This window comes from Malus sylvestris, chromosome 9 (genome assembly GCF_916048215.2).
Source record: "Malus sylvestris chromosome 9, drMalSylv7.2, whole genome shotgun sequence".
NCBI classification, from domain to species: domain Eukaryota; kingdom Viridiplantae; phylum Streptophyta; class Magnoliopsida; order Rosales; family Rosaceae; genus Malus; species Malus sylvestris.
The window spans coordinates 31,745,408-31,888,496 of NC_062268.1; the positions used below are offsets into that span (position 1 = coordinate 31,745,408).

The following is a 143,089-nucleotide window of genomic DNA, read 5'->3' on the forward strand; positions in this document are numbered from 1 at the left end:
CAGCCTTTCGAACACTATTCGCAAATCCTTCAAGTGATTTGATCTTTTCTTTATCTTGACCACCACATCATCTACATAACATTCTACGTTTTTGTGTAGCATGTCATTGAAGATTTTCTGCATTGCGTGTTGATATGTAGCTTCAGCATTCTTTAAACCAAAAGGCATCACCTTGTAGCAGTAGATACCTTTTGGAGTGTGGAAGGCTATTAGTTCCTCGTCTTCTAGAGCCATGCGAATTTGATTGTATCCAAAAGAGCCGTCCATGAATGACAGTGCCTCGTGGCCAGTGGTTGCATCCACCATGATTTCGATGATTGGCAAGGGGAAGTTGTCATTTGGGCAAGCATCATTGAGGTCTCGGAATTCTACACAAACACGTATTTATCCAGATTTCTTAAGGACAATGACGATGTTGGAGATCCACTTAGGGTATTGCACATCTCGAATGAAGCCTGTTTCGATTAGCTTGTCAATCTCGGCCTCAGTTTATGGGATGAGCTCGGATCAATAGCGTCTTTGAGTTTGCTTTATCGGTCGTGTTCCAGGCTTGACTGTAAGATGATGCATAGCGATGATAGGGTCAAGGCCAGGCATTTCTTTGTAGGTCCAAGCAAAGATGTCTTTGTACTCTAATAACAGTTGGTAATACTCATCTATCTCGTCCACACTTAGTGGTACACTTACAAAGATAGGCTTTGGTTCCTCACTTGTGCCTAAGTTGAGTTCCTTGAGATCATCAACCGTGGCTTGCCCCTCATCTTCGAGCTATGGTGGCACAGCAGTGACATCTTCCTTGGGGATTTCGTATTCTTTTCCTTCCTGGATCGTGATGTGGAAGACATTTTGGACCTCCTCTTCAATGTTGTCCTTTCGAGCTTGTTGGCATGAAGATTGTCTAGTGTGGATGATGGTGCGGCTTCTTACTTTCAGTGGTCCATTTATGTCAACCTCCAAGATTGTTTGGCGCTTCATCCTTGAAGGAATCAAACTTCAAACATCGTATTTTTCTGCTAGCCCGTCGAGCTTTTCTTCCTTTGACGTTGTCTCACACTTTCTAGAAGGTTTCTTATCGTTTTTTAGTTTTTCCAAAACTGACCATCGCTGAGGAGAGGTAGCTGTGTTGCTTTGTTTCTTAGGTTTTGACAACCTTTCAAAAACAGAGATTTGAGATGTTGGTGCGTTAACCCTCTTGAAGACGTAGGTTCGGTCTTGACCATCAATGCGATTAAGCGTCGAAATTCTAGGTTTTGAACGATTCATCCTATCGAAGAATGACGTCTGAGAGGTAGGTTTAGGCTCCTATTGATCTTGTTCAATGCTCACGCTGATGTGTTGAGCGCTAGTGTTTTTCGCTTTGCTTGAAATCATCACGGGTGTATTTGATGTGAAGCCATGTCCAGCTTTGTTGTTGTCAACTCTGTAACCATGCTCTTTCAACTTTTTTTGAGTCTTAGAAAGGTCACGTTCTTTGTTGTTCACAGTGTTTGAAACTTTCTTTGCAGGATTCGAAGAGGAAGCGAAGTCGTATCCAGCTTTCGACATGAACTTGTAGGCGTTTGGATTAAAACCTTATTCGGTCCTCTTAGTTAGAAGAAAGCTTGGTTCCACCCCCTTTAGCAGAGCTTTTATGAAGCCTTGTGGTAATCTTGCAACCTTAGCGTCGCCTAGTTGTGTCAAAGGCAAAACTACATTCATCTTGAGTAACTTCACATTATCCTTGTGCCACTGTGTATCGGCTTTGCTTGCTTCAGTTTTGAATGGGGATTGACCATTCTTTCTTCTTAACATATGGATGTATTGGAAGACGGGTGTGTTTGGTCCTTTTGAGGGCGTCCTACTCCATTTGGTTGTTGCAAGTTTAGCAGGCTCATCATCGTTTTTGCTTAAAGACTGCATGCTTTCTTCTTCTTGCTTTTTGGGCAGGATTTGCCACTCTTGCGTTTTAGGTGTTACTTTGCCCGTGGATTTAATCTCTTTTGGAAGAGTTTCAGGCACCATGTTTTCCTTCATGTAGAACTTGGCGTCTGCGAAGTGTGATTCGGCTTCGATGAATGACTTGGTATCTTCTTGGATCATCTTCACTCATACTCGGTAGAATTTTAAGCATTGGTGGATGATGGATGGAACTACTCCATTCTCATGGATCCAAGGCACTTTTAAGAGTAAGCTATAATAAGTTATTGCATCAATCATGTGGAATATTGTGCTTGATTTGAGTTCATCAATGATCATCTCCATTCGGATCATGCCCATCGTTCTTTGTCCTCCTTGATTAAAACCTTGGATTAGTAAACGGTTTAGGGATAATTCATCCACTTTGATGTCGATTATGGTCATTGTTGACTTTGGCATGATGTTTATGGCCGATCCACCATCCACAAGCATGTGGTTGACTTTGTGCTCCCTTACGTACACAGAGACGAAGAGAGGATGGATGTAGGGCTTAGATTCTAGCAGCAAGTCTTCGTCTATGAAATGGATTGCATCTTGGGCAGCACAACATGTGGCATACTCATGTGGTCGAAGTTTCAAGCCTTCGTCCTTGCTTTCTTGCACTTCGTGGTCATCAGGACTTGCCAAGACCGCTGCTAGTGCTCTTCGCATATTCTTTGGCAATCGTAGCGCTTCCTCGATGCTAAAGTGTGTTGGCAGACCTTCTTTGGGCATGAGGGTCTTTTCTTCCTCAGTGGCGATAACTTTGCCTTCTAAAGGCTCTTCCATCTCTACTTCAACCATGTGATAAACGACTGTAATGCACTGTTGGAAGAAGTCATTCGAGAAATACTCGTGTAAAGAGACGAGAATGCGTGGCTCTTGCTCCATAGGTTCCCCATTGTATGTTGGTTTAATAACTCTTACATTTCCTTTTGGCTTCCTATTGTTGTGGCGGAGGTGATTTCCTTATTGTTTCACCTTTGGCTGTGTGACTTGTGGTTTTGGCTTCCTTGTCTTTTTGTAGGTCACCAATGTCCATCTTTCTTCATTGTTGGTAAGTGCATTTTAGTCACTTGCCCTCATCGATGGTTGTGCAGAAGGTGTCGTGTGGCTTCAGCATTGACGGGAGTGGTCATGCATTATTTGGAAAGGAACGGGATTAATTGATCCAAACACAATCGCAGTGGTGTGCATTACGGTCGTGTCTTCTAAGTCGAGTTTGATTCGCCCTTGTTATGCCTGGTTCATGATGAGCTTTTTGAGGATGAAACACATGCCAACGGGATGAATTACGATATAATGGTACTTGTAGTACCTGGGATCGTTAACGCGATTCATCTCTTCAGGGCGCTTACATTCCGGTAACTCAATCACCTTCTTTTCCAGCAAGTCGTCTAACATTGCAGCCATATCTGAGTCAGGAAAAATATGTCTTTTGCTCTAGCTTACTCAAGGAGTTTTTGTACCTATCTTGGGTGTGAGAAAGCTTATCTCTCTTTTATCTTTTTTTCTTTGTTCTTGGAGGAGATCTTGACGGGTGCATAAGAGGTTTTAATGGGGGTAGTGGTGATAGTAAAAGCTTCCTTAGCGAGCTTTTTTCCATGATTGTCCACTTTCGACGCAAATACCTTATCCTTCTTGAAGTCAGAGATAGGCTCATTTTTTCCATGATAGGCGATGCTCAACTCCATGTCGTGGGCGCATGTGACTAACTCTTCGAAGGTTCGTGGTTTGATGCCTTGAAGGATGTAGTGTAACCCCCATTGCATGCCTTAGACGCACATCTCGATCGAGAAGATCTCTGAGAGCCTGTCTTTACAGTCGAGGCTTAAAGTGCACCATCTATTGATGTAGTCCACGACTGGCTCATCCTTCCATTGTTTCATGCTTGTCAGCTCTAGCATGTTTACAGTGCGGCGGGTGTTGTGAAAACAGTTAAGGAATTTCGGCTCAAATTGCTCCCAACTGTTGATGGATTCAGGCTCTAAGTTTATGTACCGATCGAATGTTTTCCCTTTCAGAGAGCGAACAAATTGCTACGCAAGGTAGTCTCCTTTCGTACCCGCATTGTTGCAAGTTTCAACGAAATGGGCGACGTGATGTTTTGGGTTTCCCTTTCCATCAAACCGTTGGTGGTTGATAACCCCTCGACATCTTTAGGATGTTAATCTTCTTAAAGTAGGGATTTGAGTACAACATGGAGGTATGTGAGCTCCCTTCATACTGCTCCTAGATGGTGTTGTCGATCATCTTCTGCAGCTGCTGGATAGAGAGAGATAAGTGTCACTGCTTGGTCTGGCTCCAGCTTCTTTTCGACTTTCTTCACCGGAGGCTCCTCTTCTTTGTCAGCTTCTTTCTTTAGTGAATCAACCTTTAGGTCGACTTTCACGTCGTGCTGCGCCTTTAGTTAGTTGGCAAGTGCAGTGATTTGCAAGTCTTTCTCCTCCACAGTCCATGTAAGTTTTGCGATCGCTTCATTCATTTGAGCCAGTTCTCCTTGATTAAAGGCGCTCATGTGGTCATGATTTGCATGGTTGAGTTGCTGCTCGAGTCGGCATCAGAAAGTAAGGACTCTGAGTACTTCATCAGGCTTTTCTCTTTTGACGCCCTTAGCGAGGCCAGGGTGATCACGGGCTCGTACCTCGAGTGTTTTTGTTCCTTCGACAGAGTTAATGCAGGGGTGGAAGCCGCGGCAGAGAGAGTTCTTGCCTTGCTTCGGGTTGTGATGCCTGAAGTGTCACCATTTACGGCGAGGATGTTCTTGTTCTTTACTTTGGTTGCGAGAACAGCTTGATCCTTTCTTGATGCCATTTATGCTTTTTTTTTTTTTCGCTGATTTGAAGATAGAGATGAGAGGCAGAGATTGTTCCACTGGGTGTGCCAAATTTGCAAACACAAAAAATTCCTGCGATGAATGAGACAAAAACACGCGTACAAAATAATATTTTGTATTAATTTTGGGTTTACAATCTCTTTAACAATTTGATCATCTGATTCTATCTTCGTAAGGTGTAAATTTGTGGATGGGCTGTTGATCCAAAGGGCCGTCGGGGCTTGATCTTAAGATGAACGGATCTTCAAGGGCCTTCGGGGCTAATCTTGATGAACAGTTGTGTGGATTTCTTCGAGGGGCGTTGGGCTTGACCTTGACGAACAAGGATGAACGGATCTTCAAGGGCCTTCGGGGCTTAATCTTGATGAATGATGAACAGATCTTCAAAGGCCTTTGGGCTTGATCTTGATGAATGAGGATGAACGGATCTTCAAGGACCTTTGGGGCTTGATCTTGATGAACAGTTGTGTGGATTTCTTCAAGGATTTGACGAAGAACGAAGAGAGCTTTCTTGATTCTTCGGGATTCTTGGGAATTTGGGAGGTTGGATGCTTGAAAGCTTTAGAGGTTCATAGCTTGAAGGATTTGGGGAATTCTCTTTTAATTTGGGAGTAGAGAAATGTATATGTAAATTGGTCCCCTGATCCCTTAATGGAGAAGCCTATTTATAGGCTTTAAGAATGAATCACCACCATCATTTTTTTTGTGAAGTAAGTGGATGATGTAGGTGAAATGAGTGGAGGCTGTAGGTGAAATCAATAGATGATGTAGGTAAAATGAGTGGAAGTTGTAGGTGAAGTAAGTGGATGATGTAGGCGAAATGAGTGGATGTTGTAATTTTAATGCATTGGTACATTTATTTCACCGAAATTTCGATGTCTACAACAGCATATGTCAAAAATAGCAAAAAAAAAAACAAAAAATTAAGAGATTAGGTAACGGGACCATGAGTGAAAAAAAAAACATTCAGAGATTATTCTGGTGGCCGCCCAAAATTTTGCTTTGTTCATGTTGGTTATATCCGACAAGGCCATGAGTGAAAAAAAAAATATTTAAACCATGTGTTTATTTATTTTTAACCAATATAACATTTGAAAATAATAAAATAGTCAATTCTTGTCAGTTATAACTGGCAGAATACTAAAATAATAACTGTCAGAAACTAAAATAATAAAATAGTCAATTCCTGTCGGTTATAACCACCACCATTAACTTAAAAACCGCTGAAATATGTTAAAAATATTTAAAAATATATACGTCAAGAATTTATGTCGGATATAACCGACAGGATTTCATTGTTATCCGACTCTAACTGAATGATATGTCGAATATCTTTTATTCGACATAATGACGTATTAAACCGCCACCATCATCCGACACCTAAAGCTAATATTGTAGTATTGTGAATCGATATTTTTTTTTTGTTTTGTTTTTCAAACCAACGAGTATTAAGTAATTTAGCTACATTCATCATCTTCTAAAACTATAAATTGATTTCAACTTAAATACCAAACAACCCCCAAGTAATCAAAGATTTCCTCTTAATAACACCATCTAATAACTATCCTGATTTTGATTTTGGTTTTGGTTTTTAAATATTTGTTTTTCCAGTTAATGAATTTCTCACTTCAAAATAAATTTCTTTTTTTTCTTGGGAATTGAAAAAAAATAAAAAAAATAAAAAAGAACAGAAAAAAAAACTAGTTACATCTCCTTCCCAATCCAAAAGAAGCAAAAATAATAAACATATATACTAGAAATTAACAATCTCAGAATATTATGCCCCTCTTCACCATTCATCATTCACCTTTCACCATTCACTTTTCACCATTCACCTGTGCTAGTGCTAGGTGATGTATATGTATCTGCGTTCTGCAGTAACGAGGAGTCACTGCAAAATTTAGGGCATGTTTATGCCATGCTTAGTTCAAGTGGAACAAACACAAGAAGGAATCACTCCTCTCCTTTAAGAGATGCTCCCCTTGATTGATTAATTCCGTAATTTCTGTCCACAACAAGCGTTTAAACAAATTCTTGATCACACGTATGTATATGTTTCTGTGGTCTTCCTCATCACCATTAGAGCAATCTGCAATCATCAAACAGATTTTGTTTTAGCATCTTAATTTCTGTAATGTGACAAAATGCATGCATGTGCTTGTTTATCGTAAACCCTAATCGGAGTAAAACGAATTTTACTACTGGTTAGGACTATCTCACACATATGTTAATAATTTTTTGCTGGGGCTGTTCTCTGAATCTTTTTTCCAAATTTTATTTTATTCAGTCCTAATTCAGGACTTGTTTTAGTGAATTGTTCCTCTAAATCTTTGAGGTCAGCTGATTAATTACTGCAACTTTAGGGTCTTTAAAAGAGATTTTGATAGAATTTAACCTCTTGGCTAAGGCATCTACGAACTCATCGTCTCCAGTCAAAGTTTTTACTAACTTGTAATTTTTAGTTCGGGAAGCAATGTCGGTTTAAACATGACTTGACTGGGCTTGTTATCTATGTTCTTACTATTAGAAGAACTAGATGCTGCCTCTGTCCAAGTCGATGTCCTAGGCTCTCAATTTTTTTAATCAAGTAGAGGCCATTTGGTTGAAACAAATTTTCAATTCTGGATGTCTGTTTGCCTAAAGACTGAAGGAATATGTTTGCTGTATAACAACTGAAACTCCATTGTACAAGGAAGTGGTGGTAGTCGATTGACTATGCTGAGTTTTTTCAGGTACTTCCTTAAACAGAGAGGCAATGCTTCCTTTTTTATTACTTCAATGGCCTTTTCTGGAGAGTGAATTGCCTTTTCTTCTTTTCCTTCCTTAGTGATATAAGTTCTAAATGGATTTTCAATGACACTTATACATTCAGTATATTCAAGGAACTTCAATTTTTTGGCACACCATTTATGCCAACTAAAAAACCTTGTATCAAACTCTTTTCCTTTCATGAACTGAAAATGGGTTTTCTTTAAGAAAGCTTGCTTTTTTGATTTTTTTCTTCTTCGAACTACTCCTCTTTTTGAAGCATTTTCTTCGTTAAGATAGTCTAACTTGATAAATTCTTTATCAGGTTCACTAAAAGTTTGATCTTGATGTTGACCATTTGAATAAATTTGTTCGAAAAAGAAAAAGTCTTGGTGCATTTAAAGAATCAACACTTAATCGACGACCAATGCTTAATGTAGCCAATTTATCAGTGGAGAATTGTATTTCTACATCTTCATCTTCGTATTGATTTATACGACTAAGTTATCTCTTTTGAATTAGTTGAGGTGGAGCTGCATCTTGCAGTCTCCATCTTTCATGTAGAGTAACATCATTCCACCTAATCATTTTAGGTATCATTGTATGGGCTTTTCTTATGTTAACTTGGAACAAAGTGGTTTTTCCCTTACAATCCATAATTTTTGCTTTACGCACAATGGACTTCATCTCATTTTAGGGTAAATTACACTTTACCACCTCATGTTTGGGATTTATTTCAACCTCATACAACATCTTCAAAACATTTCATTTTCATACTTCACGTACTATTTTATTTCAATATAATACATATGTTACATTTTCCATCCATTGGTCCGTTAAGAGCTGATGTGGCTGCCACATTTGTGCTGACGTGGCTGCCAAATTTATGCTACGTGGCAAAAAAAATAATTTCTTATGCTTTTAAAATATTATAATAATTTACCCTATTTAAAAATAAAATAAAATTTTCTCATGCTTTTAAAATATTATAATAATTTTCTCGGCCTGCGCACCACGTAGGCTTGGTAGTTTCTAGGGTCAACATTTTGGCACGCCCAGTGGGACCCAGTGCTAAAACTACGAAGTTCACATGATCTATCTCGATCAGGCTTCAAGGGATGAGTGTCATCGCCTGTTAAAGAAGCAAAAACAACTTCTCGAGAGATTGGGAAGAATTTCTGAAAGGCAAGAGGCCGGGGGGCAAATTTCCACTCCGGCCACAACCAATATTCGGCCTAAGAAAATTGTTAATTTAGCCGAAGAACAAAGGCCACCTATTTTTTCGGTCGAGACTGGAAGTGTGGTAGGCCTAGAAGAAAATGTTCAAGTTGTTGAGCCACAAATTGACTCAGAAAATGATTCGTCAGAGGAGTGCTCCAATGACGAACAAGGCCGCAACATTGGCTTAGCCCAAGAAACTACGACAATTGATATGATTATTGGCGATAAAGCCGATATGGAGAAATCTCATTTGGCTAAGATGTTTGAATTAAAAGCCGAAATTATTATGCCCGGGGGGCATAGTAATTGTTCAATACATTTGGCAGCCGATGATAGAAAATATTTCGCCAAGTCGAAAATATTTGGAGGAAAATCTTTATTCGGCCTAGAGCGAAATCAATGTGAAGATTTTGTTATTACAAGATCTCGACTTGGAATAAAGCATCGTTGGCCTCCTCCTAACTATGGTTCGGCCACTTTTCTTTTCGTTTGTTAAATATATATATATATATATATTATTTTCTTAAACATACGGCTATGCAAGCCGATGCATAAGAAAATAAGGGGGCAACAACATTTCTGGCCGAATAAAAAATTTTGGTCGAATACACTTGTTTGATTATTTTGGCCGAATGCATTTATTTGTGAACTTTGCTTACAAAAGCCTCGGTCTCGGCCCCATTACGAAACAAAGCCTCGGTCAAAACATATATATATATATATATATGTAAAAAAAAAAAAAAAAAGTGATAAAAATTTGCATGGCCGACAACATTATTCCAAGGCCAAGATTTGATTTTGTATATATATATATGTATAGCTAATGGTGTTGGTCTTCGGCCACTCTAAGACCTCGGCCAACGATGAGTCCCTCGACCACTAAGCATATGGCTAATGATCCTCGGCCACTCAATAATAAACCTCGGCCAGCGATGATGTTCCTCGGCCAACTTTTTGCCGATATATGTTAGCCAAGAGGGTTGGTCAATAACAAATACTGGGGAAATCGCCGAGCTGGGCACAAATGACTAATTTCCTTAACCGTTCGGCTTACGGGCCGTAGCTCAAGGAAACTGGGGGGCAATGTTTGGACCTGATTTTACACCATCGGCCCAAGTAATCGAGGCCGTTGGGTAAGCAATTTTAAAGGATAGTAGTATGATTTTTATCGTAATATTTATCCGTTAATATTAATTACTCTTGGCATATTCTTATTATATTTTCAAGCAAGCAGTACAGTTTAAGTGGGCATGGAATTCTTGTTATCAGATTGGGATAACATGATGGGTGTGATTAGAATTGTCAAGATGCATGGTTTTCTTCTATGCGTGGGATGCCAAGATGAAATCTCTGATAATGGAGCCTCTCATATCCTAGATGGGATAATTATTAGCATAAAAATATATGCTAATATATGCAAATTGGTTGGCTGACTCCATCAAATCCTACGACCAAGGACCAATAAGGATGTGGAGATTTTGAATTAAACAAAGTTTTATTTGGTTGGATAACTGCTTGATGACCTCATGCGATTATATTTGTTTGATCCCGTCAAACATGGATGCTTTTTCATGGTCTTTTTAAATTGGTAATGATCCAATTTGAGATAAGGGCTGATGGGAGTTTAATCTGCACATGCAAACCACGCCACATATCAAATACAATTCTTTGAAGATCAAGCCACGTCAGGCATGCTCGTTCCTATAAATACAAGGCTACAAACAATGGAAAAGGACCCCCAATTCAACACACAAAACTGCCCTGCGTAAACTCTCTCAACAACTTTGAGATTTTTTATTTTCTCTTTTCGCTGACACATCTTCCGTTGGCATCAACAGCACTGTGAAAGCAACCGGTGATATCTTAAGTCGTCATAGATAGCTCTGTCACCGTAGAATCAGCCGGTTTCGCAGCATCTTCCGTTGGCATCAACAGCACTGCGGCGAGGACGGTTGATTACCTATCCAAGTCTCGGTCGAGAAGTATTTCTGAATCCTTATTGGTCGAGGTCATCTCATCAGCCTTCTCGGCAAAGTGAGGTGTTACAGTTATTACATTCGGCACATTGAAAGTCGAATTTGATATTGAACTTCGTAAGAATAGTAACCTTGTCTTCAGGTTCGAGAGCCCAAGAGGCCGAGACGTGTTCCTTTCTCGGCCGCAATCGCAAGACGCAAAAGTCAGCCGTGCACCCAACGCAACATCAACAAAATTTACTCCTTGGCCGAGCTCGGCCGACGAGTTGGCACGCCCCGCATTCACCGAATGACGTAGTTAGCTTATTAATTAATCGGCCTGCGCGCCACGTAGGCTTGGTAGTTTCTAGGGTCAACACCCTTACAATCCATAATTTTTGCTTTACGCACAATGGACTTTATCTCATTTTAGGGTAAATTACACTTTACCACCTCATGTTTGGGATTTATTTCAACCTCATACAACATCTTCAAAACATTTCACTTTCATACTTCACGTACTATTTTATTTCAATATAATACATATGTTACATTTTCCATCCATTGGTCCGTTAAGAGCTGATGTGGCTGCCATATTTGTGCTGACGTGGCTGCCAAATTTATGCTACGTGGCAAAAAAAAAAAATTTCTTATGCTTTTAAAATATTATAATAATTTACCCTATTTAAAAATAAAATAAAATTTTCTCATGCTTTTAAAATATTATAATAATTTACCCTATTAAAAAAAAATTTTAAAAAAACTATCTTCTTCCCCGAGCCCTTCCCCTTCCCTGCAACCCAAACACCTCATCCCACCCCACCCCCACCTCCCCCGCCGGCGTTTCCTCGCTCTCGTCCAAGGCCCCTGCCCGCTTCCTCCTCCATCCCATCGTCGTCACCTTCATCTCAGAATCCAGAACGTCATCTGCATTCTCGAAACCCATTTCGAAAATCCGTCTCGAAACCCATCTCAAAAATCTCTTCCCTCACAACTTAGATCCGGCGAGATGCCATTAATGCCCAACTCCTGCAACCTCAGATTCAATCCAAAACCCAAAATCCTTCGTCTCTCGGCATCTCTGCCATGTCGACAAACTAAGCCGTACATCCTTCAAACTGCACCACCGATGTTCTTTCAAACCACACTGCTAACGAGTTTTCAAGGGGGGGTGAGAGTGATAAATTGGGTGTGTGGGATTTGTTAAGAAATGGAAATTTCATGGTGCTAAATGCTAGAGGGATTGTGGGGTTTGGACGTAGGAGGGATTTGAAGGTGTTTCCATGGAAGGTGGAGATGCAAAGTGGAAAGATGGAGATACAGAGAGGGTAGTTGAAGAAACAAGGGAATGTTAATTTTTAATTTTTTTAATATTTAATTATTTTGGTTCGCCACATCACCAAAATATATTAATTTTATATTTGTCATGCTATCAATTAACGGTTTGACTAACGGATGTATATAATTGCAATAAAATGATAAATAATGTATGAAATTGAAATATTTTAAAGGTGTATGAAGTTGCAATAGCCCCAAAACCTGAGGGGGTAAAATGTAATTTACCCCTCATTTTATGAAATCCTATAAGTCATAGCTAAATTTTGTGATCCTGCTTTCATATCATTCCCTTGCGTATTGACACTTAGGGTGAGTCTTTAAGACTCTGGGGTTGGATAACGGCACAAAAAATTAGTAAACAATTAAAATAGATTGATCCTTCACTAAGGGATGACTCTATCATTCCTAACATGGAATCGACAAAGTTGTTGTGTCGTATATCTCTTAATAGAGTAGGATAGAAGTATCTAATCTTGTTCTTGTTAACGGTTTTACCGCTACTTGAATCAGACCAATATGCAAATAGTTATGACCATTTCACATATGTTGATGTTGATCCAGTTGATTTTGGGAAAGCAATTGAAAATCTGCACTAGCATTCGTGACAGTTTTTCAATATTATATATTGTTACTTTTTCAATATTATTGACCTTCATAGTTCTTGAGCTACCATTGTTATGAGAACCAATATTGCTACCTACATGCCCTTTACTCAAAGATCTAATTAAACTTGTCATTAGAAGAGAGTTTCTCTACTTCTCTATTTCCTAGGTGATGTATTGACAGCACCACTGCCTATCCTAATAAACCCCTACCTCAATTAAATGGTGTTACAGCTTATTGACGACTTCCCATCACCTTAGTAAGAAGTTCTTGCAGAGAATCTTGATCTAATAGGAAATTTTAACTAAAGCTAGACTAAGAAATCTTTATATAACAAGTTTTGGCTATGCTAATAATAAAGCAAACTTACATTAATAATATCTTCAAACACATATGGTTGCTACAAAAGAACGGAAGCACCCTCACAGTTAAACTGATTTGCACTCTCACACTTTAGATTAGAGTTTTTACAATCTGAGGAAAAGTTTGTTTACAACTGAGCAACTAGGCTCATTTTATAGCCTTACATGGTAGGAAACTTCGGGCGTTGCTAAAGTAGAGGGTCACCATTAGGTAGCCTTACACAATAGACGGCATCTTTACTTTATGCAGTAAATTTGACTTAGCTTCACATAGATGGACATAAAAAGAAAAGACTCTTAAATAAATCAACAAACCAACACACATGGCTACAGGAAAAGTAGCCAATTATTCAAAAGTAGAATAATTCTTTACTTATCTTAATATCAGACAGCATTTCATGTTTTTAACAAATATTCTTATCTTCTATCTTTCATTAGAAAAGCATTTCATGCTTTTTTGCTTTGTGGAATGGATAGGAGAATCCCATAACAGTCATCTTCATTATCATCTGCAAGTCTTCAACCATATGTTTCTGAGAAGACGTGGATGTTGATATCATTTCTTCACCCATGTCATCGAGGTCAAGAAGTTGTAAGGCTTTCTTTTTCAGGTCTGCTTTTGAAGAGGATGTGCTAGATTCCTCAATTAAAGACTTAATTTTTTCAGCCTTAATTTAAGAGACAATTGGAAGCCAGGAGAGAATATCCATCTTCACAAGTTCTTTCATTTTGATTCTTCTAGCTTGAAAAGAATGAGGCTTCAAGTATCCAAGTTAAACTTGTCTCATCAACGCACATAAATCCGTTTTTCTAGTTTAGGAATATAACTCCAAGCGTCATCATCATTTTCATCAAATAACATAGGACCATTTCAGGATTCAAGGGAGTTCATAAATCATCATGAACCATAAAATAGTTTCCTTTTTTTTTTTTCCAGGATAACTTGCCTGAACTTTTCTAAAAGTGATTCATGGATTGGTTGATGAAGATATTCTGCATTCGGTCCACGGATAAGAAACTAGGTCTTAAACCAATTTGGCAGCTCATTCAGAGTATGAAGGCGAAAGTGAATAAATCACGTCTGGGAGTATCAGACATCTTGAAAATATATGAAAATGTCCCATGCATTTTGATAATCCCAAAAGTTATTCCTCGATGCCTAATTTCAGGCCTAGAGAGAAGACACATAGAGTCGGGGCTATTACCTATTCTTCAAGAGTGATCACTTCAGGATTAGGATTTTGAAAAGAGTTATCATATTATTAGTTTCACTTCTATATCAATGCAGTACGTCTACTGTTTCCGTTTCAATCAGTATTCTTGCAGACCACGTCTAGCCTTAGCCAACCCATAAGCCTTTAAGGTTATTGAAACAGATGCTTCTGATGATGGGTAAGGTGGAGTCATGAAGCAAAGAACTCAGGAGGGTAAAGAATAGTTGATTCGTTTTACATCAAGTTTCTAGAAACTAGCCTAAAAAAATTAGTGTTGTTAAGAAAGAACTTTTATCTATAGCTCATGTAGTCACTTAAATTAGAAAGTGATCTTCTTAATAAAAGATTCCTGATTAGGGTGGATTGCGAGGCCGTCAAAGATATTTTACTTAAAGATGTTAAAAACCTGACCTTTAAGCAATTCTTTGCTAGATGTAATTTTATCTGCTTTTGCTTTTGATATTGAATATATTTAGGGTGAAATCAATTCTTTGCTTGATTTCTTTACTCGTGAATTTTGGTAGGGTCAACTCCAGACAAAAGGATCGAGAACTCGTTCCTTACAAGGGAAGCTCTGCTTCTCTCTTAAAGAATAGTTCTTCCTCCGAGGCAAATCTAAACATTCTGTCTACTGCTATCTCTTATAATAAAGGAAGGGAGAAGGCTATTGCAAATAATCTGTTTCAATGGATAAATGTTATTCCTCTGATGAATATAAAGGACTCTAATTGCTTGAAAACTCCTAGAAGAGTGGCTGAAAAATATCATAAAGATCATGTGCGACCCCACTTAAAGCCAAGATATTGGTATAAAAGAATATTGATTGAAACAGAATCAGTAGATGTATTGTGTTGCTATATAAGTGAACCCAATAATATGACAACGTTTTCTAAAATCCTGATCCTGAAAATAATCACTTAGAGAAGAATGGGGAAATACAGCCAACTCTATGCGTCTTCTCTTCAGTCCTGAAATTAGCCCTTGGGGGTATAACTCTTGGGATTATCAAAAGGCATGGGAAATGGTCTTAGGTTTTCAAAGTATCTAATACTACCACACATGGTTTATTCAATTTTGCCTTTGTACTCTGAAAGAGAACCTGGTTTTCTTATTTTGGGACCAATGTAGAATATTTTCCTCAATTTATCCACGAATCATTTTTAAAACGTTCAGGGCAAGCCAATTTTGATTATCTCAAAACAAGGAAAATATTTTTATGGTTCATAATGATCTATGAACTCCTTTGGATCCTGAAATGGTTTCTATAATTTTGATGAAGATGATAAGGACACTTGGAATTATATTCCTCAACTAGAAAGACAGATTTATATGCGCTTGTGGGACAAGTTTAACTTAGACAGGTCAGAAGAATCACGAATGAAAGAACTCGTGAAGATTGATCTTCTCTCCTAGCTTCCAATTCTCTCTTAAAGGCTGAAAAACTTAAGTCTTTAGTTGAGCAATCTAGCTCATCCTCTTCAAAAGCAGACATAAAAAGGAAGGTCTTAAAACTTCTTGACTTTGATGACATGGACAAAGAAATGACATCAGTTGTCACATCCCAGTCCGGGCCCTCCATAGCACGATATTGTCTGCTTTGGGCCCCTGCCATGCCCTCACGGTTTTATTTTTGGAAACTCACACGAGAACTTCCTAGTGGGTCACCCATCATGGGATTGCTCTCGCCCAAACTCGCTTAACTTCGGAGTTCCAATGAGACCCGAAGCCAGTGAGCTCACAAAAAGCCTCGTGCTAGGTAGAGATGAGAATATATATATAAGGCTTACAGGATCCTCACCCCTGGGCGATGTGGGATCTTACAATCCACTCTCCTTAGGGGCCCGACGTCCTCGTAAGCACACTTCTGACCAGGAATTGACTCTGATACCAAATTGTCACATCCCGGCCTAGGATGTGGTGGGGGGCCAGGCTGGGATGTGAAATCAGTGTGCATGTCTTCTTAAGAAAAAATGGATGAAGACTTGGCAGATGATAATGGTGATGACTGTTTTGGAATTCTCCTGTCCATTCTACAAAGCAAAAAAGCATGTAATGCTTTTCTAATGAAAAGAAAAAAAATAAGAATATTTGTTAAAAGCATGAAATGTTGTCTGATATCAAGAAAAGTAAAGAATTATTCAGCTTTTGAACAATTGACTAATTTTCCTATAGCCATGTGTGTTGAGTTGATGTTATATTTAAGAGTTTTTTCTTTTGTTGTTCACTCATATGAAGCTGAGTCAGATATGCTGCATAAAGTGAAGATACCGCCCATTGTGCAAGTCTGCTTTATGGTGACTCTCTACTTTACCAACACCTGGTAGTTTCCTACTTTGTCGTCTTATTTTTTAGTTTTGCTATAAAAGGAGCCTAGCTACTCAGTTCTAAACAAGCTTTTCTTTTGATTATAAAGAACTTGGATCCTCTCTTGAGCCCAAGGAGAGGATCCTCCTGACCAAAGGTCTTGGGCCATTGGATGAAAATTCAACGACTACAAATAAGAGGGTCTCTTTAAAGTTATAATAATTATAATCATTGGATTTTCATCAAACGGTCCACGTCCTTTGGTCAGGAGGATCCTCTCCTTGGGCTCAGGAGAGGATCCAAGTCCGATTATAAAAACTCTAGTCTAGAGTTTAAGAGTGCAAATCAATTAAAGTGTGAGTGTGCTTTTGCCCTTTTGCAACAACCACTTTGTTTGGAGATATTATTAAGGATAAATATCAGTTTACTACCCTCAAGTTTCGTAGTTTTCAACATTTGGTACATGAAGTTTTTTTCGTCATAGAGTCATACCTAAAGTGTTAATTTTGGGACACTCTCATACATCTGTTAGTAAAACTGTTAACTCTTCCATTAACTGATGACGTGGCACCCATGTGGACAATGATTGGGTGCCACGTGTTATTAATTTGTTTTTAAATTAATTAAATATTAAATTTAAAAAAAAAACCATAACGCCTTCTTCTTCCCTACCCTCCACCACTCCACCCCATCCACTCATTGGAAAAGCTTTAATCTGCGTGCAGAGATGGTCGTTGTCCGTGGAGATCCTCAACACCTATGGCTGAGACCTAGAGCTCGCGATCTCTTCCTTCACTATAAAAAGCATTTCAAAACTCAAAAACTTTTTCCCTTATTTATTCTTTGCCAAAAATGGAGCCTTCAACTCTCAAACTAGTTATGGTTCAAGGTCCACGGAATGGCGAAACCCTAGAATTCGTACCCGGATCCAAGGTCGAAATCTACCGCGTTGTTCGAGGTAACAACCTCCCGATCAAATACTCCGACATTTCCTCCAAACACCTATCCATCGAATCTGAATCAGGCAAATGGGTTATCCGAGACCTCGACTCCTCAAACCGCACGGTTTTGAATGGGTTGGATATCCCCCCAAATACGCTCGTGGATCTCACCGACGGCGACGAAATCAAAATCGATGAGTACACTTTCATCGAGGTGAGGATCGCCGACTATGAAGAGAGCTAGTTGAGACGGAACCCTAGGCGTGCGGCGACCGCAACAGAAGTTACTGCGGTGCCGATTTCAGAGAGTCGGGGAAGAAGAGGTAAGGTTGCGAAGGAAAGCAAAGAGATAGCAGAGGAGCGAATGTTGAGGAAATTGAGGTCGCAGGGAAACGAGGAAGGGTCCGACCGCTCAGAGCTAGGGTTTTGAAGACTGAAGTTGAGGAGGAGAAGCCTGTGGAGGAAAATTTGGCACGGTAAGTGAGTACGAGGCAAACTCAGAGCTCCAGGATCGAGGAATTGGGGAAGATCCCAAGTATCGCCTAAACCTCCATAGTTTCCGATGCCAGCGATGGGGACTGCCTTCGCCCCATTTCTCAACCGTCGTACCAATCTGGACAGTCGTCAAACCCCATCGCGGCACCCGGGTTTTTAGGGGAAAGGAATGGGCTGGGTTTTTGGGGAAGGAGAAAAGGCTTGGTGGTAGGGTGGGTATCAGGGAAGGGGAAGGGTGTCGGTGGGTGAGGGGTGGAGAGGATGGAGGGGTGGAGCCGTGGAGGGAGTGGAGGGGATGGCGGGGTGTCGGGTGGGGAAGACAAAGGCATTCTGGGATTTTTTTTTAAATTAATTAATTATTTTAATATTTAAAAAAAAATTTAATGACACGTGGTGCTTAGTCATTGTCCACATGGGCGCCACATCATCAGTTAATGGAAGAGTTAACAGTTTGACTAACGGATGTATGAGATTGTCCCAAAATTAACACTTTAGGTATGACTCTGGGACAAAAAAAACTTCATGTACCAAATGTTGAAAACCACGAAACTTGAGGGTAGTAAACTGATATTTACCCTATTATTAATATAGGTTTGCTTTATTCTTCTTATATCTCTTTTAATTTAGGTATTTAGTATCCCGTTACTTTATATTTATTTGCTTCAATTGTTATTCTTAATTTTATTATGTTTATACATATATTGTCTTCTGATTTATAAATTTAAACAAGATTAGATGTGTAACATCATACATTGACCAACGGAGAGGGGGTGATGTGCCTGATATGTACATGCCCACCTCCATTTAGCACGAGGCCTTTTGGGAACTCACTGACTTCAAATTCCATCGGAACTCTGAAGTTAAGCGAGTTCGGACGAGAGCAATCCTATGATGGGTGCAAGAACTTCTCATTAAAGTGGGGGAAGTCGTCAGTGAGATGTACCACTGTTTAGCCGAGCTTAGGCGTTTGTTAGGTGTAGGCAGTGTGTTGTCGATATATCAACTAGGGAACAGAGAAGTAGTGAAACTCTCTTCTAATGGCAAGCTTAATTAGATCTTTGAGTAAAGGGTATGTAGGTAAAAACCATGTTCATTTGTCCAAGTAACAGGGTTTTCTTCAACCTCTAAAAGAGATGTTTGTTGTCTTTGGCAAGATCCTTATAAAATTCGCCAACATAGTTAAGACTTCCCGAGAATCTTTATAGTTGTTTTTTATCCGAAATTTCATCCGGAAATTTATCAGCAAAAGCAACGTCAATCAAGGGGTAGAATTAAAGTTTTCTGGATATTATGACAAAAATCGAACTTTTTTTTAAAAGAGTTTCATCTTTCAAGCTGAGAGTCTGAGACCACTAAACATGCAGTTTTAACCATTTTCAAGAAAATACTGAATGTTTAAATGTTGTTCTAAGGATCAATGTCATCAATGGTAAAAGTGGTTTAAGAGTTGAATATATCATTCATAATATGTTGAAACTCAGAAGGGGCATTCTTCAGTCTGAAGAGCATTACGTTCTATTTGTAATTTCCAAACAGTAAATTAAAAGCAGTCTTATATTTATCCTTTTCAGCAATTTGAATTTTCCAATAACCAGATTACATATTGACTTTTGAAAATGTTACAGCTTAGACTTAAGGGCTGGTTTGGTATTGCTGTGCTTTGAAAAAAAGCTGCTGTGAGAATAAGCGGCTGTGCTGTGAGAATAAGCGGCTGTGAAATAAATCAGCTGAGTGTTTGGTAAACTTTTTTGTAAAAGTGCTTTTGGAAAAAAAAACAGTCTGATAGTGGGTCTTTTCAGCTTATTCTCACAGCAGCTTCTAAAATAAGCCATTTTTTTCAGTTTACCAAACACCTAAAACCCTCACAGCTTTTTTTCATGGGTGCTTTTTTTTTAAGCACCTCATTCCCAAACTAGGTCTTAGTCAATCTAACAAATTCTTCTTATTAGGAATGAGATACCTTATCCATCTGAAAGTTTTATCGAATGGTTTAAATTTAGGACTAACCGGAGGGCTCCTCGTTCCAGTTGAGCCTCTTTCTCCACATAAAACCCTGAGCAACTCTAATGACTAGCTCTTGCGAATCAGCTTATTTTCAAGAAGCTCGATTATTTCTTTTTTACATATTTTTATTAACCTGTTATTCATTTGAATGTGTCGAGCTTTTATTGGAATATTCTTTTCTTCAAAATCAGACTCATTGGGTAACTCAACAATGTGTCTTTTACGATCCAAAAAAAGCACTGGAAATACCTGCAAAAACTAGTCTTTCGAAATCCTTTTGTATTGACTCAACTTTCTTTTTAATTGTTTCAGTAAGAAGTTGTCTTTCAGTTTTTTTAAAATGAATTTACTCTTTCAGAGAACAAATAAATTTTTCTTTATTTGTAATTTTCTGTTGTATGAAATTAATATCATCAATTTCAGTGAGTCTCCCAACACCTCTTAAAACTCGGTTTCAATTTCGTTTTTCCTTGAAATATCATCAGGAAATGGTGGATATAGTTATAGAATTTGAACCCTCGCCTTAAGTTCTCTTAATTCCACTTTTGTAGCATTTATTTCAGAATGCAAATCAGTAAGAGTAGGTTCTTTTTTCTTATTATTTCAGTTATCCTATTGATAATGGTCTTGAAGCTTTAAGCGTTGAGTGGCTGCTTTTCGAAAGTTTTTTCTTTCCGTTTTTCTCTAGCCATATGCAAGTATTTTTCTAAAGTTTTTTTTTTTTTTGGAGAATCTTCTATTTTATCTACAAGTCTAGAATAAGACTTTCTTCTTTAGTTATTACGCAAAGATGTTAGTTGCAACTGGAATTTTCATCTTAATCAGAACAACTATTTTCAGTTGTCGACTCAAATAGTTCTTCGTCTTCAAAAACTGCTATTTCCCCATCACTTTCTAGATTAAGATTATTAATCTTATCTTTCATTTTGCACTCATTTCTCATGTGCTCTATTTTTCCACACCTGTAGCAAACAAGAGGGTTTTCTTTACCACTAATTCCTTTTCTTTTAAAATAAAATCTTTTCTTTATAAAGTCCTTCGAGTTTTTCGGATAATGGTTATTTTCTTCTACCCTATAGGGTTTTTTATGCTTTTTATGAGGCTTTCTTGCAGATAATTTTGTAGTGGGCCTGAAATCAAATTGTTCAAAAAAGCACCTACTTCTTTCTTTTCTAAGACCCTTTGTTTTTCAAGTTGTTTTTTAAGCTTCATGTAATTACATAGTGTTAATCCTTCCGTACAGATCTCACTAGTTAATTCACCATAAATATACATATGAAAATGTATTATACCACCAAATTTGTTCCTTATCTATTGCGTACCTTTTTTGCAAAGAGAGAAGGTAATCTAGAAGCGGAAGAAGCATAAAAACATCTTTGTACCATCTGAAATAAGACAAATTGAACATTTAAGATTCATCAAAAGTTCTCTAGATCGATCTTGTTGGAGCTCAATAGTTCCAACAAAATGGAGAGGTGTAGATTAGAGTATTAAACTCTTTTTCTTTCATTTGTGCGTGTATATATATATATATATGGCAGATCTGTGACACTACTTTTTTTACACAACTTTTAACACACGTTTTTATGGAGCCTACTTCATAATGTGGTTTAACGATCCGAACCGTGTATATTTTAGAACATCATGCATAGAACATCCTTTAAAAAAATTAGACAAATCATAATCATTAAGACATTCATTTGTAATGAAAAAAAAGAAGACAAATACGGTTTTACAAAGAAACCCTAAACCCTTAATCCAACAGTCATACGGTTTAGATTTACGTGATTTTTGGTAGACGTGATATTTGATAGAAGACCTAAAAGATAGACGGTTCATATTAGAATAATTACAAAGTGGGCTCCACAAAAACAAGTGTAAAAAGTTATATGAAAAAATGTTGTCACGGATCCGTTATATATATGTATGTGTGCGTGGGTGTGGCCAATGATGCTTTTTTGTTGTGGGGTGTGCTATCCACACATCTCATTTTACTTCTTATACACTATTTGATAATTTATGTCCGTTGATCTTCTTCAATTCATCCGATCCGACGGTCGAAAATTAAAAAGGTGTGTGAGAAGTAAAATGAGGTGTATGGATATCACACCCTTTTTGTTGTGTGTTAAGAGTGGTTTGTGTTTACAGCATTGTAATAGTTGTGTCTAAATCATAAAGCTGAGTTGTAAACTTGTTTGAATTTTACCTCTTAACTGGATTCTCCTTGTATCATTCAACTGCAACTTCATCGCCCTCGGGATCATTCATGTTCTTGACGCGGAGTTCAACAACCCTCAGATCCCGCAGATGTTGCAAAATCTCTTGGAGAAGATCCACCCCTTTGTCTCCCTTCTTCATGGAGCTCATGCAGTGCTTGAGAAACTCCCTGTCTGCTTCAAGAGCTTGTAGCCTCTCATATACATGATCCACCTCCTCTTCAATGGCTATTTTTCCATCATTCAATTCGAAATTGGTAATTGAATTCTGCATTATTTCAATTGATTCTGATTGATCAACGTGTTCTTCATGAGTTAACCCGTCTTCGCTTTCATTGTCAGTTGCATCCAAAAGTGGAAGAAGCCTCTTTGCCATGGAATCCAATGTCTTTTCCTCGGGATGATGTCTATCTATCCCATTTTCTTCTGGACTGCTAACATCATGATTCTCTTCGGAGTATTTGAGGCTGTACGTTGGGGAATGCTCAACTAGCTTAAAGTCCTCGGCGAATTCCTCATTTGCACCCAATGTGATTAGCTTCTCCTCCAAGGCTTTGAGCTGATCCAGAATGGACAGCCTCTCTTCCTCGAATCCTGCTAGTGATTCATCAAGAACACTCATATTTTTAACACAATCCAGAGCCAAATCTTCCAAACTCAGACCTGCATCGTCTGTGGTATTGTTTTTGTCATTGCTTTCTTGATGACCACCGAAGCCACTTTCTTCGTCCCTCGCTTCAACATTAAGATCAATCGATAGCGCATCACTATCCCATGACTGGCTGCAAGAAGCAGAAGAATTCCTACTTCTTATACTTCCATATTTAATTCTGCTCATGGTCCTTGCCTTCTCTTTTTCCTCATAATCTTGGACTTTCTTTTGATATATTTCCAATTCTCTCTCTAGTTCTTGCTTTTCCTTCTCCTTCTTGTTCATCAGATCATTCAGAAGTTGTAAGGCGTCCTGGTCGTACTCGGATTGTTCTTCCATCATCCTCTGGTATTGCAATGCCTCCATTTGCATTGCTGCCTTCTCTTCTTGAAGCCTTGTTATCATAGCCATAGTCTGGTTGGCGGCAATTGCAGACGCACTCCTCTCTTCCTCTAGTTCTGCGTATAAAGAACTTAGAGATTTGCGCTCAGCTGTCAGCGCTTCTTTGAGCCGTCCAATGGTTGTAAAAGGATCCCTCTCTTCTGTCTCACTCACAGCACTTCCATCCAAATACTCTTCCACTGCCGACTCCATTTTATCATCTGGTTTCTTGTGCAAGGAACAAAGACTGTTTACAGATGTTGGTGAGTCAGGAATCTCCTCTTCCTCTCGTTCTTGAGCCTTTTCAGGCATACTTGTTTCTCCTTGCGGTGTAGCTGCTACAGCATGCCTTGTACCTGTCAAAATTAAATTTACCATAAAATCCAGCTCTTTCTTATGTAAGAATTACACTACTTACAGTACTAAATGTCCTTCGTCAAACGAATTTTTGTATCTAGGTGGAGGTAAGATATGATCTTGAGATTTACCGTAATCACTCTGAGCCGAGAATGTATCAGGTACATTGGGAATTTCAAAGCACGGCGAAGAAGAACCTTCTTGAGCCCGAGGGTGATCACTTGCACGGTCATACTCTTCTGTGTTTGCAAAAATACTTTCTTCTTCAGATGCTGCAGTTAATTAAGAAATCAGAATGCAAAATAAACTTACAGTGAAAAAAGTTGATGAATAATTACAATCTTCTGTACCTGGTGGATCATTTCGTTCTTTCTTATCGGGTTCTTCAATTCGAACAAATAATATTTGAGCTCCTGGAGCAGTGACAACTTCGTCACATGGCTTGCGAACCAAGTCTTGTTTTACCTCTTCTGCGTCTACGTCAGAAGAGTTATCAGTAACACCCCTGGACATATCTAAGCTTTCGACTTCTCCATTACCTGTGTTAACTGCACTCTCGTTTGCCACAAGTACTAATGATGCTTCTCCGGAGAGTTGAGGTTCAGATCCGATGTTTGACTCAGAAGCGAAATTTAACTCTTTATGATCATGCTCTCTCACCTCCTCCTCTTTTACATTGCGGGTTACTTGGTCTACTGTAGTTGAAAAATCGATCAACTCAACGGGAATCAACCGATGATTGTGAGCATAGATCAAACCATTCTCGCAAGATAGGGGGATGATTTCAAGAGAGTAATCTTCTTCAAAGCAACACTGAATGCTAGTAGCACTAGCATCGGAAGATCGATGGACAAGTTTCGTGCTGTTAGAATCTGACCGCGCAATGTCAAGAGAACCTCCTTTGTTATCTTCATCTGCATCATTTTCTTGACATAGCAATACTGATCTAGACCTTGGACAATCTTCCACTGCAATGCCTCCGAAGCTAGAACTGCAAACATCCGATGTAAGTTGTTGCTCGTCTGCCACTCTGTCGTCCTCATGTTCTTCATTCGTTGTCTCCAACTCATAGCCATTGTCACTGTGAGTTGACAGGCTATCGGGTTTATTTGCACTTTGATACTGACCTCCATTGTTTCCATCATCCACAGCTTCTACAGCTGAATTCCCTTTCCGCGCATACTCCAAAGAACCGCAAGAAGGTTCAGAACAAGGACGGTGAAACATATTGGATATCTGAGTGGCATGGCTCTGACATACAACATCTGTATAAGAGTCGTTTGAGCTCTTGCCTTGTTCCAAGACGCCTTCGATTCTAGGAGTACACAACGGACAAGGTGGTTTCAGGCCGAAGTAGTTGGCATATTTGTTGATCAAGTAACCGAGCAAAGAGTTGAGGAGGAGGAGTATTATCAAAATCCATTCAAGAACAGCATAGACTAGAATTACAATCAACTTGGGAGTGTTCCTGTGCAACATGCTTGCAAACTTGTTGGTTGCCATGGATGTAGAGAGCGAGAGAGAGAGAGAGAGAGAGAGAGATGCTTTTCACGTTTAGACAGAAAAATGAAGACTGAGCTGTTGCAAGAGAAGCAGACTTGCTTCCCGGTCCGTTGTAAGTTCGTTTACAGTAAAAAATATGTTATTTTTCTTCTGTATCAAAGGGGGATCGGAGCAGGGATCTGTCTTCAACATTAAAAAGAGAAATATCTTTAGAAACATCTGTTAAATACAATATAAACGCACCCGTAGAATCTACACCTGAAATTTTAGCTCTCAAGTTTAAAGTGATGATCACTATCCTAAGGGCTGGTTTGGTATTGCTGTGTTTTGAAAAAAAGCTGCTGTGAGAATAAGCGGCTGTGCTGTGAGAATAAGCGGCTGTGAAATAAATCAGCAGAGTGTTTGGTAAACTTTTTTGTAAAAGTGCTTTTGGAAAAAAAAAAGCACTATGATAGTGGGTCTTTTCATTAAAGGAGCACTGTAGCTCCGTGTGCTTTGAAAAAAAGCCAGTTTTCCAAAGCTGCAAATAGCAGCTTCAGCTTTTTCCTTTGATTTCAGCTTATTCTCACAGCAACTTCCAAAATAAGCTTTTTTTTTTCAGTTTACCAAACACCTAAAACCCTCACAGCTTTTTTTCATGGATGCTTTTTTTTTAAGCATCTCACTCCCAAACCACCCCTAAGAGCAATTTAGAACAAGTATTATGTAATTAATTTGTACTTATTAATTGTTAATCAAATACATATGAATGCTACTTGGGATTCTTCTTATATTTGGTATTAAAGCGAGAGGCAGGGAATGATGAACACATGGGTTGTCAACACTCAGCAGTGACAGGCACGGTGGAAAAGCTAACAAGGAAAAAGAAAAAGTGAGTGGAAAAAAGGGAAGGAATTGGATCAAATTGGGGGCTTTTTGAAGAGTGAATGAGAGCCTTTGTATAAATAAAGGTGGTTGTATAATATCTGCTTTTGCTCATGGGCCTCTATATGTTTTCTTTAACTTTTCAAAAGTTCATTATTGGGTTTTGAGAAACATAAAGAAATGTAAATCAAAGAACCTAACCAAACCTTCCTTGAAATGTTTAAGGTGAGTGATATCCGCACTCTCATATTTTCTCTTTTGACATTTATGATTATTCCTGACTTTGGATTTGAATAAATTAAGGAGAATCAATGGACTATTGAATTGAATAAATGAAAGAAATCAATGGACATGAATAAACATGAGTGTGTAAGACAAGAAGTGAAACGTTTGAGATATTTCTCATATTTAAAGAGACGAAAAATAATAACCACACCTTTTTTTTTCTCCTCTTACACACCTATAATTATCCCTAACTGTCTGATTGAATAAATCAAACAGAGACAACGGACAGGACTAAGCAGAAATGTATAAAGAGAAAAAACAAATGGTGAGATTCTTACGTCACAAAGGTACTATTACAAAAACAAAACAAAGAAAAATGAAAAGGAAGTTAAAAAGAAAAGGTCGAGAGTTACGTAACATCCTAATAAATATCAGCCTTCTTGTAACTTATTGGTTTTGTAATACAACAATATACAAAACGATCAATAGGTCTAGAGTTCGACTAGCACTTGAATTGGTTATCGGAAAGATGAAATTACCCTTAAGACCATCTCCAAACCTGGGCTAAAAACCAAATTACCCCCCTCCAAACACTCTCACCCATGTTAAAATTTTAGGCTAAATGCCAAATGTTATTTCTGGGCCAAATACCCCCCCCCCAGCTTTCCCCCGGGCTAAATCCCAAATGTTTATCGGAATTTAAATTTTTTTAGATTAAAATGTTCATAAAATTAATTTACAATAATCTACATATTTATTTTTTATTTTTTAAAATTGATTTAAGAAAAAAATTAGCCTAAGTTCATTCTTTAATAATTCCGGCTAAAATTTTAGGGCAGAAGGATTGGAGCAGAAAAGATGTTTCTGGGCTAAAAGCCAAATTTTTCGGACTAAAAAATTTGGCTTTTAACCCAAGGGTTGGAGATGGTCTAATATATGAAAGTACAAACAACACTTAAAAAACTAGTAGGCCCACATGATGTAATGGGATATGAGTTCTCTTGTCTCTTGAAATAAAACCTCTCGAGGGGTTTTATTAGTAATGTCCTCCATACTTTTGAACAACTGGCTTGAGACCTTACAAGTCACATTTCATGTGCAAACTCACCAACTTGTGGATCATGATGAGAGAATCAATAGAGTCCCAACCTTTATTTTGTTGTGGTAACCGTTTGTGAATGGAAATGATTACCACTCTCTTTTTCTCCTTTTACATGTCTCGTATGTCCGTTGATTCTCGTTTAATTTATTCAATCTAGAGGCCATACATAAACAAGATGTACTGAAAAAAGAGTGCGGACACGTCTCTTAGTGAGAAGTTGAAACCGAGTTTGGCTACACCGTTATACTGTATGTTGTATAATAGGATTTGTAACACTACTAGAGCAATATTAGAAAGCAATCTGAACAAAATTAGGTAATTTTAAGAACACGATAGGATTTGTAGTTAATGAGACGTCCTAAGTTTGAGTCCCCCATATCATCGTTGCATGGCCATTGTGAATTATTTGACACATTTCAATAAGATAAGAAAAAGAATGCAGCATTTTATTTACAGAATTTTGATCACTTTATTGTAGTGGGGGTCTTTTATCCTACAACTAATTAAAACCTCCATGTGAAAACCTACACTACATTTGTGTAAGTACGTCAATCTGTATCTGCATTGTCGTCGGATTCTTGGCTTTCCTCACCTTGAATGGTATTTTGGTTCATCGTAAACCTCCAGCTATCTCCTTCCTCGATCTCCCATTGTTTCTTAAGTTCAAAGATTGCTTTAGAGGCTGCGGCAGCAATTGCCGGATTGCTATCTTCTGCGAGTCTCTGCAAGGAAAATGAAATGCATGAGTTTCTGGCATCATCACGGCAAAGAATAACGATTACAAATTACAGTTATTTAAATTCCAGCAAACCTGTAATGCTCCCATCCCTGCATTACCAAGAGTCCACATAGATGGAGCTGCAGCCAAAGCATTGGCTACTGCTTTCCTATGCAACAGAAAACCAACAGGTAAGAGTGGATGATATACAAATACAATACAAGTCGTGTAGGAGTCAACAGAAACTAGGGAATCAAAATTCAAACAGGCTTCCTTGTCGCTGGAATTTGTAGTATCACCCGAAAATTTATTCAGTAGCACAATTGTTTTAAATTAATGTCGGCGTCAGACTTCTATTTGGCTATCTACTGCCTTATCATAGGTTAATTATAAATTTGACAGTGAAATGGATGGCAATATATAAGATGACAAACAAATTCCTAAAGGAAACATAAGTGACATCATTTGCAGCATTGTTTCCAAAAAGAAAGGCAAAGTATTTCCAAGAACATAGGTTTCCATGCGATACAGATACAGATACAGCCTTGTCCATGCACGTCAGTCAGAAGATTAAAGCATATTGCATGATTGGCTTTGTACACTTAAATCTTTGATTCATAAAAATAAAGGAAAACTAATGAAAAGGGTTTGAAAACTTTGAGTTTTAATGATAAGGACAAAATAAAGGGTAAAGTGAATAGTACCAGGATTGACTTTTTAGTGCAAAAATGTGGTTTTTCGTTAAAGTGAACAGCTATGAGGAAAATGTATGCATTTGTCAAGTCTAAGGGGGTAAGATTGTCCAAGGGGCACTATAAGATAAAATAAGTAATGCTTGCATAACTTACCGGGTATTGACATCGGGAGAACTTGAACACTCTGCCAATAACGATACACTACTTTTACCATCCATTGCATCGAGATCAATTAGAGTTGCGATTAACAGCTCAAGCTGCTCCAGATAGAAAAGATAAGTTAAATGAGTGACCCTACAAGCAGTCTAACATAATAACATTAACTGCTTGACCAGACTTGGAACATAAATACATATAGATATGGACCTCTTCAGGATCAGTATAGTCAATTCCATCAGCTTCAAAGAGGGCAGACGCCATACTCCAGTAAGCTTCCTGTACACCAGTTAAAAGATTGCAACATCCTGAATCTCAAGAAAGTAGGAACAAAGTGAACTGGAGATTTCCAGGAAAAAGGGACCTGAATTGCAGTAATGCGATCGGTAGATACTTCCCCAGGAGGGAAATCAAGACTTTTCCCATTCTTTTCAAGCATTATACGCCCCAGTATGTCATTTTCTGATATAACACCATTTTCGCTTTGCAGAGGACTGGATGTCGACACGAGATATTATAATCCAAAGGTAAATACAGAACTGATAGAAGGTAGAAAACGACAAAGGAACTTAAAAATCACAAAACAAACTTACAAATTGTACATTTTGTTCACCATCCTATCATGAATATTTTTGACAAACTGCAGATAATATGTAAAAAGTTCAGAGAACATGGAGTAACATAACTAGACATGATAGACTAGAAACATGTTCTTCCACAAGTATCCTTGTTAGTATTGCAAAACAAAATAAATTTACCTCCAGAGCCATTAGGGCATCTTCCATTGCACGTTGTTTGGCACGGAGGTCAGCACGGCGCAAATCAGCCTAAGAGAGTCAACACAGCATCAAGATGCATATTTTAGTGCATTATTATCATCATTGTATTTTCCAGAAAACTAAAATTGTTTTCCAGTAACACCGCATTTTTACAATATATATTTTATATACATTACATGTATATAATGTGGAACCGAATTTTAGAAAACTTGAATTGTTTTTTAATTACACTAGACTACTAGTAATGGTTTTCTAAGTATTGGATGCAGATTTGAATTACTTAATTTTTTCTATTACAACATCAATGATATTGAACTATGTCTGTATCATTTATTTTTTAACATTTATACCTATGTTGATAATAAAGAAACCTGCAAGAGAAAATTCATGTACCCTCTCTTGTTTGCACTCTTGTGCATCAATCAAGCCCTTCTTTACATGCATTTGTTACAACTTTGACATCTTTTTTATTTTCTTGAATAGTTCTGTGGCTTGCTTATTTCTATTTTACACAATTAAAGCTCGTAATTTAACTACACACACTATTAGCCTATAGTTATCTAGTTTAGAGTCACAAATACCGGCAGGGCACACTGTTTTCACCTTATACGTTGCATATTCATTATAAATACAGAGTGTATGAAGCTCGTGTGTTTAATTGATGCATATTGAATGATTTCAATTTCTTCAAAGTTTCCTTCAAAATTTCTAAGTTTTGAGATACTACATCATGTCAAACAACAGAGAGAACAAAAAGTATTTGTTTCTGTGAAAGGAGTACCTCTAAGGCTCCGTCACTCCAATGCTTATCAGCAGCAGTTTTCAATCTAGACTCGGCTTTGTCTTTTAAGATCTGCAGAGGATTGTTGGTTATCAAATTAGTAAAAAAAAAACCTAAAATTCAAAGTTTTAATAAAAAAACTGCCCAGGGAAAAAAAAAAACTACTTATATTTAGGCCCTATATGGTGGTTAGTAAATTTTTTTCCCAGAAAAATTGGGATTAAATAATTTTAAAAAAAAGTTGAGGGCTAAAAAATAAATACAACAAAAGTAAACGTTTATTACAAAAGTGTTGCTTTGTGACTTACTGCTAAAAGCCCCAATAAATAATACACATACCATAGCAATATGATGAAGGAGCTCAGCTTTCTTCTTCACATTACGGTCAATTTTCTCAGTATCCTCTCTTGCCCGGGCTACAGAGCAGAAGGTCAGGATAACAACATCATAAGTTTCTTGAGAAAGATGACTGCATGTTTATGCAACCAAAAGAATAGAACCAAATAATCCATTCTCCCATTACATAAACAGAAAGAAATAAGAAGCCAGAAGTTCTAATAGGAGAATAATATTCATCCACGAACATAAACTCATACAAATTTTGTACACTAAACTAATTGATGTTTGGCTAGAGTGAAAAGACAAGTGGAATGGAATCCATTCCATTCCTTGGTTGAGTGCTCATTCCCCAAAATGAACATTCGAAGGAACCTGAAATCGTGGAATCAGCATACACCCATTTTATTGTGATGAGGTGTCCTTATCTTCTCCTACTCTGCCAGTGCCACTAACTGCCTCATCTAACTTCATCTACAACAGTCCACCCCTTTACAGGTTTATAAGCCATGTTGTCTTCCAATCTAATAATGATGACTTGCTGCATTACGCTATACACACACGCGACTACCACAAGATCATTTTGGAGTATTTTGGCGTAACGTGTACAATGTACTCAACATCACATTGTTAATTTCTTCTTGTTTGCAACCAATTGATTTTGCCTTATCTTCCAGGCTTATCTTTATCCAGGTGGAAACTTGCTATGGACAACAAATGTGTGCATTTCACAAGGAATGGACCTAGGGAACTACTCCTTCTCCATCTGGGTTTACACAATTGAAAACCTTCTATCCTATCAGACATCTGAACTCGGCATGTTCTCCTTTTTTTTTCCTTTTATCTGTTGTTAGTCGTACTTTTTTTCTTTCCTGTCGCACAGTTCAAATAACTTTAGTCATAGCTTTTCCTAGAGCAGAATAGCATGCCTGAGTGCAAAATGTGGAGAGTATACAGCTTTTGTTCATTGTTTCTTGAGAGTGTGGCATATGGTCATTCTTACTATTGCATGCCTCATTAACCGTATTAGAGGAGTCCTAAATGTTACAACTCCATTCAAAGTCCTTCAGCCAGGTAGCTATCACATTTTTCAGTGGAAATATAACTTTGCGATTGGTTCCAAACAATGTTTTACATAACTTTTAGCTTAGATTATATTACTTTTTAGCAAAGAACAAATGTCTAAATTACAGTAATTACTAGAATATTGATTTGAAATTTGTAATTGGTGATAATTCTGAGGGAAAAGATGAGAATAGGATTTCATTATGACTTAGCTGACATATATAAGCCTTAACCAATCATATATTTAGACAATTATTGATAAAAATCTATTAACCAAGCATATATAATTCTTGATGAATCACTGATGCAGACCCTAGATTACAAGTTCCAAATAAACAACAAAGTTCGATTCCTTCCTTATTTCCAATTCCATTCTTGAAACCAAACACCATATTCATTCCACATTGTTTGTTATTCAAATTTGAATAAATTCATGTAAGTGTGCACTCAAAATAAAAAGAATTTATAAAGCAGCACAAGAAAATCTATTCACTGAAAAGGTGATAGAGTTTTACCATCCAGCTTAAGAAACCCCGACCCAAGAATAGCAACGTCTTGACGCACACGGGCATCCAACCTCATTATACCACTGACAAGAATGGAAATAATGAGCAATGAGTTCTACGCATGAAAATTTCAGGTTATCTAAAAATCATGGAATGACTAAATACATTAATAATGACTATCAAGTAGCCAGTACAATTGTACATCTTTTTCCTTTTGCAAACGAGGCTCCAGCTGACTTTATAATGTGTAATTTACAGAATAAGGCCAAAAATATGGTGTTGCAAATTTTGATACAGGTCCTGTGTAATTTGAAGATTGTGAACCTTAATTGTAATTTAACATTGCAGCACTTGTTCTTGAAGTTAATAAAGACCAAGATAAGGTGGATTAAAACTAATTACTGTAATCTCACCTCAAAATGAAAAGGGAAAAAACGAATAGATTAGGGAATCTTACCGAGAAAGCAGAATAATGTCATTGCGAGCCCTTTCATTTACAAACTTCGCGTCATTGAAAACAAATTTGCAAGCTTCAGATAAACCCTGACTGGAGTGAGTAGTTCTCTCAGAAAAGACTGGAGCCCCCCCATCTTCATCATCCCCAATCTGTGAACTAGCATACAACAGGAGTTCTTTAACAGATATTGAAAAAGAGAACAATTGGCAGTTCTTTTAAACTTATGCTAAAAATATGCCATAATCAAAGAGCATGAAAAACAAACTAATTTGGCAAGAGTTAAAGTGATAGTTCAAATAAATACAGAAAATTCTGAAAGAAGATGAAGTAAATCATTGTTAAAAACTCAGACATATTACTTTTACCCAAAAAAAAAAAAAAAAAACTCAAAGAGAAAAATGAGGCACCAATGGAGAACACAAGAAATCAAACAAATTAATTAATTAACTCTTTTTGATGAGTGAACAAACATAAATGATGTAATTGTCTACAGAAGTTAAGTGTCACAGGACCCTCTGGTCCATTAGGTTCTAATTTGTAATTTTTCTCACCTTGACACTTAACTTTGGATCTAGATGAAGGGAATACAAATGTACTTAACCTAGTTTGAGGGCCGTGAAAGGTACCTAGAGAGTGAATCCCTCCCCCTACATAATATATACACATACTACTGTCCTTGTTTGTCTAATTGCCCTCTTCCTGTTAAGAAATCCTCCTGCTGGTTTTTTGTATAATATTGGATAACTTATAATGCATTATATCATCCGGTCTTGTCCCTATGAGTGAGTAGTCCTTTCTAGTAGTACTTCTGAGTGCTTATTCCTTACCTAAGTAAGCAAGTAAACGACCTTCATGTATCCCCTTTAGTAGCCTAAGCGAGCTTTCTTTCTTAGTGCTTGCGTTAAGGAAATGTTTGATTAAAAAAGCTAGATGCAGAGCAACCCTATACCTACACAAGTAAACAAGCTAGAAGAAGATAAAAATCATATCTCAATCAACTCAGACGAATGTATTTCTTACTCTGAGACAAGAGGAAGATGGGAAGATCAAAGGTCTCTTTTCTTTTTGTCTTTCAAATGGAGACATATAAATGGCACCTTGCCTAATTCCTATGTTCAATTGGCATTATTTTCCTTCAAATACAAACCACAAGTTCCATGTAAGGAAAGTGCAAGAGATAGCTAAAATCCACGCATATGCAATTGTTTAATAAATTAACAAGTTCCAATTTTTTTTATTTTTTTTTATTTGAGTTCAACAAGTTCCAATTTACCAGCAAAGGTTGACAATGAAAATCATAAGCCAGTTGACAGGTTGCTTCCCAATGAAAAAAAACCAAAACAAAACAATGATAACACTATAAACAATCTGATTTAAGGAAAAGCTACATTTATCTAATAAATTTGTTGACTTGCATTATGTTTTTAGATCAATTATTATTTGCTTTGTCCTCATTAATTTGCTGCACGTACACATAGAACAGTATCTAATTTAAAAAAGTAAATTCACCATCTCAGAAACATAACAGCTTTTCTACTAGGTTCTTACCAAGTCTCCTTTGCCGAATCACCATAAGTTATGATGCGTTCTTTTGCTTTGGTATTATGACTTCCTCCAGACAGGTATATGACAGTAGATCTCTGAGAGACAGTAAAACTAACTGGTTTACCCAATATATGCTTCAAACCATCATTAGAAAATCTCAATTTTTCTGAACTGAGACGTGCACAATTTAGCTGCCTCTGTTCAACCCCTTGACTTGGACAATGAAGGTTATGTCGTTGCACTGACTTGGAAAACGAATTTAAAATTCTGTATGAGTTAGGAATCGCTTTTGAATTAGTCACTGCAGGACAGCTTGAAACCTTGCTTGCAGTAAGTGCCATGGAAGGATCAACACACCACTAAAGTGAAACTAGCCAGCGTTTCCTTCAAAGAAGCTTAAAGCTTCAGTTGCAACAGAAAAATGAATCAAGAAAGTGTTATATTCTCATTTAACATAAAAAACTTACAAGAAAATACTACCACCCAAAACACAAAATTTTATACAAGTATCAAATACACAATATTCAGAGGTCGCACTTGGTGCGATGGCAAGTGCCTTCGCCCATGAGCGGTAGGTCTCGAGTTCGAGACTTGGGAGCAGCCTCTCCATAAATGGGGGTAAGGCTAGCCGACATTCACCTCTCCCAGACCCTGCGTAAAGCGGGAGCCTTGTGCACTGGGTACGACCTTTATCAAATACACAATATTCCATATACCATACCAAGTACCCAACATATGCAGTCTAAGTTTCTAACATGTGAACGGATACCATATTTCCACGGGAATCCTTTTAATTCATAGGCAAAGACTTTGCACAACAAGAATTTCATAACTTCTGGCTAAATGTATACTGGGTTTAGAAATCTTTTGCCAACATAATCCTTATAGACAACCAATAAGGTATTCACTACCTCTCTTTTTTCAATAAACTGTACCCTCATGTTCCAGTCTTTCTTATTAGGCTTCCAAAATCAGTGAATTCAACATCTTTAGGGTTCAAACCTATTTAACTATGAGTTTGGAGTGCTTCTGTTTCATTCCAAAATCACGGTCCGTATATAAAGAACATTCTCATTTCTTTCTTCCAATTCTCATAAGGACACTTTAGTTACTTATTCCCTTTCGGCCCACATTTTCTCTTCTATTTAACCGCCCTTGACGATCTTGCAGCTCGCTCATAAAGTACAGAGTAACCTTCAGTTCATGGCAACAAAAGGTCTATAAAGTTGTTCAATTATAATGCAGAATGCCGGTGTTGTCACTCATATTATAGAGTTCAACACTAGAAAGTAGAGGCGATGTATTTTGATAGTTTTAGAGTTAATCATCTGCACAAATTTTATATAATATCCCATTTGCCCATTACTAATCTTGTTCACCTGAGCATTTCAGTTCAAATTTTCTTACCATTAACGTTTCACTACTCCTTTAATTACTCAATTATTTTAACATGATCATAACAACAACAAACACATAACAGCTAAATCAAAGCAAACCTTCACCATGCATTAGTCACTCAACAAAAATTCGAAAGACAAAATCTTGAAAATTCAACGACATCCCACTAACCAAATTTCAAATCAAAGAAAACCCACATAAGAATTTGCAGAATAATGATATGGAAGCAGCTCAAAGTCAGTGAATAAAGTAAGAAATGCAAGGAAACCAACTCACCTGCGGTAGGAAGCACTGACTTTACAGGAGAGAGAGAGAGAGAGAGAGAGAAGAGAGTGAGTAAAGCAGCCAAATTTATAGGCAGTGTACAGTGGAGGCAGAATGTCATGGAAATTGAAAAGAGAAATTGCAACCACAACAAGTTCCTGTGGCCCCGGAATTGCCACACCGCAAACTTACAAGAACGAGGAAGTATGGAAGGATGGAGAGTAACGTATTTATCATTTATGCATGTATTGGAAGAAATTATTATTTATGGTGTTTCGATGTATTAAAAAAAAAATTGCTTGGTTCTTGTTGAGGTCAGATTTTTTTTTTTTGAAATACAAAAGTTTTTTTTTTTAATGAATTGGAAATACAAAAGTATTATCCAATGATTTTTGGCATTCACTAAAATACTTAGAATCAAAGTTCTAAAAGACGATAGTACTAATTAGACGGTTGACATGAGCTTAGAGCCTAGGTATGAGGCAGTTTTTGTAATTTTAATTAAATTTATTATATAACATATAAATAAATGTTTGTTTATATTTTAAAAAACACATAACTATAGTGGGATGCATAAATTTCAAAATAAAATGATATAATGACTATAGAGTATAAGAACATATTGAAAATCTAGGAACAAGCATATAATGAGAGTTCATCAAATATTCAACAAATCTTTTACAATTTATCAAAAATAAAATAAAATGCAAAATGAAAACTATCTATTTCTTGTTCAAGTGAGACTCGTGACTTAGAAGAGTGCCAAAACGGGTCTAGACAGTGAAAAGCGAGTGCCTAAGTAAGTCTAGGCATCACTTCTTAAATTTCAAACATCTAAAAATTAATTTAAACAGTAGATAGCCGTCTAACACCTAAACAGTGTTAAGAGAAGTTTTTTAGAGTAGTGCTTAGAACTTGGACTTGCTTGCGTCCACAAGTTTTTTATATATATATATATATTTAATTTTCTTTTATTTGGAGTTTTCTTGAATTGTGATAGATGTATGGATTGGGCTACCACCACTGCATAAACTATTTGCTAAATGACAGAAAACCTAATCCCTTGCGGATAAAAGTAAAAACCATTTATTTTGGGCCTTTGGCTCTATGCCTAACAAAACATAAAAGTGTCATATATTGGCCATTTTCTTTTCATTTATTTGGTTTATTTTATTCTCGTAAGAAGAAGATCTTATTAGCATTCTAAAAATATTATTTTATATTCTAAATACTTAAAAAAAAAAAAAATAGATGAAGAAATGGATGATGTTTTTAAAATGTCAATAAAACCTCATGTCAAAATTTCGATGTCTTCGCTATTATTAACAAAAGATTCTACTATACAAAGATTAAGCATTTGATAAGCATCCAACCCTTTCCTTACAAGCCATATTTTAAGACCAAATACTATCCATGAGCTCTTAACAGCGCACGGGGTTAAAATATGAGTGTACAATAGAGATGATATTTCTCACTCTTTTAGGGTATGATATTTTGCACTCATTTATAATGAGTGGATAAATTATATCACGTGATATTATTTCAGTATCATCCGATTTATAGTAAATAAAAATCTTGATAATCTTATAATGAACATAAAAATCTCCATGGATCTCGCAATATATGGTGAATTGGTGATTGATTCGATCGACAACTTTGTTACCAGATTCTTTCATTATCAAATCGAAGTTTACAAAGTTGAATACAAATGAAATAAAGCCACAGCCTACAAGAAGCTAGGACAGTAGGGCATACGTTAACATTAGGGTCGTCCTAATGCATTAAACAAATAATATAAAGCCAAGATTTTTCGAAATAAATATATATATTTAATTTAAGGGCATTTGGGTCGTCCTTCCTGGGTCTTCCAGTTGTTGTAGCAAGGGCACATTTGCTTGTTGCCAACGACGCCCGGAGGAACACATTTGCATTTGGCACAGCACTTCTCGCAGAAGAACATGCACGGCTTCTTGTGCGATGTCGCCGAGCAACGGTTCTTACATCTCGGCGTGCACGCTGCAATCACGAGTAACATCGATTGTCAAGTTCAAATTCATAAAAACTCGAGAATAAATCCTCCCTCCTACTCCACTACATGCACCCTCGAGCAACCTCGAAGTTGGTGTACGCAAAGAGAAAAGAAGGGTTGATGAAAACAGTAAATAAATTGAAGAACTCAGTTTTATAACGTTTACCTGACTGAGGAAGCGTCTTGTAAGCCTGCGAATAAATTAACAGAACAAAACGAGGAAATAAACTAAGTCAGAAAAAGAGTAGATTCCATATATTTCTTAGAAATTTGTTATCAGGATCTGAATCAAAACTGTCTGAATTTTGATCTAACAATTAGTGCATTTGAACTTCTACGGTAAATAAAGGTCGAAATTTCGAGTCAAAATTGAATGGTTCAACAATTTAACTTTCAACCGTCAGTTAGAGTTTTTATAGTCAATAATGAGGAAGACGGCGAAATTTCGACAATGCAGTATAAGTAAGAAGATGAATGCACCTCAGCTACGTGAGAGAATGTGAGTAGAACAAGCAGAGAAACCAGGATCAAGACGGAGGTGTATCGACTTGCTGCCATTGCTGTGAGTGAAGAGCAAAGAGAACTGCTTTCTGCTTTCTGGTAGAAGACTTGTGGGGTTATTTATAGGATATGAAATATTATGATTAGGGGAATAAAAAGAAAAGCGTAGTTTAAGGCGTGGAATTGGGGTCTCAAAAGTCCATGTGGGATCGAGCTGCGTGCGCTGAAGGCGCCGTGTTTGGCGTTTGGTTTTGTTTTAGGGTTTTTGCTTGCTTTGCTTTGCTTTTGCTTTTTCTTCAACTGCAACGCCATGTTACTTATTGTCTTCTTTCATTCTTTTCCTAACAGATCCAATCTCCATTTTCTACCTTTTTTGTCTTTTTTTTTCTTTTCTGAGCAATATTTTAGACCCACTGCTTTTTTTTTGTCCAATTACTTTTTAGTTTTAGTTTTACGTGACGGGATAAGCTGCCCAACGAATTGACAATAATTTGAGATCGAGCTCTCTATTTGTAAAATTGTTCAACATGAGTAACACTTCATTGTAGCATTGTTGCATTAGTGGCAACAACTATTAATTCAATTCCCCTATGTTGAACGATATCAAAAGTATCTCAAGTTCTTTATGGTCTAAAAAGCGATATTTGTAAGGAGGTCAGATTCAAACACAAAACCTTGAGAACGTGATGAACATTTCTAACCACAAAAATTTTATGATGATCTGGATTATAGAATAGTCGAAGTTGTTTATTGTCAAATCTTATTACTTTTTCAAAAGATTTAACACTTAAAGACCCGAAGTATCATTCTTCCCAAAAAAAAAATCTCCGAAATCATACCCTCTTCGGACCCGGAAGGGGTAAATAACCGTAGCTTGTCACCAGTTGTTTCTTTCAAAAATAAAATAAAAATAAAAAATAAAAACCCTCCGAAATATATAACAATGTGAATTGTGATGGCACCACTTGGGATATTGTGTGCTTACTTTTACAAGACGTTTTGATGAGATCTAATTTAATCTCAAGTGTGCCATGTGTGCAGTGCGGTGCATATGTTGCATGTGAAAGAACATGCAAATCGCAACATGGTTTTTAATTTGTTGCTCTGATTTACTAGTGCATCTCAAGCCACCGACTTAAATAATATCCCTATGTGGGTAAGATTTGTTAAATTTAGTAATCCCCTGTGAATTGTGATGGCACCCAATACGGAAGCACTACTACAAGGGATGACAATCCTCTCAGGATCCTCTTTGTGGGGATCTTAGAGATCCTCACATCATAGTCGTTTATCATATATCGTGCGATCAGTTTTCGTTTGATACTATTTGTATTTAATTTTAAATAAAAAAATTAAAATAATTTATGACCACACGATGTACGATAAACGGTTAGGATGTGAGAATCCCTACAATTTGAATCCAAAGGAGATCCAAAACCTTCTACAAGTTAATTACTTATTTAAAGAAAGAATATCGACGAGAATATCAAAATAAAAAAATGGTTGAAGAAGGTGTGGTATATCATCATCTTGTAATCGTGGGTGATGCAAGGTTTTTATTTTTATTTTATTTTAGGGAGACTTTGAATTAAGGTTGGGTTCGGTTGGCAAACCGTGCCAAATTTTTTGTGCCACCAGCCAGCCATATATACACAATTACTGAAAATCATCTATTGCCAACCAACCGTTATTTTGCGATTGCCGAAAATCGGTTTAGCCGAAATTGTTGGTTGGTTCGGTTGGTAAATGGCACTAGCAATAGCAACTGATATGGTACAAATTATATAATAGCTCTCAAAATTTGTAAGCATATATAGAATGTCATTGTTTCATAAGGCAAGCAGCAACTAATATCGTATATACTTGCAATTTTATTAAGGCAGCAAGCACAAGGTAACAAGCAGAAACTGATATCACATATACACAAACTAATATGATTTAATTATAATCAAATCACATTAATTCGAACCTTGTAAGCATCATTCATATGATATTACATCATAGGACAACAAAAAGCAACTAAACTAACTAAAAATATAGAATGGAAATCACATCATTGCTTCATAAGGCAACAACTGTTGGAAATTTGAGTAATTTGAGTAGAAATTTCTTTGTCCCACACTGGCCATTCCCAAAAGATTTTATCACTTTATAAGGCTTTGTCATTTATAGAAAATGATTAGAGTAATAGGCCTGAAGCATAAAATTGGGCTCACCCTTGGGGTTGTGATTGTGATTTGGGGTGCACTAATTAATTGGTATAGATAATTAATATTAATTATCAATAAATGGGTCTTAGGCTTTGGGGTTGGGCTTTGGGGTCCACTATTTAATTAATTATTTTTAATTAATTTCTAATTTAATTTTTTTTTTTTTTTACCAACAGACTCATCCTTTCAGATAAGGTCTGAAGAGTTCAGAAAGAACACAGAGCAAAGCACCCCTCTGGAGAAGATGTCTCCCAACAGACACATCTCATTCTCATACCTGTTGCGAACATGCATCCTTCTATTATATATACATCCATCTGCATGACATTTAGGACACAGAAAATCAATATTCTTCTTCTACAATCACAAACATCCTTTCTGAGAGAACCACACAGAAATTCGCCAGAAGTTAAGTTTTCCGGTGCTGGAATTCTAACTTGATCGTTGAATCCTGGTGAAGCAGACGTCCGTAGAACTACAAGCACTGAGTAGGGACGAAATTTCTGCTTCAAGGACATTGCGGTACGCAAGCCTCCATCTTCATTTTTTCTGTTTAAATTTATTTCGTTGTTCATTTTTATATTCGCATTTATTGTTTATTAACATATATATAATTAAATCACAGATTGTTGACATCTATCTAACAACAACAATGTCAGCAAGAATGGAAATCAAATCATTCGTGCAATCTGTTATGGGAGAGCAGGACACCAGCACGGTGGCTTTTGATTCGTCAATGAGAAGAGGAAAACTGCGAGCGGGGCTGCGCTACAGGAGATCATCGGGAAGTGCTGAGTAGAAAGAAACTGAGAGTTGCGTGTGGGTTTTAATTTTCTAGACCATTAAATGACTTTTGCATGCAAAACAATACCTAAGATAGTTTTAAAGTATTTAAGAAAATATATATCGGTTGTTATGGTATACCACCGGTATAAGAAAACACAAACCAAAGTCGTACCGTTAATGATCGGTTCGGTTTCATGCCAACCGATTTTGAAGATATACCCAAATACTACCGTACCAATAGGAGCCCCACCGGTTCAGTTCAGTTGGTAAGTCGGTACATGGCAAAAAATTTCAGCCCTACTTTGGATGCGGTCCTTAATTATGAATATTCTTTGATTGAAACATTGTTGATTTTTAAGTTTTGATCGAGGTCCCTGAAATTAATGTGATAATTTATTTCTATATACGTTACTATATGTTTTAAATTAAAAATTAGAAATTTTAGTTGTTTACATAAATGAGATTTTAAATAAAAAACCATAATTTGTGGGATTAAAAATATTAAAATATAAATATACTATTGTGTGTGTATATATATATATAAACATGGGTACATTCATCAAAATTAACCAAAAAAATTATTGTGTCAAAACATGGTTACATTCTTCAAAATCACAAAAAAAAAAAAAAAAGTATTAGGCTTAATAACATTAGTAAATTTTTTCGATTAAACTTGACACGGATACATTTTAAAATCAAAGAAAAAAGAATGTACCCATATAAGTTTAAAAATGGATTAGAAAAAAATTGAATAGATTATATATATATATATATATATATATATATAAGGGTACATTTTACATATAACAAATTGGTATATTTAAGAATGAGTACATTTTACGATTAAAAAGTTTTACATGAATGGGTACATATAATTAGCTTGGGTACATTTAGCAAAATAAAAACTACAAATAATAAAAATATATGGGTACAAATACAAATAAACTTTGAAAAAATATGAGCACAAAAAGAAATTAATATATGGGTACAAATTAAAATTGAAAAGAAAATTGGTACAAATTTAAAAAAAAATTACAAATTAAAAATGGGTACAAACTAAAACTAAAAATATATGATAAAAAATTTAGTCATAAATATAAATATACTAACTATAACATTTTTAACATTAAATGAATATATTTAGAAATAAAAAATATATTTATTATTAAAATAATTAATGATGTTATTAATACCCAAGGATCTTGATCAAAAATTGAAAAGGAATGAGATTTTAATCAATGGAGTAGCAAAAAGAATGATGGGAACTTAATTTCTCCTTTATTTTATATTTATTTAGACTTAAAATTTCTCACTTTTATTTTTTATTTTAACAAACGATATTATCTACAGTAAGGGTAGAAAGTTGGCTAAGGCTCACAATGGGCTAACAATAATGTGGTTTAAATTCGTTTTTAGCTAGAATCAAATCCAAGACATCTTACTTACAAATAAAGAGGAGTACCACTACACTGTAGTACTAAACGACGATTTAAAACTTCTCATTTACAAGTGAATAAAACTAATACTTGATTGTGATAATGAATGCGCCATGAACTTGACACGACTAAACAAGAAACCTCCCCTAGGTACAGATTATTATTATTTTTTTTATATCATCATCTTGTAATCGTGGGTGATGCAAGGTTTTTATTTTCATTTTTATTTTATTTTATTTATTCAGGTAAAAAATTTCTTACTTTTATTTTTTATTTTAACAAACGATATTATCTACGGTAAGGGTGGAAAGTTGGCTAAGGCTCACAATGAGCTAACAATAATGTGGTTTAAATTTGTTTTTAGCTAGAATCAAACCTAAGACCTTTCTCTTACAAGTAAAGAGAAAAATCATTAGACCGTAATACTAAGTGACGTCTCACTTACAAGTGAATAAAACTAATACTTGATTGTGATAATGAATGCGCCATGATCTTGACTCGCCCAAACAAGAAACCTCCCCTATGTACAGATTATTTTCTAATTCTGAATATAATGTCTTAATGGGTCTTTAATTGAACATTGAGAAATGCTATATAGACTCTCTTAAAAGTTAAACTCTTTATGGACTATCTATCTCTTTATATTTTTGGCACAATTCCCGTACTAACATTATGAAAAATTATGCCAAAAAGATGAGATGATGAAAAGTCCATGGAAAGTCCCGCTTTGAGAGAGTCTCCTTAGCATTTATCTCATTGAGAGAGTCTCCTAAACCCTAAACCTTTGGCATTTCTATTGACCATTAAATCAAGGAAAAATTAGCATTTGATCTCTAGTTTCTAATGTTCATTGACTAAGACCTTTTTAGTTTTTAGATTTTGATCAAAGTCCCTAACATTAATATATTAATTAATTACATGTAAGTGTAGACATCGAAATTTCGGTAAATAAATGTTGACCGATAAATCAAAGTGTCAACGCTCATGTATTACATAAATTTTACACGTAGCGTGTGACTCAACAAAAATTGAAATGAGTTGGAAAAGCCATCAAATAGGACACGTGTCAACACCTGGCAGAAACGACTTATTTCATCTGGAATATTATATTCAAAATTAGACCTTGGAAATTTCTATAAATACAAGCCCATTTCATTCATTTGGGGGACCAATTCATATGACACCTTGAAGCTCTGAAGCTCTGAAACTCCGAAGCTCTCAAGCATCCAAGTTCCCGAAGAATCAAGAAAGCCTTATTCGTTCTTTGTTCATCGTTCTTCCAAGATCAAGCCCCAACGGCCCCTTGGATCAGCCATCCACCAATTCAAGATCAAGCCCCGACGGCCCTTGAAGAAAGCACCATCGTTCATCATCCGTTCATCCAAGATCAAGCCCCAACGGCCCTTTGGATCAACAACGTCGACAAATCCACACATCCAACCGTTCTTCAAGATCAAGCCCAAAAGCCCTTGAAGATCCGTTCATCACTGTTCTTCAAGATCAAGCCCAAAAGCCCTTGGAGATCCGTTCGTCACTGTTCCTCAAGATCAAGCCCCAACGGCTCCTTGAAGATCCGCTCAAATCCACCTTCAAAGATCAAGCCCACGGCCCTTTGAAGAAACTTCCAACAGTTCATCTCAGACTCTTTCTGCCGAGTTGACTGAGCATGCTGCATTCTTCTCTGCTTGTTTCTTCAGGCAGATATGGCAGCTTCTTGAGTTCTTCAGCTCGGACTCCTTCTGCTGAGTTGACTGTGCAGACTGCATTCTTCTCTGCTTGTTCCTTCTGCACCTTGTCTCCACATGCTGCAAGGTATCATTTTCACTTGCCTTATCTGTTCTCCAGGCAGATGTGGCAGCTTCTTTGGAAGTACAGCAGTAGTGTGAAACGAGTACTCGAGAACAGTGCTAGGTAGGCAATCAGGGAAGGGTTCCAAGCAGTCGGTTCCTTACCCGAGTTTGAGTGGAAGTTCCGGCATATTGTTTTCTTTATCCTTGTCTTTGTAGGTAAGAACAAGGACAAAGGAAAGGACAGGGAGAACGCATGATATGAGATACTCTTGCTTTCTACCCTGGTGATATGAGATACTTTTGCTTTGGAGTCATTGGCTTGCAGAGGTACCCCAAGGAATAAGAAACATTGAATGACTTGAGAGGCTTCGTTGGGAAAGCATTTTTTTGGAGATGAAGAAAGGTTCTGTATGTCTGCCTTGCTATGGAAGGTGAAGGTAGACAATTATAGGAAGTTCTTTGATACCTGTAGAGGTACTATTCTTTCACTCGTGTCGGCAACCAATGCGTGATTGATCAGTATGGCTTCACCTGCTTTCTTCTTTATCAGAAATCTTCGACAAATTGTCCGTAATTTTCGTCAAGCTGAGTGTGTATGTGATAGGTGCTAACGAGGCTAAAAAAGACTGGCGCCTCTTCGATATCTGGGATCGGCGCTTCGACAAATTGCCCGTGATTTCCGCAAAGCTGAGTTTGCGTGTGACGGTTGCTAACGCGTCTGGAAAAGCAAGATGCTTCTCCGATTTCTGAGCTTGCCTCTTCGATTTTTTGAATCGGCATTTTCGAACTCTGAGCTCACCTCTTCGATCTCTGAAATCCCGTCGAGTGCCGATTTTTTTATAGAGGCACGCAGTTCGTTTCAAAGCACACTTGAATTTTCGCTTGGAGAAACTCCCCTCTTGCACTTCTAAGATCTTGATCTGTCTGACCTCTTCTTCCTTCATCACTTTGAAAATGTCTGGACCCTCCGACCGTCGTTTTGACTTGAATCTTGGTGAAGAGGCAGTCCCGCCTTCTCCAGACAACATATGGCGCCCATCCTTCATATCCCCTACTGGTCCTCTTACCGTTGGGGATTCGGTGATGAAGAATGATATGACCGCTGCGGTGGTGGCCAGGAACCTTGTCACTCCCAAAGATAACCGACTACTTTCCAGGCGGTTTGATGAGTTGGCTGTTAAGGAGTCTTTGGCTCTTAGTGTGCAGTGTGCGGGTTCTGTGTCCAACATGGCCCAACGCCTATTTGCTCGAACCCGTCAAGTTGAATCGTTGGCGGCTGAAGTGATGAGTCTCAAACAGGAGATTAGAGGGCTCAAGCATGAGAATAAACAGTTGCACAAGCTTACACACAACTATGCCACAAACATGAAGAGGAAAATTGACCAGATGCAGGAATCTGATGGTCAGATTTTACTTGATCATCGGAGGTTTGTGGGTTTGTTCCAACAACATTTGCCTTCGTCTTCCGGGGCTGTACCGCGTAGTGAAGCTCCGAATGATCAACCTTTGGCTCCTCTTCTTCCTGGAGTTCCGCCAAGTGGTGAGGCTTCAAACAGTCAACCTCCAGCGCCTCTCATTTCTGGAGCTCTACCGAGTGGTGAGGTGGCACCTGAGCAATGAAGACTCCTTCCCGTTCGTTTGCACATTTGTAAATTTTTTTTTTTTTTTTTTTAAGAAATCAATAAACGAGCTTTATTTCCTTCAGATGTACATGTATGCATATATAAATATATATACATATATAAATATATATAAATATTATTTTATTATATATATATATATATATATTTTACATAGTGCTTCCGGTGCCATGTATATATATATAATATATACCCACACAATGTACATACACACATACACCCACCCACCTTTTTCTTTTGCTTTTCGGTGGTGTTCACATCCACCATCATAACTTAAATGATGGCCACTAATGCTTGCAATGTCTGACACAACTCCACAAATCATATTTTATATATAACAAATATATACATGTCACCACACCTCTTTGCCGTCCACTATCCCCAAATTTTCCTTTATGTTTTTATATATATATATTTTTTTCTTTTTCAAGATGGTGCCTGATGCACCACCTTTGCTTTTCCCTTTCTTTTTTTATATTGTAATTTTATATGCACACATACATACATACGTACATACATACGTACATATATATATATATAGGGTGCAGGATAGGAGTTTGGAGGAGGAAGAAGGAGGAGCACGGAGGAGGAAGAAGGAGGAGCACGGAGGAACTTGCAGGGGAGGATGAAGTCGAGGGGGCCAGGCGCTGCGGTGGAAAGCTGAGGGCATAGGCGAAAAAGAATATCTCTTCTTTGTTATAATCAAAGCTCTCCAGGGGCTTCCACGAGCATGAACTCCCCAGACGGACATCAAAGCTCTCGACTTGTTTCCCGGATGCAACATATATCATATTTTCATTTCCCGGCCTGAAACATAAGGATAAAATGGGTTCCTCTCCTACCTCCATGATATCAACCGCATCTTTACATCGCCTATCGAACCAGCAAACGCAGCCATCCTCGCCGGAGGTGGCGATGAGGCCGGGTGTAGAGGCTGAGGCGATGCAGCACGTGGCGGTGGCAAATAGACCCTGGTCTCGTCGACGTGTGGCTGGTTTGGAGACCCACTTGCTCCGGGTGTGCACACCATGTGTAGAGGTGGGGTTTGGGTGATCTTGTACGCTCGATCGTTGAAGGTCTTGTCGGTGTCAACAAAGAAGAAGCCGAACCTGGTGCAGTTTTGGGGACTTGAGCTTACGAGTGAAGACCTGAGATGAGTGGGCTTGAGGGGTGTACGGACTGAGAGAGAACCGGGCCTGGTTGCTGGGCTTAAAGAGTGAGGGATCGAAGACTGGACCTGCAGGCATTAGATTGAGGAGATGAGGACGACGAAGCGGCTTGGAGCATATTGAAGGTACCCTGCACGGCGGGCAACACCAGCTCGGCCTGGGGGTCAGTGAAGATGGCGGTGCTGAGACCCACGTAGCCCTTCAGAATCCCTGAAACGGGTCCCCTGTTTCGCCGGAAGTTTCGGATGCAGGTGACAAGTATCGCCGTGTTCATCCACGTCGTGCTGTTGCCGCCCATGCAGAGAAATATACACATCTGCCAGTAGGAGAGGGGTTTGATCCTTTCACTGACGACGAGCCAATGGGCGCCGTAGCCGACCAGGCCCTCGACGGAGCCGATGATGAGGATAACCCAGGTGGGTAGTTTGTCAGAGGCGAGGCCGGCGAGGAGGCCGAAGGCTTTGCCGACGTCTTTGGCGACGGAGAGGTTGTTGAGTTCGAGCTGGGTGAGGCTCACGAGGGTTTTGAGGGAGGAAAGATTCACGAGGGCGGTAGTGCTGTTGCGCCGTCATCGAGGTTGAACAGGCGTGAGGTTGGGTCGGAGTCTCCTCGCTGGGCAGAAAGAAATGGAGAGCTGCATATAGGAGTTGGTTCCAGGTATCAGGCAACCTGGGCAGAAAGAGTCTGAGATGAAGAACTCGTTTTGACCCTCAAATTCTTGGGTCGACTTACTAGGCGTTGTGGGCTGCACGTGCCGATTCACCACCCTTGAATTGAATCCTTAAAGATCAAGTCACCAACTGGAAGAAAAGCCCATCAATCTTGGAGATCATACCGTTGGCCAAACTGCTCAGGTGTGAATTAGAAAGATTGAACAAAGAAACAGGTTGTCACATTTACCTCATGCCTGCTTGCCATGTGTTCGAGTCAACCTTCAAGAACCAAGCCTCAACGGCCCTTGAAGAAGTTTCCAGCCAAATTCAAGATCAAGCCTCAACGGCCCTTGAGGAAATCACAAGTCCGATTCAAGATTAAGTGTCTACCACCCCTGAATCAAAACCTAGTTCAAGAATAAGCTGTGGAAAATCAACAATTGAAGGAATCCAGAAAATCCTCCAACCTAGTTCAAGATCAAAGCTGTGGAAAGTCAACAAGCGCAACAAAATATGTGCCGATTCACCCACTACCAAAGCCAAAGATCATCTACCACATGAAGCTACTTGTGGTCCAATTTCAACCTTCAAGATCAAGCCTCGACGGCCCTTGAAGAAATTTCAAACAAAAAATTCAAGAACAAGCCTCAACGGCCCTTGAAGAAATCTCAAGCCCAATTCAAGATCAAGCCTCAAACGGCCCTTGAAGAAATCTCAAGCCCAATTCAAGATCAAGCCTCAAACGGCCCTTGAAGAAATCTCCAGCCGAATTCAAGATCAAGCCTCGACGGCCCTTGGATCGACGTCTACAGTAAGGGACTTCAAAACGCATCTCCTACACGCGACAAGCACATGTACACGACGCGACTTGAAGTGGGGGCACTTGTAGACATCGAAATTTCGGTAAATAAATGTTGACCGATAAATCAAAGTGTCAACGCTCATGTATTACATAAATTTTACACGTAGCGTGTGACTCAACAAAAATTGAAATGAGTTGGAAAAGCCATCAAATAGGACACGTGTCAACACCTGGCAGAAACGACTTATTTCATCTGGAATATTATATTCAAAATTAGACCTTGGAAATTTCTATAAATACAAGCCCATTTCATTCATTTGGGGGACCAATTCATATTACACCTTGAAGCTCTGAAGCTCTGAAACTCCGAAGCTCTCAAGCATCCAGGTTCCCGAAGAATCAAGAAAGCTCTCTTCGTTCTTCGTTCATCGTTCATCCAAGATCAAGCCCCAACGGCCCTTTGGATCAACAATCATCCACCAATTCAAGATCAAGCCCCGATGGCCCTTGAAGAAAGCACCATCGTTCATCATCCGTTCATCCAAGATCAAGCCACAACGGCCCTTTGGATCAACAACGTCGACAAATCCACACACATCCAACCGTTCTTCAAGATTAAGCCCAAAAGCCCTTGAAGATCTGTTCATCACTGTTTCTTCAAGATCAAGCCTAAAAGCCCTTGAAGATCCGCTCATCACCGTTATTCAAGATCAAGCCTCAAACGGCCCTTGAAGAAACATTCATCCTCAAGATCAAGCCCCAACGGCTCCTTGAAGATCCGCTCAAATCCACCTTCAAAGATCAAGCCCACGGCCCTTTGAAGAAACTTCCAAACAGTTCATCCAAGATCAAGCCCCGACGGCCCTTGGATCAACGAAACATCCATAAATCAACACCTTACGGAGATCGAATCAGAGGATCAAAATAGAGAGAGATTGTAACCCAAAATCATCAAATACAAATATTTGTTTGTGCACGTTGTTCTTGTCTCATTCGTTTCAGGAATTTTCCGTGTTCACAGTAAGTTACATAATTTTTATAAAAAAAAAATTAGTAATTGATTTAGAGTTTTAATACTCACACCCTTATTAAACTCCTAATTAATTTTCAATTCAAATATTTCCCAAATATAAAAAATAAAATTAGAATAAGCTACCCATAAAATTTTTATAAAAATATTTTCAATTTTTTAATCTTATATGTATCCATTCTTAAATATACCAAATTGTTAAAAATGTACCCATTTTTTATATAAAATTTCATTCAATCTTATCTCTAATCCATTTTTTAAACTTATATGGGTACATTCTATTTCGTTGATTTGAGAATGTATCCATCTCAAGTTTAATAGAAGAAATTTAATAATGTTATTAAGCCTAATATCTTTTTTTTTTTGTGCTTTTAAAAAATGTACCCATGTTTTGGTACAATAATTTTTTGGTTAGTTTTGATGCACGTACCCGTGTGTGTGTATGTGTATGTATATACATATACACACAATATATTGGAGAGTATAATTCATCTTTAATATTTTTAATCCCATAATTATGGGTTTTATTTAAAATCTCATTAATATAAATAACTACAAATTTCATTTTTAATTTAAAAATATAATAACCTACTTAGAAATACATTAATACATTAATGTCAGAGATTTCGATAAAAAACTAAAAACCACAAATGTTTCAGTCAAAGAACATTGGTAATTAGGGAATGCATCCAAAGTTTCTCTTAAATCAAATATGCTTCTTAATGAATATGATAACAAAAGCATCGATGCTTAACTGAGTTGTCTAACTGTGATGTTATCCACACACCATTTTTACCTACCACATACACTTCTCAATTTTCAGCCGTCAGATTTAATATATTGAAGAGAACAAAAATTAACATGAAATACGTGTAGGAGGTAAAAAATATATATAGATAGCAATATTGATGGCATAGGAATGTAAACTAAATTACACAGAAGAAAATTAGTAAGTACTTAATCACTAAAAATTGAACTGATATGAACGAAAAAACTTGAAATCAACAACGAAAAAAAGGACCAATGACTTAAAATAACGATAAGAATAACTTTGTATGTTCGATGTTTGTGCATGTCTCCTTCATTCACAAGCATCGTATTTATTTTATTTTTTAAGAAAATTGTTGTTATTAAGGAGAATGGAGAGTTCGAAAATTTTGCAATAATTAAAAGAATTGTGGAGTTTCAAACCCAAAACACATGAGTAGAAGTACAACACTATTCATTAAAATATTAAACCACATGTAAGCTTCGTATTTATCTTGTTTTAGGGCTCATTAGCGAATCCTTGCTTCTCTAGTCTTGAATTGCTTGATTGACCTTTTTTTTCTTTGTTAATTGTAAAATAGCATAAAAATCTGAGCTAAGACAATAATGAGCCAACATAATAATTTAGTTACGAACTCGTTATTCATAATAGTGAAACCTACAACATCTCATTTATAAGTGAAAAAAATATATCACTAAATGAGTTTAAAGTTGAATATTAAGTGCTAAGTTGGCTACTTTCTTTTATTAGACGTTTGGCTGAGATCCATCTCATCTCAGGTGTCATGTGGTCCTTTTTGCAATACGGCGGATGTCAGTAAAATAGTAACCGTCACCGGTAAGCTTTGTTAATTTAGGAATCCGGATCCTTGTCGGATCCTTTTTGTGATGATTTCGGAGATTCATGAATCATATTCATTCATCGTGTATCATGCGATCATAAATTATTTTAAATATTTTTATTTAAAATTAAATACAAACAGTACCTGATAAAAACTGATTGCTACAATGAATGGACACGATTTACGAATCTCCAAAATCCTCACCAAAAGAATCCAGAGAAGATCATGTTGGTTAATTTAGTACCACGACGTCCCCTAATATGGAAGCATTATTATGGGTTTTTTTTTAGGAAAACTAATAAAAATAACTTGAAAACTTTGAGTTTTAACAATAAGAACAAAATAAAGGGTAAAGTAAATAGTATTATGATTGACTTTCTAGTGTAAAAATATGATTTTTCGTTAAAGTGAAATGTACCGAGAGTTTTTTGTTAAAGTTCCTTTTTTTTTTGGGTGAACATAATTACGAGTAAGATGCGTGTTTACATAATCATATTCTTATCGGGGGTGATGCAAGAGGTATTCAACTTGTTTTGTTTTATTTTATTTTTATATACAACAATATTTTGTATAGACTAAGCTACACAATGTATCAGCTTATAGTAAATATTCCAATCGGATAAATGATCTTCGTGGTGATAAAATAGTCGAAAGATTCTATAGTAACGTATGTTAAATTTTTGTTATTTCTCTGTTAGTATGTGACCCGTAAATTCTTCATAATGCCCTTATTTAGTAACAATGTCACTGAAGAATTAAGGTTTTTATATTTGAAATTTATACGACCAAAGTCTGTGTAATGAATAACAAAAACATAGAGAGAGGGTGGGGTTGCCAAGCCAGACTGTGAGAGGTATGAGTAGGGTGGGCGGAAGATGGTAGCTCCTTGCTCGCTGGGATATTTTCTTTAAAAAGGAAAAATAAAATATGAAAACTAAGAAGTGGTAATGGTAGAAAATGTGGGCAACATTCAAGTTGATTCTAAGTTACGGTGTGCTGCTTCTCAACTGGCCGTGGCAGCAGAGGAAGCTTGGCTGAGTGTTCAGCTATGGCTAATGAGCTAACTGGCTCCACCACAAGGGTTAACTCAATTTTTTTTTTTACAGGGAGGTATATTCCTACTACCCTATCACCACGATGATCATTTATCCAATTAAGCCTATAGTAAAATCCATGGAACTTGTCAATCACTAAATTCAAACCTAAAAACGTTTACTTGCAAGTGAAAACCACTAGTGACATGAAAGTGTGACCATGTTGTTGCAGAATAGAATCTCACATCGGGCATATGATAAAATAATATACAACTATGTATGTGAGTTTTCTAGTCTAATATCACTGAGACATTTTGTAATAAAACTCAACATCTAAGAATAAGTAATGCTTACTTATTAGGTGGTGCATCATGTTGGGCTTATAAGGTTTAAGTACTTATCCGTTCAAGCTAGGGGTCTAGTCTTGTTGGGTTTACAAACCTTAAAAAAAATTTAAACAAAGGTTAATTACCCAAATGTAGTGGTCAATTTGCGACTCCATGCGGTAGCTTCTACATTCTAGTGTTCCTATTTTCCGATGTGAGACTCTAGGCTACCACGAACTTTTCCGTTCAACGAGATGGTACTTTTTCAACTCTCTCAAAATGGAATATAAACATATATGTCATGGTTCCTTACTTTGACAGGATACAAATATCTAAATTTGATATTTTAGATACTTTTTCAGACCTATTGCCTGAATAGAACATTACTAAGAAATGCACTACAAAACATTAGATCGAGATCAAGGGACTTAAGAAATACACAACAAAACAGTAGGTCGAGATTGAGGGACTTAGGGCTGGTTTGGTATTGATGTGCTTTGAATAAAAACTGCTTCTGCTGTGCTGCGAGAATAAACAACTGTGAAATAAAGCAGCAGAGTGTTTGGTAATTTTTTTTGTAAAAGTGCTTTTAGCAAAAAAAGAAGTGTTAAAGTGTTTGGTAAATTTTTATGTAAAACCGTTGCGAGTGTGTAAAATGACTAAAAAAGATATAATGTTGAATATTATATAATATTTTTTTTATCTTTTCTTTTATTATGACATTTTTAAACTATCTATAAACACTTGTGAGCTTCGAAGAATGTATTTTTACCTTTTTTTTATTAAGATATTTATAATTTTTTTTATTCTATTCTTTTCTCTAAGTGTCGTTTCTTCTTTACCTTGTCCCTATTTTATTTTTGCAAAACCTATGTATATTCTATCTTCCGCCGCTCACTCCCTCTCAGTCACTCTCTGCCTAATCCTAAGGAAGGCTAGGTCGTAGGGAAAGGAAGGTTGGGTCGCATCAACTGATTCGCGGAAGATGGATGAACTCTGATTTCAGGACTTACCGTCAGTGTTAGTGGCGAAGGCGTCGTGGCTTTCTCGTTAAGATTTTGGGTGTCAAGCGGAAGGGTGCAATTCTAGCATTCTTTGTGCAACCTAGATTTTGACAAAGCCCATAAATCCGACGAAGAGGCCCCGAATTTCAACAAAACCCATAAATTAGACAAACATCTCGCCTCTTCTGTCCCAGAAATCTGAAGAAGCTCAAAGTCAGAGAGGACAGAAGAGAGACGTGGCAGGGTCGGCGAGAAAGTCGACAAGTATAATGTATAATTTATTTAATTGCTAAAAGCCATTTTGGGTATTGGAAAATTTCATTAAAAGGCCTCAACGCCTCTTGCAAAATCGGTTTGTGCAGAAGTTGGGCAAGCAAAAAGAGTTGGTTTTTCAAAGCTGGGTTTTGTAGCTTGTGTTTTTGGCCTTTTTTTACCCAAAACTGTAAAAAAAAAACTAAAGTTGAATGTTTAACAAACATAAAAAAACTCCTAACTTTTTTTTATACCCACTTTTTTTAGAAGCACCTCAATACCAAACCAAGGCTTAAGTGTGCGTTAGGATGATGAACTTTAGCTAAATGTGTTGGTAATGCACTGTAAAAGTGAGAGGGAGGGACTTGTAGTCCATCAGTAGTGTCATTTTAATGCATTTTTAACTATCAAAGTATTTTTGCAGAGTCCGGCGTAGTTGACTGCACCAAACACTCGACAAGAAGACTCCCATCTTGTCCACTTCAATCCTCGCCTATTCCAAATACAAAGTCCAAACCGATCCCGGCCAGCAAACGAGGCCTTAAGGATTCTCCGTCTCTCGTTTCAAACATACTAATGTGAAATCTGAACACAACGAGGAAAAGAACTGCACTTTTCATTCAAGCACTTATTCCACCATTCATTTCCACCTTCTTATGACCATTTTGCATGTGCACATTTTAACACACTATTATTCTATGACACAAAATAAATAAAGAAAACCCGAATAACACACGCCATCATACAGTTTTAGTCCATTTGAAAGGAAAAACGACTCACTTGACAGATTATGACTCTGGAAACCAGATGCGTCAAACACCTTGTGAAACCGAAAACCCAGACTTTGGCTACGCTGTGCTGCTGCTTGTACTTCTAATTCCACCGAAACCTGTTACGTCGGTCGAACTTAGCTCATCCTCTGCCTATACTGTTATGGGCCAGACTTAATCAAACCCGGTATGCTGTAAGTACTGGTGAGTTCCTCCATTCAGAGAGTTGGGGGTAAGTTAAACATAGCTACAAATTTCTTAATGTCCCCAGGTTGTATGTTTTGGGACATGACCGCAGCACCCACAGCGAGGGCAACAGAAACAAGTACCATACTCTTCATGCATCCATGGCCTTGCGACAATCGTCCCAAAATCTGTTTGCAGTATTTGTCTGCATCCTTCAACAGTGAATGGCGGGCAACATCATCTCCCGCTGCCAATGCTTTATCATTCTACATCCAAAACAGAAAACAAGTTCATAAGAACAGGTTCAGGGTACCACGGCTTAATATAAGGCAAATGGAATCATAAGACTGGGTTCATCACTTCAAATTATTGTTTTCCACGCACCTCGTGAACTTTATAAAAAAAGAAGTATAAAAAAAATTATACTCCCATAGTGGTCTTGGCAGACTTGTCATTTAGATAGCTGAATATAATACCTTCTCCCTGAAACTCTTTAAAGTTTCCCTCAAGGGGTCAAGAGAAGCATGTTTAACAGAGTGCTCCTTCCACTCGTCAGATATCTTTTTCAGGAGAACAACACTTGCATCGAGATTGTCCAGATAAAGTATGTCCTGTTCCAATATTCATAGCAACGCAGCAAATTGATGATATTTAAATCTTCGTAAAATGCCTTTAAGAAAAATATGAAGTAAAAGAACAATGATCACAATTCATACCCATTGCCTGTAACATTCAGGGTTTTGCGTCAAACACCAAATAAATAAGCCACTTGCTTCCTTAGACAGATCAGGTATGCCTGCAAAGTGCTCTATGCATCAAGCTCCGAAAGAGAAAATGCCAAATTCATACTCTTTTCACTTGGAAAGACAATTTCAAAGGGGAAATACTTGTAAACATAAATAAGTTTTTTTGTCCCTTGCTTACCCTCATTAACAGCTTTAACTGAATTCTTCAATATCTGCTGTGTGACTTGCCTCATTGTTTTGCTTCCAGGGGAACCAGCAAGGGCGATCTCTTTCAAAGTTGGATAAACAGCTTCAAACCTCTCAGTTGCCTTAGCAAAACCAAAATGTTCCACATATTATTTCTTTGGCTGAGAGGGGTAAGACGGGTTGGGGGTCCTGCTTGATTAGCATGTTTAAAAGGAAAATTTTGCAATCATGCAAAGGCTTCTTAAAGAGGCCCACCTTAACTCGGGCAGAAGGTGTCCGAAAAGAGACTCTCATCAAGAGATCAAGGGCTGATGGTGGCACTATGTGCTCCCCCTTTCTGACAGCACCATTTAATAGAATAGGACGGGCTTTCGGGTAAGACAAAATTCTGACATCACACAGAAAAAGGAACAGAATTAGTCATGGTAGATAGGTCTATGCCACAAGGAAGCCAGACATGCGTACATATGCATGGTGAAGAAGGTAGAACTCATGATAATCTAAATGGCGTCATACCTTTCCACAGACTGCAAAATTAAGTCTCTACACAGTGGATTACTACTTGACTTGCTACTCAATATAGGCAAGAGAAATTGTACCCACAAGTACAACCCAACAACCAGATCTCCTAGAGAAGCCTGCATAATAAATGTTTTCCCTAGTAAAAAATCCATATTTTAGAAAAGAACAAACCATGGTTTTAAGAAGTTTAAATACAATGCCTTACCTGTGCAACCAACCAAACTGTGATTGGAAGCTTATCTTGGCCTTCATATTTCGGACTTCCTCTCATTACAGGAAGTAAACTAATCAGTACTTCAGGTCTTCGTCGCAATACCATTGCTAAAACCACAAATATGGCAACCTGCAACCCCAAGGTTACATCTAATAACTAACTCGGTTTAAGCACATAATCTAAACTGTTATGATAAAGAGAATGCTGACCAATTTAATGGAAGGAAAAAGAAAAAGGCAAGGATGTGGAAAGGCTTGTTACTTTAGAAGTTATTTAACTGTTGCGTACATAACTCGGTAATCAATAGTTTTGAACTGGAACCCCCATATTCCGATGCTATTTTAAAAACACTGTTGTCTTACTATTGCTGTTTAAAGCTTAGGGTAGCCAGATCCAATGTTACATAATACAATTTCAACACTGAAAGATGAGCCAGCCTTCAAACATTTTAGAGCAAAGAAAGAATCACATCAAATGCATATACTGTTAAAGACGCAAAATTCTTTCCCAAAAGACAAAGCATAAGACATCCCCAAGGGTAATGAACTGCCAAATGATTAAAAAAATCAACATCTCAAGCATCTCCCGGATGGTAGACTAGGAAAACATGCGGCCAATCTTGGCATCAGATCACGTATGCAACAAACTTGAATGAGCCATGGAACTGCTATTATATGATATCTAAAGGTTCATTAATACTAGCATACAGAAGCATCCTCTATAATGCAGCCACTGAAGAAGGAACATATTTGAAATGGAAGGAAAAAAATAAAGAAAGCAAAGATAAACAATAATTACAGATAGTAGTAGCAAATGCAAATAAAATCATTTTAAGAAACAAGGGGTTATAAAGAGCGCAAACACCACACCACCAAAGTGCTTCGTGATACATACAGTTACATAAAATTCTACAAGATATTTACTTGACACGATATTCCGGTGCAGTTTTACAAATGTAGATGCAGTATATCTCTCAAATATATGGATTGAAAGATTTAGAGTAAATCTGGTCCTATAGATCTCAAGGCAAAAGCATGGCCAAAACACTGTTTTTGCTCATATTATTACTCCAATTTCGGAAGAAGATGCAGCATTAGTAGTTAGATAATCTACCTTCTACAATTTGTCACAGACAATGGAATGCACAAAAGAGTTCAGCACTACGTGACACTTTAAATGGGGAATCTGATACATGCAGCAACTGAAATTTACCTGAGACTTTGAAGATGCTTGCTGGACCGCCTTTTTGGATCCCTTGGCTACTCCTTGATGAGTTGCAAGGTCAGCAAGAATGCTGTCCAACGACCATAGCACAAACGATCCAAGCGCTTCAATAGAGCGCTGGCCGATCCATTCAACTGATATCTTGTAAACATCATCAGATACATGCGAAAGGGGGATCTGCTTTGACAATGAACATAATCATAAGATATTAGGAGACCCGTTGAAACATATATATAAATTTCACAACTTGAAAACACAAATAAAGGGGTTTAAAATCAGCAGAGTATGATTCGAAACAATCCCATTCTATCGAAAACCCGCATGCATGTACAATTCAATACACCGGATAAGCAGATAAACACGACGAAATTATCAAAAGCTCTTTTCTTTTCCCACAATTCCTAAAAAGTCTGATGCTTTTTTTCTTCTTTTCGTTTTGTTTAATAAAAAGATTCAAAGTCGAAAGCAGAAATACGTGTAAGAAAAAACTCACATCAACCAGCTTTGCCACAGAGGATTCCTTGAACGTCTTCAACCACGGAAATTGAGCCGGACTGACCGCCGCAAATGCTCGACCGAAATAATCCGCCAAACGCATAAGCTGTATGTCCTGCTGCGTCTCATTATACGAAGCCTATCCAACCCAACACCCATAACCAAACATCAGAAAACAGAATTGAATCCCAATTTTACAGATTTGACAACAAACAGAAGCGATTAGCATCTCTCACAGTTATATCAGCCAGAAAGGCGCCGAGATCACCGGCGTCCATCTTCGACGCTGCCTCCGCCACCGTCACCTTCGGCTTCTTCGGCTTCTTCTGCTTCACCTTCTTCACCTCGCCGTTTTCGACGGCCGCCCCGGCCACCTCACCATCGCTATCACCCTCATCGTCGTCATCGGAAGTCCGCTTCGATGCGCCGGGTGCGACGTCCCCGGAAACGGCTGCGGCCTGGGCCTCGAGAACTCTCCGACGGCGCTCCTCGGAATGCAGCTCGATCGGCCGGAACACGTCGGAGGCGGAGGATACGACACCGTCGTGGAGATCGCCGTTGGAGTCCGCCGGAAGCGCCTTGGAGGAGGATTTCCGGTTTCGCTTCGAATACGAAACCGTCTGCCACGCATAAGCGTCGCTGTTTTGGGTGAGCTTTCTGCCATATCTCTGTGCCTCCTCCTCCTCTTGCTCTCTGAGAATTGCTTCGATCAGTGCCGATGAACTTTCGTCCATGCTGGCTTCCCTTTCTCTCTCTCTCTCTCTCTCTCTAGATTTATGGTTCTTCTTGACTGAGATAGTGAGGAAGTAATGTCGAGATGAGAGGGAGGAAGTCGGGGGCCTTTGAAGGAGAGAGGACGAGAAAGGGACTCTGCGTCAAATGACACGTGGGTTATTCACATTGATTGTGATGACGGATTTGTCCTTATTTCACTCGCCATTTAACGTGAATGCCATTTATGCGTTTCGTTCAGTAGATCTGATCTCCTACGACAAGGATGACGGACCAAATTATGGAATATCGACCCCATTAAGTAAAAAGATAAAACAAAACCTTGAATCTGGTAACACAAAAATGTCCACATTTTATCAACATTAAATTTAGTTACTATCTTGGTAAATAAAAAACTAAGAATTATGTGTACCAATGCTTGTCTTATTTAAATAAATAATCGCGACAGATTTTAAGATCATCTTTCCTTATATTTTCTGTATAGACGTTATCTTTTTACAAGTGATATCCATATACTAATAATTTGGTACAACAATAAACTCCGCACTCAATAATAACTTAGTACAATAAACTCAGCATTTTTTTTGGTACGATTTTTGTATAATTCATATAATAATAACTTAAAATAAACTTCTTTAATATCTCGTCACAATACAAAGTGTGAACTGTATTGTAATAATTGAGTACAATAGAATGGGCCAAATCCTCTAAAGGCCCCGTTTGGTGGGCTGGATGAGATTGGACTTTAGGGATAGAATTGGATTGGTATGAACTTTTAAGACATGACTTGTAACTCATGTGTAATGATATGTTAGATAACTCGATCTATTGTGGATTCGTAACCTATCATGTCCAATTATGTCTATCTCATATTTTAACATAACAAATAACAGACTGTACTCAAATCCACTTTAATTGGTCACAATCTATCTCATCCAACTCACCAAAGGGGGCCTAAAGACCTTGATCACAAGGCATAATTTGAATGATGGGCATTGTTTGACTTTACTAGGCACTAGCCATAATGTGTAATTAGAAGGTTGGGCACTCATAAATAAACTCAACCAATACCTAGTACCTGCTACAATCAATGCTATAATATGCGATGCATTTTTCAAACCAGCAAGTGGAAAAAGAGTGTGCAATTTTCAAAGGAGCAATAAACTAACTTGTAATTGCCACCCACCCACAAAGCAATAAGTACCAAATTTCGATTCATGGCAACTTCGTAATTAAAGTCAATCACTGGGGGCAGAGCAAGATCCCATGTGAAACGAACGAGGATATCGTTTTCTATTGTGGGATTGTGGGACCCACGCCGCAAAGCCAGTAAGAAGCAACTTTTTTTGACATTTGCAGTTACGCTAATCCCCAGTCGCTCTCCCAAATCCCCAACAGCATCCGCCATATCTTTTCCTCCTCACCGAAAAAATCACTCACATGTCATCGTTACATTGACATTGCATGATAATAATATAATGATGTATGTGAATTTTTGCCTTATAATACATATAATTGTTATGTAACGTCACACATATTTGTGCAGCGTAACGGTTGAGGATAAATCTCACACTAAAAAATAGAAGGATTTTGCATTGTTTATAAGTAGTCGGGATAATTTTTTTTTCTAATTTGTTTAATAGTGGAACCTCAACTTTTGTTATAGTATTAGAGAATGTTGTGTCATTTGTTAAGTCCAACGACCATACCTGCTTCATGTCATTCAATTCACGTGTTAAACTTGAAATTGCACCAAATTGAGAGTGATTCCAAAATTGAGAAATGAATGACCTTACATGTACTTATAAGTAATTTGATTACTTTGCATATCACCTATTAATTTTATTGCGTAACCTCAATTTTCTTCAGTAACAATTGAATACACAGGATCCATTTAGTAATCTAAGCACCTTGTTATCGACATTGTCTGAAATTTATTCAATATAAAAAATATTCTTGTGGAAATATCGAAAAATCAGAAAAAGATATGGAAAGGGACCCATATCGGGAAAATTATTAAATTTTGGTTAAAATCGACAGATTTCGTCAATATTTCAGACATATCGGTTAACCATTGACAAACTACCATATGATATTCCTTAAAGCTTCATTGTACATTTTTATGTTTTTTAACAAATTTCCATCATTTTCATTAAAGGCAACTGATATCAATAACGATATATCTATCAATATTTCTATGAATTTGCATATCGATATTTCCATCAATAATAATACTTTAAACATTGGGTATCGATATCCTAAATCAAACGGCTGAGAAGTAGTGGGTTCAAAACGTCAAAATCTCAACTTGATGCATGTAATGCTACAGAAACCAACGGTGTGGGTGACTGGGTGTGTGGGGGTCGGGGTGGGAAAAGCAAATGCTATGAAAGTTTGTCTTGTGCTTTGGCAGTTACAACTATTACAAAGTTTGGCTTGGACCGGATTCCTTTTTCCAATCCGGTATTCGTCGGGACACTTGTTCAATATGCAGTTTGAGGGTTTGTGCATGCCAATCAAGTAGCACCACTAAGGCACAAAGCTCCATGGACCATTTTCATTTGACCTCAAGTGGGAGGAAGACTCTTATTAGACCTAGATGTAAATCTAAACTGTAGGGGTATCCTAAGCTAATTGAATGAAAGTTAAAAACACGTGATAGTGTATGATAGATTTGAAATATCGTAATAATGTCATTTTTTATGTTTGGTATGTTTACATCTAAGTGGAGATCGAAAAAGTTAAATTCATGAAAATGCATTAAGTAAATTACTTAAGAGACGGTCACGTCATTTCCAATGTTAGGTAAGTTTATATCCAAGTGGAGACCAAACAAAATAAATTAAAAAAAAAAATACCAGTGAAGATAGTGAAGTAAAGCTATTGAGTAAAATTAGACAAAATCGTCTGGGTGGTGTAGTCGGTTATCACGCTAGTCTCACACACTAGAGGTCCCCGGTTCGAACCCGGGCTCAGACAATTTTGAAAGGTTGCCGATTTATCTAAGCATGTGAGCTTTCTTTTTTTGACATTTTTTATTACAAAAGTCAACCAAGTAGAAATAATAGAAATTCTCCCCGGCACATTTTTCTTCACGAGTGACTTCACACGTGAAAAACAAAAGTGCGGGTGAAAAAACTGAAACATTAACATGCATGTAGCTCGACTTGAGTGCACCACGTTAAATTGCAATGTCCGGTTTTTACCCTTACACTGTTTGCAATGTCTGGTTTCCTCATCCAAATACAGTGTTAGGGTTTACAACGCAAATACAATACACCATTTGTTTTTGTTTCATTCAAATTAGTGCATGTAGTTTATTGTCAAGGGTTGCTTGCTTGTAGTAGCAAAATGTGAATTCAAGACTTACACCCAACTGGTGCTGAAGCAATGCATTGTATTATTTGGTGTATTTGGGGGATTTCCATTTTTCACATTATGGAAGATAGGATGTATTTCTAATCTGTCAATGCTCCATTACACATATATTTTGAAACTACGACGTGATAAATTCACAAACAGAATTCAATCACAGAACACCGGAATCTCGAGTAATGTCGGGGAGCTACTTCTTTTATTTAATTTTATTTTTTTAAAACATACGATATTATCTACACCAAGGGAGGGGGAGGGCACCGCTTAACCTCATAATGAGCTAGCAATAATGTGATTCAAACCCACATTTGACGAAAATCGAATCTGAGACCTCTTAGTTACAAGTGAAGAGGAATACAACTAAACCGTAGTACTAAGTGACAAGTCGGGGAGCAACTTAGAAACAATACCCGTACAGATACGGAGATGGGGGACGGAAGAAAGTAGCCATGCCTCATAAAGTGAATCCACACCTATGTTACTGTGGTGTGCCAGCAATCAAAATAATGATGGGAGATAAGTCAGACAAATCCAAATGCCTCAAATAATTGAGTTCATAAAAAAATGGATTTCTCTTTCACGCATCTGATTCAATCACGACTCTTTTTTTGCTGTTGCACAGCTATGACTCAAAATACTTCCATGGGTATGAAGGTAAGGCGATTTTAAGGGCCGCCCTTTAGAACAACCCAAAAAAATGCAGAACGAGTATTTAGAAGGATCACTGTAAAAGTAGCAGAATTTGAATGCAAGTAAAACCATAATGCAATGTTTGGGTGAGGGATTAATAAGCCCAACGGATCGAGACCAATTAGTAAGGAGTAGACTACAAAGTGTTAGACGAAGGGAATTCGAAAACCCCTCCATGAGCATTGCAAAGGCATGTAGGAGGGATTTGCAAATCACTACTAGGAAGGTGTCATTTGCAAATCCCCCTCACTTGCCTTTGTAATGGTCACGGAAGGCATTCCGAATACCCTCACTTTGTGGTTGCACGATTTACATACTGAGAAGGATAAGTTTACTTGTTAAACGGCATAAATCTAACCTGTTAGCCTATCTGATGGGTAACTACCTACTAGAATCCCACTCCATAGATGGAGAGTGTGTGGATTCAATCGTGCTTGTGTCTAAGGTACATCATGTAAGTTCCCAACTACTTAATTCAATATCTCAGAAGATCGAAAATGAACAAATAATTCTGGCCGAAGTTCCACCATTGAGAATTTGGGATAATGCAAATATCAAATCCTATCGATGTGGAGAACTCTCAGTGTAGGACATACCATTGACAGATACTCTAATATATAACATTGGCATCACATACACAAAGACCACCTATTGTAATGAAGGCCGAATTCTATGTCTAACATGTACAAACCTTGACTACGGGTTTAAGAACTATGCATCAAGTAGCAAATGAAGATATCTGAAGTAATCACCTCCTGTTTATCACCTCCTGTTTATCTAATATGGTAAAGGGGCGACCCCAGGTCAACAAGGGCTGGGGGTGGGACGTCTATCGTACGCAGCCTTACCTGGGCTGTTCCCAAGACTCGAGCCCGTGACCTTTCGGTCACAAAGGAGCAACCTTTCCGTTGCGCCAAGGCTCGCCCTCGTGATATCTAATGTAATCACGTAAACAAATCAATTGGAAGCAATTAACAAAACGAGTAAAAACAGATGAATTAAATGTGCTTATTCAAACCTAAACCTTCTGTTCTGTATGATGATAAGAACGAAATTTACAAAGTGTTGAAAGAATAAAGAGAACAATCTACAGCAATTCCACTATCATATGTCAGTTCCCTATACAAAATATAAATGTAATTGTAGAAAAACTCATACTCACATATACTCATTGCCACCGATTCGAGTCTTCGAGAACCAACCTCAATCTCTGAGCCAACACATCCAATTCAGCAAGCCGTTGGAGCTGCCACTGCGTCTCGAAGTCCATTGCAGTCTTCCCCTCATTCGAAGAACCCGAACCCGAAGCCAAACGAACCGGGTCAGAACAGAGCACACCCTGTTGAACAAGAAGCATCCGAACCTCATTGAGAGACTGATCAAACACGTCCAGAACACTCTTCGCCGCCAGCGCAGCAATGGGCCGTGCCAACTCGCTCGTCGTCTTCACCTCATCGCCGCTATCATTTTCGACATCGAGATCATCCGAAACGCTCTGGTTCTTATTCTGATTCAGATTCTCATCCGCCGCCGCCAAATTATCAGACTCTCCGGCGTCGCTCTTTTCTCTGTTACCGAACGGGGAAGTGGACCAGCACTCGGGGCTCCAGAGCTTCCTGGAGAGGTCGTACAGGGCGCGATCGTGAGGCGAGAGCTGGGACTCGCAGAGGCCGCGAGTGAGGCGGGACGAGACGACTCGGAACTTTTTCCGGAGGCGGCGGAGCTTCTCGGAGAGCTGGGATTTGGTGTAGGAGTGAGAGACGGTGGCGGAGAAGCGGCCGTAGAAGAGGCGGAGGTCTTTGGGGAAGGAGAAGCCACCATGGGAGGCGCAGTCGAGGAGGCCTTGGAGGAAGAGAAGCTCGTCGGGCTCGGTCCAGACTCGGTGGTACTTAAACGGGGGCGTTCTGGCGGTGCTGAGGGTTTGGGCATATGAATCTGGTGGGGTTGGGACGAGGACGACGTCGTTGAAGTCACTGAGGAGTTGGGGAGAGAAGAGGTTAGGGTTAGGGTTAATGGAGTCGGGGTTTTTGCGTTTGATGGGGAGCTTGGTAGCGGAGGAGGGTGGAGGGTAGAGGAGTGGGCTGCTGCATTGGGATTGGGAATGGCGAAGAAAGGTAGGGGTAGGGGTAGGGGTGGAGTCCATGGCTAACCTTGGCTCAGGGAAGTTTTGGGTGGAAGGTTCAGTCAGTGGCTGACTTGTGACTTGCTTTTTGTTTGAATAGATGTTTTTGGTTTAAATCTTATAAATATTGAGCTTGATAATATATATATATTTTTTCAAGTAAATCTATCATTTCAATTGATAATGTTCATTGTTCCTTAATAAATAAGTAACAATTTTTTTTTTCTTTTAAATAAAATTAATAAGCATTACGAAACACATATTAGATGAATGTACAAGAGAAATGATAACTAGACATTTTTTTTAATTTTATTACACATTTCTCTTTGTTTCTTACAATTAGATTTAAATCAAACGGAATCAATGAAAAAATTTAGGGTTTAAAGTTTCTCCAATGAAAAACAACAATGTGGGGACACATGATGATTAATTGAGAATTGGGTGCTGATTTCAACACACACATTTTTAACTTTGTACACCCTCTGTTAATTCTGACAATTAATTTTACTTTAATTGTTGAATTTAACAGCTACAAAACAAGAAATGTGTGTATGAGAACAGATGTGTGAAAACCATTTTCCTTTAGAAAAAATAAGTTATGATAACAAATGGGGCTGCGAAGCTTCATTACTTGATAAACGCTTGAAAGGTTGAAGTCCCATCTCAAGTGGAGAGCACGTTGTATGCCATTTTTTTTTTATTAGGATAGGATACGGATAGGACTAGTCCCATATCTCTGTGTTTGATAGGATAGCACGGTGGCTTGTCCAGATGATATTTCTTGCTAAGCACGCTGTTTGGCTATTTACTTTGGACGGCATTAAGCGAGAAGCTTCATGTTACCAAAAGGGAAAACTAAAAATAAAAAAATCAAATATTTATCAAACGGCCTAAGGCCTCGTTTGATGCTCAGGATTAGCTTGGATTGGACAAACTCACTACTGTTCATTTAATGAATGTTGAATGAAAATATGGATGTCAACTTGCATATTTTGACCGAGTGAGAGTAGAAGGTGAAGAAATCGTAAAGAAAACTTGTCCTTACAAAATCTCCACAAAAATGGTAAGACTGAGAGTGACAAGTTTTCGTCCTGACTTCTTCATCTTCTACCTTCACTTGGAGAAAATATGCAAGTTGACATCTGTATTTCTATTCAACATTCGTTGAATATAGTGGATTATCCAAGTCAAGCCAATCTTAGACATCAAACGAGCCCCAGGTGTACTGGGTGTCTTCGGTTTCCGGCTTTCACCTCTAGTTTGCCTTGGTGCCAGTTGAATGTTTTAATTTTTCCTCCATAGCTGCTTGTGTTTGGTGCCTTTGCCGCAAAGCTTGTGTTTTTATCCTGTTAGCTGTTAGTGTCGTGATATTTCTACAAATAAGTAAAGGGCACAGAATTGGCTACAGCCTTAACTACGTACCCTTATATTGTAAGAAAAATGTCATTAGAATCTGAATAATGTACAACCATCGTCACCGGAAGACAACAATAGCAAGGCATCTCTCGGGCGGACGCTTTTGTTGACACTTCGATCTGTCTATCAAGTGGTCTTTCGTTAGCATGAGCTACGGGAGTTGCTATTCATCCAGACTTCTTCGACTGCACACCTATCCTCAGATCCTCCAGATGGTAAGAAATTGTTGTCGAGAAAACGTTCACCGATCACTAGTGTTACAATGCAGAAGATGTAAATCCCATAGGCTTGAGTCCATGGACAATTGAATATCAATCTGGCAGGGAGATATTTCCAATTAAGATGGACGGATGCTATAGATGACAGGCAGAGGGTCTTATTATGTGACCAGAACACTTGATTCGAGTAATGCTAAACGGTTTTTGGTGAGAGTAAGCTTCTCTTCTGTTTCTGCCGCCTTTTCTTGCACTCCACGGACAATATCCTCAGGAGCTTTCTCTACAAACTGCATGTACAACGCTGATATCGTCAGAGGTACATGATACCTGGGCATGCATGAACAGCATGGGACGGAACTATACTAAAGAAAGAAAGGACTCAACATGCATGCATCATAATAAGCGAAATTTTCTAATAGTTCCAGCTATCTTAAGCGAACCATTATGTGCAAGGACTTTTTGTTTATATCTAGTTATTCCAATGCATCCTACTAAATGTTTTAGGTTTTATTTAAGTTTGGTTACTTTTTACTAATTATCCCTGTTAGCAAAATTGAAATCCAATCATTTCATTCGATGGATCTTTAGGGAAGAAGACATGTCAAATACTTTCGCCTATCAATGCCAACTGCCAAGTGCTTGAACATGATTAACAGAATTCATACTTTAGGAGAGCTGAGCCGAGCTTTAAGTCCATCATATTCCGCCTGCATCTTGGAAAGTCTCTTAGATAGGCGTTGGATTTCGGCAGTAATATCAATCATGTCAGCAAGAGGGAGATATGCCTCTAGTCCTTCACCAGCTACAAGGTGGACTGATTGATCCGCGTTCCCTGAAGTAAAATACATGACATCCACCAAAATATATGCCTCAACATCAGATCATATAAATCCATAAAAATAAATGACAATAAACATGAACATTTCCGGTCCTTTGTCAAATGTAAAATAATCCATGAAGAAATGTGCCTGGAGGAGAATCTGTAAAATGGACGTTTTGCAAATCCAGCCTGGACAGAAGAGTTAAAACCTCCTTTTCTTTCTGCATCAAAATATAAATTCAAATATTTACGTGAGTTAGTGCGAATGATAATTATGTCCAAACATATATGCACATAAATAAACAACTTATCAAAAGAGCAGGGACAGCAACTAGTCATCTCAATTTTCACTGAAAAAAATTTGAAATCCGAGCTCAGATGAGACTTCAGACGCATGAAACTCTCGAAGAACATATGCATGATTCAGCAATTAGGACCAGTCCTGACTTCGTTTTGCTATATCAGGCCCATGATTGGCCCAGTGGGATCTCGCACAACGGTTTCATGGGGCATGGACAGCTTTACGATATGATTTATGATTCAGTCTGTGGCTCTATAGTGTCTACACTAACAGGAAGGTCCAATAATGATCCACCAATTTTCTATACAGTCACAGTTCATTCATATCTTTCTTACTATAAAAGTGCAAAATAATACAGGAACATACTTAATAAGCACCTCATCAGCTCTTACATTTTAATCAAGTGCAAAATCATGGCTGGAGAATGAATACGTACCATTATGTATTCAGTGACTTCTTCATTTGCAACTATTGATGCTGATATACGCTTTACAGGCTCAACAGAATATTCTGCTCGAGCATTTCTGATAGCTCTAGTCTAAGAATAACAAAGAAGCAAACTTAGTGATTTAATTAATTGACTACAAGAAAAATATAGAAGATACCAGCTGTGCCAGATGGACTTGGATATGTAGCAATAAACAAGGACGTAGGAATATCTACTCACCAATGCCTGTAAATTCTCAAACTTTTTAATCGAGTTGCTCTGCCTTGGAAGTGAAGTCAGTGGCCATGGAGATACAATAAGAGCTTCTTTCCGAAAGGGGAGTGCCTATATCAAATCAATCATTCATTTTAACAGTGAAACATTATCAGGGATAACAGTACAATGAAGGTGAACAAGCAGTCCACCTATAATGCAGCAGTCCACCTTAAACCCTAAGCAAAATTTTCTTATTTTAATAATTAAACCTTAAGAAAATAATAAATACCTTATCGGTAGAGAAGTTGAATTTAACACAAATGGTGAATACAGTGAATCAGTTTACCTGCCAGAGTTCCTCGGTCACAAATGGCATAAAGGGGTGTAGCAATTTAAGTATGTTTTCAAAAACATACAATAGAACTGCCTGTGTGACAGAAGCAACTGAATCACCACCAGAGTGGTAAAGACGAGCTTTGCGGGCCTCTATATACCTGCATAAATGAAAAAAGACAACAGTTGACAAAGATGTAATGCATCTGAGTTAGGCAGAGCCGCAGAAGATATTAACAAAAGGAAAAAGAAAACGGTTAACATTTTTTTCTGTTATGTAGTAAGAAACACACTTTCAATGATAAAAAACAGAGCAAAACAATACAGGGAGAAAGTTGTCCAGTCATCTGCTAGGCTATACAAAACAGAGATGAACCTCATAGTATTACATAACAGCAGACAAAAAGAAAGCTGTTAAAGTAGCACCAACCCCAAACCAGGGGAGAGGTTGTCCAGTCATCTAGCTAGGCTACACAAGGTTGTTCACAGTATCCAATGAACATTCTTAAAGTAGCAACCAACCCCAAACCAGCAGGCGCTGGGCTTGACACATGGATTGTTCTTGCATAAATTGTTAAAGCTAGAGTATCCAACCAAAAACCAATTGGCATTGAGTGGAAAGTCTAAAAACATTGTAGATTTCCATGCAAGGCTTAGAATCCACAAAATTTTATGTCCTAAACACCTTTGGAGAAGTGTTCTGCCAGTTTGTGTTTAATTTTTCTTAATGAATAGATAGGAACATAAGATGACGCTTTCAATAATTATCTGATGGTAAACATTTGAATGAAAACTCCAAGCATACCAATCAGCAAAATCACCCCAAAAGAATTCATACGTCTCTCTTCCAACATCTCCAAAGAAAAATTTGTCATAGCTTGCGGTGACTGTGTCAATAAGCAAATGAAGTTTTGAAATCTGAAAAAGGAAGGAAAGTGAGTGGTTAAACAAAGAAGTAAAATCAACAGGCAATAAAGAAAATTAACCTGACAATTATCTTACCACCCAAGATTCTGGTAAGGGTAGCTTGTCTAGGAGATCCACTTTATCAAACTGAAAAAGCATTGTCTTGAATTAAGAAGCAATACAAGTAATACTCAACATCCTATAATGTAAATACAACCACTGCTAAAGTACAGTAAGATTGAAATTTCTAATATTTAGTGGAGAAATGCAAGATACAATTATGGGCCATGATATGATATAGCACCAGATGATTGCATCTTATGGAATGTGGAGAGATAGAGTGGTTATGACATGTACATGGAGAATCTATTTGATTCCCATTCATGAGACAATTAGCCAGTGTGCTATTGGCTAATTTAACACATTGTATGGACAAATTCAGAGAGTAAAAGTGAGAAAGAAAACCATAGCAAGTGAAGTAATTTGTAAGAAATCTTTAGAGAACTTTCAATTATAAAAGAGCAGCATCAACCGAAATTAAGCCTGCCCATTTGCTTTGGTAATTGAGAACTCGCTAAATGCATTCAGACAGGTTCAGAAATGTTGTACCTTGCAGACAAGTTTGTGATACATATACGAGATTGGGGATAACTTTAGTGATATCAGGTCAATTTAAGTTCTTGTGAATCCTCAAAAGTGGAAGTTATCAGTTTAGAGATACATATATGAGACGGGGTGGAGCATTTTCTGGTCAATCCTTGAGAGAGGAAGTTATACTTCATAGCTCAGTGGCAAACGTATGCAACTTAAGTTTTCTCGTATGACTTGAGATTGTGTTAACAACAAACCTTATAAGAAAGTATATTTTCCCAAGTTGATGTTGAGATTGTGTTAACAACCAACCTTATAAGAAAGTATATTTTCCCAAGTTGATGCTTCGCTTTGACTGGGTAAATTCTGCAATACAAACTTTCCAGCATTCCACAGTTTATTAGTGAAGGCCTTGTTGGATGTCAACCTCTCAGTGGACAAATTAAGGTCCTGGACGACAAGAACACCCAAATCAGCCAGAATGGTAGTTGTATCAAGCTATTAACATGCAACAGCTGAAGACTGCATACACCTATTTCTCGTCAGCAAATAAAGTAAAATCGGTTTGTTTTTAAAAGTGACAATTTTGAATAAATGCAGAATTCATTCATAAGTAAAGTGACGACAAAACAAACCTGGCCAGCAGTCCCTAGAGCAATTGTAAATCTTAAAGCATCTGTGCCATATTCCTTGATTGTGTCTAATGGATCTATTACATTCCCCAATGTTTTCGACATCTTTCGGCCCTGAAATGATTGTTACACAAATTATTTCAAATCTTGCAACATCAGACACGTAAGAGTAGAGTACAAATGCTTTAGAGAATAGATTAAAAAAAAAGAATAAAAAAAAGAAGGAACAATCAAGGGTTTTGTCTGACTACATTCTCTTTTGTTGGATAATTAATAACTGTTAAAAGAGCCCAAAGAGACTCGTGGTTGATTTACACGAATAGTATACACATGTAATTTACAAGATGATACTAAAACTAGTCACCACATGAAGAGTAATCTCCAGACATTAGCCTAATTATCAAACAAGGAATGTCTCATCCTTAAGAGTCTGACAATATCTTCTGTATGAGCACCAGACTACACAAGGAGAATATCCCTCTAAATTAACTGATTACCGTTCAAAAAAAAAAAAAAAAAAAAAAAAGACTTCATGTAGACATGCCAAGACACATTGTAAGTATAAAACAATGGTTTATAGCAGTGTTTTCAGAGGTGAAGGTGTAAGTAGAGGTGTGTAGGGTCTCCCAAGGTGAGACATATAGTATTGGATTTTCAGTTCATTTTTAATGATTCTTTAAATTTTTCTGGGCTCAAGAAGATTTCCCTGCTTTCATTTCAGATTGAAAGTCCATTTGGGAGTTTCGGTAAAGAAAGCCATCCAAACAGTTACGTCTCTCTCTCTCTCTCTCTCTCTCTCTCTCACTGATTTTTGGTCCAACACTTGCAAAACAATTGCATTCAATCTCATGCAGAAATTCTTTAAGAATCGCCCTTGCATGAATTGTGTGAAGCAACTGGTGTCTTATCATCTCTCTCTCTCTCTCTCTCTCTCTCTCTCTCAGGTTTATAGATTGGTCCACCACTTGCAAAACCCTATTTTGCATTCAATCTCACCCAGATATTCTTTAAGAATCGATCTTGCATGAATTGTGAGAAGCAACTGGTGTCTTATCAGATTGTTGGAAGTAATCTGGAAAATACAAGATAACAACAACAACAACAACAACAAAGCCTTTTCCCACTAAGTGGGGTCGGCTATATGAATCCTAGAACGCCATTGCGCTCGGTTTTGTGTCATGTCCTCCGTTAGATCCAAGTACTCAAGTCTTTTCCTAGGGTCTATTCCAAAGTTTTCCTAGGTCTTCCTCTACCCCTTCAGCCCTGAATGATCCCCCTCCGGTGCCTTCTCTTTCTGGGGCTCTACCGACTGCTGAGACTTCTCCTAAGCAACCTTTGTGAAGGCTCCCTCTTGTTTGTTTATTTTGACTCAAGTATATGTACATATTTGTAACATATCGGGGATATCAATAAATAAGCTTTCCTTCATTTCAACGTATTGTGTTAAATACACCAAAGCCTTCTTCGCTAAGTTCTTTGAAGGAAAATACAAGATAAGAAAAAAAAAAAAAAAAAAAAAAAATCTGAAATCCGTCCAAGGAGGACAACCCAAAAACCGTGGAAATAATATTTGGATAAAGAGCCAATTGTACTGAAAGAGAAAAAATACAAAGAGGAAGTCAGGTGGTCAAGAAGACCACAAGAACCACTCAGAACAGAAAAGAAAACTAACAGGAAATACAAAGAGAGAGCAGAATCAGCACTCTCCCAAAAGACAATTAACCCTACGCACCATGCAAATGTAACCCACAAATTAACGACATCCATATAATCAGAAACCTTGCTAGCAAATAATTTGAAGGATAGTCAAAGTAAGCACACAAGGGAGAGCTTGGGAATAAACTATTTAATACTCAAAAAACAATGACAAGCTATAAAGACATTTAAAATACAAAATCAAGATTGATGCACTAGTATTTATTGTGCATTTTCAACTTACTTGTGAATCCCTGATGAGACCGTGTAAATAAATATATTTAAATGGCACTGTCCCTGTGAACTCAATTCCCATCATGACCATCCTCGCAACCCAGAAGAACAATATGTCATGCCTGTACAAACATTCAACAAATAATATAAACTTCAACCACCTTTTCAAAGAAGCAGGCTTGATCGCCAAATAATAAAGTTATTAAACCATACAAATTAGTGATAAATCATCTACCACGAAATAAAAACTGATACGGACACTATTATTAATTGAAAAAAATATAAATCATGAGCCTGTAAACGAAACTTGTGGTACATGAATCCACTACCATATAATTGGTAAAGAATTTATGAAGAAGCAGATTTAACTACTATTTGGCGTATAACAAGTCAAATAGCATCCGTGTAAATTTTCTCATTTAATATAATTGGTAATCAAAGAGAAGATTTCGCTTCAACTAACTACCACTAAAAATTATGCCTTATATATGCATTAGCACGCCAAACTGCAGTGCAAGGAAAAAGCCATTGCTCACTCCCCAAGAATGCCATAGAAAAAGACCTTTTCAATTTGCATAAAACACTCCCATCTTGTTCAGCCCCCACAATATCATATCAGTCCTCAAATTTCTCATTTAAGAGCATACAAATGGAAGAGATCTCATCATCCAGCTACCATACCATCGGGGCCAGAAGAAAAATACCCTACCCCCCTGCACAACGGGGACAACAGTCCCGAATATTGGGAATGGGTTGGGCTTGAAGAACAAATCTAGAAACAATTGTCTATTAAGACACCAAGAGCCATAGAAGCAGCCCTAAAAGAGAAGATGGTATGGTTAGTCTTGGTGGACAAAGGAAGGGGAGATGAGGGGTAGTAGGTTTTCTAGAAGCTTGGTACGGAAGGAGAGAGAGAGAGAGAGAGAGAGAGAGAGCAAATGCTTGGTTGGCAAGGGATGCACTTACCCAGTTTCAAGCATTGTTGTAGGATAAAACCGCTTAAAATCCTCAACTGACTCATCTGGCCATCCAAGAGTACTGAAAGGCCACAGTGCACTGTGAAAAGGAAAAGAGATATTCAGTCAAATTCCAGAGAATCTCAAATATATGAAGCCTTGATGTGGATTAAAAAGAGGCCAAGTATGCAGTAATTGAGAATCAAAAGCTTCCACATGCAGCAGAAAAAAAACATAGAAATGTAATAAAAACTATAGTACTAAAACAATATGTTGCTTCATTGCTTACAAATTCAAAGATCATGAATCAGATATCAGTTCGATTTAGAAGTTACCAAATTAGTTCCGTATTTATAGTTATTAGTTCGAAAGATCATGTACAATTCCCATTACAACTACATAAACAGTCAACTTGGTCACATAATCCCTTCAAACAACTGCATAAAACTGTATTCATGGGCTAAGACAAAATTTCTAAATAGGGCATGTTAAATCTTAAATCCTAGAAGCGTTGGCTAGAGTCTTCAAAGTTTTAGGTATATGATACAAAAAGCAAATAGTAAAGTCCCTCTTACCCAAGAATGAAAATGTCAGTCTCGATGTAAATTTCATGGAATTAACTTTAAAGCATGAAACTTTGTATGAATCATGCAGAAATACTAAACCAAATAATAATGCATCAAGTAAACATGTCTTTTATGATATATGACACATTGGATGAAAATAGATTGTCCCACTGCCATCAACACATACACGAATTTGAAACTTTTTGCGCAAGAACTCCTTGATTTCATCGAGCATGATTGAGTATAAGCATTCTAATGGATATTCTTAAAATCTTTTGTTGTTTTCTTTGGCAACTGGATGAAGTCTAACTAATCACATCTCCTAGTTCTAACTCTTTTTCCTACTCCACTTACCACTTGGTCTAATAACCTTTTATATTCTACATAGCACAGAACATGGTAATTTTGGATAACTTACCCAAAAATTAGGCAGCTTTCAAAATTGTAAAAATAAAGTGGGTCTTCAGAGTTTCTAGTAAACAAATTACACAAAAAATTTAATAATTGGCAATCCCGTGAGCAACAGACCTCGAAAACCATGTGTCAAGAACATCCGGATCCTGATATATTTTCACATCTTTTCCGTATTTTTCTTGAGCTTTCCCAAGAGCTTCATCCTCACTCCTTGCAACTATATATTCTTCTTCACAGTCTTTACCCACAATGTACCAAACTGGTATTCGATGTCCCCACCACAGTTGTCTGCTTATGCACCAATCCTTAATATTCGATAGCCAATGATTGTAAATCTGTTATTTAATAGAAGGCACGGGTGTGAGTATAGAATATAGCAAATCTCTCTCGGTAAGCCACTGCCTAAATGGGGAAGAGAACTTGTTGCATTATCGACATAAGCTACTCTTTTTGCGATGCAATACAGAGAAATAGAGGTGTAAAAACAGATATCAGCGCTAGTGCTGGGAACAGACCTATTAATCTGTTTTATTTAAGAAAACCTTTTTCTGTCAACTAAAGATTCAAAATGTCAATTATGCTCCTTTTCACTGAGTTAATATTATTTTGAAAATTAAGGTTAACTAGGTAAATTAACTCACTATTTATACCTTTCTTCTCTCACTAAATTTTCTGTTTCTGCATCATCGATCAGATGCTTAAGCAAAAAAGTTGAAAAAAAAAACTTATGCTTCTAGTCATAATAAAAGAAAAGAAAACAGCTCCATAGGTTTATTTTATTTTATTTTTTATTCATTTTGTACTTGAAGGCTTCAACAGAAAGGAGAGGAAAACTACTTTTTGGTATCCCAGAGGAGTCAATATAAGGCCAAATAACGCATACCTTTTCAAATCTTTCAGGTATAATTTTCAAGTCTCCTTTTTCAACAGCACTAAGGGCTTTGTCGGCTAAGGGCTCCATCGTTACAAACCACTGCTTGCTTACTAGTGGCTCTATAACCTGATATTGAAAACAATTAGAGGACAAAAGAATGAAAATATATATAGTGAAGGTAACAAAATCTTCATAGAAAATCACAATCGTTTCAAACTATTAAAGTTCAAAACCCAAACACAAAAAAGCTACCAACTCACTTCTCCACCACGCTGAGATCTGGGAACTCGTAGGGTGTGTGGTTCTTTCTTTACAGCTAAACCAGTCTCCTCCAAATCTGCCCAAAGTTTCTTCCGGGCCTCAAACCGATCAAGGCCACTGACAGAATCACAGGTTTCATTACCAAATATAAGATATAAGATAAAAGATGTAGTTCTCCAGTGAATTCAAGTTCAACAATCCAAGAAAACTGATACAGCATTTACCAGTACAGTCCGGCAACCTTGTTTAGTGTTCCATCCTTGTTCATGACATTAAGTATGGGAAGACCAAGCTTTCTTGCAAGATTGTAATCATTATGATCATGTCCAGGGCTTATCTTTAACACACCAGTGCCAAAGTCTTTATCAACATGCTGCCAAAACAATTAATGTTCCACAAATCGAGTTATTTACCGGGAATTATAAGAGATTCAGGCAGGCAGTTAAAGGTAATCATTCAACAAATAGCGAACTGGAAATATCAACAAAAACAAATACCTATCTTCTGGTGACATTTCACATTTTCTGATTACTAGTGACGCCTTATAAAAGAAGTAAAGCCCAGACAGCAGGTCCGGCGCTTTGCATAATACTCTTGATTCAGTTACCAAATCAGATATAATTTTGCTAAGGACGGGATTCTAATTTTACTTTTCAAAGCATAGGATTCTAATTAATTACGTAATTTAGTATTGAAAACAAAAAACTACTTTATAGTTCTGCAAGGAGTCAAGGACATAACCACAATATTCCTTGTGTTTGTTTTATATAGCAGGGAAAAATAAAGAAAGCCTAAAATAAGTATTCTGCTACATTATAAACTTTACAGCAAGTGAATAAGCTGAAGTGGTGAATCAAGAAAGTGTTCAGGCAGGCACCAAAAAGAAAAACAGAACAAAAACCAACACATAAATCTAGGGTAAGGGACTTGGGAAGAACTTTTGACATGATTAAGAATAAGAAACTAACTTTAAACCTGTCAATACTTTTCTTGATTTCTAACCTTGCACTCGTTTTCTACCATACTTATTAATCGATGTAAGGAACTGCAGACAGACCCATGCCCAATCAAAGAGGCATCCACTAATAAATTCACTCCCATATTAACTTTCTACTTCTAAACATCCCTAGACGTTACTGTTAGAGCACGATATCTATCAGAGACTCAGCATCAGTAACTGGGATTTAGCATCATACCAACAATAAAACTACAACATCGAATACAATGGTTGATATAGAAAAGCAGTCTAAGATGCTTTACCTTGTCAGCGATGATAGGGACGTGACGGCCATATGTCAACGGCACTATAGCCATTCTGTTAATATATTTAGAATATCGATCATCCTGCATGCCATTATCAAACAGTACATACCATTGGAGAAGAATAGAAAGAAAAACTATAAAATGTGGATAAGGTAAATTAATTCTTTCAAAACATGGAAAAAGCACAGAGCCAAATATTATAGAGACCAGCATTGTTCAAGGGCATAACAGCTGAGTGAAACATCCAAACATATGTTCCCATATTGTTCCTTTGGGTCACATATTAGCAGTTTCTGGTTTGCATTCAGCATAGAGTGGGTTGTCGTGGATTTTTTTGAAGAATAAGACCCGTATTGTGTAGTTTTGAACTCTATTTTGGGGGGGGGTGTGGTGGGAAAGGAAGAAGTGTTGAAGATAGGGAATAAAAGTTGATTTCATCGTGGGACAGTTGATTTCTTGTGGCCATGCTTTCCGAAACACATTAGGCATGTTCCCTTTAGTATGATTCATCTAGGCTGGTCTGCTGTATTGGACTAGGTGTTGCGACGGTATTACGCTATTTGGTTGGCCCATATGTGTGGCTGTGCTGGTGGCCTTTTAGGTCTCTTAGTTCATAAAATAAATATGCCAAAGTGATCTAGACTGACACGGATTGAAATTTTCCCTTTATAAATAATGAGGGTTCTTCATTCAGGCAAAAAAAAAAAGACTCCTTGGATTCAAATGTAGGTGAACATGACCAGGAGGAGTCAAAAAACAAAACATATCAGAATTTCCCAAACAGGGAATACAAAGTAATTTCAACACTAAAAACAGTTGTACATCTAGCACTTCTTAGACCTCGATTTGTTGTTAATTAAACAATACTAAAGAAATAAGAGCTGCATGTGGTCCAATATCCTAGTGGATAGGATGTTGGGTTTCTACACATCTGTCTTGGGTTCGAAACTCCCCCCTCACCTAAATTATTGTAATCCCTCCCCATAATAATAGTAAAATTTTTATTAAAAGAAATTAAACAATACTAAACAAGGAAGAAAACAAAGGTAACTACGTAAACATACAAGCTTAGGTTTCATGCTGTAGAATTCAGAAAATTAAGCAATATATGCATAGACCTCAGACCATTGTGCATGCAGAATTTTTAAGTAAACATTACATTAATAGAATTTAAAGACTTAAGCACCTATTTATTAATCTAGATCTTCATAAAAAAGCCTAGGTTAGGAATTTATATAAAAGATCAGGTAAATAGATGTTGGTCCAAAAGAATCAAAAGTAATGTCCAAAATGTTTTACCCTATTAACCTTTCTAAATTGCTTAAACATTATTTACCAAAAAAGCATTGTCATCACCTGGTCAATTCATTACTAAACTCCTAAAGAAAGCCAGAAATGCAAGCAAAATAACCCTACCTCAGGATGCACAGCAATAGCTACATCACCAAATAATGTCTCCGGACGTGTTGTTGCTATTGTCAAATAGTCAGACCTGAGTACAGGAGGTACCAATGAGAGTGCATAATGTAACTCGGAAAATTGTTAGAGCTCATCAAAGACACACAGGTGTAGAAGAATATACAAACAAACATATTATCGTGTGCAACCAAGTTTATCATATAAGTGAAAGACTGATAAAGATCGTAAAATTTAAGGACTCCCAAAATCTTGTAGAAAATAAACATATTTTTGTTCTTATATTAGTTAGTTGTCAAACACAAACTAAACTACCAATGTTTGACCTATGAGATGTCACAGTTATTGTGCCAATAAATTTTCCTCTGTAGAGGGATCAAATTGTTTTTTTTATAAATAAAAAATTATGTCAAAAGAGGAAAGAAGCAGAAACAACAAAAACGTGGTCAAGCAAACCACCCCAAACAGAAACAGGAAGAGAAAAAGGCAACTCCACAGAGCTGAGAGGATTAACCCAATATCTGCCTTAGCAACCATATATAAACAGAATATTTTGCATCAGCACAGTCATAGCATAGCACAACAGAAAACATATGCTTCTACACTCTAATATGTATAACATTAAAATCACATTTCATAAAGGAATGAGAAATGGTCAGCTGGCAATTACTTTAGGCCTCCAGCAACACGATACTTAAGATGATAAAGAGTTCCGGATTCTTCATGATATTCTACTTCCTGTTCACAAATATTAAGGGCCAGGTCAAATATTGCATTTTAAAAGCACAAGCTGAATCAAGATTAGAGAGTAACATCTACATGAGACCAGATGAAACTTACCAAGTCAGAAACAGCAGTCTGTAGACTAGGAGACCAGTTCACCATGTAGGACCCTAAGTTAATAAACAAATAAAAAATATACATCAGTTTTTACTTGGCTGTAAATCACACTTTCTTGTGAACGATAACGCGAGAGCCGGCTCTTCCAAAAATCAACTCAAAACCTAGAGGAAAAGTTTCAGGAAAAAAGTGTAAAATGATAAGGTGAATATAACTTGAACTGTTATGACAGAAATGTTTGCTTCAGTCACCATAGAAACATAATCGTTATAAACAGAAGACAGCTAATTCCATACATCTTGACTTTTGCTATTATTCAGAAGAAAAAACTGTCAGCTTAAGACTTCAATATACAAGAATTTAACGAAAATTCTGACATACCAGTTCTTTATCAGATTAATATGTCACCATATATTTCAAATTTTCACAAATAATTCAATTCTTTCAAAATTTCACAAACACGAAACCTATCCAACACGAAGCTAGTAGCATATTTGTTGTACAAATATGTCATCATATATTTCCTAAAAGGCACCACACAGAATTAATGAAAAAGTATCCTTTAACAGAAAGACTCAACTAAATACTGATACAACGAATCAACGAAATGTTTCACAAAGTTGGCATGCTGCAAAGCATATAGCAGCTTATTGTTACAGACAACTAGCCATCCCACACACATGATGATAACTTAAAGCTAAGAACTTCAAATGATGAGAATAGTTGTCACAAAATGAAGTAGAGATTCTAGAGAATAACAAAAACTAAAGACAACGGGATTCAGCAGCAAAACAAACCCACCTTCAGAACTCCATTAAAAAAGACACAGGCCACAACAAAGTTCTTCGGAATCTAGGATTATGGAACAACTTTAAGGGGAACTTAGGGCTATACCTTGATAGATTAAACCTTTCTCATGTAGTCTGACAAAGGCCTCAATAACAGCACCTGCATGGAGTAAAAGGATATGATTTTTCAGAGATAAAAAATAAAAATGACCACAATACAACATTTACTAGCTCCTAACAACATTAGTGACCTTTAAAGTTAAAACTGCTCCTTTTATTACATCTTGGAGCCCTAAAAAAAGGTTTTAATAACCCTTGCTTATGCAAGGGGCTGGTAGCTCAAGTGGTTAAGCGCATTTACCCATGCACCCGAGGTCCTAGGTTTAGTTCCCCCCTCCCCCAATATCGCTTGTATAACAAAAAATAAAAATCAATAAATCAATAACTTTTGCGTATATTCCTAAACAATTCATTAGTTACCCTACCGTAGTTACTACTCATGGAAACTCGACAACACTCCCCCCAGGTTTACATTTCATACATACTTTCACAATTGACGAGAGTTCTACAAGATAGAAAAATGCCTTACGACTTAGCTGTTCATCAAGGGTGAAATGTTCTCTATTCCAATCACAAGAAGCACCAAGTCTTTTGATCTGATTGATGATGGTTCCACCATATCTGATATTATAAATAATAAATAATCTATTAAGAAATAACAAGAAATAACAAATTTCATTTAAACATTAATGGTAGCAATTCACTCTTTATGGGAATTGTTTTTAGTATAAATTAGTAAATTGCAAATCTACTCATATATGGTTCCACAAATTTTGAATATAAAAGACGAGAATTCAGAACAGAATCACAACTGCACAAGATTTTACTTTATGGTATTTCTTAAAAAATAGGCATGCTTTTTGAAACAAATGACTGGTGTAGGTTACTTTTCAGTAGAATCTTTAACTTAGCTAATCCTCAGAAGCAGAATACGATGATCATTCATTCATGCTGCAGGAATAAAACTATGAGTACTAGGAGTCAGTTGATTAACTTTTTCTATATTGCCTGGTTGCAAGGGAAGAATGGAAGTTTGTAATTGCAATGACTACCATGGTGCGAATTATGCCAAGTTAGTCATACACTGCATTTTAATTGGAATGCGAGTTTAGCAGGCGTGGAACATGTTAACCTTAGAATTCTATTTCTGTGTTTCTAGGTTTTTTGTTACATATGGTCGAATCAAAATGCCAAAGTTTTTGTGGCAGCAAAATAGCACTTTTCGGAACTGAAAATAAATTTATCTCTTCTCTATAACCATATGATGTCTATCTTATGTTTTCCTCCTTTTTATCCCATCGACTTTGCTTTCTCTAGATTCTAGAGTTAAGTCTCCTTTTTGAGTGTTCCATTCACCTTCTGTGTATATACATTAACATCCACAGATTTATTTTTCATTAAAGAAAACACAATCCATGTCCGAGAACTTGGCTCGAGTTCTAATTTATCTATGAGAGCAGCCTACTAAACACTGTAATTTGGGTATCTAATTTATCTTTTTTCAAAGGCCAATTTTTGTCCCACCCAGTGTTGGCTTGTGAAATGAGACTTTCATACAATCCTAGTTTGCTTTCAGCGTCTTTAGTGGCCATTCTCCAAAAAGGCATCTTTACGAATAAAGAACTTACTAGATATTTAGAAGAGATAATGCACAAAATCAAAAGAGAAACCTAATATGTTCAGTAGATATGCCATAGGCCAATGTATATATTTATCAGATATTCAGTGTACACCAAAATTGTTTTGCCAGATTTTTTTCTCTTTTTTGAAAAGAAACAATATTATTTCAGTGAATCAGTGTAGACCAAATGGTAATATAACTTTATGAAGGCCATAGCAATATCCTGTACAAGGAATTCTACATGTTGTGACAAAAAAAAAAACAGTTTTTCTCTCTTTTTACTGCTTAACCATAAAAAAATATGGTACGGTAGAATGCACAAGAGAGAGAGAGAGAGAGAGAGAGAGAGAAGATAAACAATGGAAGATAGATAAGAATATATACTTCTCTTTCCACTCCCAAACTTTACTCACAAACTCATCTCGACCCAAGTCAACCCTTTTAATTCCTTCAGATGCGAGCATTTTTTCCACAACCAGCTGGTAGAAAAAGAGTAATGGTAGTATAAGCAAAATAATTCAAACTAAGATAGGTAAGTTACAATTTTATGTAATACAAAAAGGTGCATATTAAGACAGAATCAAGGGCAATGAACAAATATAGATTCCAAAATTTACCTACTAAGTTATCATTAGAAAAAAAAAACAAATCCCAATAATGTACTCAAAAAATAAAGAAAGAATCAGATCAAAGCAGTTTCAACTCTTCCAGAATTATATAGGAAGTTGCAATACACGCAGTTGTAGAACACAGAAAATTATAAATGAAGATGACGTGAAGTATTGCAATAGCGAAACCAGTGGAAATACTTCTATTGAAAGTTTGAAACATAGGCTTTGCGGTACAGAGACAAACCTGAGTTGCGATACCAGCATGGTCAGTCCCAGGAAGCCAAAGTGTTGGTTTTCCCTTCATCCTATGGTATCTAACCATAATGTCCTACCAGAAAATAATGAAAAATGAATAGAAGAAATAAGAAGCAGTTGAATTAAAATTTAGGAATAATTGAACCCAGTTCAACCACATTCTTTCAGACAAAAGTTCAGTAATGTTCTTTTTGTTAGATTAGGTCCTCGGAACAATTTGACATAATCCAAGATTACATTATCACCCCAATCATCATTAACTACAGTGAAACGCGGGTTCGAAAGGGATTCCAATTGTAAAAATATCAATATTTAAGAGGTTTATACACCTACACCACAAGGCCCACAGGTACAAGTGACATTGTGTTAATACTTACGATTACTATTTTTATCAACTTTGCTTTCATCATCTGTATAAAATCTCATTGCACATCCAGTCCTTACTTCTTCCAATTCAATTCCAATCTTTCAACTTTGTATTCCTCCATTTAGATATTCCAAAACATGTCTCTCCCAACATCTTTTGCATTTATTAGTCGACTAAGATTTGTACAACCTCACCCAGAATGTGCAATTAGAAAACAAACACAATCCTGGGCCAGACATGACAATCATAATCAACACTTACATGTGCCAAGATGACTAGAAGCATGGCTAGGTAAAAACACTAATATCCACTTCAACAAAAATGTAAAATCCCAATACTTATAAACACCTTTCACAACCTCAAGAGTCACAAACATTGCATGCCCCATGTGTAGGGAGCCAGTAACATTTGGAGGCGGCATTGAGATCACAAAAGGATCACTTCCTTGGTCATGGTTTGGCCTAAAATATCCTTGAGACTCCCACCTAACAATCAGATGAATTGATGAATATGTTATATGCAATGATTATACATAATAAATAGATTAGTAAGCACCACCTGATAAAATCTGCAAACTGATATGTGAAAGTAGAGGCAAAACAAGAAATACGAAAACGCACACACAGGAACATAAATTCTTTTTAAGTTGAGATCAGAATGAGTTTTCGCAATAAATTAATAAAAATTACAGTCGCAGCATTAAATCCATGTACATACACCATAGGCCAATGCAGCATGATAGCGAAGCTTTTATCACTGAGGTAAGTCAGAGATCTGATTATGTAATAGAGACAGCTTCTTGAAACTTAATCTTTAATTCTAATGTAGAGCAATGGTATAGATCAATTATTACTAAGGAAACATAACAAAAGTTAAGGTACCAAAAAAGTGATTCTCTCTTAACTAAGCCCCAAGAAACCCAAGTACTCTGGAGGCATATGGTTTGTGGACGTCCATAGGAATTAAACATTGAAGAATAAGTACCAACATGTTTACGCAGCTAGAGAGAATTGCACTCACTGATAACGCAGCAGGAGACACATGGATCCAAAAATGAACAAATACTTTGAACATTCATAGTATTTTTTGGCATAATACAAGGTATCCAATTTATTTTCTATACAAGGCCCCACAAGTATCAGGCAGGACCAGCCCTGCATAATGCACTTTGAAGCATCAACTAGAAACCTTGAAAACTACCGGGTAAAATTCCAGACAAGAGACCGTGTTTTTATGGAGATATGTATTTTTTTAAGCCTTGGTTTAAGGGCCCTTCAATATGGGAAGAATTGGGAAATGATGTCAGGTGCATTGCACTAGTATCAACTGGAGAATGATTGGTAACTGAATCACTTCGAGAAAGATGTCAAATGTGAACTCCAACCCAAACATATTCCCCAAAAAAAAAAGTGCTGTCATCCCAAATTGTGTAAGCTACCTTTCAATGACTGAATAGACATAACATTTTGTTCAACTCCATTTCAAAGAATGTGAAAACTCATCTCTGATCCCGACAAAAAATTCAGTTCCAAAATTTCCAATCATTTTGCACATGAATGGGGAATATACAAAATAAAAAGTACATCATTATGGTATTTTAGTTAATAATTCTTTTGGCCAAAGGGGATATTTCGAAATATCAATTTCTCGGGTGTGGGTTGGGATGGGGGGTCTATATACTTTTTCAAAATAAGTTCGTTAATATGAACAATGAGGCAATACAACATCACAGAAGCAGAGCAGTGCACTGAATATACTACAAAGCCTCTACATTCAGAACTAACAGCAGAATTATAGCATTATATCAGACAACATAAGCCCCAATAAATTCAACAACTGCCTTCAGATACCCAAGCTTCCCCAATTCACCTTAAGAAAAAAAGAAATCGACAGTGAATTGTAACAAAAGAAAATCGCGGAGGATGTGCATAACACCAAAGCACAAAGCACCCATACTAAAGCTATATCTGTCATGGTTACTCCAATTCTTGGTGATCATGCACAGAATGCAAACGAAAAGCATACAAAAACCAATATACCAATTGTATATCCGTTCTTCTGAAGAAAAATCAAAGGTCTTCGCAATCTCTGGAGATGTAAAGCCACGATTCTCGGAAGCAGCAACTGAAATAGAACAAGAAATGATAAATGCACCACCCCAATTCATCACAAATGTTTTCGCCAAGGTTTCGAACGATGGGAAGTAAAAAAAATAACCGAACTTACGAAAAATCTTATAAAACGAACTTCAATGAACAAAACAGTAGGAATTAAAGTGTTTAAAATTCAATTTCTTGATCGATTAAATTCAATTCTCAGTACTTTCCAACTGATAACATCCGAATTTTCTCAGCAACCAAACAAAGAAAGAATGACAAGAGAAAGTGATAAGGTGATAACATTACCTGAGAAGTGCCTAGGCTTAAGAGGATTGAAATGCCAGTAGGAGAGGCTTGTGCGGCCACGACGTCGTCTGGAGAAGAGAAGAGGACGGAGCCGGTGAGCAGAGAACGACGAGCAGAGAGAGGGGCCGGGGAATGTCGTTTGGAGAATCATCGTTCTCGACAGAAACGCTCTTATATTCCAGTGAGGGAATGACGATAAGCATATAAACCCTGGTAGGACTTTAGCTTACGAAGACGAAGGAGGGTTTTAGTTTTAGTGGCAGAGAAACGGCAGACGCAGTGGATTACGAATGGATCTCATTTCGGATTTGGTCCATGTGATTTTTTTTCTTTAAAAAGACAACTAGTTACCATTCATGTTCAATTGTAAGGACACCTCTTCTGTTGGAATTTATAACTAATTTATTTTTTATATTATTTTAGTGTAAATATATTATTGGATAAAAAAGGCAAAGCTAATTTGATTTTGTTTTTTAGCTTTGGTTATCGTAATTGCTAGTGATGGATTGCCCTAGTCATTAAGGTTTTTCACTTTAATCTATTACGCCTCAGGTTCATACCTTCTTTTATCCTATTAGAGTGGTTTACAGTAGACAAATAGTTTGTATTTATATATAAAAAAAAAACCTTTGTTTATCAAGGTTGTGGGATAAAGATTTTCTATGCTCATGACACATGACACTCAAGGTAGTTGGAATAACAGGAAAGCCTTTAGAGTAAGCTCAGAGCTACATGGGTATTTCAGATCTGACTAACATAGCTCAGGTACACTAGCGCGATTTCATTAGCTGTTAGCCCATTGAAGATATTACTAGTCTCTCAAATGAGAAACACTCAATTCAAATCAAATTAGTATATATTGGAGATAAGGCAACGCATCAAATCCTAAGAGTAACTCCACCTCTAAAAAATGAGCTAGCCCAAAGTCCATTTAATCCACCCAAATGAATAGTAATTGATTGCAATAAATAGTAATTGGCCAAGTGCATCTTCATCCCTAAAACTAAATAGCCTAGTCCATTTTATTAAAATATTATTAATTATTAAAATTTACTTTTAATTTCTGACATTTTTTTATTTATAAAAAAATATTATTAATTTCTGACCTTTTTTTAAAGTTTTTGGCCAAAAAATTTGGACCGTTGATCTGAAAATCAAACGGTCCAAAGATCAACGGTCCAAATTGTGCCACGTCACTAGCCGTTGGGTTTGAATTTCAAAAAAAATTTACCGTTGGAAATCCAACGGCCGAGACTTAGCCACGTGGTCCATGTCTCGCACCCCTTTAGTGTGCCTGCAGTACGGGCCCGTCGTGTTGAGGACGCACGCGTGTTTCCCACACGCCTAATGCAAAAAAAATTTGTGTGGTCCGCTGACGTCATGCTGGTGTCAACATGATGCCAAATAAGCCAGTTTCTATCTTAGCCAATTTTGGGCCGACCTACAAACTGACTTGGACTTTGGGCTGGCCTATTTTTAGGGATGAAAAGGTTTTTTTGGGTGCCAACCTATTTCTTAGGCTTTGGGCCAGTCTTTTTAGAGAGGGCTGGAGTTGCTATAAGAAGATTAAGAGGAACATCACCCAACTCAAAAAAGAATATGGGCTTAACCCATTGAGAGTACCTACAACGTCATTGTATTTGGGGATTCTTTTTAGTACCCCGGTAAGTCTCTATACTAAACTCTAATTCCGGCCCATTGGAAGATGCTTAACCCTATATATAGGGTTTATACAATGGCAAGGACAATTAGAGGAACATCACTGAAGATGCTCTAGGAGATGAGCCAAAAACATCCAAAACATTAAAAAAGAAAATTGATTAGAGGCCAAATGATACAATAGAAGACAAAGCCACATCAAAAGGAATAACATGAATCCATACAAATTGACATAGTAAACAGCATATTTTTATTCCTTCGCCTCTCCGACTACAAGTTTATAACTCCAAATTAACAAGTTCATCATGCATTCACCCAAAAATTTGATACCAACAAGCAAGGAATTTATGGCTTCTTTTGCAACTATCCTAAGCTATGAAACTCCATCCCTTCTCAAAACCGCTGCTAATTTTGGTCGTCTCAACGAAATTCTGAATGGCAGCACTAGAACCTCATCAACTGCTCTCATTCGCATGAAGATAAAGGCCACAGCTACACAAGTTACTGACTCAGCGTCTGCATTCCAACCATTGCTCGTCAATGGAGAACCAATCGCCAAACCACTCGAAACCACCCAGTTTCCGGTGTTCAAATTCGATGAGTACATGTCAACGAAGGCAAAGATGGTGGACAAGGCGTTGAACGAGGCCGTGCCTTTGCAGTACCCCAAGAAAATCCATAGGGCAATGAGGTACTCGCTTTTGGCTGGCGGAAAGCGCGTGCGGCCGGTTTTGTGTCTCGCTTCATGTGAATTAGTTGGAGGGGATGAGTCACTTGCAATCCCAGCAGCTTGTGCCGTTGAAATGATCCACACCATGTCGCTTATTCACGATGATCTCCCTTGCATGGACAACGACGATCTTCGTCGCGGGAAGCCTACCAGCCACAAGGCTTTTGGGGAGGAAACCGCGGTTCTAGCCGGTGATGCGCTTCTTTCCCTTGCCTTTGAACATGTAGCGGCCAAGACAACAAAAGTAGTATCACCGGAGCGTGTGGTTCGAGCCATCACTGAGCTTGGTTCGGCCGTTGGATCATTAGGCCTCGTGGCGGGTCAAATGGTGGACATTCAAAGTGAAGGCAAAGAAGTGACGCTGCGAGAACTCGAGTACATTCACGTGCATAAGACCGCGAAGCTCCTCGAGGCATCGGTGGTTTGCGGGGCAATCATCGGAGGAGGAGGTGAAAAGGAGGTGGAGAGGATGAGGAAGTATGCAAGGTGTATAGGTTTGTTGTTTCAAGTGGTGGACGACATTTTGGACGTGACGAAATCGTCAGAGGAATTGGGGAAGACGGCCGGGAAAGATTTGGCAAGCGATAAGGCGACATATCCAAAGCTGATGGGGATTGAAGGGGCAAAGAATTTTGCTGCCGAGTTGGTGGCGCAAGCAGTGCAAGAGCTTGCTCATTTCGATGCTGCTAGGGCGGCTCCATTGTATTATTTAGCCAATTATATTGCCAATAGACAGACATAGAGGAACAATTCTTATTGTCCTTTGATTTTTTATTTAATAAATGAAGACTGTTTTTCGATTACTTGTTAATTATTCTTTTGAATTTCAAGGGTAGAATTGAGATCCTCTCCGAATCTTGTATCCAGAATCGATAGACTCAGAGATCCGTATCACTCATTTTGAGTCATACAATCTTCATTAGTCAATTTCACTTACTCATCTCACACAAATCAAGAATCCAGTTACTCTCTCTATTCAACGGCCAAACTCCAAATCCTTGGGCTCCAGACACAATGATTCAGAGGATCTCAACTCTCAAGGGTTAACTTTCAAATATAAATTAGTAATTTCGAGAGCCCTTGAGACTTTATATTGTTCTAGAGTAGCTTTGCAGTGTTTGAGTAGTTCATCGGCAGTTCTCTTGGAATATAATGTTCAAGAGAAAACCGACTCGAGGACACAAGGCTTGCCATATAAAGGCGAGCAGCCCTTCTAGAAATAGCAGATGGCCTACATATAGCCCTCATTTTCCCCCGGAGAGTTTTTTCGGGTGTCTCAGAGCGCGGTGAACACAAATTCTAACAATAAATATTTAACATCGAGAGAGTCGAAAAGAAGACAAACTCTATATGAACTTAGTGTGAGGGCTGTAAATATGATTAGCTAATTATGATGTCTAGTTGACAGAATTAAATAACCTTTCCCTCAAATAACACTTGCCCCAAAATTGACCAAAGTACAGTTTGCTCATTCAACTCGTTCGAATGAAAGCTAAATTAACCTTTTAGCCAAGGAACATTAACCATCTGCCTCCTGAGTCTTTTTGCCTTTCCGTGACCTACTCCGTTTCTTACGACTCCTCAAAGTAGCATCTCCATCCTTCCTTTCCTGCACGAAACTTCAGAATCTCAAAAGATACACAAAGGTATGCATTTTTTAAAGGATAGTAAGACATCGAACTATTGCTGTCAACTATTGTGACTAGCCAGTAGTACAGTGGAGGGGGGGGGGGTGGTATAAACAATATTTGCAAGCTCACCTGTGCAGAATGAAGATCTGGCTTTTTCGTCTTTTTCTTTTTACACGAAAGGGGGTTTGGACCCTGTAAGGTGGAAGAAAAGGAGTCAATACATAAACATTGAAACAGTCATCTTAAGGTACCATTTCTAACAGTATTAGCATGCCACCATGACGTAATAATTTGTATTGGTCCAATTATTTCTACTTAATTTTACCAAAAAATTGGAAAAAGAGAAACAATGATTTAATCTATCCATACTCCCAGAAACATCCAGCTCAAACAAGATTTTGATTTCAAAAATGTCCACCACAAAATAGCCATCAAATAAATCTGAATGCAGAACAAGATACGAATTACTAATCACTGACTAAGGAAACTACAGGATGTACGATTAACTAGTTCTCCTTATTTTATCTTAGTTCTTTGAGACTTCTTGCCTTTTTAAGGATTCATTCGGGTCTAGTCCCCTGTCCCCCATGCAATAAATGTATAAACATTGTTTCTTTGTTTGAGTATCAGGTGCACGAACAAGATTTCATTGAATTTTTATGTAGATCCGGGGAAGCATCTTCCTGGTGAAAATATACATTATTTCCATAATATGATATCTTGATATGAGTATCTTGGTAAGAAAAAAGAGGGGGGAACAGAGTTGGGAAAGATACTGTGTAATAAAATACGGTGTAATTCAAATCAATCATATTAATGTTAATCCATGATGCAGCATTGCAGCTATACTAAGGCCTATCCGTATATAGTGTATAGTATAAATATTTAATACTAACAAGAGTTTTCATAATCCAAATAAACACAACAGATGTCCTCCTTCCAACATGTTACTTCATATTACGTGGAGTCCATATCGAAAAAGTTGATGGGGTATAATGCCTCACATAAAACTAAATATAAGCAGACATGTTGAGGAAAAGAAAAATACATGAACATGAAAGAAATGAGTTTGGTAGTACCTTTGCCCTCTTTCTCTTAAATTGAACTTTATCCTTCACGCCCAATCCTATCCTAGCAGTATCCCTTTTTGCTACAGCCTGCGCTTCCATGTTCTGATCTCCAGAACCATCTTCTTCACCAGGAGGATCGTTTATTTTAAGAGAATTCGGAATATTCTTTTTCTTCTTCAACAGCTTATATTCCAAGTCAGTCATATGCAAGCGTTGTTCTTCAGAAGCTTTGACAAATTGGTGTTGGGCATCAGAAGGGGACTCAAGCAAAAGAGCAGTCCTCAGAGCATAAATAGCAGGGACACCTGGTATCTGCAAGTGAAAAGATGTCTCTGTCAGTGCATGCTCAAGGATATACATCAAAAGAATTTGTATAACAGATTCGAAGAGGCCAACAAGATAATAATAAGAAATAAAGTGAGATAATGACCTTGAGAAGTTTCCGACGAAGATCAACGTGCTGAGTAGCAACAAAGAAGTGCTCGGAATTACTTTGCCCAACAACATCCAATATACAATCTTCAGCACTCACGTGACTCTCGTGATCACACCTTGCAGTAATAAGGCTATTAGCAGCTTCAAGAGACTGTGAATACGAAGGACCAAGCATTGGACCATGTTGTTTCAACTCGGCAATGGCGCAATTGGTGGTGAAGAGCAGGACAGGGGCACCGAGGACATTAGAGATGGCCTTGTCAGCGGGGGTAATGCGATTGGTGACAAGGTGATGCACGAAAGTAACATCGCACAGCACCTTGTAGGGCTGTCTGAAGCCGTAGCATGCTGTGTAGAACCTCACACTCTTCCGGTGACGCTTCTGCCTTTTCACTCTCATAATTCTACCCTAATGCTGCCCAGATTACCAATAATAATCCTTTCAGTCTTAAAGCAAATATGCATATGCAATTACACTTCAAAATTAAAACTTTTACAGTTCCATAAATCACATTTCATAACAACTGAAGTACAAGTACCCTAAACCCTAAACCCTAAATATGATACACATATATGTATATGTATTTTTTTTTTTAAATTACAGTTTCATTCGTCAAATTTCTTCCCAACTGAAGTTCAGGTACCCTAAACCCTAAACCCTTATTATATATATATATATATGTGTGTGTGTGTGCGCGCGCGCGCGTGTGTATTTAAAAGATAAAATATTTACAGTTCCAGAAATCAAACAGCAACCTCAGAATTCAAAGCCAATCCAGCGGGTAGCCGGAAAATTTGAAGAAAAACGAAATTAAAAAAATAAAAAATAAAAAACTGAAGAAATTTGAAAAAAGAGGAGAAAACCTGAAGAAAATAACCAGTGGGGAACGAGGAAATCTCTTTCGAATTGGTCGGCTTCCGACGAAATCTTGTCCAAAGGGGGGGTTGCCGCCGAATGGTGGTAGGAATCTTGGGCTGCCGCTGAAATCAGAGAGCAGAGGAAAGAAATAGGGTAAAATTGCCTTTTTCTTTTCCTTTTAATTTTGGGTTTCAAAGACCTATGCTCAACGACGCCGTTTTATGATGGGTTCACTTTTTTTTTTTGAACAAATGGTGTTATTTAGGGGTAAATACGTGTGGATTTTTTTGCCAAATTACCTTGTCAACCATATCATACTGATTTTGTCAAATTTTTTGTGCCAATCGGTAATGGCACGGTATTGTACTGAACCGAAATTCTATGGTATGGTATTTGTATTGGTATTTGAAACTATTATTTTAAGGGAGTTTTGTTTTTATTTAAAATTAAACACAAATAGTACCTAACGAAAATTGACCGCATGATATACGATGAACGGACACGATGTAAGGATCCTCACAAAGAGGATCCTCATTGAAACTTTAACTTCTATTGATTGTAAACTTTTATTTTATTTGGTTTGTAATTTCTATTTGGATTGTAACCTTAATATCCATATGAATCTTGAATCTTGATGCATCATTTGTTTTTATTATGTGTGTGGATGTAAATGATGAATTTAGGCTACATATATGAGATAAGGGTAGAAAAAAAGTCTTGTCCTTGAATTGGGTAGAAATGAAAGAAAAAAAAAAGATTTTGGCCAAAAAATGGGACTCAAAACAAAGTGGCAATTACCATTATCATACCATGCCAACTAAACTATTTGGCATACTGAAATCCAGTAGGCCAAAATTTTGGTATAGTAATGATAATAGATTTTGCTAAATCGAAAGTTTAGTATGATAATTGATATCAGGGTTTTGGTACAATAACCGTACCAAACCCACTCCTATGGGTGAGGGAGTAGGCTAAACTTCACACTTGGTTAAACATAATAATATGGTTCAAATTTGCCTTTGGCGAGAATCGAACCTAAGAGCTCTTATTTATAAGTGGAACATGAATACCACTAGACTGTTATACTAAGTGGCGTATGATAGGTTCACTTTAAAGAAAAAAACCTCATGCAGCCTTATTTCTAGAGTAGCTCCATGTAGAGGTGAATGAGCTGATCATAGAAATCATGGTTTATAAATTGACATGCACCAATTTTCTTGTTTAGATTCATAAACATGGAAATTTAGAATGTCAACGTATAAAAAATAACTTAGAATTTGAGACCTCCAATTCCCAAGTTTAAATTCTATGTAAGCAAGTGCTATTTCCAAATTTCTATAAATGAAAGTTTAAAAATAGAACTTCCGTATTCAAATTGTATTGTTCTTTTAGGTTTAACCAAACAAGTCACAAATAGTTAGACAGTTCTTAATGCTTGTATTGAATTCGTATATATATTTTTATATAGTTCGATAATTAAACGATCTCATACTTCATTTATTTTTTTGTAGAGATCATCTTTATAATAGTTTCGATCTAAACATGAAGTTTCGTAAATCAGATAAGGAGTGAATTAATGAGAACTCCTCCTCATCAATTGAAGAAATTTTTCAATATGCTGAGAACACGGCTAGTTCACTAATTGTCATAATACAAGTAGATAGAATTTTATTTTTTTTAAATATCCAACCACTTGTATTATGACATTTGATATACCAAGCTGTGTTTTCGTCACATTGAAAAATCTAAGCTAATTCCATATTAATTGTCATGATAAGGGCAAATATTAATTGTGAATGATAAATAGTAACTATCATAGTCTTCCTAGCCCTTGTCGAGGCAAAAGGGGTGGAATTACTTTAAGCACTTGGGCGTGTTTCTAACACACTTTTACAAGTTAAAAGTGGATTTGGATCCTCATCGGATCCTCTCCTTGGGGATCCTAGGGATAAATGAACACAGACCGTTGATAAAAAATCATGCGATCACAATTTTTTCCTTTTTTATATTTTTCACGCAAAACGATGCTATTTTACTTTTAAAAATATAAAAAACATTTAATTGAGACCGTACGATTTTTTATCAATGGTCCCTGTTCGTTGATTCCTTGGATCTCCAGGGAGGAGACAGGCGAGGATCCAAATCCGTTAAAAGTGTTTAAAATTTTCTTCCAAGCTTAATTGAAACACTTTTATTTATCAAAAATCAAACCCAGCCATTCCACAAACAATTCTAAAATATGATGTTGCAGTATAAAGCACACTGCCTTTTCAAAAAGCACTTTTACATATGTTAGAGGACAAAAACCCTACGGTCAAAACATCTGGGATACCAGATACTGCGGAACATATACATAAAAAAAAGAATCCCCCTTTTCAAAAAGCACTTTTTCATATGTTAGAGGACAAGTCAATGTCCCTTTTCAACTATCATTAACCTTATTTGCTTTCTCAACTTGGTGCCAAAACCCGTTTCCACATCAAGTACTGCGATATGCATCCATTCAAAGTTGCAAGCACACATGCAAAATTATTCTTAACCTTAATTGCTTTCTCAATGTATTGTCGTGTCGTCCAAAAATTGTCACTTCGAAATGCTTGCTCATTTCGATGCTGCTAGGCCGGCTCCATTGTACTGTTTATTGTTCAGGTGCAGCCAAAACCCAACCAAGCTGGGTTCCTTTGCCATGCTGCACAATTGACATGATCAATGCATGAAAAGTTCACTGTCGGGTTGATACATTCCGTCTTGGTTGATACATTTAAGCGCATTTTATGTAACTACAGCAACTTTCACCTTCTGTACTCGAAGCTATGCAACATCAATAGCTTTGCTATAACCTCGATGTACTACTTTCGCTGAGCTTTTGTAACAAAAGATAAAAAATAAAAGAACGATGTCAAATTTCAACATATTCCAATATCTGCATTAACATTTCAATCCACTTAGTAATTCTACAGACACACTTAAGTGAGGAGTTCCTAAATTATAATACACGCAACACTCCAAATTCTACACCCGCTCACGACCTTTTTTTTTTTTTTTTTTTTTTCTTTTACCCACCTGAATCTATGAACTCACTGTACTGATACTCTGCTCTTACAATGTGACCTCCAATACAGAGGTTAGTAATAGAGAAACCATTGACTTTATTAAGGTACAGTACAGGTAAAGTTTAGATATATACCTAGAGATAACAGCAACAAGACATTTTAACCCAAGACTTTTGGACGCCAACCCGCAATGACATCTTCTTTCAGGGCACTAGTTTTAACGAATGAATCCAGTGAGAATATACTCTGCATGTCAGAAATTCAGCAGTGTTAGAAACATACTTCGCTAAGTACAAAATGAGTTCTAGTCCTCACACAAGCACGAGTAAAAAGCAAGAACTACAAGGGCTAAACTCAAAAGGATTACAATTTTTTTGACAATATGGTCATAGAACTTCCATTAACATGGTATCCTTGACATTCTTGCAAGTCCAATTTCAAAATTTATGATGCAAGTCCAGAAAAAAGTGCATCTAGATGTAATTAGCTAATCTTATTAGCAAGTTCCAGGAGTTGTGATGTCAATTTCATAATCAAGATAAACCTCTTGTTACTTAGTAGTGTAAACTTGTTAGCGACACACATTTCAATTTCACATACCTTCATATAAGACTTCACATATGGAAGAGAATCGGGAATTGACCAATCTTTGAAATGCCCCAGAGCAATCTCTAGATGATACAACTTGGGTCCAAGTGAAAAATCAGCAGCAGAAACCACTTTCCCATTGATAAAAGGACCCTTTAATACATAGAGGACAAATGTCAAACATATATCCATTCAATTTGGTTTTTTTAAGCATGGCTGTACAAGAAGATATTTAACTTCACAAAAAGCACACATCAAGTGCTATTGCACCGAAAGATAGCATCCTAAATCTGTTTTTATTTTCTGATAAATAAGAATATAACCACTGATGGTTTAATCCAACATGGATTTAGTAGGATAAAACATGGTATGACTAGAAAGCACGATGATCATTAATGTTCTTCAAAAAGACATAGCATTGCGATTTTGGTTGTCTACAGGGGTGACATTCATCACTGGGAGTGACTACCTGACTCTGACTCATCTTCTCAGCATGAACATTTTAACTATAGAATTGTGAAAGATTCCGTTTTGCTGTCGGATATTAAAATTGTAAGATAAGAGAAAGGTATTCACATATCTTAGAGGAATTATGTTGTTAAAATTCTAAGAGAAAGCCTATATGGGCTCTTAACCTGTCGATAAATTATCTCCCATGAAATTAATGTTGTGAATCAATTTTTTTACCACTGCACACACACACACACAGAGGCTGTTTACAGTCCATTAGCCAAAATTAGGACTGATTACTAGAGGTTCTATCCCGGGTAAATTACTACGAGTATTTTTGTTGGGTGTAGACTTTAAACATAGGCTGTTTACAGTCCATTACCCAAAATTAGGACTAATTACTAGAGGTTCTATCCCAGGTAAATTACTACGAGTATTTTTGTTGGGTGTAGACTTTAATTTTTGTGTTGTATATAAAAACACGCTCCCGCTATTCATTTGATTATTTCATATGCAAACAAATTAGCTTTCATGAACAAGCAAAACAAAATTAGCAAGCTGATATAAATTCAAGGCATCATTTATTCACAAAATGTGAACGAAAACTTCATTAATATGAAGGTACAGCAAAAACTGGAAGGAATGTAGAAGGCCTCACGTTTTCTTTGAGATAATCGTCGAAAGACTTAAGTTCATTTAGCAACGCTTCTTCTGTTCCATCCTTGGCATCTTTGCTCTTAAGGAAACCGATAAATGTAGAGAAGATCTTCGATCCACTGCAAAGATCAAAATTTCAAATATGAACCTAAACAATTATAATATTTTGACAAGACAGCAAAGTCAAAAATAGAACTGCGGAATAAATAAGTAAAGGTTCTGACTAGCGAACATTCTGGAGGTGAACTTTACATGATATATTTTTCAAAAGAGCCACACAATATCAGGAAAACAAATTTGGTTTAGTTTAAGAAGTTTAAAGTTTATAATCATGATGGCAATACAACTCAGCATAAGTAAAATGAAAATCTCGACAAGACTAACATTGACGCTCCAATATTTTGGCCATCAAGCCATTACATATGTCCTAGTGAAAAGTAATGAAAGAGTAATGCATAGTACAGGACATATAACATACACTGAAGCCTTCTCAGGGGGCGTTGCCAGAGGTGGATCAGGGTATTTTTCTTCCAGTGCTTGTGTAATAATATCTGAATCCGCAACCCACTTCTCATCAAGTTTTACCACAGGAACTTTACCTTCTGGGTAAATTTTTAAGAACCTAAACATAGAAACAAGTTGATAAAACAAAGTCTTTGAACTAAAAAGATAAAACCAAATAGCAGCAGATATTTGCACTAGCATACACAAGTGACAATTTTTCAACCATAGAAAAAGAAACAACACCAAAGAAATAAAATTCAATCCCAGATAAATTCAAGGCAATCACCATTCTGGCTTGTTGCCCAAGTCTACCAACTTCAGGTCATAAGGGAGATGCTTTTCCTCTAGTGTCAGCAACACCCTTTGACAGAAGGGACCTAGGAAAGACAAGTTATCAAACAAACACTTAATAATGTGCTCCCCTGATTCAAATGGTACCGCTACGAACACTAACACATTAAACAATATCCCACTTCAATATTTATACACCATTATGTAACAACGAAACTATAAGAGAACTTAAATTCGACATAGTTATCAGACATTTCCAACAATGCCGGTTGAAATTTACTCTATGTATGTAAAAATGTAAAACTCCAATGTAAAGATATCATCTTTTCATGTTATGTCTATAATTTCGATAGCTATTGAAAATCCCAAACCTTTCCGTTCGATTTTCCCTCCTCCAAAATATGTATAAGAAGAACTACTTTTCTACAAAATGTACACAAAACTATCAATTTCTATGAATTTGGCGCAATGGATGATCCGAACATAGCAATGCTACAAATCTGCCACATGGGTTGGTGACCCAATTGAAAATTGGGTATTCTCCTGCAATTTCTAGGACACCAAACAGACTTACAGTCGCCGAGCTTGTTGGGAACAGTAACGGAAGCCTTGGCACAAACGTCGAGAGGGGCGGCCATTGCCACCGTGAGGGTTCTTGTGGTGCCGCGGCGCCGCAGGGAGTTGGGATTGGTTCTGAATACGACAGCGTTGGGAGGCGGCCGAAGGTGGTGTTTGATGGTGGTGGAGAGCACAGCGGAGGCCGTCGGATGGATTCTGGCGGTGGTCGACATTGCAATATCTAAAGCTTATCGAGGAGATTAGGAGCGGCGAAGAGTGATGCTGGAGCTTGCTATATTCGTTACAGCTGATTTTGTGTACCAGGAGATTCCAGATTGTAACTGTACGCGTGGCACACACTTCTCACATTTATTTATTTAGTATTTTTTTCTATGATAATTAGTACTCCGGTCTAGTTACTTGTCAGTGAGGTTTTATCTTCGATTCTTATCAAAGATAAATTTGAACTACATTATTAGGCTCAGCAATATAAGAAGTTGAAAAACAAAAAACCTATATAAAATGTTACCTAATTCAAACTCAACATTCACAATTTGGATTTGGGTTGGGTTTGCGTTTGAATGGGATCTGGACTTACTTAGTTCGGTTCGGATTTGGCCAACTTTATTGATTTGTAAATTGTAACACCTTTATTTTTTGCAATATTTTTCAAATTTTGAATCAAACAATGTTTATACTAGTTAAAATTCAATTCTACACATTATCCACATATAAGTTAATTTCATGTACAGCCATTATCTTTCATTGCTGAAATAAATTTTAAGAGAATATGAAAAAATGCGAAAGTTGAAACATAAAGAAAATAAAAAATTTCAACAAAAAGAAATGTAAAGCCAACATTATCTTTCATTGCTGAAATAAAAACCAACAAAAACTTCAATTACAGTCACCCCAACATTTGTATGTAGCTCATAAAATATGAAGCACGAAGGGTAATATGTGTATGAGAGAATTCGAACTAGAAATTAGATTGGGTTTGGGTTGACATGTGCGAGAAAGACATCAACTCAACACAATCCAACCGAACCCAATAAATGATTGAATAAAGGTCAGTTGGATTTGATCAGATTTTTACTTCATTCTAACTCATCCGATCATGATAATCAAATTGAGCTTGAAGAGATTCGAGTTAACCTAATTCAAGCGCACCCTATTAGCAACTAAGAAGAAGAGCGGGCTCTCATGTGTGGGTGTCCAAGAAATCATAGACCTAAATTAAGTGTGACAACACTTGGGCTTGAAGAAAGATTCATTCAGATACAATGCTAGCCACTTGCCGTTTGGAAGTACTATTCTCTATATGTAGCCCATAAAATACATAAATTAATTAAAGCTTCATTCCAGAATGATGATATGCTCTCTAGATCTTTTTTGTGAGGATCTTGAGAATTCTCAAATCATATCCGTTCAATGTATATCGTGTGGTAAAAAATTATTTTAAATTATTTTGTTTAAAATTAAACATAATTAGTACCTACCGAAAACTGGCTGCACGATTTACGATGAACGAACACTATTTGAGGATCTCCAAAATCCTCACAAAGAGGATCCGGAGAGGATCCTCATTCTTTGTTCCCTTCCAACCAAACTGTAGTTCATAATTCATCTGTAGTTTAATGGAATTACTTTGATCTAGGTATAAAATGCAAGTGGCATTTGATTATAGCGGTGAAAAGGTGTTGAGTCCTTACATAATGACGTAAGTTCAAATCTCGTTGGTGACTAATCTAATATCTAATCTAACAAAACCTATCGTTTGAAAAAAAAGAAAAAAAAAAAAGAAGATCTAGGTAAAAAATTTCTGTTGTGATTGAATTTAGTTCAATTTTGTTATCTTTTTACTTTAATTAAATTTGTCTTGCCTGTTTAAATTTCTTGATGTATTAATCTTTACTCAATCTTTTAATTTGAATATTTTAATATGAAGATCCAACCACATATATGGAAAATAGTTGAAATTTTTTTATATGCCAGCCATATATGATACATCATAGGTTGATAAGTACATTTAACCCGTGATGGAGATAGAATATACGAAAAATAAATAAAACCTAAAATCTACCTATCATCCATGAAAATAGTTTAAGAAATTTCATCTTCATACATTTATATTCATACTAGTATATATGCTCGTATATATAAAACCTAGATCAAATATTTTTTTAACACAATTAACATGTGATGGAGGTAGAAGAAAAATTGAGATAATAATTATAAAAACTAAGTGATTGTTGTGGTGTATTTTATCTGACAATGTTAAAGAGGGCCGGCGGCAAGGAGAAGAGAGTGAGAGAGATGTGTTTGTAGAATTGTAAGGAAATGTGTGTTATTATCCCTCCTACATTGTGCCTTTATTTATAGTAGTAAAAGGAGAGAAGATATTCCTTCTTCCCAAAGGAATACAAGATACAATAGGAAGAGATAACTAGAATAAAATCTACTCTAGGATTTACACAATCACACTTAAACTAGGAATGTTTACAACACTTCCCCCTGAGTGTGTAAATACTCAATATAGATTTAGCATCATGCAGAAGTTGAGGAAGTCGACTCGTCAACACTGGTTCTAAGGAACAACACTTATTCTCAATAAGGTAGGAACTTGCATAAGTAGTATGTCTCACTAAAAAAATCCTAAGGGTATGGCAAAAACCCAAGGAGGGACAAAATTCATAGTATAAGGAAAAATGTGTGAGAAATGCAAAGTCAAAAGAAACGTCTATGGGACGTCATCAGGGATATGACCAGCCCAAGGTGGGTGCCTCATTAAAACCTAGTTAGGTAGCAAAAACCCAGTGGGAAAAATGCTTCTAATCGTAGGAAAAAAGAGTACATTAAGATCAAGCAAGTATTTACAGGACACTCCCCCTGAGTTTGACACAATTCCAAAGAGAAATAGTAAAGTTACAACTAAGAAAGTTTACGCATACCAATTCCATGAACAAGCTTTTGAAAAATCGCCTTTGGCAGTGATTTGGTGAAGAGGTCGGCTAGATTGTCTTGTGAATGGATTTGCGTGACTTCAGTCTTCTAATGCTCTTGTTGTTGATGTGAAAAGAAAAACTTCGGCGCAATGTGCATGGTGTTGTCTCCTTTGATATAACCTTTTTTGAGTTGTTTGATGCATGCTGCGTTGTCTTCAAAGATCGTTGTCGGGACATCAACGACTGGATAAAGATTGTAGGAGCTTCAAATATGGCTCATTACTGCTCTCAACCAAAAGCATTCCCGAGTTGCTTTATGTAAGACAAGAATTCCAGCATGGTTAGACAAAGTGGCAACTAAGGTCTGTTTAGTTGACCTATAAGAGATTGCGGTGCCTCTAATGGTAAAGACATAACCCATTTGAGAATGCGCCTAGTGCGGATCAGATAAGTATCCTGCGTCGGCATAACCAACAAGGCGTGAATTGACTCGAGAGGCAGAAGGTGCGGCATCACTCGAGGATCCGTAAAGATAAAACAAGCCCAAATCCGTTGTACCCTTAAGGTAATGTAAGATGTTTTTCATGCCGGTCCAGTGTTTGCGTGTAGGTGTATTACTGTATCTTTCCAAAAGATTAACAGCAAAGAAGATGTCAGGTATAGTGCATTGAGCTAAGTATAATAAAGCTCCAATCGCACTTAGATAAGGAACTTCAGGCTCCAAAATCTCTTCATCATCCTCATTCGGACCAAAGGAATTTTGTTTTGCATCTAGCGATTGAACGACTATAGGAGTACTCGAATGTTTCGCTTTATCCTCATTAAAACGACGCAACACCTTCCAGGTGTAGTTCCATTGATGTACTAGGATTCCATTGGAACAATGCTCTATCTTGAGACCAAGACAGTATTGAGTCTTACCTAGATATTTTATCTCAAATTCCGACTTCAGGTGTGTAGCAGTTCTCGTAAGCTCTTCAGGAGTTCCAATGAGGTTCATATTAAAAACATATACTACAACAATCGCAAATCCATAATGTGACTTCTTAGTGAACACACAAGGGTATAATTCGTTGTTCATATATCCCTGACTAGTCAAATACTCACTCAGACGGTTATACCACATTCTTCTGGATTGTTTCAAACCGTATTGTGAACGCCTTAGCCAAATGAGGTCGTGTTCTGGGGTTTGGAAATATTTGAACTAGTCAATGTAAGTCATTCGGGAACTTTCATATAGATTCCGTATCAAGGTCCCCATAGAGATATGCGGCTACTACATCCATCAGCTGCATATCCAATTTTTCAAAAAATACCAAACTGATAAGGTAGCAAAAAGTAATCACATCCATAACGGGTGAATAAGTTTCGTTATAGTCAATCTCGAGGCATAGTGAGAAGCCTTGTGCAACAAGACGAGCTTTGTAACGCACAATTTCGTTCTTCTCATTACGTTTCACAACAAAAACCCATTTGTAGCCAATGGGCTTCACATGTGAAGGAGTAGGATTTACAGGTCCAAACACCTTACGTTACGCAAGCGAATTGAGTTCGACTTGGATTACGTGTTTCCAGTTTGACCAATCAGTTATACGTCGACATTCATCAATAGAATGGGGTTCAATGTCATTGCTCAACATGATCTCAGTAGCTACTGCATATGCTAATGCATTGTCGACAATTATCTCATTTCTATGCCACACATAATCTAAGCTAGCATAATAGACCGAAATCTCTCGATTCTCGGGAGGAGGATTCGTTTCTTCAAGGACGCTTCCATAATCTAGAATTTCCTCATGAGTTGGGTAGAATGAGTAAGCAATAGTTGGATTCACGGTAGGTTCTTCGGGACATTGTGCCGTGGGTTTCCTCTTCTAGGGGTGTGAATCCTTTGAACCAAGAGGATTGCCACGTTTTTGTGTAGGGGCAGATGAATAGCTAGCTGCTAATGTACGTGGATCACTAAGATTGGCGTCCTGGGCTTCTAGGAGGGTAGTCCGTCATACATTTGGTACATCTATCTTTGCAGGTGTATTCGCAGCTGGAATGTGTGATCTTGTCATGCACATTAGATCGGTGAAAGCATATGGCATGCTCTGAGCTATGGTCTAAAGATCTAATATGTGCTGCACTTCAGTTTCAGATTGAGAGGTGCAGGGATCCAAATGAGCCAAAGTGGGAGTCGTCCATGATAGTTTACGTATTTCTTCAGGAACGTTGACATTCTTATCTCCCCCTAATAACGAGAAGACTGTATCATAGAAGTGACAATCCGTGAAATGAGCGGTAAACATATCGTTTGTCAAAGGTTCTAAGTAACGAATAATCAAAGGAGAATCATATCCAACATAGATTCCCATCATTCGCTGAGGCCCCATTTTCGTACGTAAGGGCGACGAGATCGACACATATATCGCATAACCAAATATGCGCAGATGCGATATGTCGGGTTTGTATTTCATAACCAACTGAAGGGCACTAAATAGTTGTATCGCAACAGGCCTCAGGCGGACCGACTTTGCTGCGTGCAATATTGCATGGCCCTAAGCAGCGATCAAGAGCTTGGTATGTATGACTAACGATTGAGCAATCATTTGTAAGCGCTTAATGAAAGCCTCTGCCAGGCTGTTTTGGGTGTGAACATGGGGTACATGATGTTCAACTTAAACCCCAACCGACATGCAATAGTCATCAAAAGTTTTAGATGTGAATTCTCCAGCATTATCCAATCGAATAGATTTGATCGGATAATCAGATGGTGAGCCCTGAGCTTGATAACCTGAGACAATAGTTTAGAGAATGCAAAGTTCCTTGTGGACAATAAACACACATGTGACCAACGTGTGGAAGCATCAACCAAAGCCATAAAGTATCTAAATGGTTTGCAGGGATGGTGAATCGGTCCACAAATGTCCTCTGAATCTGTTGTAGAAAAATGGGAGGATTCGAACGAATCTTGTCATAAGAAGGCTTAGTAATAAGCTTTCCCATGGAACATGTTTGGAATGCGATTCCTTGGATCGAACCTAAACTTTGGGTTAGTGGATGCTCGTGTGAAGATTTGAGAATACGGCGCATCGCTATTCATCCAGGATGTCCCAAACGATCATGCCAAAGTGTAATTTCGTGCGCGGTCCCAGTAGTAGGGCTGGCCACATAGTGGCATTCTATAGGGCGTATGATCGTAGTATATAGACCACTTGGGATATGATCCATCTTCTCTAGAATATGCTTCTGACCATAGTCGTAGGAAGTTATGCAAAGAAATTTAACTCAATTTTCTACGTGGGTTTCAGCGTGGTAATTGTTATCTCTAATGTCCTTGAAACTCAACAACGTTGTTCTGGAACGTGGAGAATAGACTACCTCAGAAATGGTCAAGATTGTACCATTGGACAACATTATAAGTGCCTTACCGTATCCTTCTATCAGGTTGGATGAGCTTGAAAGGGTTATCAGAGGTGCATTCTTAGGTATGAAGTTAGTGAAATAGATGCGTTCACGCAAAACTATATGCGTGGTTGCACTATCTGCTAGACAACTAACTTTCCCACTAGTCATACCTAGAATGAAAAATTAATTTGAATCGGTCACATGCATAAAAGTTTTGAAAAATAAATATCAATTCAAAATAATTTCATTTATTCAAGGATAGTAATTAATTAAAATGTAATATCCAAAAAAAACAAATCACTAACAAATAATCCAAGTATAAAGGAAAAATTGTTCAAAAATCAACAAAAAACAAGGAGGGTTCGGCCACTAGGTGGAATTTGGCCCCAATTGTCTTATTTCAACTAAAAAATAAGTCTACGTCTAAGATTCTAATCTTTCATAGGGGTGGTATCCTCCTGAAAGTCAGAAATCTCCATCTTTGTAGTCTCCAATTCGTCTACTTGCATGAAGTTTGATTCAAACTTCTTACGATGAGAATGATATTCATTTACAACCTTCTTGGGAGCTCGGCAAATAAGGGACCAATGGTCCTTTGAACCATAACGATAACACATATCCGCATCTATAGTTTCAGGTGCTTTGCCATTATTCTTGAAGTTCTGGGCCTTGGAAGTGAGGTTTGGGCGCTTTGGGGCTTTGTTTCCTCTCTTAGATGGGTCTTGACTCTGTTGACCTTGGTAGGATGGCTTCTGGCCGCACCTACCACGCATTTTTTGGCGTTTTGGGCATTGGTTGGTGTTATAATGTGCTTCAGGCACAACAGTCGCCCCAGTAGGTCGAGCTTGATGATTCTTCATCAACATCTGGTTCTGCTTTTCAGCGAGAAGTAAAACATATATCAAATCTGAGAACTTAGTGAACTTCTGAGCTCTATATTGTTGCTTCAGGACAATATTAGAAGCAGAGAAGATCAAATAGGTATTCTCCAGGAGATCCTCTTCAGTCAAAGTTTTGTTGCAAAACTTGAGAAGTGATCGGATTCGACAAACTTCAGAATTATATTCATTCATAGACTTAAAGTCTTGGAAGCGTAAGTGCTGCCAGTTGTGTCTTACTTCAGGCAAGAATATGTCATTTTGGTGATCAAAATGATCATTCAAAGCGACCCATAGTGCACGTGGATCCTCCTCAGCTAGATATTCAGTTTGCAGAGCGTTATGAATATGTCTTCGGATGAAGATCATATCGGTGGCTTTTTCAGCTTTGCTAACAGGATTGTCCGTCTCTTCTTCAATAGCAGGACACAAGTTCTTTGCAGTGAGGTGAAGCTTTACATCTTGGACCCACTTGAGGTAGTTCTTTCTAGAGACCTCTAAAGCGGTGAAGTCGAGTTTGTTCAAATTCGACATGTTCCTATCACAAAATAGATGGATAAGATATGGTTAGTGTAATGGAGAAAAATCAATCCATTCACATAGGAGTAGAAAATACAGGTTCTAATAGACATGTTATTAGTTTAATTTTGCATGAAAAGACTTCGGGTTTTCATGGGTGATGTTTTTAAATGAAAACTTCATGTTTTTAAACAAGAAACTTCAGGTTTCAAAATAATTACGAACTTCAGGTTCATATATTCCTGCAGGCAAACACAAATATATACACAGAAAAATGCAACTTGAATATGCAAAGATAGGATTTTTAGGTTTATAATTATAATTGAATTTTAATTATTTGGACTTTGGGGCCAAATTAAAGTGTGGGTGAAAAAAATATAAAACCCATTAGGCCTAAAATAATTAGGCGAATAAAACTCAGGGCCCAAAAGAGAAATATAAGCCTACGGGGGACTATATAAAAATGGTGCCGTGTGACCTAGGCCCTAAATTAGGCTAGGATATCTCGGGTGGGGCTGCAGGCCCATGGGGAGAGGATAAATTGGGGGCTGCTAAAAGAAAGGCCCTAAAAAAACACGGGCCACATAAAAGCTGACCCCTAAAGAAATGTCACTCAGCCTACTGTAGGCAGGCCCAAAAAATTTCCCTTTTTTTTTCTCACTCACGGGCTGGGGGAAAAATGCATTGGGCAAAAGCAGGGAATCCAAAAAATTAGGGAGCAAGCCGAGAGATGAAGCCCAATAGGGCTTGGGTTGGGTCCAAAGACACCCCAACCGTAGCTGGGTGCGTGCCGGGGAAGAAGGCCGGCGCTACCGCTTCAGGCGGTGGTGCTTTGGGACAATGGTGCTCGGAGTGAGTCTTATAGGTCGTGGGAGACCTCAAAAGTGAACGGAGATTTGAGAAAAAAATCTCGACATTAGTTGTAAAACCTTAGAATTTTGAATAGGGTTTTTTGAAAAAAAACGATGAGATTCAATCGAATCTCGGTCAATTAATGTCGATGATCAGCTTCAGGCCGTCAAACATGGTCACCCGAGGTGTAAGGATGGGTTGCAGGTCATCCTGTGATGGTGGGGACGCCGTGAAGGGTGTTGGGTTTCTGGGTTGTGGGGCTCGGAGCTTCTGTCTCTGTGGTTCTCGGCTTGGTACAACATCAGTCCTCAGGTTACAGGCCTGGGTGATGTCAGGGGTTCGAAGAACCCTAGGTTCCCAATCGCAATTTTTTTTAATTAATTCATATATAATTTAATTCAAATCATATTCAATTCAATTATATGCATATGCAAAACAATAATATGTTAATTGAATTCAATTTGATGCAATTTTTGATGCACAAAACCGGAGGGGTCTTGGAACAACGTAAATCCGACCGTGAATCTGCAAGAAAGTAAAGAACACAAGATGTATCGTGGTTCACCCCAATGTTTGGGCTACGTCCACACTGATATTGTATTTCTCTGTTTGTGAGAGGATTGTGAGGGAGAGAGAGAGCTTTTGAGGGTGAGAGTGAGGCTTTGCTTTGAATCTCAAAGCCTCTCGAATTGTGAGGGTGAGGATGCCCTTTTATAGACTCAGGGCTCCTCCCATTTTTACATATTTGCTCCTTCATTTATTACATAATTATGTTTGAGTTCCCCGAGTATTTATACGATATCTAAATACGGAGGCCCTAAGTATAGTACAAATAGTAGTCCCCCAAGTATTTAGTCAAGAGAGTATTTTGGCTAGAGACTTGAAATTCAGTCCATGTGTGGGCCGAAGTACCTAGATGTCGTCTAGAACTGATGCACGATATGAGGTGGTGCTCAATCTGAAATGATGCTCAACTAGAAGTAGCACATGTTGCGAGACTGCTTTACTTGTGACTTATGTTGCCTTGGTTGGCTCGACTTGTGGCGTTGAAGGTGAGGGAGTCCCTTTTATAGATAAGGGCTCGCTTCTCAATACAAAAAATGGGCTAGAGTTGGTGCTCGAGGCGAGACGGTTGCTCAGCAGGCGGCGATGCTCTCTAATGATGGTGAGGGAGTCCCTTTTTATAGAATAAGGGCTCGCTCCTTAATACATATGTGATGGGTGCTCTCTAATGAAAGTGAAGGAGTCCCTTTTATAAAATAAGGGCTCGCTCCTCAATACATGAATAATAGGTTAGAGTTGATGCTCGCAGTGAGGTGGTTGGTCAGTAGGTGGCGATGCTCTCTAATGATGGTGAGGGAGTCCTTTTTATAGAATAAGGGCTCACTCCTCAGTACATAAGTGATGGGCTAAGTCCCCCAATTATTTTTCATGAGGCCCAATGTATGGTACATAGTATAGTCCCCCAAGTCTTCGGTCAATAGAGTCTGTTGGTTGGAGACTTCAAATTGAATCCATGTATGGGCCGAAGTGGTGGTTGTTCGGAGACGGTATTTGTATACCCTACACTGAAGCTTTGTAGGTGAAGCTTTGCAAGTGAAGCTTTGAAGATGGATTTTGTAAATGAAGCTTTTGAAGCTGAAGCTCTCGAAGCTGGAGCTCTGAAACTTTGGTAACAATTTGACACCGAATAATGGAGATCAAAAGAGAAACCACAAGTGAACACTCGAACATAAATAACTCGTCACCTTAAGAAATTCACCAAAGAGATATGAGTTTAGAGATAGGAAGAAAACACAAAAACACTCTTTCACTAAACCAAGATTAAAAGTAATTCTCAAGTTTTGGATAATGCCTTTTCATTCATAAGGAAGAAATGGGGGGGGGGGGGGGTGTTTAAATAGTGTCGACATGGAACAGCCTCTTTCACTAAACCAAGATTAAAAGTAATTCTCAATTTTTGGATAATGCCTTTTCATACATAAGGAAGAAAAGGGGGGGTGTTTAAATAGTGTCGACATGGAACAGCCTTCCATGAATAGCCTAACCCTTATTAATGATGCGCTTAAATGATATTCTCAATTCCTGGCCAAATCAGGAAAATATTATTACTATGTGTTGATGCACAAAATCGAAGGTTTTGGAACAACGTAAATCCGACCATGAATCTGCAAGAAATGTAAATAACACAAGATGTATCGTGGTTCACCCCAATGTTTGGGCTACGTCCACATTGATTATTGTATTTTTCTGTTTGTGAGGGAGAGAGATGGAGAGAGCTTCTGAGGGTGAGAGAGCCATTCCATGGCCTAAGAATTGGCCTCTCTTAATGAGGAGAGTGAAGGGTCATTTTGTAGAATAAGGACTCCTCACTTATTACATATTTACCCTTTCCTTTATTACATAATTACATTTGAGTCCCCCGAGTATTTATACGAAGTCTAAATACGGAGGCCCTAAGTATGGTACAAACAGTAGTCCCCCAAGTCTTCAGTCAAGAGAGTCTTTTGGCTGGAGACTTGAAATTCAGTCCATGTGTGTGCCGAAGTAACTAGATGTCGTCTTGAACTGATACTTGATATGAGGCGGTGCTCAAAGTGAAATGATGTTACACTAGAAGTAGCATATGTTGCTAGGTTGCTCTGCTTGTGACTTATGTTGCCTTGGTTGGCTCGGCTTGTGACGTTGAAGGTGAGGGAGTTCATTTTATAAAATTAAGGGCTCGCTCCTCAATACATAAGTGATGGGTTAGGAGTGATGCTCGCGGCGAGTCGGTTGCTCAGCAATCGGCGATGCTTTCTAATGATGGTGAAGGACTCCCTTTTATAGAATAAGGGCTCGTTCCTTAATACATAAATGATGGGCTAAGTCCCCCAAGTATTTTTTTATGAGGCCCAATATATGGTGATGGGCTAGAGTTGATGCTTGCGGCGAGGCGGTTGCTCAACTAGCAGTGATGCTCTCTAATGATGGTGAGGAAGTCCCTTTTATAGAATAAGGGTTCGCTCCTCAGTACATGAATAATGGGTGCTCTCTAATGATAGTGAGGGAGTCTCTTTTATAGAATAAGGGTTCGCTCCTCAATACATAAATAATGGGCTAAGTCGCCCAAGTATTTTTCATGGGGCCCAGTTGAGGCCCAATATATGGTACATAATGTAGTCCCCCAAGTCTTCAATCAATAGAGTTTGTTGGCTGGAGACTTCAAATTGAATCCATGTATGGGCCGAAGTGTCGGTTGTTCGGAGGCGATATTTGTATACCCTGCACTGAAGCTTTGTAGATGAAGCTTTGCAAGTGAAGCTTTGAAGTTGAAGCTTTTGTAAATGCAGCTTTTGAAGCTGGAGCTCTGTAAATGAAGCTTTTGAAGCTAGAGCTTTTATAAATGAAGCTTTCAAAGCTAGAGCTCTATAAATGAAGCTTTCAAAGCTAGAGCTCTATAAATGAAGCTTTTGAAGCTGATTGACATGAGTGATGCTCACGAATGTTGACATGAATGATGGTCATAAATGTTTATGTATGATTGACATGAGTGATGCTCATGAATGTTTATGTATGATTGACATGAGTGATGCTCATGTATAATTTTAGAGTACTGGACGTACTTTTGATCACCTGTTTGGTGATAATAGCGGCAAGCTGCCGAATAATTTTGGAGTACTGGGCGTACTTTTGATCACCTAGTGGGTGATAATAGCGACAGGCTGCCGAATAATTTTGGAGTATTGGACATACTTTTGATCACAGCGGCAGGCTGCCGAATAATTTTAGAGTACTGGACGTACTTTTAATCACCTAGTGGATGATAATAGCGGCATGCTGCCGAATAATTTTGGAGTACTGGACGTACTTTTAATCACCTAGTTGGTGATAATAGTGGCAGGGTGCCGAATAAACTTGAAGCCATAGGGCCTGGCTCTTTTGGGCATATGGGCCTTGGCCTTCCACATAACATTCCAGCCCATTATTTTGGGCTTGCCGTTTTTATTTTTTTATTTTTTATTACCCTCTAATGGGGTTATATAGATGTCTCCGAAAGATAAGAAAAATAAATTACATCATTAAAAAATAAATCCGACCCTCTGCTCAATGGGTCACGCCCGTAATTCCCTTTTTTCCATGCCATCACCACCGCAATTATGTCTGCTTCTTTTTATCTTCTTTTGCTTTTTCTTTTCACTTTTGTGGGAGTGGTTGAGCTGTCTGAGGGCCTTTCTTTTTCTTTTGTTGGATAAGTGCGACAAAGCATGCTAGCACATATGAATATCTGGTAAAGCTAAGTCATTTGTTGGAAAAAGTTATTCCCTTTGTCTAAGTGGGTTGTTGAAGATAACCCATCCTGATTGCAGCACCATAAGCTTGCACCTTGGCAATATAAGTATGACTTTTTCCATGTGGTCGACAAAAGCAAAAATAGCTTCAAGTAGTTGACAGTGTTATCATTAAGAAACCTTAAATGTTCTATGCCACACTTGCAACGCCAAGCTTCGGGGTAGTACTTGAGAGGTATCGAGACACCTCGTTGGATGGGGACATAAATGGACTGATGGTGGGGTCTCGGCTTGGCATGCAATCTTCAAGATTGACTGTATGAAATGATTGTGCAGTGGCAAGTTCTCACTCCCGAGCATTTTCTGCGTCGTTCCAATTTTGCAGCAGTCTTAGTGAATATCCCAACGCCACACTCGATGCCAACTTTAGTCAAGAACAAGTCGTCTGCAAGTAACTGCTCTTTGAACCCATCAAACCCAAGCAACCACCTGAACACCGCCGACTTCTTTAGCTGAAAGAACCTTTTCACAATCAACCCTAGCACCAGCCCCGCCTCTATAGCTGCCGCCAAGTCCTTCGGTAGACTCTCCAATGACCTCCCAGCCTCTGCCATTGCCGCCAGGGCCTCCGCCTTGTTTCGATCTTGGTCATCACCATTTCCATCACTGTCATTGTTATTACCTCCACTTCCGCTGTCTCCAACACATGCCTGATTGGGGCTCGCCGCCTTATACAGTGGCGGCGATGGGGGATCGGGTGAGGCGGGAGGTGGTGAGTTAGAGGGAGGGAGCTGCGGTGATGTTAGTGCGGTAGATGATGGTGAGAGTGAAGCTTTTTGGAAAGAGAGAGAAATGGCGGGGGATGTCTGGTGAAGGGGGAAATTGAGAGTGAGAAGTGTAGAAGTTGGAGATGGTGGTGACTGCAGCCATTGTTGGTTGTTTTGCAACGCTTTACTTTCACTACCTCTCTTTCTCTCTCTTATCTCTGCTGATTGAATGGGTGTTGGGTTGTTTGGTTCTCGGGTTTCTGCAGATTCAAGATGGAGTGTGGTGAGGTTTCACGGTGGTGAGATGAAAAAATGAAAGAGAACCGACATAGCTTTTTGTGTCGATTCCCACAGACAGCGCCAAATGTTGATGCACAAAATTGGAGGGGTCTTGGAACAACGTAAATCCGACTGTGAATCTGCAAGAAAGTAAAGAACACAAGATGTATTGTGGTTCACCCCAATGTTTGGGCTACGTCCACACTGATATTGTATTTCTCTGTTTGTGAGAGGATCATGAGGGAGATAGAGAGCTTCTGAGGGTGAGAGTGAGGCTTTGCTCTGAATCTCAGAGCCTCTCGGATTGTGAGGGTGAAGAAGCTCTTTTATAGACTAAGGGCTCCTCCCCTTTTTACATATTTGCCTCTTCATTTATTACATAATTACGTTTGAGTCCCCCAATTATTTATAAGAGATCTAAATACGGAGGCCCTAAGTATGGTACAAACACAATTCATAACCAATATCAAATTCACATAATTCAACAATTATGATTATGATGCATATACAATTTATGTAGAATCTAAAATTCGTAAAACCTAAAGTCGGGTCATGCATCATGGTGAATGTTCATGTTATCAGGGCTGCAAAAATATCAAGATAAAAACCGTTGTTTTGAAATAACCTGAGTGCGTGATGATATGGATGAACTGGTTTGATGCAGCAAAATTCTCTAAAGTCAGATTCCTAAGCGCAGCGGTAGGAGCGTGCTGATAACGTGTTGTGGTCTATTTTATCTGACAATGTTAAAGAGGGTCGGCGGCAAGGATAAGAGAGTGAAAGAGATGTGTTTGTAGAATTGTAGGGGAATGTGTGTTGTTATCCCTCCTACATTGTGCCTTTATTTATAGTAGTAAAAGGAAAGAAGATATTCCTTCTTCCCCAAGAAATACAAGATACAATAGGAAAAGATAACTAGAATAAAATCTAATATAGGATTTACACAATCACACTTAAACTAGGAATGTTTACAATAGTGATTATAAAAGTTAACTAACAGATAATCTTATGCAAGTGGCCATTTACCATTGTGGTGGAAAGGTGTTGAGTCCTTGCATGATGGTGTGGGTTCAAACCCCGTCAGTGGCTAATTTAACATTTAATCTAGCAAAATCTTTAGTTTGAAAAAAGGGTCAATGTCATACCTTCCATCAATTGTCTGTCAATTCATCAGGGCCTACTTTCTATTAAAAAATTAATAAGATATTATTAAAAACTAAAAAAAAAATCATTTAATATTTTATAAATATTAAAATAATAATTAATTCAAGAAAAGTTTAAAAAATATAAAATAAAAAAAAATCTAGTTCGTCTCCCCTTACCCGAGCCCAACCTACAACCCAAAAAAAAAAAAAAAAAAAAAAAAAAACCATCTTCATCTTCCCCAACCCCCCTTCCCAGCAACCCACCCCTTTCTTCCCCAAACCCACCGCGCACCCATCCTCCTCCTCCTCATCCAATAAAAGAGCTTCTTCAATAAATATTAAATAAATATTAATAAATAAATATTAAAAAATCAGACTTATATCAAGTTTACTCTCATTTAATTTGAATTTGTAACAGTTTCTTTTAATTATTTATTTATTATAAGTAAATATTATTTTCAAAGTTCACACATTTAACAAAATAACGAGAAAGCTCAAGCAATTAATTACATGCATAAACTAAAAAAATATATAAAAGCTCATGTACGAACACAACCCGATTGTCAGCTCTTGAAACCTTTCTTTGTCTCGAGCTTTTATTTTCTTTGGTTACATGAAAAAAAAAACGTTAACGAGTTACTTGACTGAGCAAGTAGAAGACCATGTTGAATGTGACAGGACCCTATTTTAATCTCATGTATGATTACAATGAATTATACTCTAAAACCAGGTCATTTTCGTCCTTTAAAAATATGGTTTGAATGGTCAGTTCTTCCATTACTTTCATGATCTCATCGATGGTGGCAATTTTTATACGGGATGTGTTATCCACACATCTAATTTTACTTCTCACACCTTTATTAATTTCTGTTCATTGATCTTCTTCAATTCATTAGATCCGACGGCCGAAAATTAGAAGGGTGTGTGAGACGTAAAAAAATGTGTGTGGATATCACACCCCTTTCTACATAATTGATGATTTGAGGTCCTCTCTAGACTTCATTGTCTAGAGCCAAATGACTAACAAATTCAAACCGTTTAAGAGAAAAAGAAATTCGGATTTTTACGTCAGCAAAATTAGTTAATAGAGTTGTCATATTCAAATTGAGTGATCTGAATTGCTGATCCTTAAGATACAGACAATGTGATCTAGAGAGAATCTCAGCTCATAAATTATATGTATTTTATAGTTAGCATTTCAAACTTCTAGGGACAAAGTTGTTGTAATCAACAGGAGCTTAGATTAGGATGTGTGATTAATGAAATCTTAAACAACTTGTTGTTTGTACTTGCTTCCGATTTAATCTTCGGCGCGAATACTTAAAAGAAACACTAATATAAACATGTCGACATAAGTAATATGATTAACAAAAGCCTTAATATCTATACGCACCATTTTTTCTGCTAATCTATACAACATTATATAATAAATAAATGATAATTACGTGCATCAAGATTAGCGATTTAATAAGTTTGATTTGGAAATAATTGCGGGATTACGTGCGTATGTAATGCGACAATATGGTACCCATCCGATTTGGAGGAATCTTATTGGCATTCTATTTGGACCAAGAATTAATTGTGTTCAAGGAATATATTGTGCATGTGGTATCGACGATCATCATGCAATCATTCGATAAAATGTTGGAATACCTTGGCTTTTTTAACCGTTAAACTTTAGTTTCTGAAAATTTTAAGCATTTCATATTCAAGAACATTATAAAAATCTCGACTCATATGCAAAGACTACAATTTTATTAATGAAACAAAGACTGCAAATCAATTCATTCAACTACTTTGCCTCTAAACATTTCTAAACCTATTTATCAAGTGGTTGCAGGCTAATGCTCTCAACTTAAGAATTCAACACTAAACTATTATGACTAGCCCATTACGTATCTTATCCTAAGTTTCAGTATTTTGTAATCTAAAAATATTTGTATATCATAACAACTGAAAAATTGATTGCTTCCCAATTGTTTGCTAGTCTTTTGTGACCTAAATGAGATTAACACATTTCCTTTTTTTTTTTTTTTTTGAGTTTTGGGAATATTATCATTCATAGGTCCGAGATCCATATCTATGAATTGAAAAGTTCAAATGAGAATAGAAATATCGATTAACCATAAGGGTGCAAGTTGGATTAGAAATTTTAATTCAAACCAAAGATTTTTGTCCCAAGTCCGAATTTTCCAAATCCGATTTAAAAAAAAAAAAATTTGGATATCATTTGGCATGTACCAATCCGATCCAAAATTTTCAAACTACTATACATTACAAATAAAAAAACAGCATGCTGATTCTTATTTTATTATGTTTATTGTTATATTTAGATATGCTTTAATTCGTATTTTGTATATTTAATCATTTATACATAACAAATAAAGAGTACAATCATACATACGATTTTATTTGTCCAATATGATTTTATGTCGTATACATATGTAATGGCTTTAATTCGTATTTTGTATATTTAAAATTTCTTTTTTGTCAATTTTATTTTTAAATCTTGCAAAATGTAGGAGATCTAAATTACATTTCGAAAGTTTTGAGATAAAATTGATTCTAAAATTTCTAATAAATTTCAATAACCCAAAATTTCGAAATTCAAACTAATATTTGATTCCAAAACTTTTTGCATTGGAATGCTTTATTTTGATTCAATGGACCGAAAATCACTCTAGATTAACCATGATTTTTTTTTCTGTCAAACAAATTAATCATGATTAATTAAAGGAAGATTCTGGATTCGGTCTCTAGTCACTAACACTCTTTAACTAAAACCTTAATGCTATTCAAATTTTTATCAAAACCCCTTGACTTTGAAAACCTCATTATATTAATATTAATATGTATATTTCTATATGTTTGATATTTTTGAGATTTATAATCCCAAAGGGTGTGTAACAACCCGTCCTTAATTTTACGATTTTATTAATTTTAAAAGTGTGAAATTACCAAAATGCCCTAGAGGTAGGATTATTGACTTGCGTTGACCAACGTATAGTGAGAGTGTGAAACATTCTTTTAGCGTATTCTTGTAGAACTCGACGTTACGAATGCGTGGGTGCAAATAGAATTGAATTTAGAGTTACGACGAAGATTTTATGTGATTACCAAGGTGAAGGGTAATCTAGTAAATTCACTATTTTTGGATAACTTGTCCCTCATTATTTTATTAATTTATGTTGAGATTTTTGTGATGCCAACGGGGCCCACACCTATTTCTCCCGTGTTCCCATTTCTCCTAAGCCACTACTCATTTTCTGCCAACTCACCCATTTTCTCTAAGACTCTCATCTCTTAGCTCCCTCTCGTCTCTCTCTGCAATTGCAGAGAAAAAAGTGACTTCACCTTACCACCTAGCCACTCCGGCGAGCTCTCAGGACACGGAACCACTATTACTTTACCATATCACCTATATATGTCCCTTTCTGTCTCTTGCTATACATCTTTCTCCCTCACCTTTATCACGTGTCCCACCTCTGCAACAACAACATCGACACCAAACCTCTATCTCTCGATGTCATCTTCGGCGAGCTCTACCAAGCCATCACCTGGGTTACCTCTCTCATTCTTCATATTCTTAATTCCCTCTCATTCTCTTTCTCTTGACACTCGGTTTGGAAGTCGAGCTCCATTCGAATCTGACAGGATTCCAACAATGACATGATGAATCTGACCAAGGTAAAGGTTGGGACCACTCGATTTGTCATCCCCATCTCATTTTGATGATGATTGAGTAATTATAAGTGTGTTTTGGGTGACGTTTTGGTGCAGATAAATTTGAGGGAAATCTTCTCAGTTTTCCGACGAAGGACCCACGAGTTGCAAGCGTCTTTCGACCATTTTTTGGCCATGGTGGAGAACCAAAATGGTATAATTTGAATCCCTACCCTCATATCTTCATTTTGGTAATTAAATGGTGAGTTATGGTTGAGATTTGAGCTCGATCGGAGCTCGGGAAGCTATCTTGGCCAACCAGCCCAGAAATCGCTGACCGGACATGTGACGGGGACCAGGTCGATCAGTTTTAAAAAAACATAGGGCCCAAACCCGTGACCCCATTAACCCTAACTCGGATCCATTTCAGGATTTGGAGGGCATATTCCAAGGGAATATTCTGTTAACTTTCCAATTAACTTTAACATAATATTCTGTCTGAAGATGGAATATTTCATTAAAGTTAACTGTTGACAGTTAGTTGAATTTTTCAAAATTTTCTCGAAAACCCTCATAGGCTAATTTCAATGCCCCGAGTCCATTTTTTAAAATTTTCTCGTGACCGTTCTTAGCTTATTTCGACCCCTTAATTCCAAATCAGTGCTTCGTTTTCCCAAATTTAATCGTTTTAATTAAGTTTTACTGACGGGACCCAATATTATGCGTATGTGCGATTACCATCGAAGACTCTGGCTTTCTTAGTTCGAACAGATATGGCATCGCAAGTAACTATGAGTGGGTCTTTTCTTTTATATAGTATATATATTTATTTAGTTTCCCTATGTATATATATATATGTGTGTATATATATGTATATATATATATATATATGTATGTATATATGTATGTATATATGTATATATATATATGTATGTATATATATGTGTATGTATATGTATTTATATATATATATATATGTGTGTATGTATATATATATATATATATATATATATATATATATATATGTGTGTGTGTGTATGTATGTATCTACGTGATTGCCATAATTAAATTAACATTTATAAGAAATGTCATAATGTTGAGAACTATGAAATTATTCTGAATCTTGCGGAATGCACATGTATGCATACTATTATGGGTTGTCTTAATTATATTGTGGCCATGAATGGTATTATGTTGACTAGAATTATCGAATCACTGTGACATGATTATATTTACGTTATCTGCTTATTATTGCTACACTAGTGTTAGTACTCACCCGGGGACAAGGCCAGTCTTTCACGTGTATGTGCACATCGCACCGTATGCTCACTTTGGATCCATTGTAGGTGACAGTCCTGTCCTAGATTGCTATAGGCAATCAGGACTCGTATGTGATGCGCATAGCATTAGTCCTCATGTGATTGTAGTACTAGAGCATAAATAATTATTACACGCAGTCATGTTCATGTTAGAATACCTCTACATAAACTCATGTGTCATCATGTGCTGATAACGTATGCGAGATTATGTGATTACCGAATGTTAGGTGGTTATTTACGAAATACTGTAACGTATTGAATTCTTGAGAAATTGTAGACTACGGTAAGTATTTTCATACTATACTTAGTATATATATTTGGAAACTATACTTGTTTTATAAGGAAGGATTATTACGTTTTCAAAAGGGTTTTACAAAGTTGTATTTTTAAGCCCACTCACCCTTATTTTTGCCCTTCCAGGTTTCAGTAGTTGAGCTTTCGTTTCGACGAGGATTCTTGGCAATCCAGGCATTGAAGATTACCTTCAATGGTATAATTCTTAATCTACTCTACTGTACTTTGCTTATGCTCTGACATCACGTATGAAATTGGTTCATTCCCGCTCACTAGTGCACTTTTATTTTTAGGCACTTTTGGGTTTAAATTTAAGGAAAACTAATGAAAATGGCTTGAAAACTTTGAGTTTTAATCAAAATGACAAAAAGGTGTTGTAAGTGAATAGTATCAGGAATGACTTTTCAAAGTAAAAATGTCATTTTTCTTTAAAGTGAACAGTATCGGGAGTGTTTCGTTAAAACTCCCTTAAATTTATTCACATTTTTCCATATCACTACACTTTATTGCTTCATCACCCTTCGGGTGTTGGCTAGCACAGCTCGATTTGGAGACTAGGTGGACATTCCAGGTCGGGGTGTGTCAGTTTGGTATCAGAGCATAAGTTTGGGCAGTATTGTGTTCATCACACGCGTGATTAGGGCTGGAAAAAAATCCCAAAAATCCCAAACCAAACCGAAAAATTCTCGAAACCAAACTGAAAAAATCCCAAACCGAAATTCCCGAAAAATTCGATACCCAATACCGAACTGATCTCGAAATTTCAGTACGGGAATCGATCTCAAGTTTTTGGGATTTCGGTATTCCCAAACCGAACTGAAAAAAAAAATATATTATTTAATTTTTAAATATATATTTAGATCGATAGAGTCCATAGAAAATGAAGGCTTCAATAGTTGCACATATTTCTGTATGAATGATTTAAATCGATAAAGTCTTGCAATTGTAGCATCTACATTTAAATTGACATAGTCTTGCAATTGGCACATATTGCAACGGGCTTCTTAGCAGATTGCAACCCAAAAGTGTTAAAAGGTTCAATTTTAGCCCAAAAACATAATATTTTAGTCCAAAAGCCCAAAAGCCCAAAAGCCCAAAAGCCCAAAAGCCCAAAAGCCCAAAACCCCAAAAGCCCAAAAGCCCAAAATCATTTCGGGATTCCCGATTTGTCCTGAAATCTAGAAACTATTTCGGGATTCCCGAAAATTTGGTTTGGGATCGGTATTGAAATTGGGATTCCCGAAATTTTTGGTTTGGGAATCGGGACAAGGGTTTCTGTATGGGATCCCATACCGAACCACCCCTACGCATGATGTAAGCATTCTTGGTTCTTAAACGTGTTAGCTTTTTCTAAGTTATCAGTTACTTAGACGACTTATCGACCTTTTAGAAGAACCTTTAGACTTTAAGTGAAGAAATTCCTTACCTAGGGAAAGATGTAGATTTGAGACAACTTGATAGCCCTGAAGTAGGGCTAATGTATCGATAGTTGCGTACCACTAGAGATTTACCCGTCAATCCCACTACTATTATCTTGTCATCATTACCAACCCTTTTCGATATATAAACAAAAAATAGTTTTGATTCCTTGGTAGTACCCGTTAGAATACCACCTATTAGAATTCCTATGAAGTTTTACTTTCATTGAGTTTTCCAGAAATGTCTTGAGTGACAATCTAGCTCTAAAGTGGTAGCCATCAACGGGAGAACATCTGGGGGATAGTCACTTTTAGTCCTCAATAACACTAATCTTCTCAAAAGCACTAGTTATCATCCCTGATCTTTGGGAGGAAGATCAAAATCTCATTAAACCTGTTGTGAAGTAGGTTATTAACAAATTTCTTTTCTGACCTTAGAACATTTCAACCATTATTAGTTCCCAAAATTTCTTTCGATGTTGTACTTGTCATTATGATGGGTATAAGCATGAGAGTATGAGTTGGTATACTTATGGTTAGTAGAAATCCCCGAAGCAGAAAATATTTTCCCTTGAATCAACAAAATCAACTCACATGATCAATTCCTTATCAATCATCCGAAACCATCCACTTGAGCGGGCTCTAACTTGTAATTAGCTTACGGTGGCGCTATTTATTGGCGATATTGTCTGATATCCAGGAATTGTCAACCAGTATTCAAGCAATATGATTTTTGGTACCGGACGCATGCTAGTATCTGGGAGTAATACCTTTGTGCTAGAATGCTGGTTCACAGTTTTAGGATAATGAACAATATCAAAATATCTTAAATGCGTTAATTAGCGACACGACTGATAGATTGATTAATAGTGACTACCCGAGCCTAAGAAATTAAATCGTGGAAACTTAGGAGCAAGCCTTTTTGGAGGACAATAAATTCACAGTTGTGTTAACCATATCACCCCTCTAGGTAACCAAAACTTCTTCAACCAGTCACTTTTCTAGTCACATCTACCAACAAACATTATAATTGTAACACTAGTTAAATTCCCGCTGTAAGAGCGAAATAAGTATCTAGGAAGTTGTGAAGGCCTTTAGTACATGGCGTAGTGAAATGAAGTAGTATAATACGTTTCAATGATGTATATCTCTGGTGTCATTTCTCAAAATTTTACCTGAGATATCACCAAATTGTGAAGTAAAGAACATCATCGATCCATCTTTCTAACACCATCTTTATCTTCTTTGCATCTTATCGAACAACTTCGACGTCATTGAGAAAACTTAGTTACAAAAACTTACCAAATAGAAATTTACCCAACCAAACATTGTCTTACGGAACCTTAAACCTAGTCACGAAGACAATAGACCAGGCCTTAGGATTGTACCTAGACTTCTGGCAATTCAATCGGTGATGATTAAAATCGTTAACCTATACTTCGAATTGATGGTCTACCTGACCAATTTTTGGAGCCGGAGTTTTCTTCCATAGTCTGATGAATTCGTAGTAGACTTACTGACGACTTTCTCACTTATCCCAGCAACGAGATCAAATTTTTCTTAACACCGACTATCATCTTAATACCAAATTCCCCAAAATGTTAGCTTTGATTAGATTGATACTCTTCTTGAAATACGTGATCTCAGCAGACGACATTCTTGTCAATTTTCAAAAAGGTTGCAAATGTAGAAAATTGGTTATTCCTATGAATTGTTGTGAAATATGTGATATCCTTGGCCTTGTCAATTTTTGTCAACAGTTTGTTAACGAAGTTTCAGTTGTGGCGTTTTTCCTTTCAAGGTGGCCAAGGAAAATCAGTTTAGTTGAGACGTGAAATATGATTAAAGTTGTGACAATTGTGGGGTTGTCTATTTCCTACCCTTATTCGTACACTTTTTGATAACATCGATAATTTTGATATCCATGATGACGTTTCCTCTTAATGATTTGGTTGCGTACTGATGCAGCATAATAGAGTATTGCTTTTGTTTCCAACTGTCTGAACCGTGTGAAATAAACTATCTTATACATGACTTAGAGTCAACAGTTATCATTTTCATTTGAAAATCGGATGACACTTCTCTGTGGAGAAACGTGTCCAAATCTTTACTAACCTTATACTTCTCAAATACATCTTCATTTAATGTGAGCTATGATTGCACCATCGTGTATCATCCTGGTTGTGCAAACATAGTTACTGTTTACCTCAGCAAAAGACATATCTACCCTTGAATACCTTTAACCTGTCTTATTCCATTTCTATTGGAATTCACGAGTATTGATATAACGTTACTTGCAAATCATCAAGAAATCGTTTGAGTAGTTATAATCACTTCCTATATCTGAATCGAGATGGGAAATATCACTATAAGCTCCTGGTACAAGGTATCTTGTACATGTGGATATTATGATGATGTTTCGGTGATTATCAACTAACTTGACAAGTCAGCTTACTTTCCATTGGTCTAAGGGGACTACATTTTAGACCACATAGTAAAATTACTCATTCTTGAATTTGTCGGATTTTCTAGTATTCGATCAACATCTACTCTAACTGTGATTCCATATTCACCTCTTTGTGTTGGAAGGCATTCCTATAAACCTTGGGTACGTGTCTACCCTACTGCACTTCGTATTATCTCTTTTAAGCAGACATGTCGTCTAGGAGAATCGCTCGGGCGTTAAAGTTTTAGTTGTGACCATTAACTCTTCAATCACCTAACAAATACTCTGTTAAACGAATCTTTATTGTTGGTGATTCAATATTCCGGAAGCTACCGTTATAGCGATATATTGTGCATTCAATCTGGTTATCTTGTACTCCAGATTTAATGGACTTGTTTTAACTCTTAGTTTCTTGAGTGTTCTTTTAGCCTTCTCGACATAATTTTTCATTAATTTTAAGAGAAATTCACAAAGAATCTGCTCGCTAAGGCGTTGTGAGCTACATTGTTTGGCTACATGGTGTGCATGTCACTACTATATCTCACTTTGATGCGTGTTTCACTCCCAAGTCTTGGGAAGTTTTCTTGGAAGCCATGGGTACTAAGTTATTATTCAATACCACATTTCACCCTCAGACTAACGGCCAGTCTGAATGAAATATTCGAACTTTGGAGAACACGTTGTATTTTTTTCATTCTATTCTTCAGTTTTTAGCATGGTTGTAGTGGACACTTATTTATGTTTAAGTTGTGTATAACGATAATTATTATTTTGGTTGGCTATGGTAATGTTTGAGTCATTGTATAGAGATTCTATATGCAATATATGATTGACAGATGAGTATTGGGAACAGGTTCGAATGATCGAGATTATGATATAGGAAATTGTGTTGACGACATTGCCCGGGAGGGTAATACGTGAGCACAATCAAGACTTTGATCAGACAATGTATATGTGTTTCCCAATAAGGGGCAAGATGGTAATATTGCACCCTTGGGAATTTGTTACTCGCTTATCAAGATAACAATGAGTTGTCGGTATTGCGGATTACAGACCGTAGTATCGATAACTTATTCATTGGGTTCATTAAGCGAGTGCACAATTAGGCTGGTCTACGTTAGTATTTTTATTTATTTCATTATTTATTTATTGTTTGGGCTTGACCCAAAGATACTACACTTATTCTCATAGTACGTGAAGCTGCAAGTGCGTAGGTGAAATTTTTCTATGTTTAGTTTTGATTTTAGTACAACTATTTTAATTTTACGTTATTATAGATGTATTTTGACGTTATGTTATTATAAATTTATTTTTAACTTTATGTTTTTATAAAGTTATTATAATTTAGTATTGTGTTGAAGGAGAAGGAAAGTTTGAGTTCGGAGACATGAAAGATGAATCATTGCAATCCAATCGTGATGGAATAACATTCTCTTTTATGCAACCGCTCTAGCTTGATTTCTTCTTTATATATTTTCTATCTTGAATATTTTATGTATAGCAAGTTATTGGAAATTTTGGGGACGGAATTTTTTTTGGTAGCTAGATTGTAACAACCTGTCCCTAATTTTATGATTCTATGAATTTTAAAAGTGTGAAATTACCAAAATGCCTTAGAGGCAAGATTATTAACTTGCGTTGACTAGCATATAGTGAGACGTACAAAACATTCTTTTAGCGTATTCTTGTAGTACTCGACATTACGAACGCGCGGGCGCAAATAGAACTTGACATTATGAACGCGTTTGCGCAAATAGAATCGAATTCGAAGTTACGACGAAGATTTTATGTGATTACCAAGGTGAAGGGTAATCTAGTAAATTCACAATTTTTGGATAAATTGTCCCTCATTATTTTATTAATTTATGTTGAGATTTTTGTGATGCCAATGGGGCCCACACCCATTTCTCCTAAGCCACCACTCATTTTCTGCCAACTCACCTACTCTCTCTAAGACTCTTTCATCCCTCAACTCCATCTCATTTCTCTCTCTGCAAGTGCAGAGAAAAAAGTGACTGCACCTTACCATCTAGCCACTTCGACGAGCTCTCAGGACACGGAACCACCATTACTTTACCAGACCACCTATATATGTCCTTCTCTATCTCTCGTCCTGCATCTCTCTCCCTCACCTCTCTCCCGTGTCCTACCTCTACAACAACAACGTCGACACCGAACCACCATCTCTTGATATTGTCTCCGACGAGCTCCACCAAGCCATTACTGGGTTCCCTTTTTCTTCCTTCCTCTTGTTAATTCCCTCTCATTCTCTTTCTCGACACTCGGTTTAGGAGTTGAGCTCCATTCAAATTCGAGAGGATTCCAACGACGACATGATGAATTCGACCAAGGTACGTGTCGGGACCACTCAATTTGTCTTCCCCATCTCATTTTGATGATGATTGAGTCATTATACATGTGTTTTAGGTGACGTTTTGGTGCAGATCAATTCAGGGAAAATCTCCTTAGTTTTTCGACGAAGGACCGGGGAGTTGCAAGTGTTTTCCGGGCATTTTCCCGCCACAACAGAGAACCAAAATGATATAATTCGAATCTCTACCCTCCTAACTTCATTTTGGTAATTAAATGGTGAGTTATGGTTGAGATTTGAGCTCGATTAGAGCTCGAGAAGCTATCCTGGCCAACCAGCCCAGAAACTGGCGACCAGACTCGTGACGAGGACAGGGTCGACCAATTTCGAAAAAAAAGGGCCCAAACCCGTGACTCGTTAACCCTAACTCGAATCCGACCCAGATCCATTTCAAGATTTGGAAGGCATATTCTAAGGGAATATTCATTAACTTTCCAATTAACTTTAACAGAATATTTCGTCTGAAGATGGAATATTCCGTTAAAGTTAACTGTTGACACTTAGTTGACTTTTTCAAAATTTTCTCGAAAATCCTCATAGGCTAATTTCGACTTCTTGAGTTTGTTTTTGACATCCATTTAGTGAAATTCAGAAATTTTGACGTAGTTAATCGTCTCGGCGACACGGTTGACTTTTTAGGGTTGACCGTTGACTTTTTACGAAAATTGCCCGGGACCCTTCTTAGCGTATTTCGATGCCCTGATTCCAAATTTAAGCTTCGTTTTCTCAAATTTAATCTTTTTAGTTGAGTTTTACTGACGAGACCCAATATTATGCTTAGGTGCAATTAGTATTGAAGACTCTAGCTTTCCTAGCTCGAACAGATGTGGCATCACAAGTAACTGTGAGTGGGTCTTTTCTTTTATATAGTATATATATTTGTTTAGTTTCCACACACACACACACACACACATATATATATATATATATATAATAATGAATTTTCTACGTGATTGCCATAATTAAATTAACGTTTATAAGAAAGGTCGTAATGTTGAGAACTATATAATTATTATGAATCCTGCGAGATGCACTAGTATGCATACTATTATAGGCTGTCTTAATTATATTTGCGGCCATAAATAGTATTATGTTGACTAGAATTATCGAATCATTGTGGCATGATTATATTTACGTTATCTGCTCATCGTCGTTGCACCGGTGTTAGTACTCGCCCGGGGCCAGGGCCAGTCTCTTCACGTGTATGTTCACATTGCACTGTGCACTCACTTTGGATCCATTGTAGGTGCTAGTCTTGTCCTAGATTGCTATAGGTAATTAGGACTTGTTTATGATGCGCATAAGGTCAGTCTTCACGTGCTTGTATTACTAGAGCATAAATAATTATTACACCCAGTCATGTTCATGTCAGAATACCTTTGCATGAACTCGTGTGTCAGCATGTGTTGATGAGCATTTGTTATGATATGTTTGTTTATGCGAGATTATGTGATTATCGGACGTGAGGTGGTTATTTACGAAATATTGTAACGTATTGAATTCTTGAGAAATTATAAGCTATGATAGTATTTTCATTCTATACGTAGTATATATATTTGGAAACTATATTGGTTTTACGTCGAGGGGTTATTACGTTTTCAAAAAGGTTTTACAAAGTTTTATTTTTAAGCCTACTCACCCTTGTTTTTTGCCCCTCCAGGTTTCAATAGTTGAGCTATCGTATGGACGAGGATTCTTGACAATCTAGGCATTGAAGATTACCTTCGATGGTATAATTCTCAATCTACTCTACTGTACTTTACTTGTGCTCTGACATCATGTGTGGGTTTATTCCATTTCACTAGCGCACTATTATATTTAAGCACTTTTGGGTTTAAATTTATTTACATTTTTCCACATCACTACACTTTATGGCTTCGTCACCCTCTGTATGTCGGCCAACATAACTCGATTCGGGGTCTAGATGGACATTCCAAGTCGGGGTGTGTCAGTGTGTGTGTGTATGTGTGTATATGGCATATAAATCCTAGATTTAAAGTCTCTCATTATATTACAATGAATATTAAACGGCTACAATAAAAAAGAAATTCAAAATTTTTTATTGAAATAAAAACACTATAATAATACGAAATAATAAATTGCAACATAATGTATCCATAGTGTTAAAAAATTGTAAACAAGCTATATAGTAATGTACCCTACCAAAAATTCATATGGATACATTATTTTGATTGAAATTTTATTATACCAAAATTTTAGACTAAGATTTTATTAATTTGAATACTTTTATTAAAAGACAAAATATTAAATTTTAGTTTTAATTTCTCCCCATAGTCTTTCAAAGATTAATAATTCGTCTTATAGTCATCAGATTTGTTAGGTTTTTCACAAAATAAAATGTTTTCTTTTATATATTAAACAAGGGTACTTTTTTTTATATATATTTTAAACAAGGGTACATTTGAAATTGAAAAAGGGGTACATTTATAGATTTTACATTTAAAAAATGGGTTCATTTTATTTTTAAAAATGGTACATTTACAAAACAAAAAAAATCAGCCATTTTACATAAAAAAAAGTGATACATTTATAAAGAAGAATGGGTACATTATGGATCAATTATGTGTCACAGCCCGTCCTAGAGATATGTATTATTTTTTCTTGAGGACGTGAAAGGACGGTTTTATCCTTAGACATTGAAATTGTAGTGTATGTGTGTGTGACATATTTTGGTACTTGGATGTCATGTTCTTGGTTGGTTGGTGACCACGTGGGACACACACACACACACACACACACACACACACACAAACCTCATTTTCTCTATTCTCTCCAATGCTCTCTCTCAGACTCACACTCTCTCTCATTCTTCTTCATACGGATGACACCCAAAACCCATTGAGACGTGACAGATCGAGGGTGTGAAGCAAACCATTGTGTTCGTGAGGACCATACGAGTTCAAAGGTACCATTTTCAGGTAAGAACACCTTCGAAATCACATGAAAACTCAAACCCCGAATGAGGTACTGTTCATGCACTAATTATTGTGAGGTTTTTAGGGGATTTCAAGCTCATAGGGAGCTTTAGAAGGTTGTCACAAAGCTCGGGCTGTATCGTTGGAGTGTTTTGGACATTGGGATAGTGAGTTTCAACCTTGGCTGGTTTTTCTCAAATTTTCTAGGCGAGATCTCGTGGTTTTTTAGGCTTGAAAGAGGTATAAAATTTTTTTATTCTTCATGCACTTCATTTTGGTATAAAGATCGTGAAAAATGATGCAAAAATGGCCGAGATATCACAGTTTAAAAATTTTCCAGTTTTCCGGCGCCTGCAACGGTCGCCAGAGTTTAGAGGTAGGAGACGACGGAATCTTCCGTCAAGTCTAACAGAATATTCCGATGCCGTCAGTTAGTTTGGACGGATTTCGTTAGGACTTAACGGAATATTCCTGATATATACCTGACGATGTTGACTGACATCGTTAATACGCCTGTCACGTGGCCGTGTGTGAGGGCGCGTATTGCCGTGCCTTGGCCAGCGCGTGGGTGGTCGGAAAATTATTCTAAAAATATGGGGATGTTTGTGGAGTTGTGTAGATCACGTTGGTATATTCAAACACCCTATTTGAGCATTGTACGAGAAGTTATTAGCTAGTTTTGCCTATGTACTTTAAATAATGTTTTTATAGTTAATTCGCATATAGGTGAGACTTATCCCGAGGACGAGCACGTTCAAGGGCGACTCTGGGGCTACGATCCTTGACATACCAGTGAGTGGGCTTTTGGTTTTCAGTATATATTTGTATACTTGATATTTACCCATAAATATATGTTTAAATGAAAGTATGCCTTAGATGGCATGCATATGAATTTATATTTCGTATATGAATTGGTATATGATGCATTATATATATAATTGTGGTGGTGTGGATGCCCAGGTAAGCTCAGGTGAGTTATGTTTGGTTATGTGAATTATCGATGATGTGATATGTGATTGAATAACGTTGAGCTCATAAAACTGGACCTAGGGTGATTGTGATTTAGCCAGAGATATGGCACATGCCTGTTTATAATGTCACCTCCCGCACCATATGCTCATATTGGATCCAATCTAGGTGCAATCTTGTTGTACAGACCTTCACTATGGTTTTGACTCGTAGGTAACTAGCGATTTATCGCCCAGCTATTATTAGAAAGTAGTATTGAGCATGATTATATTACACCTATTATTGTCGTACATACCTTTTCATTTGATTATGACTCTTGTGCAGTATAATGTCGTATAGGTCATTGTAGTGACTCTGGCTAGATTGACTTCTGAGCTATGAATTCAGCCGTACAGACTACCACAAGAGTTCCGGTTAACATGTTATATTTATATGAAATTATTCTTACCTAAATTGCTTACTTTGTTATATCTTGGCATGGCATACATATGAATATGATTATGTGAAGCATGATTTAAATTGATATAATTATATATATATATATATGTATATATATATATTTATGTATATGCTTATATTCTATTTATGGGACAAATTATACATGTTTTACAGCGAGGGGTTAGATATGTTGATAAATGAAATGGTTTTGTAAAACATTTGTTTTTTCCCACTCACGTTTTCTGTTTTGTGCCCCTTCAGGTTTTAGGTAAGCTTGTTGTCGGTGGCCTTGAGGATTTTGGCGGTTCTGACCTATCAAAATAATTGTAGGACATCTTATGGTACTGTATAATTGGCATTTGTCCTATTGGACTGCACCTAGACTTTCTATGCTCTGATTAGGAGTATTTACTTCTGCATCTTACTCATAACACTTTTTGTTTAGTAGTGCACTCTAGTAGATTCGGTTTTATTATTCATATACTTCTTACCTTTATCGCTTCTGCACTGTGCACATGGCTACGTCTCCCTCACGTGATGGCCAACATGCCTTGATCTCGATCGGGGTGTGTCAGTTTGATATCAGAGCCTAGGTTTAGCAGTCTCGTATAGTTCTTAAATATTCTAATCCTTGTGATATCTTTTGTTAGAACTATGCCACCTCGTAGAGAGCCTCGTCACTCAGCAGAGCCTAGTTTCCTCGATATTGCTCAGTTAGGGGAAACTATAGTTACTGCCATTCAGTATGCGTTCCATCCTTCTTAGAGGACTCCTCTTGAGACTATGTATAATCTGAAGCTGAATCACTTCATAGGAAATGAAGGACATGAAGGAGCGGAAAAAATAGCTTAATCATATCGAGAAGACCATTTTTGTGATGCAGAGTCAGGGGAATCTTCTTCCTGATAGGTAGGTCGAGACGACTACCTGGTTTTTAGGGGAGTAGCCTACATCCTGGTGGATTTAAGAGTCTTACCAGTTGACCCCAGCAGAGATTATGGACTGGGGAGTATTTAAAGAGTTGTTTCAAAAAAGGTTTATTCCTCCTGAATACATTGATCGTAAGAAACAATAGTTTACTCATTTGAAGCATGGAAAGATGTCAGCTAATGAGTATTATAGAAATTTCACTGATTTATCTCGATAAGATCTGGAGGTTGCAACTAATCTGGTTGAGATGCTTCGCCGTTTCAGGTTGGGTACTAAGAAGAAATGGCGTTCTATAACAACATTGACTCCCTGTGTCACTTACCAAGAGTTTTATGAGGTTTTACTGTGGATTGAGGACTTAGAGAACATGCTCAGTGAAAGTGAGGATGAGGAAGAAAAGAATGAGAACCAGAGGCGATATGATAAAAGAAAAGGGCAAACATCTCAGGGACTTTGTAAGACCCAGAATTTTAAGAGAAGCGGTAGCAATTCCAGCTCTTCTAGTGGAGGATTGAGTTCTAATATACAGATAAGAGGTGGTAGATTTAATGGAAGCCCTAGATTTCAGAGGAATAGAGACTTTGGTGGTTCAGGTGCTCTTTTATGCCGCAGGTGTAATAATAGGCAGCGGTGGATGTTATACTTGTGGACAGATGGGTCACCGCGCTGCTCAATGCCCTCAGCATCAACAGAGACTCCAGCAGTCTTCCTTCCCACCACCTGCACTGACCCATTAAGCTTCATGATCTAGTGGTTATACTTAGACTGGTCGTGAAGGTGCCTATCATTATCAGGGCGACGCCGTTTCTTATACTTCAGGGCATTATCAGTACACTTAGGACCCTCAGTATCAGGGAGGTTCTATGTCGTATCAGCCACATTCAGCTGGTGGGTTTCAGTGGTACCAAAGGGGACAACCCCAGCAAGGAGAGATTGCTGCTAGCAGTGCAGGATCTTCGAGGCAGTCTGGTCAGCCGAGATAAGGACGTGGTGTTCATGCTAACAGAGGTCGTGGTGGACGACAACAGAATCATGGATGTATTCATAACATGTCATTGTAAGATGCTCAGAACAATCCTAATTTAATCATGGGTACGTTAAATATTCTTGGTCATTTTGCTAGAGTATTGATTGATTGTGATGCTACGCATTCTGTTATTTCTCATACATTTGCTCATCCTACACCGCTAGGTTATGATTTAGAGTTTTCTATGCCTAGAGGGGAGAGATGTTTTGTGGATCAGGTATATCCAGGATGTCCAGTGATGATAGAGGATGTTGTTATGATTTAGAGTTATGAATCTTATGCGATTGGATATTATGGATTTTGATGTGATTTTGGGCACTGATTGGTTGCACTATAATCGTGCCAAGATAGATTGTTATGGAAAGACAGTTATATTTCATCGTCTCGGATTACCTGAAGTTACATTTGTAGGAGAGCCTAGTAGGGTGAGGCATGGTGTTATTTCTGCCATGAAAGCCAAAAGATTGTTGTCGAAAGGTTGTCAGGGATATTTGGCTCATGTGGTATTGAATGATGATGCTTCTACTAGTATGGATGATGTACGTGTGGTCAGATATTTTCTGGATGTATTCCTTGAGAATTTGCCTGGGTTGCCGCCAGATAGAGATGTGGAGTTTGTTATTGATATGCTTCCAGGTACGAATTCTATATCTTTGACTCCTTATACAATGGCTCCTGTTGAATTAAGGGAATTGAAAGTTCAGTTGCAAGAATTAGTGGATAAAGGTTTTATTCAGTCTAGTACTTCACCTTGGGGAGTTCCAGTATTATTTGTGAGGAACAAAGACGGAACTTTGAGGATGTGCATTGATTATAGGAAATTGAATCGGGTAACCATTAAGGACCGTTATCTGTTACCTCGTATAGATGATTTACTTGAGGTCGGGTTACTACTAGTTGAAAATTAAAAATGAAGATGTCCTTAAGACCGCATTCAGGACTCGATACGGTCATTATAAGTTTCTTGTGATGCCATTCAAGTTAACTAATGCACCATCAACTTTTATGGATTTGATGAATCAAGTATTCCAGCCATATTTGGACAGGTTTGTTATTGTCTTCATTGACAATGTTCTAGTATACTCTAAGTCTAAGGTTGAGCATGCTAGACATCTGAAATTAGTGTTAAGCAATTGGAGGGAACACCAATTATATGCCAAATTTAGCAAATGTGAATTTTGGTTGAATCAAGTGGCATTTTTGAGATATGTCATTTCTGCTTAAGGCATTCAAGTGGATTCTCAAAAAGTGGCAGCTGTAGAGGATTGGGAGCAACCTCGAACCGTCATCGAAGTACGAAGTTTTTTTAGCCTAGCAGGCTATTATAGACGGTTCGTTAAGGATTTTTCAGTGATTGCCTTGCCATTGACGAGGTTGACTCGAAAGGATGTTAAGTTTGAGTGGGATAATAATTGTGAGCAAAGTTTTCAGCAGTTGAAGTATTATCTCACTCATGCACCTGTTATAGCACTCCTAGATGATAACGGTAATTTTGAAGTTTATAGTGATGCTTCTTTAAATGGTTTGGGTTGTGTATTGATGTAACATGGTATGGTAATTGCTTATGCTTCGAGACAGTTGAAACCCCATGAGAAGAATTACCCTACTTATGATTTGGAGTTAGCGACTCTCATGTTTGCTTTGAAGATTTAGAGACATTATCTTTTTGGTGAGAAATGTAAGATCTTCACGGATCATAAGAGTTTTCAGTACTTATTTACTCAGAGAGATCTTAATCTTCGGCAGCGGAGGTGGATTGAGTTACTTAGTGATTATGATTGCACGATTAAGTATCACCCTGGTCGTGCAAATGCAGTGGTGGATGCACTTAGTAGGAAGACTCCAACCAGACTTAATGCCATTTATGATTGTCATGTTCCTCTTCTTGCGGACTTGAGGTCCACTGGAGTGGAGTTAGGAGTGGAAGATCGAGAAGAAGCCTTACTTGCTAGTTTCAAGTTAGGCCAATTTTAGTTGATCGTGTGCTCGAGGCCCAGATGAATGATGAAGAGACCCAGGAAATAATTCAAGCAAGAAATCAAGGGAAGAAGAAAGATTACAGGATTCGAGAAACTGATGGTATGCTTATGCAGGAAAGCAGAATGTATGTGCCGAATAATGCCGAGTTAAAGAAAGAAATTTTGGATGAAGCATATAATTCGGCATATGCGATGCATCCAGGAGGCACTAAGATGTATCATACCATTAGATCATTTTATTATTGGCCAGGTATGAAAAGAGAAATTGTCGAATATGTGAGTAGGTGTGCCATTTGTCAACAGGTTAAAGTTGAAAGGAATAAGCCATTTGGGTTGATGCAGCCACTTCCCGTTCCACAGTGGAAATGGGAAAATATTACTATGGATTTTGTGTACAAGCTTCCTCGTACACAGAATGGTTATGACGGTATTTTAGTGGTAGTTGATTGGTTTACTAAGTCAGCACATTTTATTCCAGTGAGAGAAAAGTATTCATTAAGCCGATTAGCTAAGTTATTCATATCACAAATTGTGAAGTATCATGGTGTTCCAGTTAATATTATCTCGGATCGAGATCCTAGATTTACTTCCATCTTCAGTGCTGCAGTTTGGAGACAGTTGGCATGATTGTTTGGATTTTTTATGGAGTTCACCTATAACAACAGTTATCATTTGAGTATTGGTATGGCACCATTTGAGGCACTTTACGGGAAATCTTATCGTACGCCTCTATGTTGGTCAGAGGTTGACGAAAGAGTGTTAGTGGGCCCTGAGATCGTGGATGAGACTACTCAAAATGTTCAGATAATTAAGTCCAACCTGAAAGCGGCCCAGGATCGACAAAAGAGCTTAGCAGACAAGCATGCCACTGATTGAAAGTATAATGTAAGTGATTGGGTATTTCTAAAACTATCACCTTGGAAAGGTGTTGTACGATTTGGAAAGAAAGGAAAGTTGAGTCCTAGGTATACTGGACCATATATGATCACTGAGCAAGTCGATGAGGTTGCTTACAAGCTTGAGTTGCCTCCAGTGTTGTCCAAGGTACACAATGCGTTTCATGTTTCGATGCTTCGACATTATGTTTCAGATCATTCACAGGTGATTCCTCCTCAACCTTTGGAAATTAATTCGAATTTGACATATGATAAGGAACCAGTGACTCTGCTAGATTGGAAAGATAAGGAACTAAGGAATAAGTCAGTGCGTTTGGTGAAAGTATTATGGAGAAATCATTCAGTGGAAGAAGCTACTTGGGAGACAGAGGATCGGATGAGAGAGATGTATCCACGCTTGTTTTATGATTATTAGTGGATGTATTGGTTATGTGTAATTTCGAGGATGAAATTTTATTAAGGTGGATAGATTGTCACAGCCCATCCCGGAGATATGTATTATTTTATTCTCGAGGACGTGAAAGGACGGTTTTATCCTTAGACATTGAAATTATAGTGTATGTATGTGTGACATATTTTGGTACTTGGATATCATGTTCTTGGTTGGTTGGTGACCACATGGGACACACACACACACACAAACCTCATTTTCTCTCTTCTCTCCCGTGCTCTCTTTTAGACTCACTCTATCTCTCTCCTCATTCTTCGTACGGACGACACCCAAAACCCATTGAAACGTGACAGATCGAAGGTGTGAAGCACACCATTATGTTCGTGAGGACCATACGAGTTCAACGGTACCATTTTCAGGTAAGAACACCTTCGAAATCACATGAAAACTCAAACCCCGAATGAGGTACTGTTCATGCACTAATTATTGTGAGCTTTTTAGGGGATTTCAAGCTCACAGGGAGCTTTAGAAGATTGTCACGAAGCTCGGGGTGTATCATTTGAGTGTTTTAGACGTCGGGATAGTGAGTTTCAACCTTGGCCGGTTTTTCTCGAATTTTTCCGACAAGATCTCGTGGTTTTTGAGACTTGAAAGAGGTATAAACTTGTTCTATTCTTCATGCACTTCATTTTGGTATAAAGATCCTGAAAAATGATGCAAAAATGGTCGAGATATCACGGTTTAAATTTTTTTCAGTTTTCCGACACCGGCGACAGTCACCGAAGTTCTGAGGTAGGAGACGACGGAATCTTCTGTCAAGTCTGATGGAATATTCCAATACCATCAGTTAGTTTGGACGGATTCTGTTAAAACTTAACGGAATATTCCTGATATATACCTGACGACGTTGACTAACGCTGTCAGTATGCCTGTCATGTGGCCGCACGTGAGGGCGCGTATTGCCGTGCCTTGGCCGGCGCGTGGGTGGTCGGAAAATTATTCTAAAAATATGGGGATGTTCGTGGAGTTGTGTAGATCACGTTGGTATATTCAAACACCCCATTTGAGCATTGTATGAGAAGTTATTAGTTAATTCTGCCTATGTACTTTAAATAACGTTTTTATAGTTAATTCGCATATAGGTGAGACTTATCCCGATGACGAGCGCGTTCAAGGGTGACTCGGGGGCTACGATCCTTCGACATACCAGTGAGTGGGCTTTTGGTTTTCAATATATATTTATATACTTGATATTTTCCCAGACATATGTGTTTAAATGAAAGTATACCTTAAATGCCATGCATATGAATTTATATTTCGTATATGAATTGGTATATGATGCATTAAATATACAATTGTGGTGTTGTGGATGCTCAGGTAGGCTCAGGTGAGTTATGTTTGGTTATGTGAATTATCGATGATGTGATATGTGATTGAATAACGTTGAGCTCATAAAACTGCACCTAGTGTAATTGTGATTTAGCCAGAGATATGGCACATGCCTGTTTATAATGTCATTTCCCGTATGCTCATATTGGATCCAATCTAGGTGCAATCTTGTTGTACAGACCTTCACTATGGTTCTGACTCGTAGTTAATTAGCGATTTATCGCCCAGCTATTATGTGAGAGTAGTATTGAGCATGATTATATTACACCCATTATTGTTGTACAGACCTTTTCATTTGGTTCCGACTCTTGTGCAGTAAAGTGTTGTATAGGTCATTGTAGTGACGCCGGCTAGATTGACTTCTACAGGAGTTCCGGCTAATATGTTATATTTATATGAAATTATTCTTACCTGAATTGCTTACTTTGTTATATCTTGGCATGGCATACATATGAATATGATTATGTGAAGCATGATTTGAATTGATATAATTACATATATATTTATGTATATGCTTATATTCTATTTCTGGGAAAAATTATACATGTTTTACAGCGAGGGGTTAGATATGTTGATAAATGAAATGGTTTTGTAAAACATTTGTTTTTGCCCACTCACGTTTTCTGTTTTGCGCCCCTACAGGTTTTAGGTAAGCTTGTTGTCGGTGGCCTTGAGGATTTCGGCGGTTTTGACCTATCAAAATAATTGTAGGACATCTTATGGTACTGTTTAATTAGTACTTGTCCTACTGGACTGCACCTATACTTTCTATGCTATGATTATGAGTACTTGCTTTTGTATCTTACTCCTAACACTTCTTGTTTAGTAGTGCATTCTAGTAGATTCGGTTTTAATTATTCGTATATTTCATATCTTTATTGCTTCTGCACTGTGCACATGGTTACGACACCCTTACGTGACGGCCAGCATGCCTTGATCTCGGTCGGGGTGTGTCATTTGGGTACAAATAAAAAATTAAAAAAACTAGACTAGAAATAAATCTTTTAAAGAAAAGGGCATAAAAATAAATTAATACATGTGTACAAATTAAAGCGAAAAAAAATTTGTACAAATTTTAAAAAGGTTTACAAATTAAATTTGGGTACAAATTAAAAATTAAAATATATTATACAAAGTATAGCCATAAATATAAATATACTAAATGTAACGTTTTTAACGTTAAATTAATATGTTTTTAAAAAAGTTTAATTTAATTAAGCTAATATATATTTTATTATTAAAATAATAACATTAATTAAAATTTAAGAACCTTAATAAAAAATTACAAAGAAATAAAATTTTAATTAGTGAAATGGAAGAAAGAAGAATGAAAAACTTTTCCTCAATGAAAAGTAAAAACTACAGTAATTAGAATTGCAAAGCCAGGGATGCATGTATGGAGCCGTAGAGGTGTGTCGTGACAACCATGATTAAGGGAATCTTGTGAACGTGGCAGAATCACACGGTGATGTGTCAATTTAAGTGACATGTGTCAGCCCCTCTTCGACTGGTACACTCCAAATTTGGAAAATTAAAACCTATAAAACAGAAAAATAGAAAGACGTCCGCTTCAGATGGCAAACGAAATTATTTGTACGTGAAAAAACAGATTACGTTTCATAATAAATTAGTAATAATATAATATAAATAAAAAATTTTAAATTCAATTTTTGTTAAAAACAAATTTGAACAACTTAGTTTATCTCCTTCATTAACATGAATAATATCGTTTTGTTCAGAAAAATATACTAATCAAAAGTAAGTCCGTTACGTCTTGACGTGATGTGGAACCAATTTCCGTGTATAAAATTTTACGCCGGCCCAGTGGGTCCCGTTGGTTCCATAAGACGAAGTTGACGTCTGAAGCCTCCACTCCCGCCCATCATCGTGGGCCCCACCTGAATACATAAACTGGGTGTTATACTCCAGATTATATTACAATACGGAGGGGAGCGTATGGTGCACTTGCGCTGAGGATGTTCCACGTGGCAATTTGTTGACGCTAAGCTCGATCTGGGTTGGTGAAGCGTTGTTCCTGATGTCAAAGTGCGTTGAAGTAAAAGTTGACCCTTAGACCACTAAGAATGTTTTAGTGGTTTGGGACGAATCTTAGACTCATATATACACGGCACAATTTAAGTTCAATTCACAGTAACTGAAATATTTTTGTGAGCTGTTTTGGCTGACGAAAAGTAAATTACCGTAACAAAGTTACCAGCTAATCTCTTTCTAAAAACAAACAAAAAATCAGACCCCTCCCTCACATGGGTTTGTGCATGGAAGAAACTACTTCTCACATGACCTAGAGTAGGTGTTGATCACTCGCTTGACATCTCATCGACTCATAGCAAAATAAACATGACTCGGATCATATTTTTCATTAGTTGAGGAGAGCAAGCTACATATGATCGATTTACTAGTAAACGTTCCGGTCTAATAATGTATTGTTACAAAGAAAAATATTACGCGTAATATATATTAAATCAGATCACTACATGATAGTATATTTATTCAGTAAATTTTGTTCTCATGCTTTGAGATCTCCAATGGTTGATAAGGATTATAAACTTAAATTACATTTTGCATTATTATGCTTTGGCTTCTTTAAGATTCTGATCCTTGTCTTTAAAAAATTGGCAAAAAAATTATAGAGGTAAGAAATCATTACCTTATTGTCCATTCAACAATTTATTGACAAGGTGCTTGAAGGTCGATTTTTGTTTATATGAACACCACATTGATGCAAGTTATAACTGAATTACATTAGTCTCACGTTCATATAAGCAAAGAATGATCAAACTAAAAAAAAAAAAAATTATTTTATAATTGTTTTTGTCGTTTTTAATTGATACGGACCAAACACAAATCAGAAACACGAGTTGAGTTCTTATGCAAATTTGATTCAACTAAGGACATTACTATTGTTTGCTTAAACTTTGTCTACCCTAATTGTGTTCTTGAGCCTGGACATACCAATGAAGTCAAGAATGTCATCACTAGAGAAAGAGAGAAGCTTAAGTGAACCTTCAAGTTTAAACTTAATCAGATGTTTTATCAAAGGGATGATTCTTCTATTACCACATGTACACTCAATTCAATCCACATATATAATAGAGATATTTGTCAATTTTACATCCGAATTTGTAAGGAACTATCAATTTTCCCGTGAACTTTATAATTGCAAAAAGTGATTTTATCCCCTTAATGTGGATAACATATTGTATTTTTCTTCTTCTTCTTCTTCTTCTTCTCTTCTGCGCACACTTTTTGTATGAATTTTAGGGTTTAGAGTTTTGGAGGGAAATTAAGGCTCAAGGAAACATTGTCTAATTATAAAAGTTTAGGGAATAATTGGTTAAAATTAAAATTCAGAGTAGTCAATTATAAAAATTAAGAAAGTATTCAACTAAAATTAAAGTTTAAGAAAAAAATTGATAGGTGGTACGAAAATTGACTAACCTATGGTCCACGCCTTTCATATAAGCCTACAATTAGAAGGCCAATTACTATTGAAATTCCCTCTCCTTGTTGAGGCATGTGGTCCATAAAATGGAAGAATATGCATCCAATAAAGTTCATACTTATCCGTTTGAAATTTTCTATTAGAGTTTAAGATGATTCATTTGAGTTATGCAAATTTTTAAGGAAGTTGTGACTCATCCTTATGCACACGAAATTATTAAATATAAGATTTTTTTTATTTTTTTTATATTGGTTGTAGGATTAGTGCTTGGTGTAGCGCATATTGAGCTGAATACATATTCAATTGATAAGAGAGCATTAAAAATATATGTCATGAAAAACTCGGCTTCAAAATGATTCTTGCAAACTAGATCTAAAAACATTACAATAAAGTATCACTAATTGTAAAGTAATGAGTAGGTTTTAAACACTCGTCCAAACTCATAAAAAACTGTACAATTATATATATCAAAATAAAGCATAGAAAAAAGAAGTAAGTTTCGGAAGTCAGTACTCAACAGTTTATAAATAAAAACCAAAGCTCCAATTCGACTAAACTGAAGAATCAATGCTCAAATTTCCTTGTCATTCAACTGGATATAGCAATTAGTAAATAGGGCACCGTGTAAAAACGCGATGATCAAAGCAGTGGGGGGATGCAAATGAGTTTGGGTACACAGCGCAGCTGGACCCGCATTTCATTCTTGAGTCGGAAAGGCTCTCAATTGAAAAACATTTCATATGAATTGAAACACGAATGATACAACACATATTGTTATATAATAATAATAAATTTTATTTTTAAATTATTAATTTTTTAATACATATATTTTACCATTCATATAATAATACATAATATATTACCCGTATTTTGATTATACTAAAAAATCAGTATTCAATTACACTCACCGCACAAATCCTCAAATCAAACTTTACAATTTTTAAAATAAATAAATTAAAAATCACAATCCTAAAAGCCCACAAATTTAATATAAAAAAATCCCAATGAGTATGGCCTCCAATGTTTCCTTATCTCTTCCCCTCTCTTCCACTCTCTTCCCTCCCTGTTCCTCCATTGGACCTCCCTTCCTCTCTCTCTCTCTCTCTCTAAAAAGGTAAAAACAGCAAAAATTAAAAGCCTAAAATCCCATTTGACCAACATGCACAGAGCTTAGTGGGTGTTTCTATATCTTTCAGTGCCTTCTTCTTCTTTGTTTCTCACAACCCGAAGAGATGAAGAGAGAACACTGCCATAGCTCTGCAACTGCAAGTCAGAATAATTCCAAACCAGAATACTCATCACCGCCATCTTCCGCCCTGAACGGCAAGGCCAAGATTTGGGAAGATGAACAAGGCTACAGCGGCGGCGGCGACATGGACGAGCTGCTTGCCGTTTTGGGATACAAGGTTCGGACCGACGACATGGCCGACGTGGCCGAGAAGCTCGAGCAGCTGGAGATGGTCATGGGGTCGGCTCAGGAAGATGGGGTTTCTCAGCTCTCTGACACCGTCCATTACAACCCGTCCGATCTCTCCGGGTGGGTCCAAAGCATGCTCTCTGAGCTCAACACCAGCGACGATATGCCCTCAATCAACGGCCCTCTTCTCGCTCCAGGGGAGTCCTCGACGATAACGTCGACGAGCTTCTGCAATTCCCAGCGGACTCGGGTTTTCAGCGACGATTCCGAATACGATCTCAGGGCTATTCCTGGCGTGGCGGCGTACCCGCCGGCACATTCGTCGTCGGAGACCGAGAGTACGAGAAAGCGATTGAAGACCTCAATTGGGTCTAATTCCGGCGGGATTGAAGTCTCCGGCGCTGTATCCGACCCGATTCGGCCTCTGGTCCTGGTCGACTCACAAGAAACCGGTGTCCAACTCGTCCACACACTCATGGCCTGTGCTGAGGCTGTCCAGCAGGAAAACTTGAAGCTTGCAGACGCGCTTGTGAAGCACGTGGGCCTACTCGCGGCTGCCCAAACCGGAGCTATGAGGAAAGTCGCCACGTACTTCGCTGAAGCTCTGGCTCGTCGGATTTACCGAATATACCCTCAGGATTGCCTCGATTCTTCCTACTCGGACATTCTCCAGATGCACTTCTACGAGACCTGCCCCTACCTGAAATTTGCTCACTTCACTGCCAACCAGGCAATACTCGAGGCTTTTGCCACGGCGACCAGAGTACACGTCATCGATTTCGGGCTTAAACAGGGGATGCAATGGCCAGCGCTCATGCAGGCGCTGGCACTAAGGCCCGGTGGCCCACCCGTGTTTCGCCTGACGGGTATTGGGCCGCCGCAGCCCGATAACACCGACGCGCTGCAGCAGGTGGGATGGAAGTTGGCTCAATTGGCAGAAACTATTGGGGTCGAGTTTGAATTTCGAGGATTCGTGGCCAATAGCCTGGCTGACCTCGAGCCGTCTATGCTTGACATCCGTCAGGACGAGGCCGTAGCGGTGAATTCGGTTTTCGAGCTTCACGGTCTCTTGGCTCGAGCCGGGGCGGTGGACAAAGTGTTGTCATCAATCAAGGCCATGAAGCCTAAAATTGTGACTATTGTGGAGCAGGAGGCGAACCATAACGGGCCGGTTTTCTTGGACCGGTTCACGGAGGCATTGCATTATTATTCAAGCTTGTTTGACTCTCTGGAGGGATCGTCCGGGCCGAGTCAAGATTTGGTCATGTCCGAGGTCTATTTGGGTAGGCAGATATGCAACGTGGTGGCATGTGAAGGTGGGGACCGAGTTGAGCGACACGAGACGCTGACTCAGTGGCGAGGCCGGATGGACTCCGCCGGGTTCGACCCAGTCCACCTCGGATCGAACGCGTTCAAGCAGGCTAGCATGCTGCTTGATCTTTTCGCCGGCGTAGATGGGTATCGGGTGCAGGAGAACAATGGGTCTCTCATGCTCGGGTGGCACACGCGGCCGCTCATGGTCACCTCGGCTTGGAAGCTGGCGAGCTCAACGGAGTGAGTGAATGAGTCAGTTTCAGTCGGTTCAGCGGCGGTGATTGATTGAACCACCGGGCACCCAGTGGGGTGGTTGGACACTGTGACCATGTGAGTTGTGAATTGTCAGTAGAGAGAGTGGGGACTACAATGAAAGTGAAACTGTGAAACCAATCCAATCGAATCAATCAAGTGGTGTAAACTGTGTAGTTGTAATTGTAATGGTAGTTTTTTATTTTTTTTTTCATTTTTTTTATGGGCCCTTTTGCATAAGTTCCAAGTTGTAGAGTCCTTTCGACAAGGGGGACGAATGAATCATTGTGATGATGTGTAACTATCTATCTTTTCTGGAATAAAATGATGAGCATTGATTCTTGAATGGGAAAGAAACCATTTTGCTCTCTGTAAATTTGACACATTATCGTTATCCGGACGCTATAGGAGAAGGACTTGGATGGACCTAGAAAGCGGAATGCTACCACTTTGGCGTCCTTGTTCAATACATTGCCATGTACGGTGAGATTAGCAGTAACATTGTATTATTGAATTGACCGAGATTCCACTGTGACGGTGTAACCATAGGGTAGGGTTGACTTAGGTGGTGATGAAGATGAAGACGAAGATGATGTTGATGATTCTAAATATAGAAACATGGCCTGCATATGCTATGTCAGCATCTGAAAGAGAAACCGCCGGTAAA

The 143,089-nt window shown here is 37.5% G+C and overlaps 11 protein-coding genes, 1 long non-coding RNA gene and 2 other non-coding genes across 23 annotated transcripts; 4 read left to right on the forward strand and 10 right to left on the reverse strand.

The window, feature by feature from the left end:
* Positions 1–6,398: 6,398 nt before the first annotated feature.
* Positions 6,399–25,286, reverse strand: LOC126583755 (myosin-binding protein 2-like). Of its 4 annotated transcripts, none has more exons than XR_007609818.1 (5): positions 23,913–25,086; positions 23,694–23,834; positions 22,163–23,561; positions 21,279–21,341; positions 6,399–6,860 (listed from the first exon to the last, which is right to left on the reverse strand). XR_007609818.1 is itself a non-coding variant. In XM_050248269.1 (4 exons), exons 1-3 carry the CDS (start codon positions 25,063–25,065, stop codon positions 22,186–22,188), a joined length of 2,670 nt encoding a protein of 889 aa, XP_050104226.1. In that variant the 5' UTR covers positions 25,066–25,286; the 3' UTR covers positions 21,138–21,341; positions 22,163–22,185. The 4 variants fall into 4 exon arrangements, 2 of the variants coding, with proteins under 2 accessions (XP_050104226.1, XP_050104227.1); XR_007609819.1 differs by lacking the exon at positions 6,399–6,860 and adding an exon at positions 15,511–16,242; XM_050248269.1 differs by lacking the exon at positions 6,399–6,860 and having other exon boundaries at positions 21,138–21,341; positions 23,913–25,286.
* LOC126583756 (uncharacterized) lies at positions 25,287–25,819 on the forward strand. The gene is made up of 2 exons (XR_007609820.1): positions 25,287–25,379; positions 25,759–25,819. It is a non-coding gene; the product is annotated as an uncharacterized LOC126583756 (long non-coding RNA).
* A 1,832-nt stretch (positions 25,820–27,651) lies between these two features.
* LOC126582798 (senescence-associated protein AAF, chlorolplastic) lies at positions 27,652–36,140 on the reverse strand. Of its 3 annotated transcripts, none has more exons than XM_050246994.1 (13): positions 35,969–36,140; positions 34,298–34,696; positions 32,750–32,905; positions 32,302–32,375; positions 30,725–30,801; positions 30,386–30,457; positions 29,584–29,652; positions 29,419–29,465; positions 29,190–29,319; positions 29,036–29,104; positions 28,823–28,926; positions 28,068–28,143; positions 27,652–27,978 (listed from the first exon to the last, which is right to left on the reverse strand). In XM_050246994.1, the coding sequence occupies exons 2-13, from the start codon at positions 34,633–34,635 to the stop codon at positions 27,805–27,807; spliced, it is 1,386 nt and encodes a 461-aa protein (XP_050102951.1). In that variant the 5' UTR covers positions 34,636–34,696; positions 35,969–36,140; the 3' UTR covers positions 27,652–27,804. The 3 variants fall into 3 exon arrangements, with proteins under 3 accessions (XP_050102951.1, XP_050102952.1, XP_050102953.1); XM_050246995.1 differs by lacking the exon at positions 35,969–36,140 and adding an exon at positions 33,770–33,882 and having other exon boundaries at positions 32,750–32,898; positions 34,298–34,444; XM_050246996.1 differs by lacking the exon at positions 35,969–36,140 and having other exon boundaries at positions 32,750–32,898; positions 34,298–34,444.
* A 1,454-nt stretch (positions 36,141–37,594) lies between these two features.
* LOC126634095 (protein RSI-1-like) lies at positions 37,595–38,625 on the reverse strand. The gene is made up of 3 exons (XM_050304572.1): positions 38,466–38,625; positions 38,152–38,176; positions 37,595–37,972 (listed from the first exon to the last, which is right to left on the reverse strand). Exons 1-3 carry the CDS (start codon positions 38,541–38,543, stop codon positions 37,791–37,793), a joined length of 285 nt encoding a protein of 94 aa, XP_050160529.1. The 5' UTR covers positions 38,544–38,625; the 3' UTR covers positions 37,595–37,790.
* Positions 38,626–54,828: 16,203 nt separating this feature from the next.
* LOC126582811 (uncharacterized) lies at positions 54,829–59,404 on the reverse strand. Of its 2 annotated transcripts, none has more exons than XM_050247017.1 (10): positions 58,808–59,402; positions 58,570–58,710; positions 58,065–58,253; positions 56,844–56,981; positions 56,633–56,754; positions 56,372–56,504; positions 56,109–56,238; positions 55,901–55,980; positions 55,661–55,795; positions 54,829–55,450 (listed from the first exon to the last, which is right to left on the reverse strand). In XM_050247017.1, the coding sequence occupies exons 1-10, from the start codon at positions 59,303–59,305 to the stop codon at positions 55,217–55,219; spliced, it is 1,800 nt and encodes a 599-aa protein (XP_050102974.1). In that variant the 5' UTR covers positions 59,306–59,402; the 3' UTR covers positions 54,829–55,216. The 2 variants fall into 2 exon arrangements, 1 of the variants encoding a protein (XP_050102974.1); XR_007609599.1 differs by having other exon boundaries at positions 55,313–55,450; positions 55,569–55,795; positions 58,808–59,404.
* Positions 59,405–62,208: 2,804 nt separating this feature from the next.
* TRNAV-CAC (transfer RNA valine (anticodon CAC)) lies at positions 62,209–62,282 on the forward strand. Its single transcript has one exon. It is a non-coding gene; the product is annotated as a tRNA-Val (tRNA).
* A 578-nt stretch (positions 62,283–62,860) lies between these two features.
* Positions 62,861–65,610, reverse strand: LOC126582431 (probable transcription factor At3g04930). 2 transcript variants are annotated; one of them, XM_050246583.1, is made up of 2 exons: positions 64,531–65,610; positions 62,861–63,159 (listed from the first exon to the last, which is right to left on the reverse strand). In XM_050246583.1, exon 1 carries the CDS (start codon positions 65,509–65,511, stop codon positions 64,537–64,539), a length of 975 nt encoding a protein of 324 aa, XP_050102540.1. In that variant the 5' UTR covers positions 65,512–65,610; the 3' UTR covers positions 62,861–63,159; positions 64,531–64,536. The 2 variants fall into 2 exon arrangements, with proteins under 2 accessions (XP_050102540.1, XP_050102539.1); XM_050246582.1 differs by lacking the exon at positions 62,861–63,159 and adding an exon at positions 63,824–64,303 and having other exon boundaries at positions 64,531–65,609.
* LOC126584054 (small nucleolar RNA Z266) lies at positions 63,190–63,290 on the reverse strand. Its single transcript, XR_007609972.1, has one exon. It is a non-coding gene; the product is annotated as a small nucleolar RNA Z266 (small nucleolar RNA).
* A 1,278-nt stretch (positions 65,611–66,888) lies between the features above and the next one.
* LOC126582428 (valine--tRNA ligase, chloroplastic/mitochondrial 2) lies at positions 66,889–86,306 on the reverse strand. 3 transcript variants are annotated; one of them, XM_050246579.1, is made up of 27 exons: positions 85,977–86,306; positions 85,611–85,695; positions 83,930–84,056; positions 83,194–83,277; positions 82,723–82,817; positions 81,247–81,338; positions 80,764–80,817; positions 79,870–79,922; positions 79,700–79,767; positions 79,030–79,105; positions 77,611–77,694; positions 76,575–76,723; positions 76,350–76,467; positions 76,099–76,188; positions 75,330–75,550; positions 74,246–74,335; positions 73,290–73,401; positions 71,354–71,464; positions 71,031–71,168; positions 70,224–70,274; positions 70,027–70,139; positions 69,235–69,382; positions 68,913–69,017; positions 68,682–68,783; positions 68,093–68,165; positions 67,790–67,956; positions 66,889–67,411 (listed from the first exon to the last, which is right to left on the reverse strand). In XM_050246579.1, the coding sequence occupies exons 1-27, from the start codon at positions 86,125–86,127 to the stop codon at positions 67,286–67,288; spliced, it is 2,883 nt and encodes a 960-aa protein (XP_050102536.1). In that variant the 5' UTR covers positions 86,128–86,306; the 3' UTR covers positions 66,889–67,285. The 3 variants fall into 3 exon arrangements, with proteins under 3 accessions (XP_050102536.1, XP_050102535.1, XP_050102537.1); XM_050246578.1 differs by having other exon boundaries at positions 76,099–76,215; positions 85,977–86,305; XM_050246580.1 differs by lacking the exons at positions 85,611–85,695; positions 85,977–86,306 and having other exon boundaries at positions 76,099–76,215; positions 83,920–84,057.
* A 1,634-nt stretch (positions 86,307–87,940) lies between these two features.
* On the forward strand, positions 87,941–89,168 carry LOC126582430 (geranylgeranyl pyrophosphate synthase 7, chloroplastic-like). Its single transcript, XM_050246581.1, has one exon. It carries the CDS (start codon positions 87,941–87,943, stop codon positions 89,105–89,107), a length of 1,167 nt encoding a protein of 388 aa, XP_050102538.1. The 3' UTR covers positions 89,108–89,168.
* A 525-nt stretch (positions 89,169–89,693) lies between these two features.
* Positions 89,694–92,529, reverse strand: LOC126583952 (uncharacterized). Its single transcript, XM_050248508.1, has 5 exons — positions 92,366–92,529; positions 91,497–91,916; positions 91,076–91,378; positions 90,126–90,188; positions 89,694–89,974 (listed from the first exon to the last, which is right to left on the reverse strand). The coding sequence occupies exons 2-5, from the start codon at positions 91,899–91,901 to the stop codon at positions 89,885–89,887; spliced, it is 861 nt and encodes a 286-aa protein (XP_050104465.1). The 5' UTR covers positions 91,902–91,916; positions 92,366–92,529; the 3' UTR covers positions 89,694–89,884.
* Positions 92,530–95,246: 2,717 nt separating this feature from the next.
* LOC126583417 (probable glutathione S-transferase DHAR2, chloroplastic) lies at positions 95,247–98,813 on the reverse strand. The gene is made up of 6 exons (XM_050247761.1): positions 98,478–98,813; positions 97,899–97,989; positions 97,587–97,730; positions 97,110–97,227; positions 96,014–96,154; positions 95,247–95,659 (listed from the first exon to the last, which is right to left on the reverse strand). Exons 1-6 carry the CDS (start codon positions 98,692–98,694, stop codon positions 95,573–95,575), a joined length of 798 nt encoding a protein of 265 aa, XP_050103718.1. The 5' UTR covers positions 98,695–98,813; the 3' UTR covers positions 95,247–95,572.
* Positions 98,814–111,624: 12,811 nt separating this feature from the next.
* On the reverse strand, positions 111,625–113,517 carry LOC126633968 (protein RETICULATA-RELATED 4, chloroplastic-like). Its single transcript, XM_050304476.1, has 2 exons — positions 113,511–113,517; positions 111,625–112,346 (listed from the first exon to the last, which is right to left on the reverse strand). The coding sequence occupies exons 1-2, from the start codon at positions 113,515–113,517 to the stop codon at positions 111,625–111,627; spliced, it is 729 nt and encodes a 242-aa protein (XP_050160433.1).
* A 26,946-nt stretch (positions 113,518–140,463) lies between these two features.
* LOC126582756 (DELLA protein GAI-like) lies at positions 140,464–142,779 on the forward strand. Its single transcript, XM_050246940.1, has one exon. The coding sequence runs from the start codon at positions 140,672–140,674 to the stop codon at positions 142,412–142,414; it is 1,743 nt and encodes a 580-aa protein (XP_050102897.1). The 5' UTR covers positions 140,464–140,671; the 3' UTR covers positions 142,415–142,779.
* The last annotated feature ends 310 nt before the right edge of the window (positions 142,780–143,089 follow it).

Bases quoted from the DNA above. Each gene is read 5' to 3' on its own strand.
- LOC126583755 (XM_050248269.1), bottom strand. From the start codon at position 25,065: ATGGCAACCAACAAGTTTGCAAGCATGTTGCACAGGAACACTCCCAAG. The intron at 23,835-23,912 runs GTACAGAAGATT...AATTAACTGCAG, and splicing joins AGAACGAAATGATCCACCAG to CATCTGAAGAAGAAAGTATT. The intron at 23,562-23,693 runs GTAAATCTCAAG...TAATTTTGACAG, and splicing joins CTCGGCTCAGAGTGATTACG to GTACAAGGCATGCTGTAGCA.
- LOC126582798 (XM_050246994.1), bottom strand. From the start codon at position 34,635: ATGGCACTTACTGCAAGCAAGGTTTCAAGCTGTCCTGCAGTGACTAAT. The intron at 29,466-29,583 runs GTAAATTTATTT...TATTATCTGCAG, and splicing joins ATGCCCTAATGGCTCTGGAG to TTTGTCAAAAATATTCATGA. The intron at 28,144-28,822 runs GTAAGTTATGCA...TCTGTTGCATAG, and splicing joins TCTCCCGATGTCAATACCCG to GAAAGCAGTAGCCAATGCTT.
- LOC126634095 (XM_050304572.1), bottom strand. From the start codon at position 38,543: ATGGCAGCAAGTCGATACACCTCCGTCTTGATCCTGGTTTCTCTGCTT. The intron at 38,177-38,465 runs GTGCATTCATCT...ATTTATTCGCAG, and splicing joins CATTCTCTCACGTAGCTGAG to GCTTACAAGACGCTTCCTCA. The intron at 37,973-38,151 runs GTAAACGTTATA...TCGTGATTGCAG, and splicing joins CAAGACGCTTCCTCAGTCAG to CGTGCACGCCGAGATGTAAG.
- LOC126582811 (XM_050247017.1), bottom strand. From the start codon at position 59,305: ATGGACGAAAGTTCATCGGCACTGATCGAAGCAATTCTCAGAGAGCAA. The intron at 56,982-58,064 runs GTAAATTTCAGT...TTGGGGTTGCAG, and splicing joins AAGCATCTTCAAAGTCTCAG to GTTGCCATATTTGTGGTTTT. The intron at 55,796-55,900 runs GTATGAATTGTG...ATATTGGAACAG, and splicing joins CTGAATGTTACAGGCAATGG to GACATACTTTATCTGGACAA.
- LOC126582431 (XM_050246583.1), bottom strand. From the start codon at position 65,511: ATGGACTCCACCCCTACCCCTACCCCTACCTTTCTTCGCCATTCCCAA.
- LOC126582428 (XM_050246578.1), bottom strand. From the start codon at position 86,127: ATGATTCTCCAAACGACATTCCCCGGCCCCTCTCTCTGCTCGTCGTTC. The intron at 80,818-81,246 runs GTAAGGCATTTT...TACTCCATGCAG, and splicing joins CCTTGATGAACAGCTAAGTC to GTGCTGTTATTGAGGCCTTT. The intron at 75,551-76,098 runs GTATGCGTTATT...ATTAAATAACAG, and splicing joins TACCTGAAAGATTTGAAAAG to ATTTACAATCATTGGCTATC.
- LOC126582430 (XM_050246581.1), top strand. From the start codon at position 87,941: ATGCATTCACCCAAAAATTTGATACCAACAAGCAAGGAATTTATGGCT.
- LOC126583952 (XM_050248508.1), bottom strand. From the start codon at position 91,901: ATGAGAGTGAAAAGGCAGAAGCGTCACCGGAAGAGTGTGAGGTTCTAC. The intron at 90,189-91,075 runs GTACTACCAAAC...TCCACCTTACAG, and splicing joins TTAAGAGAAAGAGGGCAAAG to GGTCCAAACCCCCTTTCGTG. The intron at 89,975-90,125 runs GTGAGCTTGCAA...AGTTTCGTGCAG, and splicing joins CAGATCTTCATTCTGCACAG to GAAAGGAAGGATGGAGATGC.
- LOC126583417 (XM_050247761.1), bottom strand. From the start codon at position 98,694: ATGTCGACCACCGCCAGAATCCATCCGACGGCCTCCGCTGTGCTCTCC. The intron at 96,155-97,109 runs GTGAGGCCTTCT...TATGTATTAAAG, and splicing joins ACGATTATCTCAAAGAAAAC to GGTCCTTTTATCAATGGGAA. The intron at 95,660-96,013 runs GTATGTGAAATT...TCTGACATGCAG, and splicing joins ATGTGAAGTCTTATATGAAG to AGTATATTCTCACTGGATTC.
- LOC126582756 (XM_050246940.1), top strand. From the start codon at position 140,672: ATGAAGAGAGAACACTGCCATAGCTCTGCAACTGCAAGTCAGAATAAT.